General features: G+C 35.9%; 3 protein-coding genes, 1 long non-coding RNA gene and 5 pseudogenes across 8 annotated transcripts; 1 reads left to right on the top strand and 8 right to left on the bottom strand.

Moving 5' to 3' along the window:
- Positions 1-7,648: 7,648 nt before the first annotated feature.
- Positions 7,649-16,140, bottom strand: LOC132281965 (G-type lectin S-receptor-like serine/threonine-protein kinase LECRK3; annotated as a pseudogene).
- Positions 16,141-17,971: 1,831 nt separating this feature from the next.
- Positions 17,972-21,714, bottom strand: LOC132286247 (G-type lectin S-receptor-like serine/threonine-protein kinase LECRK3; annotated as a pseudogene).
- A 3,885-nt stretch (positions 21,715-25,599) lies between these two features.
- LOC132286636 (G-type lectin S-receptor-like serine/threonine-protein kinase LECRK3) lies at positions 25,600-28,465 on the bottom strand (annotated as a pseudogene).
- An 897-nt stretch (positions 28,466-29,362) lies between these two features.
- LOC132282543 (G-type lectin S-receptor-like serine/threonine-protein kinase LECRK3) lies at positions 29,363-33,944 on the bottom strand. Its single transcript, XM_059784263.1, has one exon. It carries the CDS (start codon positions 32,186-32,188, stop codon positions 29,846-29,848), a length of 2,343 nt encoding a protein of 780 aa, XP_059640246.1. The 5' UTR covers positions 32,189-33,944; the 3' UTR covers positions 29,363-29,845.
- A 347-nt stretch (positions 33,945-34,291) lies between these two features.
- LOC132282542 (G-type lectin S-receptor-like serine/threonine-protein kinase LECRK3) lies at positions 34,292-37,027 on the bottom strand. The gene has a single exon (XM_059784262.1). It carries the CDS (start codon positions 36,733-36,735, stop codon positions 34,384-34,386), a length of 2,352 nt encoding a protein of 783 aa, XP_059640245.1. The 5' UTR covers positions 36,736-37,027; the 3' UTR covers positions 34,292-34,383.
- A 237-nt stretch (positions 37,028-37,264) lies between these two features.
- Positions 37,265-41,914, bottom strand: LOC132282544 (uncharacterized). 2 transcript variants are annotated; one of them, XR_009471793.1, is made up of 3 exons: positions 41,764-41,914; positions 40,209-41,603; positions 37,265-40,024 (listed from the first exon to the last, which is right to left on the bottom strand). It is a non-coding gene; the product is annotated as an uncharacterized LOC132282544 (long non-coding RNA). The 2 variants fall into 2 exon arrangements; XR_009471794.1 differs by having other exon boundaries at positions 37,265-41,603.
- Positions 41,915-61,469: 19,555 nt separating this feature from the next.
- On the top strand, positions 61,470-75,400 carry LOC132283681 (uncharacterized). Of its 4 annotated transcripts, XR_009472095.1 has the most exons (4): positions 61,470-61,716; positions 67,680-67,750; positions 68,251-69,569; positions 75,126-75,400. XR_009472095.1 is itself a non-coding variant. In XM_059785680.1 (3 exons), exon 2 carries the CDS (start codon positions 68,735-68,737, stop codon positions 69,242-69,244), a length of 510 nt encoding a protein of 169 aa, XP_059641663.1. In that variant the 5' UTR covers positions 61,470-61,716; positions 68,251-68,734; the 3' UTR covers positions 69,245-69,569; positions 75,126-75,400. The 4 variants fall into 4 exon arrangements, 1 of the variants encoding a protein (XP_059641663.1); XM_059785680.1 differs by lacking the exon at positions 67,680-67,750; XR_009472093.1 differs by lacking the exons at positions 67,680-67,750; positions 68,251-69,569.
- LOC132283682 (G-type lectin S-receptor-like serine/threonine-protein kinase LECRK1) lies at positions 64,127-76,672 on the bottom strand (annotated as a pseudogene).
- Positions 76,673-86,285: 9,613 nt separating this feature from the next.
- Positions 86,286-89,168, bottom strand: LOC132285901 (G-type lectin S-receptor-like serine/threonine-protein kinase LECRK3; annotated as a pseudogene).
- Positions 89,169-111,245: the final 22,077 nt, after the last annotated feature.

Below are 111,245 nucleotides of genomic sequence, written 5' to 3'. Positions count from 1 at the left end.
TTCCAGTGACCCGGTTGACCGCAATGGAAGTAGTTTCCTTCGCCTTCAACCCGCACTTTCTTCTTTCCCTTATCCTTTTGGATTACTTTGTTTGGCACAACCACAGTTTTGGTACCATCCTTCTTCTTTTTCTTGCCCCTCCTCTTGGGCCTAGAAGTGGATGGTCCAGCAGACTAAGTGTAGTTGATATTAGCACCCTTACTTTTGTTTATCCCTTCAAAGGTTACCAACTCATTCAATAGTTCAGCGAGTGTGTACTCAAACTTATTCATATAATAATTAACCCTAAAAGAGTTAAATGAGTCTGGCAATGAAGCGATAATCATGTCAACCTGAAGTTCACCATCCAAGTTGCATCCAAGGATCTCCAGTTCATTTAAAAAACCAATCATTTTTAAAACATGTTCCCGAACTGAAGTACCTTGGACCATCTTAATGGTCATCAAATTTGTCATAGCATTTTGGCGTGCGCTCTTACCAATTTGCCCAAACATTTCCTTAAGGTTAAGCATGATGTCTGCAGAAGTGAGATATTGAAGATGTTGACTTTGGAGTACATTCGAGAATGAAGCAAAAATGTAGCACCTAGTTATCTCATCTGCTTTATTCCATTTCTTAAATACTTCATGCTCCTCAGGAGGATCCTCAGGCAAAGGTGGAGAAGGTCTAGGAGTAGTAAGCACATAATTTAACTCCTCATATGTGAGTACAATATCTAGTTGCCTTTTCCAATCGATATAATTAGGTCCAGTTAATCGATTTTCTTTTAGTATGTTTGCAAGTGGACTGAATGGATTAGTCATGATAAATCTGAAAATAAAAGCATTCATACAATAAATAAAGTGAATAATAATAATCATGCAAGTATAAAATAATTAATTAATTGTGGGTCCCTTAACCACATTGCATGAAAAATCGGACAATCAATATGCCAATAACTTATCCGGTTGGCGGAATTCATTATTGCTTATTGACGAAAACAACTCATTATTTCCATATCTCTTTAGACAATGCCTTATCTATATATGAAATAATTCCCGATTAGATTTAGCCTTTCTAAAATCACCTATTATAGACCACTCCGTTGGGGAGCTAATACTATTGATTTTAGATTGAGTGTATAACATAATTAATGCTCCAACGGAAAAACAAATATTAAATATATTGCCATTAATAGCTTAGACTCTTTAAATCATACGTAGGGCCTTATTTTTAAAGATCTAACTATAATGGTTATTTAATAAATATATTTTTGTAAGACAACCATTCTTGTAATCTAGACTCTTTAAATCATGCGTGGAGCCTTATTTTTAAAGATCTAATCATAATGGTTATAATTACGAAGGCCATGGGGTAATGTATAAAAAATCCCCTCTCCCACTCAATTTTTAATAATATAAAACTAGGGTTTTCAATTCATGATTTAATACATGCAAAACGCCTTGATTTTAATCCAATTAAATTTAGAAAATATATGGATTTTAAATGATTCACTAATCTTTAATTTGAGGCAAAAAATAATTTACAAAAATAATTTTTCTGTTTCCCAATAAATGCTCTCAAATTAATTAGCAATCTAATCCAATTTATCTTCATAATTTAATTAATATAAATCAAGCCATTTAATTAAAAATCATAGATCCAATGCATGAACAATTATAATAAGCATTAAATTATTCCATGCATCAAATAATAGACAGAAGTAATATAAATGGCCAATGGATTCAGCTTTTAACATTTAAAAACTATTCTTGCTGTACGGACGTCCTTCAACTGTCTGTAAACACCCACAGGAAGCTTGTACGCGTCAGGAGAAGCAAAACACCGCTTGAAACGAGCCCGGAGGACCCCATTTCGCACTGGCACGCGCCTAGGGTAGGCTGCACACGCTCTGCACGCGCCCCCATGCGCTGGCACGCGCTTGGGGCGCGTGGAACCCGCCCTCACGCGCTCCCACGCGCCTGGGGCGCGTGGGACGCGCCTCCACGCGCGTGGAGAGAACCAACTCCTTGGCTAGCGCGTGAGATCCACGCGCCAGCTTGTCATTCCTTTTGCCACTTCCTGGCGCGTGAGAAACACGCGCCAGGCTCACCTTGTGTGTGCCACACTTGATCCGGGCCATCTCCGACGCCTCTTTTCGCCGTCGGCGAAGCTCTGGCCACCGGAAAAACGCCGAAAAAATTCCAAAAAATTCGGAAAAATCCCAGAAAATTAAATTAAGTCTCAAAAAATTCCCGAAAAATTCAGAAAAATTCTAGAAAATTACTGAAGCATAATTTAACCCTTTCGGACCCTCTTGAAGCTTCATAGCATCCTTTGATGAATATTACATGGCTTTAATAAATACTTACAATTTGAAATACAATGGAAAAATTAAATTACATCATTGAATTTTCAAACGGCTAAAACAAAGCCTTAATTACATTCATCCAAAAATAAAATTACATTCTATATACCTATAAGCTTCATCCATGGCCCAAACACACATCATCATCCATTCACAATTATACATACATCATCATGTATTAATATATATCAACATAATAAATCATACATCAACATATATCAATAATTTTATATATGTATATACGATTTGGATCCATGAATATGATTTTTATAAACACATGTTCTCTAGTAATGAATCAAACCATGTGCTCTGATACCACTGTTGGGAAACGTGCAAGTTTTTAAAACTTTTGAGGGATTTGCAATCATGGATCTTGATTCATCACACAGAGACAAGTTTTATGCAAAGATAAATAAAAGATGATGCATAATTCAATAAACAGATTGAATACTTACATCAAAGGTCTGAGTAAACCTTTTGAACTTTCCTCTAAAGTGAATGTTCTCACTTATTGTAGATCCCTTTAGTAAGACCCTTTCTCCTTCCGTTCAATTATTATCTTCCCTTTAGGAATCACCAATATGCCTCAATGAATGACCTTGGAATCTAGGCTGGTGGTAGCCTCCTTTAGAAGAGAAAACAAAACCCCAAAATCTAGAGAGAGAAAGTGTATTCCTTTTTCTTGTTCTCCAAGTCACACCTAAAATATACATGAACTCATGTATATGTAGGCAAAATAAAAATAAGAATAAGGAAACAATAAATCATTCTCCATCTCTAATTCAACTTTTTCAATCCTAACATGACTCCAATATCAACTTGGGCTATTGGTGAGAATCCTTTTGGGCTTACTATTTTCTTGGCTCCTATAAATTAATAATTGGTCCGGTCCATTAAACCATGGACCCAATTCAATTAATTCATAAATTAATTTCTACTCCACTAAAAAAAATTAATTGCACTCCAATTAAATAGTAAATAACCTCTAAGTCAATGTTGCACTTTGACCCCTCTATGCTTAATTATTTATCCGATAATTAAAGCCATCAATCCGACAACATAATTAATATAATTATTTTGTTACCTTTGATTATTTCCGGCTCGATTACAATAAAATATTTATTTGACAAAAAATAATAATAATTTATTAAATAAATATATATAGAAAACATTTGTCTAAAACATACGAAGGCCTTCGAATTTAATTTGTGATCAACCATAATCAAAACAAAATAAATACAAATAGCACTGATGCAAATATTGAGAATATAGACCTCTAATTATTAATTACATAACTACCCAAAGTGTCGATCTAAGGATCCCGATGTATCCGCCGAACAAATCAAAGTAATTATTAATTAATAAAAGAGTCTATACTTCTCTCATGCTTAAGAGTCAAAAGTCATGACTGTGATAGAGAGCAATTGCATACGACAGCTCTCGCAATATATCTCAATCTATCGTGGACTCGGTTTAAGTCTTAACTATTTAAATGTCCATCCATAATTACCGACTTTAAACCATTTATGATTACTAATTTATATCATAGTATTAATTGCCATTACATACATATATAAATATATTTTGTAATCAAGCAGACACCATCAATTCCATAAAGAATCGAAAAATAATACATTCCATTCACCAATTGTATAATGCTTTAATAATAATATCTAACTAAGAAACCATGACTTTTACAATCCAAAATTAGAATTTGCTATGCTAGGGCACACATATCCTAACAGAAATTACATTATCTAACATGGTTATTTTGCAATGCTAAGAAAAGAAAGCCATGAAGAACTGAGAGACAAAACCCAATATGAAATCTGACGAGAGATTGTATGAATTTGACTATGAAACTGAGATTTCTATTAGTGGAAAAGAAGTGATAAAAGAAGTGTTACCATCTGGACTATAAACTTTCTTCTTTGCTAAATCATCACGCCATCAATGAGTTAGTTCTCTTGCCTGCAACACAGTAAAGGGCACTTTTGGTATAAGAAATTAATACAGAGTAACAGATAGTGATGGCTCTGTATAGAATGATAGGTATTGGGACTTTCGATGGTTCTCATTTCAGTTTACCAAATACGACTTGAGCTAAAAATATCGGTATTACAAGGAAATGACACAGCAGAAGTGAACACTGACTTCCTTTGAAGCTTTATCAAATTACACTCGAATGGAGCATTTAACACTTAGTACTTTAATATCCCTTAAAATTTGGTCCATATGCTCAATGAGCCCCTACCGTTAAATTGTTGTTGGAACTGTTAAAGAAAATTCACAGAATAACCAAACTACCCTTTCCTTGTTTGAAAACACATTAACAGTGGAGATACAATTACAGAACTACCCTTATCTGATGGACCAATTTACTATTAACGTTTAAATTACAAAACTCCCCCTCTTCTCTCTCTAAAACTTTTAATCATTTCTCACATTTTTTCATCACTTTCAAAAACCTACTGCAATATATATATATATGTGTGTGTGTGTGGATATATAAATATTCATTTATATACGTATATATGAAGTCAGTATCTTTGCATTTATCTCTCCAACTCACTTTGTTTTGTTTCCTGGTTTGTTGTTGTCCATGGCTACAGGCTACCCAAGCTCGGATCATACAAGTGCATGATAAAATGCACCTAAGAGACCCCCCACGTGTGCATGATAAAATGCACCTAAGAGACCCACATGGACATGGGTGGGTTCTTTCTATATGTTTAGATTATTAGAAAAATAAAAAATAAAAAATCAATATATATATATATATATATATATATACACACACACACTCAAGATTTCTAAGTATCCAACAGAACACTTCTATTAAACACCAAAAAAAAAAAAAAAAATCAAACCCATTAACATACCACAACAAACAAAACCCAGATATTTATATATATTCAAGTATGCCACAGAACACTAAACCCAAAAGTGAAGTCAGAACACCCAGAAAAATATATATATAAAAAAATAGAATAAACCCATTAAAATGCCACAATATAAATCAGAGAATTTCATTGCACCTCCCACTTTCCTAGAAAAAGACCACAATTATTACTTCCTTTTAAAAAAAATTAGTTTGAAGAGACATGAAACCCTAATTTATGAGTTATGCTATTGTTGATCAATTGATTGGAGAAAAACCGAAAAATAATAGAAACCCTATAAATCCCCGATTAGGTCGAGTTAGGAGAGAGAAGAGTTAGGAGGAGAACTCTACTGGTTCGGATCCATGAGTAGAGAAGGGAGAAATCTAACCGATGGAAACTAAAAAAATAGAAGATGGGGAAGGAGAGAGTGAGCTGGCCTGATTTGATGATAATGTGTGTGTATGAATATCTTGGGACAATAAACAGTGATGGTTGAAGAAAATAGAGGTGGTCATGGTGGTGGTAATGTTGCAAATGGTCGGATGACGTGTAGCGGTGGAGGCGGCGCACGGAATAAGGGAACGAGAATGGGAGGAGATAGAAGTGGGGAATTAGGAATTTGGGAATGTGTATTAGTGAGGGTAATAAAGTCTTTCAAATACACTATTTTTATTATTAATATACTGTAGACACTAAAATTTTAATGGGTTTTAGTTTTGACAAAATGACCCATTAAATATGGGTTTAATGTTTAATTAAGTTATTTAACTGGACCAAGCTTAGTCCACTTAAATTATTTAATTAGCCCAGCCCAGATGATTAAATGGAAAGATAATCATTACTAATAAAATATATTTGAAATAATTATTTTTAAGGATAATTATCATAATATAACCGACCCGGCTCAGTTATAGTTTTTTCCTTATCAGGAGAGGATACGTGTCATCATCTTATTAATCCAAGAAGCCTATAAATAGAGACCTGAAGGAAGGAGGAAGGGGGACACAAATTCAGAGTCCAGAAATCCAGAGACTCAAAAATTCAGAAGGTTCAGAAATTAAGAGAATCAGAAATCCAGAGGCCAGAAATCCCGAGGGCAAACCTGAAGGCGAAGAACACCAAGCACATTCAAAGACGTGCCGTTCTTCCTCAAATTCAACAAAGGACACAAATTCAGAAGTCAGAAGTCCAGAAATTTAGACACGAATTCAGAAGTCCAGAAATTTAGACACGAATTCAGAATTCAGAAATCTAGGATCCCAAAGAGAAATACAGAAACTCTCACCCCCAACATCCAAACCTAAAAGCGAAGAACACCAAGCACATCCAATCGTGCCGTTTTTCGTCAAATTCCACGGTGATCAATAACAAGCACAGCCAAAGACGTGTTGTTTTTCATCCAAATTCCACGGTGATTCAAGATCAAACTTGTACAACCCTTGGATCCAACCAACCAAAAAGGAGATCGAATCAGAGGACCATATTCTTTGGAATATTATTATAGAGGATTGTACTCCCATCTTTATAAATTAATAAAAATCTATTTGCTCCCAATTTTGTTATCTTATTTGCAGACTACAAAATTTGTGTATACATATACTCCCTCCGTCGCATAATAGTTGTCCATCTTTCCTTTTTGGATTGTCCCAAAATACTTGTCCATTTATCAAGTTTAAACAACATATTTCACATCTTTTCATAAAAAGACCTTTAAAATTTTAAAAAATTTCAAAATTAATCATATATATATTTAAACTTGAAAAGGTAACTTTGTAATTTTTGAAGGGAACAATGCAATAATTACAAGTCTCCTTACAAAGTTCTACTCCCCATAAGAGACATCTAATATGGGACTGAGGAAATACTATTACGGATATAAGGGTATAAATGACATTTTATCAATAAGGGAGGTCAATGTAATAAGTGTCAAATGCTCCACCAGAGTGTGATTTGAACAAAGGAAAATAATTCTTGCACCTTATAGTTGCAATGAATTGTTAGATCTACTCTTTTAATTGGTCAATTATGCAACAAATAAGAAAGTAGAACCCTCCACTTAGTTGTATTTAGTATAAATAACTAATTAAAAATTGTTAGGTTAAACAATTCACTGCAAGTGTTCTGTGTAAGTGACAAATAGATAGGAGAAAGAACCATGCCTTGTAAGCTAAATCAGTTTATTCGAATAATTGAAAGTTCATTTTTACGTACTGGAGGTAGGCAATTTGATATTTTCTCTCTTTTTTTTTGCCGGTTGATGAAATATGATCCCTATATACAGTAGACCTAAAGCAGGGGCAAAAAACTTAGTTTATTTAGCAATAACATGAACTATACTCTAGATTTATCTGATCAATCAGTCAAATTTTTATTCAACTTTATTACAAGTTCGGGTAATAGATAAACGCAACAAAAACTAGACCAAGGAAAAATAAAGAGCAACTAAAAAAAGCTGCATGGCACTTAGGAAAGAAGTAGAACTAGAGTTACTAGGATGTCTATTGTTCCTTCTAGCATCAGTAAAACTTTTTTCATTGAAGGGCGGAGTGATGGCTCATCTTGGATGCACTAGAGGCCTACTTTAACCATTCTCTCCAGTTTTCGCTTGTTAACTTTCTCATCACCCACAAGTTTACCCATCTCATTGGCATCAAAACAATCAAAAATCCACTCTTCAAGAATGGATTCATCATCTAGAAGACCACAATCCACACTCCGCCGGCAACATATGATCTCAAATAACACAATTCCAAAACTGTTAACATTTGCTTTAATTATCACGGGCAGTTTACGATGCCACTCAGGCGCGACATAGCCCTTTGTTCCTCTAATCCCGGTAAAGGACCTAGTTTCATCAGGTTTTAGGAGCTTTGCCAATCCAAAGTCACAAATTTTGGCACGTCTAAACTCATCCATGAGTATGTTTTGAGGTTTGATGGCACAATAGATGATCTACGTTTCACACTCTTCGTGCAGATAGAGAATGCCTCTGGCAATGTCAAGAGCAAGTCCAATTCTTTCATCCCAACTCGGCCGGTTTTCAGGCACAAAGAGTATATCTGCAAGTGACCCATTACTCATGTATTCATTTACAAGAAGCCTCTAAGACCCTTTAAAGCAGTAACCAAGCAGCCAGACTAGATTCCGGTAATGGGTTTTCCCAATCACTTTCACCTTTTGCTAACACTTTATCGAGTCTCTTCACAACATCCATTTTGTGAGTTGACAACACAGTACCTTTATAGACCTTCCCAAAAGATCCATTACCCAACTCGCTGAAACCATTAATTTGTTACTTGTTCTAGTTCTGCATAAGTGAATGCTCTTGGAGCAACATCCTCACCCAATTCAACATTCCCCTGCTCAGAGATCTTCTTACACTAAATTTAATTTTTTGAAACTATTTCTTATTATTTCATTCCATGTTAAATTTTGTTGGATCTATTTGTCTCCCACTCTCTGTGTAAATCAATTTTCCTCTTCTCACACGTGTATACTAAAAAATAATAATAGATAATATAATTATAGTGGATCTTTTCGCTTAAAACCGCATGACAGTCTTCGGGGTTTTTCCTCCAAAGTTAAATGATTTTCTCTAAGTATTAATTTATACTTTTGTTCCACAACTATTCCGCCTTGTGCAACTCACAACGTCTACATACTCGACGATATCTGAAAACTCGGATTTAATTATCTCAAACATTTCCTAAAGGGATCCAAGGGTCATAAATCAAAAAGAGATGTAAATACCCTATATCTTGGACATTTTAAGGTAAGCAAGAGAGCAAGAAAGAGACCTACCATTATGCACACATTTGACCGTTGCTAGTAGGTAACATTTACCATTGAGCTTAAGTTTTGAACGTCATTTGTTGGTAGAACTACCACCGTTGAGCTTAATCTTGCAAATCATTCATTGTGTTTATCTTGAAAAACCTAGAGTCCAGCTTTCGCTTGAATACTTTACTTATAACTTAAGGATCTTGAACTTGTTCGCATATATCTATCTTTTGAAAGGTTCATTGTTGTACTCCAAATTTCAAATCCTATTCATTAAGAGTTAGGGCTGCAACTTGGGCGGGCTAACTCAGCCCAACCCAACCCCAACCAAAAATTTTAAAATTTGGGCTTAAAATTCACAAATCGGGCTCATGTTCGGGTTGGGCTCGGGCTCAACTCGAACCCAACCCAAAACCCAAAATAAAAATAAAAATAAAAATTTATTTTTTATTTTTTTCTCTCCTTTCTCTCTCCCGCCGTCCCTCAGCTACCGCTACCCCTACCGCCGCCACTATCCCTCGGCCTCAGCCACTGATCCACTGCCGCCGCCGTCCCTCGCCCTCTGCCGCTGCCGTCACTTCCAAAAATTAAAACAAAACCAATACATACAAGTTAGCAGTTGCAGAGAGAAAGGGGGGCAAGCTTGAGAGTTGAGAGACAGCGGCTGAAGCTTGCGAACAGAAACCCGAACTGGAACAGCGGGCGATGGAAGCTGAAAGATATAGTTTTTGATTTTTTTAACAATCTAAAATGATATGCCGATATGGGTTTTGATATAGGTAATAGGTTTTGAACTTTTGATTCTTGCAGACAGATAGATAAACTGAAATATATGGGTTTTGAACTTCTAATTGTTGTAGATTTTGTAGTTCGCAGTTGCAGAGAGAGAGAGAGAGAGAGTTGAGAATGAGACCAGAGATGGAGGCGATTGGGGAGGCTGAAATGATTTGCCCTAAAAATATTTTATTTTTTAATAATAATATAATCAAAATATATATATATATTTCTGAAATTTTTTTTTTAAAAAAACCTCAACCCGTCCGAAAATATTTGGTCCGGGTTATGACCATAACCCATGTTGGGTACAATTCGGGCTGGCCTAACCCAACCCAATTTGGGTTGAGGTTGGATTAGGACTGGGCTGGGTTGGGCCAGCCCAACTTGCAGCCCTATTAAGAGTGCACAGTGGGTTGGTGTAACCCTCGGAAGAAAGTGAGCTTGTGAAGCTTTTATGTAAAAAGTTTGCTTTCCACCTATGAAGGAGAGTGGGTTTGCTTCTCACTCGTGAAGGAGAGCAGGTTTACTTTTGACCCAAAAGAAGGGTCGTAAGGTTTCCTATAGACCTTTAAAGGAGAGTGATATAATGGATTTAGAATCCTCAAGAGATGCTCTTGAACCTTGAATATAGACCGGGGTGCTAAACCACGTAGGTTATGGCTTAGTGTTCTTTGTATTTGCATTTCTCTACCTTTTATCTCTATTTTACTTGTGCTATTTAAACTTACATATTCGTCAAATCTCTATTTGAACTCCAAAGTGTTTTATTTGAATGTCATGCTTGGGTTGAGTAATTATTTGGTTGAATTGAATATATGGTTGCATGGAGTAATTGCACTTATATTTGATCCTTACATAGAGTAGAACAAAAGCAGGCAAAAATCTTATTTCATTTAGCAATAACAAGAACTACACACTTAATTTTTCTAAACAATCAAGGGTAAATTACACTCAGACCCTTTGAGGTTAGGTTATATTTCAGCTAGATGAAGATTTTGGTTTTAACTTTCATTTACACCCCAATTTACTTTTTGGCATTTCACACATGCGAATTAACCCTTTTACCCTCAATTTTTTAAAATAAAATATATATATTTATAAATGGCAAAAAAGCCCCTCTATATATGATTGTGGGGGTCTCATCTCCATCCTCTAACACAAAACAGACTCAAAGAAGTTCTACCGATCCTTCAACACCTGGATTTATGCCGCAACACCCAAACAACCCCTCTCTCTCTCCTCCTCCTCTCTTTATCTCTCTAAATTTATATGTATATCTTAGATCAACCCCGTTCTCTTTTCCAATTAAGATTAAACATTTCGGTACTTTTATTCTTGTGTATAAATTCCTGAAGATGATATTAAGTCTCCAAATCATTATTATATTTGCAATATGTATTGTTCCAATTAGAACCAAGTGCATCCAATCATGTGGCACTTCTTCAACCAAACACCTTCCTTACCCTTTCGGCTTCTCCGCCAACTACCTGAACTGCGTTTGATGTCACAATGGATTTGTTGGGGAACAGCGAAAGCAAAAGAAAGAAAGAAAACAACAAATTCAAACCACAACACAAGATATATACGTGGTTCACCCAAAATCAGGGTTACATCCACGGATGAGAAGAGATTCACTATATATGTAGAGATATTACAATTGTAGAGAATTTCAACACCGGATCATACACACAAACTCTTCCCGAGTTCTCCGTGTACTCCATGAGACTCCCTCTAGCCATCAGTGTTCACTCTACCAAACCCGTAACTCACCCCTACCAGCGTCGTACTCCCTCATGAGGCTACATCTCTCTCAACTCATAACTCTCAACAATAGCCTAAGTGTCTATTTATAGAGTCACATACCCAATTCCTTTGTGGACAAAGATTACAATTTCTTAGAGCCCAATTCACGTCTCTATAAGAAATTACCATAAAAATACACTCTAAAATAGAAACTAATAATAATGGGAATTCGAGACATAATTCCTAACAGGATGATCTGCGTTGCACACTCTTCGAGTAGATAAAGAATGCCTCTAGCAATGTCGAGAGCAATTCCAATTCTTTCATCCCAACTTGGCCGGTTTTCTGGCAAGAAGAGTATATCTGCAAGTGCCCATTGCTCATGTATTTATTCATAAACCAGAAGCCTCTCAGGCCCATCAATGCAGTGACCAAGCAGCCGGACAAGATTCCGGTGATGGGTTCTCCAAATCATTTTTCACCTCAGTTTGAAATTCCATTTCCCCTTCTGCTAAAACTTTATCGAGTCTCTTCACAGCCACCATTTTATGAGTAGACAACACAGTACCTTTATAGACCTTCCCAAAAGATCCACTACCCAACTCTTTGCTGAAACCATTTGTTACTTGCTCGAGTTCTGCATAAGTGTATGCTCTTGGAGCAACATCCTCACCCAATTCAACATTCCCTTGCTCGAAGATCTTCTTATATGCCCACACACGATTTTTGTAGTATATAAGAACTCCAGAAATTACAAACATAACAAATGCCAAAGCTACAAGCAAAATACTGATGATCAGAATGTCCAATCTTAACTCTTTCTTGCTTTTTTTAGGCTTGTCAACTGGGACTTCATTCATAATGGGTTTAGATGTTCCCACCTCGATGAAAGCAGTTGTTGATTCACTCAGCAATCTTTTTCCATATCTCAGAGGAAGCCTCTGCTTTTTGCACACACCATCCTTGTATAGTGTAGCCTCACAGTTACAATCCTCAAAACACGCTTTATCAAAATCTTTTGCGATTAGCACTGATAATAACGCCGAGTATTGACTATCTTCCCACCAGGTGTTGGGTAATGGCATCATTGCGTACTCAGCATTCGCTTCCTTGTCTTTGCAACTTGGTGCTGTGAAATTCCCCTCGCAGCCTAAAATCTACTTGCCTGGATCAACAAAATCGAATCCTGGAAGACATCTACAATCAGCTTCCTCATCCTTTAAAACACAAAACCCATTAAGGCCACATAGATGTTTAGGATCACACTTATCGTTTGAAGACTGCCATAGAACTGACCAATTACCTATTTGATCTGAGCTGTGTGAATAAACCTGGAAGAGACCATCCACATCAATTCTCATCAGATACATCATTCCTTCTTTAGGATATCCTCCTGTTGTTAGGTTTTTTAGGATGGAACTTGAATTTAGCAAGTAGAGATAACAGTTCTGCCCAGGGTGAGACAAAATATCCCCTTTGAGTGGTTAGTAGCTGAAGCACTAGAGAACAGTTCTGCCCCGGGTGAGAGGTGCTGACCGGGCAAAAGTGTGCATGTTGGGTGCTCAAAGCTCTGCCATATGATCTGTTGATCGGAGTTATAGAGCACAAAATTGCCGGAATAAAGAAGCAGATTGGTCAAAGGTAGCTATAGATATGTCTTGGCCTTGTGTCGGCTGCAAGAATAATTGTCCATCGCTAGACAAGAGCAAAGTGGTATTGCAAGGGACTACCCGCAGGGGGTCATCTTTGTTGGCGGTCCAGACCACAGTTGTAATACCCCTGATTTTAAAAGGATAGTCTCGGTATTTTTTAAAAATTATTTTAATTGCATTTAATTATTTAGTTGATTTCTTGGCTAATTGTTTACTTGTTTAATTGATTTAATTATTTTTTAAATGTGTTAATTGATTTAATTGTTTAAATGAAATTGTGTGTGATGATGTGTATTTATTTAGGAATTTAATTATTTTATTTTATTTTTATTTTCATATTTTTAGGGAATTGGATATGGATAGTAGTAATGGACCAACTAATTGGGCTCCATGGACTACTTGGATAAGGGGTTTAATGGGTACGGATAATTACCCATGTATATGTATATTTAATAAATAAATAAATATATATATATATATAAGGAAAGTCATATATATATTTATATATTACATATAAAAAGGATTACACATAGATTATACGTACCATATATTTTAGTTACCTTTTTAGTATTTAGATTTTATTTTATTTTTATTCTTAGTTTGGCTTGGATTGGGAAAAGGATTAGTGTTATTTTATTTGACTATAAATATATAATTATAGGGTTGTGAAAGAGGTTAGAAAATATATTACGTACTATATTTTAGAGAGAGAAAGAAGGAAGAGGAAGGAAGAGAAAAGGAAGAAGGAGGTTAGGGTTTTTATCTAATCCCTAAAGGCAAGTTCTTTTCTAACTCTTCTCCTTTGATTCGTACCCTATGCATGCTCGATTAGTTCTAGATTCTTTAAATAAATTGATTAGATTACTTTGGAAGCTACAGTTCGTGTGTTTTAGTAATGAATTTGTGATGAATTTAACTCTTTACGGAACTGGGTATGGTTTGTTGGTGGTGTCATTATTAGTATTTTTTTTTTTTAAACATGAATTTGTTTGCATGAATAATGGCTTAAAAGAATGAATCAGTTTGTTACCACAAATAGAATTCGTTTTGCATAAACTAAGCACGCCGAACGAGAAGGAAGGGATATGAAGTCAAAGGCTTTAAATAATGATGCAGCAGTTTACTTTTCTAATTTAAATTTCCTTCTCTTATAATGATGCATCAGTGTGCTTTCTAGTGTAAGTTTCGTTCTCCTCTAAATGACACGTGAGTTTGCTTTGTAAATTTAAATTTCGTTTTCTTTTAATACTGCATTAGCTTGTTAATTTTAATTGAAATTTAATTTTTGGTTAGGTGGGTAGGAATAAATCTTGTATTCATGAAAAATAATAATAATAATTAGTTATGCATTAAACAGTTTTTACATATATATATATATTATAATATTAAATTAATATATTTTTGATTGATGAATCTGAATTAAATATTTATTTAATTTAATTAGATTCATTAAGAGTTGGAATGCATGTTTTAAGTGTACATGCTAAGTATGGAATTTAATTAATTTTAGAAAGGATAAATTAATTAAATATTGTTGGATTAAATTAGTTCAATCAATGGTTTAGATTTAAATTAATTTAATGAGTACATGGGGATGTACAATTTAATTGAGATGCATGTTAAATTCTTGTGATGTAAATTAAATGCATGCTAATTAGAATTGATATTTTTGCTAAAATAAATGCAAATGACGTGTATAAGATTTATATCATATTTATTTGGTTTATTAGATGTAAAAATATATATATATTTACATTATCCTTGGATTGGAAACTGTTATTTGGATATGCTATGGATTAATGCACCATTATGGGATGGGGGCATATTAGGGACGGATTAACTTACGAGTTAAGTCCTACCTATTTTTAATAAGGGAACGGATTAACCATAGTGTTAAGTCCTACTTAGTCGTGTCAGGTCAACGGAATAGTTGGATGACATAGTATTGAAATAATAATTGGATAGTTTATTTTTGATGGTTGGATAGGACGGATTTTAAATATATAATTATACACCATGATATGAGCTTGAGTCTCAGGATCAGTGGTTAGGGTGCGTATATTGCCAGGGATGTGTAGCTAGATATAGCGTAGTTGTGTACCCTGGTAGGTCTAGGTACTCATGCCCACTATATGTGCGTTTTGCATGTTGCCTACTATTCAGGTTGAGACAACTCTATAGTCTAGTGAGGTTCCTTTAGTGTGTGTATATATCTATATATGGACTATTTAGTTATTGTTGAATTAATTAGGATGTGTACGTGTATCGGGTCTCTGTTTGGGATGTAGTAGATTAGAACTTGTATTTGGGACTGACCCACCATTATTTTTCAGGTGTTCGTCAGTTCCAGTCTTAGAGATTGTTCGTGCCGAGCAGAGACAGCCATTCATTCTTCCGACTCTACGTAGGACTCTTCTTCATTAGTAACTTATTATTTTTTCGATTCAGTTATGTCAGTTAGGATATTATTAGGGGTCCACAGTATGGATTCCCGAGTTGTAGTTTAATTAATTACTGGTATCAGAAGATTGGAGGATTTTATTATGGAATTTTAATCATTATTTATTTGAGGATTTTTAAATAAGAATTTATTATTTAGTTTTCCTTTCAGCTTATCTGTTTCTTTTTAATTCATCTTGTGTTCCAATGCTTGTTTAAATATTAATTGTTTGATATCCCTTGTATTCTGTGCTCGGACTTGATCACCCGTGGCTCTAGAATCGAGGGGTATCACAACAGTCTTTTCGGGAAGTCCAGCTATAAATATGCCAACAGCATAGCCATTGGCTTCCTTGTAAAAGCCGAAGGCGTATACACCGGAACCGGATAGCCAAGAGGAGTTGGTACTGGTGGGTGTTAGTGAAGAACCTAAGCTTATATTGGATTGTCTTTGTTGAGCTAATGTTGTATGCAAAGCACAGAGTTTAAGAAAGAACAAGGTAGCCATTACCATCTTCTTTTTCTGTGTTCTCTTCTGTAGGTAACTTGATGTTCTATGCTTCTATAATACAAATTTAGGGGCGTGTTTACAAATGAATCCTTAGACTGAAAAGTCTATGCGACTAAGTCATATAAATGTCCATGCAGTCAAGTCATATAGAAAGTTCTCTAGTATTTTTCTACTGAGAAAGTTTAACATTCTAAAGTTTGACATTATGGTTCCAATAAATATATGCAACATGCCCATAAAGCAAAGTCCCCAAAATTCCAGATTCAACAATTGGATGAGTACTTTCAACAGAGAGAGATGTATTTAATAAAAATAAAATACGCACAATTATAAATAAATAATAATAATAATAATTGGCATAAAGAAAATTTTGTATATAGTTGGAAAACCCTAGAAAACCAAGGAAACCACCCAAATAAAAGAGGAATCTGATTAGATGGAATGATGCTTTGTATAGAATGATAGATATTGGGAATTTCGATAGTTTTCACTTTCAGTTGCCCAAATAAACATTGTACTTGAGCTACAAACATCGGTATTACAAGGAACTGACACGGCAGAATTGACCCAAAAATGTAGTGAGTCGACAGCTTCAACCACTACTTCAAGAATTTAGTTCTTATGTTAATTTTCAGCAATCATCAAATTATTGTTAGGATCTGTAGCCAAAGGAAAACAAAATTACATAAATGATCTATATCCAAACCCCCATGAAACAAACTCATTTTACCTAAATCTCACCTTTTGCTTTGGAAGAAGAGGACTCCAGATAAAATTGAGTTCAACCTGATATCACCTAATTAACATACTAGAACAGTGGTGTAGATACCTACAATTCAATCAAAAACTCATCTACTTTTGTGATAATTTTAGCAGGACAAGTAAAAATGCAATAGGTTCATTCTACAAAGTGGTTGGGCAACTATTGTAAATTCGTAACAGCGTAACGAAAGTGATAGCAGAACATCCAAAGGACCGTGCAAGTTTAGAGTTTGAATTTTATACTTCGCCAAAAAGAGGAAAATAAACTGGGGCACAAAATCATTAGCATGGTGACTAAAATTCTAGACAGTAACATCACCAACCTTTTCACCCTTGAGGGCAAAACTCAAAAGAGGTACACTCTAATGGTTGACAGTGAGGAAGGCCAAGCATCGAACAGGTAGTCAATTAGTGGCGTTGGATACTTGATTCAGACCACCTTTACTAGAAATATAAATTATGTTTCTATTTTCATCTTGAGTACAATGTTCACTAGCTAATCTGTTTATTTTCACTAATTTTGTTATTTAGTGTCTATGACCCAGCGCTGAAATAACTTTGAATAAAGATTTACCGATTAATTAAAAAAATCAATAGAATAGTTCCTATTAAAACTAAATGGTCTAAGTTTTTGCCTGCTGTAGTTATACTGGAATGTAATTATTGTTCATCAACTGGTGAAGAAGAAGAAAAGAAAAGAAAAAGCAAAAAAAAAAAATCAAATTTCCTATCTCTAATATGTGCAACAGTGGATTTACGAGCATGATGAAAGGAATGAGTTCTTGCTTAACCAGAAATGGCACAGTAGAGTAATGAACTTGAGCAATAAGACTAAAAAAAGAGGACAACCACCGTGAAAATGCTCTGAGAATTTCATAGGAGAGAGAACCGTGCTATACAAGCAGAATCAGTTTATGCAAATAATTGAAACTACATTTTACATACTGGAGGTAGGTGATTTGATCTTTCTCTCTTCTTTTTTTCGCCAGTTGATGAAATTGATCCTTATAAACAGTAGAACTAAAGCAGGCAAAAAACTTAGTTCAATTAGAAATAGCAAGAACTATACTCTTGATTGTTCTGATCATTAAGTCAAATCTTTATTCAAATTTATGACAAGTTTGGATCATAGACAAATACAACAAAAACTAGATCAAGGAGAAACAAAGAGGAACTAAAAAAACTACATGGAACTTAGGAAAGAAGTAGGACTGGGAGGTACTGGGATGTCAACAGTTCCTTCCAGCATCAATAAAACTTTCTTCATTGAGGGGCGGAGTGATGGCTCATTTTGGATGCACCAGAGACCTATTTTAACCATTCTCTCCAGTTTTTGCTTGGCAAACTGCTCATCACCCAAAAGTTTACCCATCTCACCAGCTTCGAAACAATCGTAAACCCATTCTTCAAGAACGGCTTCATCCTCTGGAAGGCTCCAATCCACACTCCTCCGGCAACATACGATCTCAAACAACACAATTCCATAGCTGTAAACATCTGCTTTAACTGTTGCGGGCAGTTTACGATGCCACTCAGGCGCTACATAACCTTTTGTTCCTCTGATCCCGGTAAAGATCCTAGTCTCGTCAGGCTTTAGGAGCTTTGCCAATCCAAAGTCAGAAATTTTGGCACACCTGTATTCATCCATGAGTATGTTTTGAGGTTTGATGTCACAATGGATGATCTGCGTTTCACACTCTTCGTGCAGATACAGAATGCCTCTAGCAATGTCGAGAGCAATTCCAATTCTTTCATCCCAACTTGGCCGGTTTTCAGGCAAGAAGAGTATATCTGCAAGTGACCCATTGCTCATGTATTCATACACCAGAAGCCTCTCAGGCCCATCAATACAGTAACCAAGCAGCCGGACAAGATTCCGGTGATGGGTTCTCCAAATCATTTTCACCTCGGTTTGAAATTCCATTTCCCCTTCGGCTAAAACTTTATGCAGTCTCTTCACAGCCACCATTTTCTGAGTAGACAACACATTACCTTTATAGACCTTCCCAAAAGATCCACTACCCAACTCTTCGCTAAAACCATTTGTTACTTGCTCGAGTTCTGCATAAGTGTATGCTCTTGGAGCAACATCCTCACCCAATTCAACATTCCCTTGCTCGACGATCTTCTTATATGCCCACACACTATTTCTGTAGTATATATAAGAACTCCAGAAATTACAAACACAACAAATGCCAAAGCTACAAGCAAAATGCTGATGATCAGAATGTCCAATCTTAGCTCTTTCTTGGGTTCTTTAGGCTTATCAACTGGGACACCATTCATGAGGGGTTCAGATGTTCCCACCTTGATGAAAGCAACTGTTGGTTCAGTCAGCAATCTTCTTCCATATCTCAAAGGAAGACTCTGCTTTCTGCACTCTGTGCCTCTGTATAGTGCAGCCTCGCAGTTACAATCCTCCAAACAGGCTTCCTTGCAATGTTCTGCGGTTGGCACTGATAATAACTCCGAGTATTGATTGTTTTCCCACAAGGTGTTAGGTAATGGCGTCATCGCATAATTGACATTTGCTTCCTTGTCTTTACAACTTGCTGCTGTGAAATTCCTCTCGCAACCTAAACTCCACTTGCCTCGATCAACAAAATCAAATCCTGGAAGGCATCTACAATCAGCTTCCTGATCCATTAAAACACAAAATCCGTTAAGGCCACATAGACCTTTAGGGTCACACTTATCATTTGAAGATTGCCATACAACCGACCAGTTGCCTTTCTGATCCGAGCTGTGTGAATAAACCCGGAATAGACCATCCACATCAATTCTCATCAGATAGATCATTCCTTCTTTTGGATTTCCTCCTGTTGTTAAGTTGATTTGGATGGAATTTGAGTTTAACAAGTAGAGATGACCATCATCATCAAGATTGAGGGTCACGTTGTTTCCTGCTCCAACCGTGCCAGTCGACCAGTAAGACATACTGGTTGTGAGCGGATCGTAAACCGGGTACTGCACAAGGTTCCCGTCATCTTGCATCCGGAGACGAAATATACCCTTCGAGTGGTCAGTATCCGAAGCACTAGAGAACAGTGCTGCCCCGGGTGAGAGGCGCTGACCGGGCAAAAGTGTGTCTGTTGGGTTCTCAAAGCTCTGCCATATGATCTTTTGAATAGAGTTATAGAGCACAAAATTGCCTGAATCAAGCATAGATGCCGAAGAAGCAGATTGATCAAGGGTAGCTATATCTATGACTTGGCCTTGGGGTGGCTGCAAGAGTAGCCTTCCATTGCCAGACAAGAGCAAAGTTGTATTGCTGGGGACTACCCGCTGGGGGTCGTCTCTGTTGGCTGTCCACACCAATGTCTTTTCAGGAATTCCAGAAAGAAATATGCCAACAGCATAGCCATTGGCTTCCTTGTAGAAGCCGAAGGCGTATAGACCGGAACCGGATAGCCAAGAGGAGTTGGTACTGGTTGGAGTTAGTGAAGAACCTACGCTTATATTTGATTGTCTTTGTTGAGCTAATGCTATATGCAAAGCAGAGAGGAGAATAAAGAACGTGATAGCAATTACCATCTTTTTTCTGTTTTTTCTGTGTTATCCTCTGCAGTTTGTAGGTACAGTTTGTAGGTAACTAGCTGTTTTATTCTATAATATGAATTTATGGGCGGCTGAAAATGTCTATGACAACGAAGTATAATAGAAAATAATCTTGATCCACTAAACTGACTATGCAGACAAAGTCATATAGAAAGTTTTCTAGTCTATCTTCTATGAATTATAAGTCTTTAAATTGCTTGCAGAGTGCAAAATGTGAGAAAGTCTCCCTCTCTCTCTCTCTCTCTCACACACACACACACACACAATGTGTACCCTTTTCTTCTTGCTAGTTGTTAATTATGATCTCACAATTCAACTTATATGCTTTGCAGTTTCGAAATTCCTAGGTTTGAACATTCTACAGTTTTTCTTTTTGTCTTTTGTTCAACACCAACTAACCGAAAAAAAAAAAAAAACGAATCAAAAGCAACAGCAGACGCCACACGAAAAAAAAAAACTTGAAACCAGTCCGGAATCGAGACTCCGTTACAATAACAAGTCTTCCTATTTCATGGGCAACCCCACTGAACATTCTACAGTTTGCTGAAATAATCTTTGGAATATTTAAACATTATAATACATGAAAGACAAAAATAATAAAATTCGCTCCCGTATATTCAGGCTCTACTCTAACATTATATATATATATATATATATATATAGACATTGAATGATGGTTCATTATCTTTATTCGCCAAATTGAACTAACCTGTGTGTTGTGCACAAAAAAATAAAAAATAAAAATTTAACCCCCTTACTATCAAAAAAGTTGCAAAATACCCACCTACTATTTTTTTTATTGTTGCAACAAACAAACCTCATGTTACAAAAAGTTAAAATTTGACCCTCTAGCATACAGCTGTTAGATTTGAGCCGTTAAAGAGACAACATCCAATGTTTTTGGACCAAAATTCCCATTTCCGTGTCCATTTTACCTTTTATTATTAATTTGACCTCTCACATATACTACGATGAATCAAACAGGCAAAGGTAAAAGCCTTACCACGAATTCAATCGGAGAAAAGATTGATTGGTTTTGGGGAGTCCCAAATAGCGATTCTCCGAAAATTGAATCTTCAAAAAGAGATCTGTAACAAAGAAATCACATTAATTTTCAAAAAGAAAAAAAAAAAAAAAAAAAATAGTGAGAAATAAATAAATTAGGTCGTCATGCCCACCTGAAGCGTCCCTTCGCTGAAGACGATGACTCCGAAAAACCTCCTGCGTAATTTTCTCTCTTTCCTGATGCCATATATATATATATATATATATATATATATATATATATATATATATATGTATGCACTTGTATGTGTATGTATCTTTAACCCTAATCCACTGCTCCGTGTCTCTCGTCCAACTATTATTCCCCATTTCTCTCTGTATTCTATCAGATTCATGTCTATGTTGCTAATCTGTTCCTTCTTTTTTATTTTTTTCTTTCCTTCCATTCCTAGTTCTGTGTGGCTGATGAGAAAACAAATTAAAATTTTTTTAAAAAAAATCCGCTTTTCCAAATGAAAATTTTCTCAACACAAAGTTTGATTGGTAGGAAAAATAAAGAAAAATTACTTTTCATAACAATTTATCTCTTTCATAAAAAAAAATTTACCCAAAAAAAAAAATAGTAGTAATAATAAATAATTTTTTTAAAAGAATTTATCAACTTTACAAGTCTTATACTAGTGTCATAAATTTATTGTAAATTTCATAATTTTCAATTCATAAAATAGTATTTTTTTCATAATTTTCTTTAAAAAAAATTATGCTAATCAAATACACTATAAAAAAATATATTTTTTAATTAATATCATCTTTTTTTATTTTCACTTTTCACTACTAATTTCTAACCAATCAAATAGAACTTGAATGATAATATTTTAACTATGATATTTATAAAATTTTATATTATTTCTCGTTCAAGGAAAGTAAAAATTATTTTCCAAATTTTTAATAGTTAATGTGCGTGGTTAAGTGGGGTGGGACCGAGAAATTATACCAAAAAAATATTCTATATATTATCATGAAAATTTGAATCTAGTATTTTATTTGAGAAAGATAGCGTACACGTTAAGGATTGCCTTGAAACCAATTATTTAAGATGCATATGGAGGCGTGGGTTTTGATTTTTGAAACTAGACCGAAGACATTCAAAATGGTAGAGATGCACGATCTAGAATTTTTATATTCCTAATTAATGCACAAGTGATTGCAAGCTACAAATCAAGGTCAAGGTAAAAATGTTAAAAGATTTTAATATTCGTATTAAAATCAAATCAAATCAAATCACTAGAATTAATTGAACGAAACTCATTTATAAATGACTGTATTAAAATCAAACCAAATCAGGAACGAAGCTCATTTGTAAATGACCATTTCAATTTAGTTCGATTTAGTTTTACAAGTTTGAATTTTCTTATACACATGTACATGTATATTCATATTAATCAAATGAAAAATAAAAATTCAAAATTTAACTTTATTCAAAAATGATCTTTTACACATCGCTTAGCAAAAAAACCTTTCTCCAGACTAAATATAATACCTATTGAATATGATTACTATTTTTATTTTAGTAACTACATGTTTTTACACATAGATCATATTCAGTGATCACTATATTTAGTGTGGAGAACGTTTCTTCTTAAACTTAATGTTGATGAATTTAACTTGGGGTCAAATTTGGAGTGGTTCTCACTAAGCTTTTGAGGTGGTTCTACGTTAACTTGCTCTAAACCATTTCGGGTAAATAATAAACTGGATCTAAAAAAGTACTTAATGATCATAGGTAAAGTGGGTTATTTTTTATTAGCATACGCTTGGGCTTGTTGCACCCATTCGTTGAAGTGAACATTCCACCAAATAGTTGTACTCATTGGCCAAAGTGGTACAACGGGTGATTCCAAGATTGTGTAGATAAGATGGAATTGCTACGTTTCCGAATCGGTGATAAATTATAAAAAATTGAATCTATACCTCACGGAAAAGATTGTTAAAAGAGATTTATATATATATATATATATATATATATATATATATTTTGAGTAAACTGCAAAAAAACTCCTCAAAATTATTAATTTTTTGTAACTAACCCTCGGTGATAAATTATAAAAAATTAAATCTATACCTCACGGAAAAGATTGTTAAAAGAGATTTTTATATATATATATATATATATATATATATATATATATATATATATATATATATTGAGTAAACTGCAAAAAACTCTTCGGAATTATTAATTTTTTGTAACTAACCCTTACCTAAAGATTACCCCCTAAACTATTGATTTGTTTCAATTAAGGATAAACACATCACAAAAGACTATTTTACCCTTTGTTATTAAATTTGATATTTTTTATTAAATTATTTTTTATTATATTTTCTCTAATTTAAATATTAATTATACCATTTACCTTAATTTTATAATTAGTATCAATTGATTATAAAAATAGAAAAAAAAAAATTGTAACTATCATTTTTTTAAATGATTAACTTATTATAATAAAAAAACATTTTTTTTTTTTATAAGTATAACATATTATACTCACATTAAAAAAAAATTAGTATAAAAAAATGTCTTCTTTTTCAAACAATATTTATAAAAAATTAATAAATTACGTAAATAAAAAATATCTTTTTTTAATGCAATATATTCATGAAAATTAAGAAATTACTTAATTAAATTGTTTCAAAATTTTCTATTTAAGATTTTTATTTAAAATATTAATTAAAAAATTAAAGGCAAACTTGTGCAAATTTAATGGAGAAAATTTCATCAAATTAGTATAATTTTTTTTCATAATTTATTTTAACAAGAAAAATATATCAAGTGTAATTCAATAAGAAAGTGTATTATGGTCATTTAATAAATAAAAAATAGGTAAGACAATGAGACATTTTGCAACTAAATGTGATAGTTTAAGAGTTTTATGCACAAAATTTGCAACTAATGTGATAGTTTAAGAGTTTTATGCACAAAACATAGTTTATGGGGTTAATTGCAAATTTAGACATAGTTGAGGGTTCTTTTTTTTTTTTTTTTTTTTTTTGCATTTTACCTTATATATATTCAAATAATATATTAGTTAATAGTTATTTAATGAACTCTAAAAATGTAGTATTATTTAAATATATGAATTAATGTTAATATTTATTATTAGGATATTTCAATTTGGGATTATTGAGGAATCTAAAAAATTCACCAAATCCTTGGTGTGAATTGAGTTGTGAAGAATTTATGTGAACTTCGAAATTGGCACAACGTTAGGTTTGGCCCGGGCCAACCACTTCACCCGCCCAACTGCCGAACCCCCATTTGGGTTTTGTTCGGTTCAAATTAGAGCAAAACGACGTGTCAACTTTCTTTAATTTTTAAAATCGGAACCAACTATTCATCGCAAAACCGATTTGGTTCGGTGTGATCTAGTTTACCGAGTCCAACGGACAAAATGTAAACGACGGTTGTTTGGATTTTTTTTTTTTTTTGGTGACTTTAGGGCTTTGGATTTTTGCGTGGAAACTGGTGGCTCAAATTCTAGACAGTAACATCAACGACCTTGAGGGCAAAATTCAAGAGAGGGACACTATGATGGTTAACGATGTAGAAGACAAGTATCGATCGGGCGGTCAATTATAGTGGCGTTGGATACTTGATTCAGGACTGGACCGGTCACCTTTACCAGCGCACGTTTCTCTCTCCCCCGAAATTCTCAGACCATTGTTATGCAGGTTCCAGGTGATCATTTTTTTTAGCCTTGTTGCTCAAGTTGATAAATTTATTGTTCGATTTCTGGTTTTGCAATGCTCATAAATCCACTGTTGCACATATTAGAGATAGGAAATTTGATTTTTATTTTTTCATCTTCTCCACCACCAGTTGATGAAAATAATAATTACATTCCAGTATAATCACAGCAGGCAAAAAACGTGGATCATTTAGCTTTAACAATAACTATTCCCTTGATTTTTCTAATCAATTAGTAAATCTTTATCCCAAAGTTATTTCAGCTTTGAGTCATAGACACTAATTAACAAAATTAGACAAAATGAACAGATTAGGTAGCGAACATTGTAAAGATGAAATAAGAACATAAGATGCAAATAATTGAAACTACATTTTTACATATTGGAGATATGTAATTTTTCGTTTTTTTTTTTTTTTCCGACACTTGATGAAATTTGAGACTTGTACATAGTAGAACTAAAGCAGGCAAAAAACTTGGTTCATTTAGCAAAAACAGGAACTATACTATTGATTTTTCTGATCAATCACTCAAAATCCTTTTTTTTCAAATTTATTACAAGGTCTGGTCATAAACAAACTAATGCAACAAAAACTAGATCAAGGAAAAACAAGGAGGAACTAAAAAATAAAAACTACAGGGCACTTAGAAAAGAAGTAGGACTAGGGGGTGCTGGGATGTCTACAGTTCCTTCCAGCATCAATAATACCTTCTTCATTGAAGGGCGGAGGGATGGCTCCTCTTGAATGCACCAGAGGCCTACTTTAACCATTCTCTCCAGTTTTCGCTTGTCAACCTGCTCATCACCCACAAGTTTACTAATCTCACCAGCGTTGAAACAATCGTAAACCCATTCTTCAAGAACAGCTTCATCCTCTGGAAGGCTCCAATCCACACTCCTCCGGCAACATATGATCTCAAACAACACAATTCCAAAGCTGTAAACATCTGCTTTAACTGTCACTGGCAGTTTACGATGCCACTCAGGTGCGACATAACCCTTTGTACCTCTAATCCCGGTAAAGGTCCTAGTCTCATCAGGCCTTAGGAGCTTTGCCAATCCAAAATCAGAAATTTTTGCACGCATGTATTCATCCATGAGTATGTTTTGAGGTTTAATGTCACAATGGATGATTTGTGTTTCACACTCTTCGTGCAGGTAAAGAATGCCTCTGGCAATGTCGAGAGCAAGTCCAATTCTTTCATCCCAACTCAGCCGGTTTTCAGGCACGAAGAGTATACCTGCAAGTGACCCATTGCTTGTGTATTCATACACCAGAAGCCTCTTGGGCCCATCAAGGCAGTAACCAAGCAGCCGGACTAGATTCCGGTGATGGGTTTTCCCAATCACTCTCATCTCAGTCTGAAATTCCCATTCCTCTTCTGCTAACACTTTCTCGAGTCTCTTCACAGCCACCATTTTCTGACTTGACAACATAGTACCTTTATAGACCTTCCCAAAATATCCACTACCCAATTCTTCGCTGAAACCGTTTGTTACTTGCTCTAGTTCTGCATAAGTGAATGCTCTTGGAGCAACATCCTCGACCAATTCAACATTCCCCTTCTCGGAGATCTTCCTATATGCGCACACGTGATTTCTGTATAGGACTCTAGAAATCACCAACACAACAAATGCCAAAGCAAAAAGAGAAATACTGATGATCAAAATGTCCAATCTTAGCCCTTTCTTGGTTTCTTTAGGCTTTTCAACCGGGACTCCATTCATGATGTGTTTAGACGTTCCCACCTTGATGAGAGCAATTGTTGGTTCACTCAGCAATCTTCTTCCATGTTTCAGAGGAAGCTTCTGCTTTCTGCACTCTGTGCCATTGTATAGTGCAGCCTCACAGTTACAATCCTCCAAACAGGCTTCTTCACAATCTTCTTCGGTTGGCACTGAGAATGACACTGAGTATTGATTATTTGCCCACAAGGTGTTACGTAATGGCCACATCGCATACTTGACATTCGCCTCCTTGTCTTTGCAACTGGCTGCTGTGAAATTCCTCTCACAACCTGAACTCCACTTGCCTGGATCAACAAAATCGAATCCTGGAAGACATTTACAAACAGCTTCCTCATCCATTAAAACACAAAACCCATTAAGGCCACATAGACCTTTAGGCTGACACTTATCATTTGAAGAATGCCATAGAACTGACCAGTTGCCTTTCTGATCCAAGCTGTGTGAATAAACCCGGAAGATACCATCCACATCAATTCTCATCAGATAGATCATTCCTTCTTTAGGATTTCCAACTATTGTTAGGTTTGTTAGGATGGAACTTGTGTTTTGTAAGTAGAGATGACCATCATCATCAAGATTGAGGCTCACGCTGTTTCCTGCTCCAGCCGTGCCAGACGCCCAGTAAGCCTTACTGAATGTGAGCTGATCGTCATCCGGATACTGCACAAGGTTGCCATCCTGTTGCATCGCGAGAAGAAATATACCTCTCGACTGGTCAGTATCCGAAGCACTAGAGTAGAGATGTGCCCCAGGTGAGAGTTGCTGACCGGGCAAAAGTGTCTGTTGGGTGCTCAAAGCTCTGCCATATGATCTGTTGATTGGAGTTATAGAGCACAAAATTGCCTGAATCAAGCATGGAAGCCGAAGAAGTGGATTGGTCAATTGTAGCTATATATATTTCTTGGCCTTGTGTTGGCTGCAAGAATAATCGTCCATCGGTTGAGAATAGCAAAGTGGTATTGCTGGGGACTACCCGCTGATGGTAGTCTCTGTTGGCTGTCCAGACCACAGTCTTTTCAGGAATTCCAGCAAGAAATATGCCAACAGCATAGCCGTTGGCTTGCTTGTAGAAGCCGAAGGCATATAGGCCGGAACTGGATAGCCAATAGGAGTGAGTACTGGTGGGTGTTAGTAAAGAACCTAAGCTTATATTGGATTGTCTTTGTTGAGCTAATGTTGTATGCAAAGCAGAGAGAAGAAGAAAAAACAAGATAGGAATTACCATCTTCTTTTTCTATTTTCTCCTCTGCAGTTTGTTGGGTGCTAAGTTGCTGTTTTATACTACTATAATACTAATTTAGGGGTTTGTTCCAAATGATTCCTCAGACTGAAAATCCTTTGCAGTCAAGCCGTATCGAAATTAATCTAGATCCACTAAACTGTCTATGCAGTCAAGTCAAAAAAAATTTCTAGTCTACCTTCTATGAATTAGAAATCTTCAAATTGCTTGCATAGTGCAGAATGTGAGAGTCTCTCTCTCTCTCTCATATAATGGACTTTTTTTTCTTTCTAGTAGTTAATGGTGATCTTAGAATTCAACTTATATGCTTTGCAGTTTAGAAATTCCTATGATGAAGTGCTGCAAGTTTGAAGGTTCTACAGTTGACTGATTCTCTCTCTCTCTCTCTCTCTCTCTCTCTCTCTCTCTCTCATATAATGGACTTTTTTTCTTTCAACTTATATGCTTGAAGTGCTGCAAGTTTGAAGGCTCTACAGTTGACTGAGATCAACCAAAGAATTTTTAAATATTACAATACATGAAAGACAACCAAGTATAAAATTAGTGGCGTTGAATATTTGATTCAGGTGGACCACCTTTACTGTAAATATGAATGATTTCTATTTTCATCTTAGCTAATTTGTTTGTTTTCTCTAATTTTGTTAATAGTGTCTTTGACTCAAAGTTGAAATAACTTTGAATAAACTGGAGCACAAGATCAGAAACTCCTTTGTAAACTGGACCACAATGGTGCCTACAATTCTAGACACTAACATCAACGACCTTTTCTCCATTGGAGATCAGACCACACATTGAGGGCAAAACTCAAAAGAGGAACACTGTGATGGTTGACGATAAGTGGCGTTGAATAAATAGATTAGCTATAGAGCATTATACTCGAGATGAAAAATAGAATATGAGACTGTGATGGTTGACAGTGAGGAAGGCCGAGCATTGAACGACGGTCAATTAGTGGCGTTGAATACTTGATTCAGGTGGACCACCTTTACTATAAATATGAATGATGATCTATTTTCATCTTAGCTAATCTGTTTATTTTCTCTAATTTTGTTAACAGTGTCTTTGACTCAAAGTTGAAATAACTTTGAATAAAGATTTACTAATTGATTAGAAAAATCAAGAGAATAGTTCCTATAAAACTAAATGATCTGCGTTTTTGCCTGCTATGGTTATACTGGAATGTGATATTATTTTCATCAATGGGTGAAGAAGAAGAAAAGAAAAAGTAAAAAAGAAAGATCAAATTTCCTATCTCTAATATATGCAACAGTGGATTTATGAACTTGAGAAATAAGACTAAAAAATTAGGACAACCTACTGGAAAATGCTCTGAGAATTTCATAGGAGAGAACCGTGCTATACAAGCTGAATCAGTTTATGCAAATAATTGTAACTACATTTTTACATACTGGAGGTAAGTAATTTGATCTTTTCTTTCCATCTTTATTTCGCCAGTTGATGAAATTTAATCCTTATACACAGTGCAACTCAAGCAGGCAAAAAAAACCATAGCTCATTTAGCAATGACATGACCTCTAATCTTGATTTTTCTGATCAATCAGTCAAATCTTTATTCAAATTTATAACAAGTCGGGTTCATATAAAAACTAATGCAACAAAAACTAGAGGAAAAACAAAGAGCAACTAAAAAAACTAGAGGAAAAACGTAGGATTGGGAAGTATTGGGATTCCTACGGTTCCTTCCAGCATCATTAAAACTTTCTTCATGGAAGGGCGGAGCGATGGCTCATCTTGAATGCACCAGAGGCCTACTTTAACCATTCTCTCCAGTTTTCGCTTGTCAACCTGTTCATCACCCACAAGTTTAACTATCTCACCAGCATTGAAACAAACGTAAACCCATTCTTCAAGAACGGCTTCATCCTCTGGAAGGCTCCAATCCACACTCCTTCGGCAACATATAATCTCAAACAACACAATTCCAAAGCTGTAAACATCTGCTTTAACTGTCGCGGGCAGTTTACGATGCCACTCAGGTGCAACATACCCCTTTGTTCCTCTTATCCCTGTAAAGGTCCTAGTCTCGTTAGGCTTTAAGAGCTTTGCCAATCCAAAATCGGAAATTTTGGCACGCCTGTACTCATCCATGAGTATGTTTTGAGGTTTGATGTCACAATGGATGATCTGTGTTTCACACTCTTCGTGCAGATAAAGAATGCCTCTGGCAATGTCCAGAGCAAGTCTGATTCTCTCCTCCCAACTGGGCCGATTTTCAGGAGCGAAGAGTATATCTGCAAGTGATCCATTGCTCATGTATTCATATACAAGAAGCCTCTTAGGCCCATCAAGGCAGTAACCAAGCAGCTGGACAAGATTCCGGTGATGGGTTTTCCCAATGACTTTCATCTCAGTTTGAAATTCCCTTTCCCCTTCTGCTAACACTTTCTCGAGTCTTTTCACAGCCACCATTTTCAGACTTGACAACATAGACATAGTACCTTTATAGACCTTCCCAAAAGATCCACTACCCAACTCTTCCTTGAAACCATCTGTTACTTGCTCTAGTTCTGCATAAGTGAATGCTCTTGGAGCAAATTCCTCACCCAATTCAATATTTGGCTTCTCAGAGATCTTCCTGTATGCCCACACACTACTCCTGTATATAAGGACTCCAGAAATCACGAAGACAACAAATGCCAAAGCAACAAGCAAAATACTGATAATGAGAATGTCCATTCTTAGCTCTTTCTTGGTTTTTTTATGCTTATCAATTGGGACAACATTCATGACGGGTTTAGATGTTCCAACCTTGATGAAAGCAACTGTTGATTCAGTTGACAATGTTCTTCCATATCTCAGAGGAAGACTCTGCTTTCTGCATTCCCCATCGTTGTACAGTGCACCCTCACAGTTACAATCCTCCAAACAGGCTTCTTCACAATCTTCTTCCGTTGGCACTAATAATGACATTGAATATTGATTATTTTCCCACCAGGTGTTACGTAATGGCCACATCACATACTCAACATTTGCTTCCTTTTCTTTGCAACTTACTGCTGTGAAATTCCTCTCGCAGCCTGAACTCCACTTGCCTGGATCAACAAAATCAAATCCTGGGAGACATTTACAATCAGCTTCCTTATCCATTAAAACACAATACCCATTAATGCCACATAGACCTTTAGGCTGACACTCATCATTTGAAGATTGCCATAGAACTGTCCAGTTGCCTCTCGGATCCGAGCTGTGTGAATAAACCCGGAAGATACCATCTGCATCAATTCTCATCAGATAGATCATACCTTCTTTAGGATATCCTCCTGTTGTTAGGTTTCTTAGGATGGAATTTTTGTTTAGCAAGTAGAGACGACCATCATCATCAAGATTGAGGCTCACGTTGTTTCCTGCTCCAGGCGTGTTAGACGCATAGTAAGACATACTGACTGTGAGCTGATTGTCATCCGGATACTGCACAAGGTTGCCGTCCGTTTGCATTGCGAGAATAAATATTCCCCTCGAGTGGTCAATATCCGAAGCACTAGAGTAGAGATGTAGCCCAGGTGGGAGGCGCTGACCAGGCAAAAGTGTGTCTGTTGAGTGCTCAAAGCTCTGCCATATGATCTGTTGATCGGAGTTATAGAGCACAAAATTGCCCGAATCAAGCATGGAAGCCGAAGAAGCGGATTGGTCAAGGGTAACTATATATATGTCTTGGCCTTGTGTTGGCTGCAAGAGTAATCGGCCATCTGTAGACAGGAGCAAAGTGGCATTGCTGGGAACTATCCGCTGGGGGTTGTCTCTGAGGGCTGTCCAGACCACAGTCTTTTCAGGAATTCCAGCAAGAAATATGCCAGCAGCATAGCCATGGGCTTGCTTGTAGAAGCCAAAGGCGTATAAACCGGAACCGGATAGCCAAGAGGAGTTGGTGCTGGTGGGTGTTAGTGAAGAACCTAAGCTTATATTGGATTGTCTTTGTTGAGCTAACGATGTGTGCAAAGCAGGGAGAAGAAGAAAGAACATGATAGCAATTACCATCTTCTTTCTGTGTTTTCCTTTGCAAGTAGCTTGCTGTTATATACTTCTATGATATCTATTTAGGGGTGTGTTCGAAATAAATCCTTACACTGAAATATCTTTGCAGACAAAAGTAATATAGAAATTAATCTATATCCACTAAAATGTCTTTGCAGTCAAGTCATGTAAAAATTCCTAACGTGTACCCTTTTTTCTTTGTAGTTGATAATTATGATCTCAGAATTCAACCTATATGCTTTGAAGTTTAGAAATTCCTAAGTTTGAACATTCTACTGTCAACTAAGGAAAATTTAATACATGAAAGAAAAAAACTATAAACTCATTCCCCGTCCATTCAGGTTCTAACATCTAATCTTCAACTGTGGAACACTGTTCATCCATCTGAATGTCAAAGAAATAAACTTGGATCATTTAACAATAACAGGAATTATACTGTTGATTTATCAGATCAAACAGTCTAATCTATATACAAATTTAATAAATGTTTATTCTGACTCACTATTGTGACAATCGCGGACTGTGACTCACAATTGAGGACTCCATAGCTACGACTTCAGAGTTGAGACCGAACAAGAGTCTTATTATGACCGATTAATATAATGCTAAGTTAGCAAAACCAACTCAATAATTACCTTCATTTAAGTTTTTTGGGTATTTGATTATCCTTAAATATTTAGAAATAAAAAAATAGTAAAACCCAACAAAACAATTTACTTACTTACATGCTGCACGCGATATAGATTTCGACTTCAATCTCGATTTAAACTTCCGACTTCAATATTGATTTAAACCTTTACAAAAAATAAAAATAAAAAATATACATATTTTATCTATAAAAAAAAAAAAGAAAAATACATCAAAACAAATGAAGCCTTATTATTGTTATTATTATTTTATAGTTAGCTGCTATGCTCATGCTTTAAAATGCAATTGGCTGTGCCTAATTAAGTTTAATCAATGGAGAAAGTCAATAATACGTGGAGTAAGTTGACATCTAATCTTCACACAATAAAAAACGTTTTAAAAATAATTAGTCAATTATCAAGAGTCTGAATAATTCTTCCAAAATTAACTATCTACATCTCAACGTATTCAATTTGGGTCTAAACACGTGCTTTGACATGTTAAACCTGTGATTCGGTTCATCGATTGAATGATCAAGTAATTGCATATTTAAAGTTTAGGCTATTTCAATTAGTATAAAATGCATACACACAAATCAATTTTTAATAATAATAAATATATAATTTGACAAAATTAGTCAAATGACACTATCACTGCATTGTCTGATCTGCATATCTCCGTGGTTGAATAGTTACAGCAAAATAAAAAGCCAAAAGCTAAAATGAAAGTGATGGCAAAGCTAAAAAAAAAAAACCTACATAGTCAAATGAAAGTAATGGCAAAGCTAAAATGATCGCGACAGCTAAAATGAACAATTAATGTTGTAAAATTTATAGCCAAATTAAATCTACCTTAATTATCTTGTGTGTTGGCAAAAATGGGGCTCTGCAACTTTTCCCAGCAGTTTCTTGTAGTGTGAAATTTCACAATTTTTAATGGTGAATTTCACTGGAAAATTCACATATTTTTACTTGTCTATAAAAATAGAAAAATTCATCAATTAACCTTTTAAATTTTCAAAAATTGTGAAGTTCCTGCTGATGAAATCTACAAAAATGATAAATTTGATCAGTGAGTAAAAAAAAAACCTAGGATTTTAATCCAGTTATAATTTCTTAACTTCCTCAAGTAGAATGTCTGAGTACATGTTTTCATATGGACAAAGTGTGCAAAATCTATTGTAATAATGAACTCCTATGTTGATTCTCAGCAATTATCAAACTATTATTTTGATCTTTACCCAAAAGGAAACAAATTACATAAATAATCAAATATCCAATCCCCTTAAAACAAATTCATTTCAACTAAATCTCACCTTTTGCCTTATTAACATACTAGGACAGTGGTGTTACCTACAATTCAATCAGAAACTCATCTACTTCTGTGATAATTTTAGCAGGACAAGTAAAAATGCAATAGTTTCATTCTACAAAACGGTTAGAAACCTACTGTAAATTTGTAACAGAGTAATGGAAGTGATTGCAGAGCATCCAAAGGACAGTGTGACTGACTTTAGAGTTTGAATACAAATACTTTATCAAGGAAAAACAAAGAGGAACTAACCAGAAAAACTATATGGCACTTAGAAAAGAAGTAGGACTGGGAGGTACTGGGATGTCTACAGTTCCTTCCATCATCAATAACACTTTCTTCATTGAAGGGCGGAGCGATGGCTCATCTTGGATGCACCAGAGCCCTACTTTAACCATTCTCTCCAGTTTTCGCTTGTCAATCTGCTCATCGCCCATGAGTTTACCCATCTCACAAGCGTTAAAACAATTGTAAACCCATTCTTCAAGAACAGCTTCATCCTCTGGAAGGCTCCAATCTACACTCCTCCTACAACATATGATCTCTAACAACACAATTCCAAAACTGTAAACATCTGCTTTAACCGTCACGGGAAGTTTACAATGCCACTCAGGCGCAACATAACCCCTTGTTCCTCTGATCCCGGTAAAGGTCTTAGTCTCGTCAGGCTTTAGAAGCTTCGCCAATCCAAAGTCAGAAATTTTTGCACGCCTATACTCATCCATGAGTATGTTTTGGGGTTTGATGTCACAATGGATGATCTGTGTTTCGCACTCTTCATGAAGATAAAGAATGCCTCTGGCAATGTCCAGAGCAATTCTGATTCTTTCATCCCAACTAGGCCGATTTTCAGGCGCGAAGAGTATATCTGCAAGTGACCCATTGCTCATGTATTCATATACCAAAAGTCTGTTAGTCCCATCAAGGCAGTAGCCAAGCAGGCGGACTAGATTCCGGTGATGGGTTTTCCCTATTACTTTCATCTCAGTTTGAAATTCCCTTTCTCCTTCTGCTAACACTTTCTCGAGTCTCTTCACAGCCACCATTTTTAGACTTGACAACATAGACATACTACCTTTATAGACCTTCCCAAAAGATCCACTACCCAACTCTTCCTTGAAGCCATTTGTTACTTGCTCTAGTTCTGCATAAGTGAATGCTCTGGGACCAACATCCTCACCTAATTCAATATTCCCCTTCTCAGAGATCTTTTTATATGCCCACACACGATTTCTATATATAAGCATTCCAGAAATCACTAACACAACAAAGGCCAAAGCAACAAGTAAAATACTGACGATCAGAATGTCCAACCTTAGCTCTTTCTTGGTTTCTTTATGCTTGTCAACTGGGACTCCATTGATGATGCGTTTAGACGTTCCCACCTTGATGAAAGCAACTGTTGAGTCACTCAGCAATCTTCTTCCATATCTCAGTGGAAGCCTCTGCTTTCTGCACTCTCTGTCCGTGTATAGTGCAGCCTCACAGTTACAATCCTCCAAACAGGCTTCTTCACAATCTTCTTTGGTTGGCATTTGTAACACAGAGTATGGAATATTTTCCCACATGGTGTTATCTAATGGCCTCATCGTGTATTCAACACTCTCTTCCTTGTCTTTGCAACTTGGTGCTGTGAAATTCCTCTCGCAGCCTGAACTCCACTTGTCTGGATCAACAAAATCGAATCCTGGAAGACAGTTACACTCAGCTTCCTCATCCATTGTAGTACAAAACCCATTAAGGCCACATAGACCTTTAGGGTCACACTTATCATTTGAAGATTCCCATGGAACTGACCAGTTGCCTTTCTGATCCGAGCTGTGTGAATAAAGCCGGAAGATACCATCCACATCAATTCTCATCAGATACATCATTCCTTTTTTAGGATATCCTCCTGTTAGGTTTTTTAGGACGGAACTTGAGTTTAGCAAGTAGAGATGACCATCATCATCAAGATTGAGGGTCACGTTGTTTCCTACTCCATCTGACCAAGACGTCCAGTAAGAGTAAGGGGCTGTGTCCGGAGTATCAACCGGGTACTGCACAAGGTTCCCGTCACTTTGCATCTTGAGACGAAATAGCCCCTTTGAGTGGTCAGTATTCGAAGCACTAGAGAACAGTTCTTCCCCAGATGAGAGGCGTTGACCTGGCAAAAGGGTGTCGGTTGGGTGCTCAAAGCTCTGCCATATGATCTGTTGATTGGAGTTATAGAGCACAAAATTGCCCGAATCAAGCATGGAAGCCGAAGAAGCCGATTGGTCAAGCGTAACTATATATATGTCTTGGCCTTGTGTTGGCTGCAAGAGTAGTCTTCCATCGCTGGACAAGAGCAAAGTGGTATTGCTGGGGACTAGCCGCTGGGAATTGTCTCTGTTGGCTGTCCACACCACAGTCGTCTTTTCAGGAAATCCAACAAGAAATATGCCGACAGCATAGTCATTGGCTTCCTTGTAGAAGCCGAAGGCATATAGACCGGAACGGGATAGCCAATAGGAGTGGGTACCGGTGGGTGTTAGTGAAGAACCTAAGCTTATATTGGAATATTGTGTTTGTTGTGCTGATGCTGTATGCAAAGTAGAGAGAAGAAGAAAGAAAAATATAGCAATTACCATCTTCTCTCTTCTGTGTTCTCCTCTGCAGCTAATTGTAGGCAACTTGCTGTTTTATTCTACTATAATACAAATTCAGGGGTGTGTTCAACTCCAAATGAATCCTTGGACTATTTTTGTGGAATGAAAAGTCTATGTAGAAAAGTCATAGAGAAACTAATCTACTTCTATGACTATGATGTATAAATCTTTTAGCAGCTTTCACACACAGCGCAATGTGTGGAAGATTTTGTCTCATCTCTTTCTTTTGATAAGGTTTTTGGTTATGAGTCTTTTTCCTATGATGAAGTCTAGCAAGTCTGAACATTTCACAATTTGACTATGATCAACTATGGAAAGTTTAAACATTATAATACATGAAAGACATAATTAAATTATAAAATTCACTCCTGTCTATTCAGGCTCCAACATGTAATCTTTACATGATTAAAAATTAAAAAATAAATAAAAATTAGAAATTATTAGTGTCAATTATCAAGCTTCGTATCAAAATTAATCGGAATAAATTTCTTAAACTTGTTTGGTTTGAAACTTTTCTTCTTTTTTTTTTTTTCAAAAATTAAAGCAATTTTTATTAATGGAAATATTTACAATGGGCCATTGGCCCAAAGTAGTAAAAAACAAGCTAAAAACAAGCCCAAATGGGCAGGCCCATCAACGTATACATGAAAACAAAATGGTAACTGCCATTAACGACAATTGCCATAAACAAAAGAACTTCCGGCAGGTAACAAGGAAAGGCGGCTGAACCGCCAGAATCTCAATCCGGTGGCCTTGGAGGAGGACGGCAACAAGACAGCGAAATGTTCCAATCCTTGAGAATGGATCTTGATGAAGCACAGTCACAAAGGCACCCCAATTTTAGAATTGTATAGATGGTTGAGCAAATCTTGGCACATACAGCTCTCTGGGAGGCCTTCTTCCCTCTAAAAATCTTGGCATTTCTCTCCTCCCAGGTATGGTACACAAACGCTGAAAGCCCCAATTTTCTGAGTAGATTACCTGAATTCTTAGCTTTCCATTTGGCACTTGCCCACTGAACTAAAGCTTCCCAACTTCTTAAGGCTGTAAACATGCTGCACTTGTATTTGATGAAACGCCATAATGGAGAGACAAAAGAGCAATTTAAGAAAATGTGATCATGAGATGCCATGGACTCATTACAGAGGGGGCAAATATTGATGTGCTTGGACATTTACTTGCTGTCAAGAGTTAGCAGTTTAGATTGAACTGCTAACCAAAGTATGAACTTCGTTCTGGGAATTGAAGGAGAGTTCCAAACTAGGTTGTGCCATGGGACAGTGGGAAGGTCCCCCACCAAATGAGGTAGGAGAGGGAATCCATTTCTTTGAAACTTCATATGACATTCCAGATGCAATGTCTATAGCATACCCGCATATATATATATATATATAAACATTCCATTGTTTGGACATATGATTTCTAGTCATATGTCTTGGATTTTTAATTTTTTATCGTGGCAGGTCCGTAGGACATTTCGTAAAGCATTAACGTTGTAGTTATTGCACCTACCAACTTATAAACTGTTCAGGAAGACCAAATCACAGCCACTACCTCTTCCTTTCTAGCTACAAATTTAATGCAAAGAAAAGTCCGTCAAACGCCTTAGAAGTCACAAGTCATGTAGCCTTGGAATCAATTATGACGTGTACATATATTTATTAGACACATTATTATTATTTTTTTTTTGAATTAATTTGATTATGAAACCAAAATTTATGAATAGTTATAAATCAAGCAACACATTTATGATATTTATGAAACCGAAGTACACACTTCTCTTCTATCGCAGTGGTCGCGGTGGCAATGCTTGTAATTGTAATTTGTACATGACTGTATAAGCATCAAATTTTTTGAAAAGTAAATATTATTTATTTATTTATTTTTTATATTTTTTATATGGAGTTTGTTTAATACTAATTGGAAGCATTTTTGGTAATGTTATATTTATTGTAAGATATTTTTTTAAAAAAAATACATGAAAACATGTTTGGTTAAAAGTGTTATAAGTTTGAAAAATAAAAATAACTCGTTAGAAAGGTTATTTAAGAGTTTTTATTATTATTATTATTTATTTTATTTTATTTTATTATATTATTGTTGATTGCTATAATATTTTTACTACAATGCGGAAGCAACAATAAATACCAACACTAATTTGGTACTTCTGATTTTGATTTTTTTTTTATTATTTTTAACATTTCACTATTATTTAAATCGCAGGTTCCATATTTTACTTCTCTATGTGCTATGGAAGCAAATAATAATAATAACAACGACGAAATAGTTGGCAAACAGGGCTTACTTAACCCATTTTAGGAGGACATGACTTTGACGAAAGAACAAAAAGAATTTTAAAATTTAATTCATGAATGCTAAATTTTGCCATATATATATATAAAAGAGAAAACCTATCAATATAAGAATTTTAAAAAGAATTTTAGAATTAAAATAATAATAATAATAATAATAATAAAGCTGTTGATGCGGAAATCCTCACGAATCGGAACGACGGCGTTTACCTGCAAAACAAAGGGAAGTCACCTTGAATGGCACTGGTAGGGTGCCGGCCGAGGACCCTCCGACAATCAAGTTAGTACTTGTAATCGTATCACATAATAATTATGTATATTCTGTTTAGGGGTTTCTTCTCGTACCTTCTTTAACAGCTTGGTGCCCTATTTATGGCTGTCAATTGGAATTAGATTGATCCCGCGGGAGATCAGCTTGTGCGAGATCAGAGGAGATCGATTGTTGCCAGATTTGTGGGGATAAGATTTACTCTTTTGACTTCCTCAAATTGTGCCAAGGTTATCCTCACCCTGTTGAACCACGTCGTCATTTATTATCCTGGATAAGAAATGTCATCATTCTTATCTAAGGAAAATCTTTATCTCTGATAATGAAATATGTGGAAGAGGTCTGGCGGCTGATCAAAGTAGGTTATTTTTCCCTATCAGTTGCTCCCCATTCCCAAGCTTGCTTGTCTAGCTTTGGGAATATCAATTTTTTTTTTTTTTTGGGCCCGGGGAACAGTACCCGCGGGTACTATTGTCACGCCCCAACAATTCCAATAAAATCTTCGATTTATTCAATTTAAATACATCAAAATATACCCAGGATCATAAAAATTACCCCCTCTTTTATACAAAGTTAATTTCCTCAAATACACAAAAAAAATCTCCAAATAAAAAAAAATAAATTCCTGCAACGCCAACTCTTCAACCTAAGCCCGAATCTAGCAATTCCCGTCCATCTTCGATACCTGAAACTGGAGGGTGGTGAGACAAAAAGTTCCAATAGGAAAAACCATAACAAGAATTCCATGGAGGTTTAATAAAACAGTTTCACAACATAAACATATACATTTAATACATATGCATTTAATTAAAAACATTTAATAAAAACATTAAAGCAAAACTTCCCTATGCCATTCAAGGTATAGAGAACCCTACACTGAAAAAGAATTCATGCACTGGATCATCAAGCCACCAAGTTTCCAACCTCTCTTTGCAACTCTCGGCCCTCTCTGTTTTTCCTCAAACTCACTCTCTGTTTTTCCTCAAACTCACTCTGTCTCTCTTTTTGATTTTTCTTCTGTCTTTGTACCAAAATCACAAGCCTAATTTATAGGCAAAACCACCGGCTCAAAATAAACAGCTCACCCATCACACCTCCATCAGACAAACCCAGACAGACCACCCATGTGAACAATTAAAACTATGCCAGCCTAATGCATGCACACAAAAGTCAACAATTACAAACCATTACTCAATCTCTATCTCTTGTGGGCCCGCCAATTCTTTATTTCTTCTTTTCAATTCTACCACCTGCTCCTTTTCCTTCAGATTACTTATAAATATATATATATATATATATATATATATAGATATATCCTATATACACTGGCACAAAATTAATGAAGCCTTTGAAATCTTCATATATATCATATCTCCAAACCACCACAAAAGTAGCCTACGTGCACAACACTAAAACCAAAGAAATTTTAGGTATAAAATCAACCCGTGGGACCCGCCCCACTTTCGTTTCTCTTTTCTCATTTCGGCACCTTCACTTTTAGTAGACAAATCTCTCTCACACACATATAAACTATAAAAAAAATAATAATAAATAAATAAATAAATAAATAAAACTATTATTACACCTCCACTAAACTATATAAAAAAATAATTATAAATTATAAAAAAAAAAAAAAAAATCGGGTTATCACAATCTCTACCACTTAAAAATTCAGATTCAACAGTCCATGTACCCAAAAATATCACTAATCACAAAACCAAATCCATAAATCCTTAACCCAGGCGATGTGAGATACAGTGATATGTAGGACGTTGTGGTAACTGACAGTGCTAGTCACCCGCCCACACACTCCGTAACCGTTGTGGTAGCTAGTCGATGAGTCACCCGCCCACCCACTAAAAAAACAACAAATCTGGGCTACCTGCCTAACCACACCAACTAAACATCACAGTAGCTGCCGGTGAACGCCATCCGCCCACACACACCCGGCTACAAGTGGTAGTTAACCAGTACTACACACTCGCCCACTCACACCCGTCTACATCATCACTACACTCACACTTCCGACTGGGTGCAAGCTCTGATACCATTTTGTCACGCCCCGACAATTCCAATAAAATCCTCGATTTATTCAATTTAAATACATCAAAATATACCCAAGATCATAAAAATTACCCCCTCTTTTATACAAAGTTAATTTCCTCAAATACAAAAAAAAATCTCCAAATAAAAAAAATAAATTCCTGCAACGCCAACTCTTCAACCTAAGCCCGAATCTAGCAATTCCCGTCCATCTTCGGTACCTGAAACTGGAGGGTGGTAAGACAAAAAGTCCCAGTAGGAAAAACCATAACAAGAATTCCATGGAGGTTTAATAAAACAACTTCACAACATAAACATATACATTTAATACATATGCATTTAATTAAAAACATTTAATAAAAACATTAAAGCAAAACCTCCCCATACCATTCAAGGTATAGAGAACCCTACACTGAAAAAGAATTCATGCACTGGATCATCAAGCCACCAAGTTTCCGGCCTCCCTTTGCAACTCTCGGCCCTCTCTATTTTTCCTCAAACTCACTCTCTGTTTTTCCTCAAACTCACTCTGTCTCTCTTTTTGATTTTTCTTCTGTCTTTGTACCAAAATCACAAGCCTAATTTATAGGCAAAACCACCGGCTCAAAATAAATTGCTCACCCATCACACCTCCATCAGACAAACCCAGATAGACCACCCACGTGAACAATTAAACCTACGCCAGCCTAATGCATGCACACAAAAGTCAACAATTACAAACCATTACTCAATCTCTATCTCTTGTGGGCCCGCCAATTCTTTATTTCTTTTTTTCAATTCTACCACCTGCTCCTTTTCTTTCAGATTACTTATAAAAAATATATATATATATATATAGATAGATATATCCTATATACACTGGCACAAAATTAATGAAGCCTTTGAAATCTTCATATATATCATATCTCCAAACCACCACAAAAGTAGCCCACGTGCACAACACTAAAACCAAAGAAATTTTAGGTACAAAATCAACCCGTGGGACCCGCCCCACTTTCTTTTCTCTTTTCTCATTTCGGCACCTTCACTTTTAGTAGACGAATCTCTCTCACACACATATAAACTATAAAAAAACAAAAAACTATTATTACACCTCCACTAAACTGTATAAAAAAATATTATAAATTATAAAAAAAAAAAAATTCGGGTTATCACAACTATTCTCGCGGTACTGTTCACGTGAACAGTAACTCTTTTTTTTTCCCTTTTCTTGCCCTGGGAATAGTACCCGCAGGGTACTGTTCATATGAACAGTAATAAGAAATTTTTTTTTTTTTTTTCCTTCCCTAGGTACTCTTCCCTTGGTTAATGGTACCCGGGGGTACTATTTTTGATACCCTTGGGTATTCTGCCCCTGGGTACTATTTTTAGTACCCTTGGGTACTCTACCCCTGGATACTATTTTTGATACCCTTAGGTAATCTTCCCTTGGGTATTACTTTTAGTACTTTTGAGTACTCTGCCCCTGGGTACTATTTTTTGTACCCTTGGGTACTCTGCCCCTGGGTACTATTTGTGATACCCCCGAATTTTCGAATGCGGGTTGGCCAGGCCCACGCCCGAATACCTGAGGATATCAAAACAAATTGATAATAAACGAACACAGAGTACAAAAGAATAAAGAAGAATAAATAAAATGCTGATAAGAAACTAAAATGATAATCTAATAATAAACCTCAGAATATATTTCCATTAGTTAATAAACTCTTCTGATACAACTGATCCTCCAAAATACTCCAAAATACAACTCGGGAATCCATACTGTGTGGACCCCTAGAAAATCCAAACTAAACAAATGACAGCAATAACTGTCTAAATCAGAAAACTGAATCATAAAGGAACTCCTATGTAGCATCGGAAGAATGAAGTAGACTGATCCTCGCTCAACACGAATAACCTCTACTCCTGACGAACGCCTGAAAAAATAATGGTGGGTCAGGCCCACAAATAAGTTCTACTCTACTACAGTCCAAGCAGAGATCCGATACACGTATACATCCTAGTCAATCCAACAGTAACTAGTAGTCCGTATATATATATATATATATACACACACTAAAGGAACCTCACTAAACTATAGGGTTGTCTCAACCTGAATAGTAGACAACATGCAAAACGCACATATAGTGGGCATGAGTACTTAGACTTACCAGGGTACACAACTACACCATATCTAGCTATACATCCCTGGCGATATACGCGCCCTAACCACCGATCCTGAGACTCAAGCTCATATCATGATACCATACTTATATATATATATAATTTAGTAACCATCCTATCCAGTATAAATTAATCATTCATAAGTCATTCAACTTGTTCAGCTGACCTGACTTGAATATAAGTAGGACTTAACATTTTAGTTAATCTATTCCCTTATATAATAAATTAATCCTCCATAAGTCATTCAACTTGTTCAATTGACCTGACTTGAATATAAGTAGGACTTAACATTTTAGTTAATCCATTCTCTTATATAAAATAGGTAGGACTTAACTAATAAGTTAATCCGTCCCTAAAATGCCACCGTCCCATACCGGTGCATTAAATCACACAATCCAACAATTGATGTAACGATTAAGGAAATACATCAAACAATCCAGAAATAACTATGATAATATGATATCAAGTTATCACAAAATAGGAATGACTTATTATTTATTTAAACTTCCTATATCATATGTCCTACACAAACTGAATCTTATACATGATGATATTTTATTATACCATCAAAAAAGCATTCTCCATATTCAATTCATCCTACACATTTAATCTTAATTGCTAAAATATTTTAAAAGATTAAATCCATTCGTTTGTTTAAAGCATTCAAATAGCAAGCATCATTATGATTGAGTCTATTTAAATTTACTTAAACCCAAACCTAGTTCCTATTTAATGTTCAGAAATCCTAGGCATGTTTCTACGTTCCATTATTCCATATATATGTAAAATATATAATGTAAACATATAAAAATTCACAACGGAAATCAAATCAAAATCATGCATTTATCAATTCATAACACAAGAACAGATATGAACCAATTTCATAAAACCTATGTTCTAATCCAATTAAACATGCAAAATTATTTAATTTTATGTGTTTAATAAATCCTGGAATTTCCTATGTATGCATAGAAACACGAATCAAAGGGAAAAAGATAGAAGAAGAACTTGCCTTAAACTTTCGAATCGAAAGTTAAACTTCTTCTTCCTTGATCTTCTCTCTACAGGGTTTTTTTTCCTCCTTCCTTCTCTAACTCTCTCTCTCTAGAATATATCACGTGAATATTTGTACCCCCTTTTACAACCTATAGCTATATATTTATAGGTTAAATAAAATAACCCTAACCCTTTTCCCAACCAAGTCAACTTAAAAAAAATAAATATTAAAATATTAAAAAGGTAAGTAAAATATGTTATGTATATAATTTATGTATATCTTTATTAAATAAATAAATTATACACATTCCATTATTTATTAATGGATTATCCAATAATACTTAAGTTACCATAATATTATAAAGTAACTTAAAACATAACGCATATCAAATCTATGTATATTTTTATTATTTAAATATAAAACATATACATAAGATTAAATATTACTACCCAAGTCACCATAAAAGTAATTGATAAATTACTTTCCTTTTTATATATATTAAAAAGGTAAGTAAAATATGTTACGTATATAATTTATGTATATGTTTATTAAATAAATAAATTATACACATTCCATTATTTATTAATGGATTATCTAATAATACTTAAGTTACCATAATATTATAAAGTAACTTAAAACATAACACGTATCAAATCTATGTATATTTTTATTATTTAAATATAAAACATATACATCAGATTAAATATTACTACCCAAGTTACCATAAAAGTAATTAATAAATTACTTTCCTTTTTATATATGTATATAATATATATCTATATATATATACATACACAACAATCCATAGGTAATAATTCACACACATCCAACCTCCTATCCAAGTAGTCCATGGGATCCAGTTGGTTGGCCCACTACTACTAACCATAACCATAAAAGAAAAATAAAATAAAATAATAAAAGAAAAGAAAACATTTAATTTATAATTAATCAAAACACCATTTAAGCACATAATCTAATTAAACAATTAACACATAGACAAATACAAATAATACATAGACACATAATCAAATAATCAAGAAATACCTAATTCAATTAAACACATAAATAATTAGTCTTATTAATCAATTAAATAATTAACAATACAATTAAAATAAATAAATAAATACCGAGACTATCCTTTTAAAATTAGGGGTATTACACTATTTTTAGTACCCTTGGGTAATCTTCCCCTTGGGTGCTCTGCCCCTGGGTACTATTTTTAGTACCCTTGGGTAATCTTCCCATGGTAAGGGAATAAATTGTACGAGCTTTACTCAACTCGTTACTCCTTCAATAAGAGAATTAAATTTTACGAGCTTTACTCAGCCCGTCCCTGTAGTAAAGGAAGTAGGTTTTATGAGTTTCACTCAGCCCGCCCATTTAGTAAGGGAAGTAGGTTTTACGAGCTTCACTCAGCCCGTCCTTTTAGTAAGGGAATTATGTTTTACGAGCTTCACTCAGCTCGTCCATTTAGTAAGGGAATTAGGTTTTACGAGCTTCATTCAGCTCGTCCCTTCAGTAAGGGAATCATGTTTTACGAGCTTCACTCAGCTCGTCCCTTCAGTAAGGGAATTATGTTTTACGAGTGTCACTCAGCTCGTCCCTTTAGTAAGGGAATTATGTTTTACGAGTTTCACTCAGCTCGTCCCTTTAGTAAGGGAATTAGATTTTTTTGTTACTCCTTTGGTAATGAGTTTGTAATATGTTCAAGCTTCACTCAGCATGCCCTATTGATAAGGGAAATAATAATACAAGACACTTGTTATCATCCCTTGTAATACGGGGATATTGATTACGGGATTATTTCGGCTCGGGTCCTTATAATACAGGTGTAATACCCCTAATTTTAAAAAGGATATTCCTGATATTTAATGGTATTTAATTTATTATTTAAGTGCATTTTATTTGATTATGTGTCATTATTTTTTTTATTAGGTGCTTAATTGTTTTCTTTTGTGGTGATTTAATTTATTTAAATGATATTTATTTTTAGTTATTTGATTGGAATTACTTGTTAGTATTTTAATTATTTAATTGGCATTAATGGTTTAAGTGTAATTGGTTTAATTATTCTATGTGTGTCTTATTTTATGTGTGTCTTATTTGATTTAATTGGGTTTACTAATTATTATTTTGTTCAATTAGATTATTTGTTAAGTATTTAATGGTGAATAGGGTAAATAGGTAAATACATCTAACTAGGGTTTTAATTACAGTATAAATTAGGGTTTTATATTATAGCCGTCGTAGGTTTCTACGTTAATTGGATGGGCCGGTTAGGATTGTGAGTTAGACTTAAATGAACCTAGGGTTTAGGAAAACTCAATAAGTATAAGGTAGACGTCTGTGTAGGGTTTTTTTTAAACAAAGCACACGTTTTGTGGAAGTGGAGAAGGAAAAACGCAGTTTTTCACATTCTGCCAAGGTTTGATCAAACATCCGATCCCGCTTCATCCGTGGTCCGATCGAGCTGAATTTTGGAGGAGAGGTTCACGACTCAGTGACGCACAATCTGAATGGTGGAGATCAGAGTTTAACCTCGGGAACAGTGATTCGTACTCGTGAACAGTAACCGGGTCGCACAGGTTTTTTTCCATTCTGCCCAGATTTCATCAAACATCCGATCCCGCTTCGTCCGTGGTCCGATCGAGCTGAATTTTGGAGGATAGGTTCATGACTCAGTGTTGCACAATCTGAACGGTGGAGATCAGATTTTGAGTTTGAGAATAGTGTTTCGTACTCGTGAACAGTAATCGGGTTTTGGAACTCGCTGGGATATTTTTAAGAAGACGACGTTGAAACTTTGAACAAAAGTTTCTGAGGCAAGATTCTATCCTTACTCTTTCCCTTAGGCTTCATACTCTTTGCACTCTTAAATGATTTCAGGATTAATGAAGATTAAACTAAACTAAAATGATATCTATTTTGCTATGAAACTGGTAGTTACAGTAGTGTTGTATGCTTGTTCAACCTAGACTAAGCATGTTTGTGGATGCATTGTAGTTCTGTGGTTCACGTTTTTCCTTACCATTGCTAGTATAAATTATTGGAAGGATGGGTCTAGATGATAGCTATCTTAACTTCTGTAGTAGCAACTGTTGGAACTTAAATACTAGGAGGATTTGAGTTTAACACTAGATCGGTTTTGTGGAACACTATAATTTGAGCATGTCTACATACATACTGTGAATATTATTTTGATGCTTACATTATCACAGTTAGTATCAACTGTGGAGGTTAGGATTTTGTGATACATACCCTACATATCTGTATGTCATTTGTAAGGTGTTAAATGGAAGTTTTAATTAATTCTGTCTTTATATCAGACTAAAGGGAGCAACTTAAATTGGGCATGTATATGTTGTTGTTGTGACCCTGTTTATCAATGCTTATTTTATCACTGCTAACATTGAATGTTGGATGTTGGAATTTAGTTGATATATACTTGGTTTATTGGTATTATTGACTATTAGAGGATTGGAAAGTAGGCACCGGTATGGGACGGTGGCATACTAAGGATGGGTTTGGTTTTTTAAAACAATACCAAAAGTTAAGTCCCGTGGATTTGTATTGTCATGGCAACTACTTGTTGAGCGGCAATACCAGGGATTTTGGATGGATTTTATATATGTACTGTTATGGTGCCTCGGTATGAGCTTGAGCGAGCGTATATGCATCGGGATGTGTAGCTGGCTACGATGGTTGGAGGTGTACCCTATTTAGGTATAGGTACATATGCCCACTTCGTGTGCGTTTTAGCATGTTACCTCTATTCAGGTTGAGACCGGCCTGTAGTCCAGTGAGAGTCCTTTAGTGTGACTATATATATATTTACGGACTATTAGCTATTGTTGAATTGTTTAGGATGTACATGCGTATCGGGCCTCTGTTTGGATTGTAGTAGTATAGAACTTGCGCGTGGGCCTGACCCACTTCTATTTTTCAGGTACACGACAGTTCCAGGCTTAGACGTGTTCGTGCTGAGCAGAGGTCTTTATTCACTCTTCCGACGATGTAGGGCTCTCTCTATAGTTTTATTTCTGGACGTTTATTACAGTTGTTCTATCTTCCATTTGGATGTTTAATAGGGGTCCACTAGAGATGGATTCCCAAGTTGTAAACTGATGGAGTTTTGGAGTTTGGGTTTGATGGATTTTAATAATTATAATATTTTGCGGATTCTATTTTTAGTTCCTTCCAGATTTAATTTCATTTCTTAATTTATTTTGTATTCCGTGTTAATTATAAAATATTAATTGTTTGATATTCCCTCGGGTTTGGGCCTGGGCCTGATCAACCCGTGTCTCGGATCCGAGGGGTATCACAGTTGGTATCAGAGTACTCCAGGTTCAAGTGTCTCTAAGATGTTTTCGTATTAAGTCTTCCGCGTAGCGTTTTCTCTTGAATAGAACTTAAGTTAGGATTCATTGTATTCCTTATGGTTCGTATAGAAAGGGTACTGATGTTTGTCTTTTCGTGTTAACAGATGGTTAACGCTAGAAATGGACAGAACATGCAAGGAACTAGGAAGGAAAGGAGAACGGCACGTAGGCACAATATCTCCTACGGTGTCAGCAAATGGAGGAAGAGCAGCAAAGGCTTGGGTTTCAAAATGACATGGATCAGTTTCAGGAGGAACAGGAGAATGTTCAACAGACTCTGGACCAGGTTAGAGATCCAGAGATTCCTCCTCACCTCAATGACCTCGTTGCTCGAGCTATAGAAGCTGGGGTAATAGCTGCACTTCGGAATCAGCCTCAGGTACAGCCGGCACCTGTACCAGCACCAGTGGTTCAGACGGATTCTTGGGGAAAGGCTAAGAGCTCTTTCACAAAGGGGAGTCCACCTGTGTTCTCAGGCTCAACCGATGCGAGAGCAGCTTACCAGTGGAAACAGGACATTGAGCGTCATCTTCGTTTGGTTCAGTGCACGGAGGTTCAGAAGCAGATGCTTGCTACTTTCAAGCTAGTTAGGGATGCACTACAGTGGTGGGAGTCAGTTACCACCTCAGAGGAGAGGATGACATTGTCTTATGATGAGTTCAGTGCTCGCTTTGATGAGAAATATTTTCCCTATGCAGTCAGGGCAGCTATGAAGACCGAGTTTCTAAGTCTGCAGCAGGGAAACATGACAGTGGCGGAGTATGAGCAGCAGTTCACACGCTTGTCTTTCTTTGCACCGGAGGAGGTGGATACAGAGGAGAAGAAGCGCAACAGTTTGTCAAGGGACTGATGTGGTCTATCAAGAGAGCTATTACAGGTAGTCCAGCCTATACTACCTATGCTCAGGTGGTAGACGCCGCTCTACAACAGTATCAGTTGACTGTGGACATCAGACAGGCTCGTGGTGAGAAGCGGGGAGATAAAGACTCTACTAGTCAGTTAGCTGAAAAGGGGAATGGCAATGGTCACCGGCAGAATGACAAAGGCAAGTTCCAAGGATAACAGCCTTGGAAGAAGCACAAAGGTGGTTCAGATGCTCACCGAAATGGGGCATCTATTCAGAGGCAACAGAATGGGGGACCACAGGCAGGATAGGGTCAGCCACAGGCTAACCGACAGAAGAGGCCATTTGGTACTTTCCAGGGTAGTTGTTACACTTGTGGAGAGTATGGTCATACCACCAGGCAGTGTCCTAAAGCAGGACAAGGACAGGGACAGAAACAGTATGTGTAGCAGGGACAGAGGGCGCCAGTGCCTCTACCAGCTCCACAGGTTCCACGGATTCAGGGACAGACACCACAGCAGTTGCACTATGGCAGGGTGTATAACCCCATGCCACAGGATGTTCAGGCACCTCAGACTATTGAGGGTAAGTTTCTTATTCATGGTTTGCATGGACGTGTTTTATTTGATACGGGTGCTACACACTCATTTGTAGCTAAGACTTTTGTTGCTTTGTCTGGGATGAGGACGAAGGTATGCACTAGACCTCAGGGTATTTTTACACCATTGGGTGATACAGCTATTATACATTAGAGTGATGGGCCTGTGACACTAGATATTGGCAGACTCAGATTTCTAGCCAATCTATTGGTCCTGGACATGCACACTTATGATGTGATACTTGGGATGGATTGGTTGTCTCACTACCATGCCCAAGTTGTTTGTTTTGATAGATCTATTATTTTTACCATACCTGGTCAGGATATGTATGTAATAATTATGCCACGTTCTAAAGGGGGCGGTAGCACCTATTTGTTCCATGTGGAGGAGGAAAATGAGGAGGGGATTACTGTGTCATTGGATAACATACCGATTGTACAGGATTTCCCGGATGTATTTTAGGAGATTTCAGGGTTGCCACCTAGTCGCGAGATCGATTTTGTGATAGACTTAGCTCCAGGCACTGCGCCTATTGCTAGGGCACCCTATAGGATTGATGACTTGTTTGATCAGTTAAGGGGAGCCACATATTTCTCCAAGATTGATCTGTGTTCTGGGTATCATCAGCTGAGGGTCAGGGAGCAGGATGTTCCTAAGACAGCATTTCTCACGCGATATGGTTCTTATGAGTTTCGAGTTATGCCGTTTGGGATGACTAATGCACCTACGGTATTCATGGACTTAATGAATAGAGTCTTCCGGGCTTATTTGGATCAGTTTGTTATTGTCTTTATTGATGACATCTTGATCTATTCTCGGTCAGAGGACGATCATGCTAGACATCTTCGCATAATCTTGCAGACGCTTCGTGAGCACCAGTTATATGCCAAGTTCGAGAAGTGTGAATTTTGGCAACGGGAGGTGAAATTTTTGGGTCACGTGGTGTCAGAAAAGGGGATAGCAGTGGATCCGGCCAAGGTTTCAGCGGTGGTTGAGTGGGGACAGCCTACATCACCTACTGAGATTCAGAGTTTTCTCGGTCTGGCAGGATATTACAGGAGATTCATCCAGGGGTGCTCCAAGATAGCAGGACCACTCACTTATCTGATCAAGAAGGGTGTACAGTTCGTGTGGGATGAACACTGTCAGCGAGCTTTTGATGAGCTGAAAAGGAAGCTGACTTCTGCACCGGTTCTGGCTACTCCGCAGAGCGGGATAGAGTATCTTATTTACACGGATGCTTCGTTGCAGGGTCTTGGATGTGTATTGATGCAGGAGGAGCGACCGATTTCTTATAGATCTCAGAAACTTAAGCCTCATGAGCTTAATTATCCAACACATGATTTGGAGTTGGCAGCAGTGGTCTTTGCCTTGCGTATTTGGAGGCATTATCTATTGGGTGAGTCCTTCAGATTATTCAGTGATCACAAGAGTCTGCAGTACTTGTTCACTCAGCGGGAGCTAAATATGAGACAGCGCAGGTGGTTGGAGTTTGTAAAAGACTATCATTTTTCTATACAGTACCATCCAGGGAAAGCGAATGTAGTGGCGGATGCACTCAGTCGCCGACCTGTTGGTAGTCTTTCTGCTCTATTCACTACTGAGTGGAATGCTTTAAAGAGTGTGGATGAGTTATCGGATGCTTTTATGGCTTGCATGGTGGTTACACCTTCCATCATTCGCAAGGTTTTACAAGCACAACTCACCGATCAGCAGTGTGTCGACAAGGTCGCAGAGATAGCTTCCCGAGAGGTTCCATTCTACTATGTTGAGGTTGATGGAGGTTTAAGGTACAAGGGACGGTTAGTGGTACCTTCTGCTGATAATTTGAGGAAGGATGTGATGACTGAGACTCATCACTCTGAGTTCTCTATTCATCCAGGAGGCGATAAGATGTATCAAGATATGAATCGGCAGTTTTGGTGGGCAGGTATGAAGAGGGACATTGCTCTTTTTGTTTCTCAATGTAGTACTTGTCAGATGGTTAAGATTGATCATCAGAGGCCGTCAGGAGCTCTACAGCCACTACCAATTTCGGAGTGGAAATGGGAGAGCATATCTATGGATTTTGTGGAAGGGTTGCCAAATTCTTTCACGGGGCATAATTCCATATGGGTCATTGTGGATAGGTTGACCAAGTCAGCTCATTTCTTGCCTATTTGCACTGACTACACTTCGGAGCAGTTGGCGAGGCTTTACATTTCAGAGATTGTGAAGCTACATGGCATTCCATTGTCTATTATATCGGACAGGAATTCGAGCTTTGTATCTGGATTTTGGAAGAGTTTTCAGCAGGCTTTAGGTGCGGAGTTACACCTTCGTACTGCTTATCATCCTCAGACTGACGGACAGACTGAGAGGGTGAATCAGATTATGGAAGATATGATTCGGTCGTGTGTTATAGATTTCAAGGGCCACTGGGAGGAATATTTGCCACTTGTGGAGTTTGCTTATAACAATAGTTTCCAGAAGACTATTAGTATGGCACCATTTGAGGCATTGTACGATTGACCGTGTCGGTCACCTGTTTGTTGGATGGAGGTTGGAGAGAATCGATTCTTAGGTCCTGAGTTCATCAAGGATACCTCTGAAAAGATTGCTCTTATTCGAGATCGCATGCGTATTGCCCAAAGTAGGCAGAAGAGCTATGCTGATCGTCGTACTCGGGCTTTGGAGTTTCAGGTTGGGGATCAGGTTCTACTCAAAGTGTCTCCTATGAAGGGTGTTATGCGCTTTGGGAAGAAAGGGAAGTTGTCACCGCGATTTGTTGGTCCATTCATGATTACGGATCGCATTGGAGCTGTTGCTTATCGGTTGGCACTTCCGGATACTTTGGATCGCATCCACAACGTGTTTCATGTTTCCATGTTGCGGAAATTTCTTCGAGATGAGGATCGGTATCAGCATATCGATTTTGGGGAGATTGCGTTGCAGCCGGATGCAACTTATTTAGAGCCACCGTGTCGTATTGTCGACCGACGAGATCAGATTCTTCGTAATAAGGTTATTCCTTTGGTTCGTGTTCAGTGGAGTCATCACAATGAGTTTGAGTCCACTTGGGAACGAGAGGATGTCATTCGCTCACGGTTTCCTGAAATATTGGAAGAAGGTAAGAGTGAATTCCGAGGACGGAATTCCTTTTGTTAAGGGGGAAGAATGTAATACCCCTAATTTTAAAAAGGATATTCCTGGTATTTAATGGTATTTAATTTATTATTTAAGTGCATTTTATTTGATTATGTGTCATTATTTTTTTTATTAGGTGCTTAATTGTTTTCTTTTGTGGTGATTTAATTTATTTAAATGATATTTATTTTTAGTTATTTGATTGAAATTACTTGTTAGTGTTTTAATTATTTAATTGGCATTAATGGTTTAAGTGTAATTGGTTTAATTATTCTATGTGTCTTATTTTATGTGTGTCTTATTTGATTTAATTGGGTTTACTAATTATTATTTTGTTCAATTAGATTATTTGTTAAGTATTTAATGGTGAATAGGGTAAATAGGTAAATACATCTAACTAGGGTTTTAATTATAGTATAAATTAGGGTTTTATATTATAGCCGTCGTAGGTTTCTACGTTAATTGGATGGGCCGGTTAGGATTGTGAGTTGGACTTAAATGAACCTAGGGTTTAGGAAAACTCAATAAGTATAAGGTAGATGTCTGTGTAGGGTTTTTTTTAAACAAAGCACACGTTTTGTGGAAGTGGAGAAGGAAAAACGCAGTTTTTCACATTCTGCCAAGGTTTGATCAAACATCCGATCCCGCTTCGTCCGTAGTCCGATCGAGTTGAATTTTGGAGGAGAGGTTCATGACTCTTAAATGATTTCAGGATTAATGAAGATTAAACCAAACTAAAATGATATCTGTTTTGCTATGAAACTGGTAGTTACAGTAGTGTTGTATGCTTGTTCAACCTAGACTAAGCATGTTTGTGGATGCATTGTGGTTCTGTGGCTCACGTTTTTCCTTACCACTGCTAGTATAAATTATTGGAAGGATGGGTCTAGATGATAGCTATCTTAACTTCTGTAATAGCAACTGTTGGAACTTAAATACTAGAAGGATTTGAGTTTAACACTAGATCGGTTTTGTGGAACACTATAATTTAAGCATGTCTACATACATACTGTGAATATTGTTTTGATGCTTACATTATCACAGTTAGTATCAACTGTGGAGGTTAGGATTTTGTGATACATACCCTACATATCTGTATGTCATTTGTAAGGTGTTAAATGGAAGTTTTAATTAATTCTGTCTTTATATCAGATTAAAGGGAGCAACTTAAATTGGGCATGTATATGTTGCTGTTGTGACCCTGTTTATCAATGCTTATTTTATCACTGCTAACATTGAATATTGGATGTTGGAATTTAGTTGATATATACTTGGTTTATTGGTATTCTTGACTACTGGAGGGTTGGAAAGTAGGCACCGGTATGGGACGGTGGCATACTAAGGATGTGTTTGGTTTTTTAAAACAATACCATTACCCACCTACTTGGAATAAGGATGGGATTAACTAAAAGTTAAGTCCCGTGGATTTGTATTGTCATGGCAACTACTTGTTGAGCGGCAATACCAGGGATTTTGGATGGATTTTATATATGTACTGTTATGGTGCCTCGGTATGAGCTTGAGCCTCAAGATCGATGGCTAGGGAGCGTATATACATCGGGATGTGTAGCTGACTACAATGGTTGGAGATGTACCCTGTTTAGGTATAGGTACATATGCCCACTTCGTGTGCGTTTTAGCATGTTACCTCTATTCAGGTTGAGACCGGTCTATAGTCCAGTGAGAGTCCTTTAGTGTGACTATATATATATTTATGGACTATTAGCTATTATTGAATTGTTTAGGATGTACATGCGTATCGGGTCTCTATTTGGATTGTAGTAGTATAGAACTTGCGCGTGGGCCTGACCCACTTCTATTTTTCAGGTACACGACAGTTCCAGGCTTAGACGTGTTCGTGCTGAGCAGAGGTCTCTATTCACTCTTCCGATGATGTAGGGCTCTCTCTATAGTTTTATTTCTGGACGTTTATTACAGTTGTTCTATCTTCCGTTTGGATGTTTAATAGGGGTCCACTAGAGATGGATTCCCAAGTTGTAAACTGATGGAGTTTTGGAGTTTGGGTTTGATGGATTTTAATAATTATAATATTTTGCGGATTCTATTTTTAGTTCCTTCCAGCTTTAATTTCATTTCTTAATTTATTTTGTATTCCGTGTTCATTATAAAATATTAATTGTTTGATATTCCCTCGGGTTTGGGCCTGGGCCTGATCAACCCGTGTCTCGGATCCGAGGGGTATCACAACAGGACACTCATTAATTAGGGGATATTGCAACTTTAATAAAGGGTTATTTTTTACGAGCCTTACCCAGCTCGCCCTTTTAATAAAGGGATATTTTGCCCAAGCTTTATATGCTTGCCCTTTAATAAAGGAGTCAAAGTTTTTCACTTTCGTGGACTTATCATTTATGTTTGCCTTGCTTTGTGACTATGGTGGTAGTGACCTGTCAAATTTGAAGTTCGTGTGACTAAGCTTGGTTCCAGGTTGAAAAGACCATCATTAGTGCTTGATGGTTAAAAACCTCATGGGACCACCTTAGATATAGTAGACTCATTGATTGTAGAAACTTTACTGGACTTAGAGTCATTCCCGGTGTGTAGAGACTTTTTCAGAGGATCGGGCACTGGTCTTGGACGACTAGTTTCCCCGAGGGGTCGCTGAAGGAGAGAAGCTAGAAACCCGATTAGCTCGATGTACCAAGGTTGGTACGTTGATCTTCTAAACCTTGTCATCATATGTAGATCGACGATTGATATCGTGTGATCCATTATTCTGCCCCCGATGGTGGGATCTTGGGTGATGACCCATTCTATAGATGTTATACAGCGGACGGGGTGCCTGGTGTTGCAACAATTTACAATTGTCTAAAAATATTAGATTGTATTAGAAATGATTACTGAAAATTAATCTGTCATGGATTATCATTCCAAAATTCTGCATAATCTGAAGTCGATAGACAATTCCTGCAAAGAAAGAGAGGTGACGACTGTCGTCTAGTAGGTGTATGCCTTACTAGTAGGTAGAAACCCCCTTGTTGGTAGTGATCTTTTGATGGGCGGAGACCAACTCACTTATGTAGGCGCAGAAGGACCAGGCCTTAGTCTTCAACGATCAAGCCTTGGTAGTTGGCTGCTGCCAGATATGAGATAGAGTTTGGTCTTAGACGACCAAACCTTAATAGTGAGAGGACTAAGCATCTCTAGATGGAAAACACCACATTGGACTGTGTAATACCCCTAGTTTTCAAAAGGATAAAATGGGTATTTAATTTTGATTTTTATTGCATTTTTATTTAATTTAATTATGTAACTTATGTGTTTTGTTGCTTAATTGATTAAGTGTTTAATTGAAATTGGTTATATGGTTTGCTTTAATTGTTTATTTATTTTGTTGTACTTATTTAATTATGATTTAACTTTATTTAAATTAATTGTTTATTTGTTTTAATTTAGTTGGTTGATTAATTGGTTTGTTTAATTAAATTAGTATTATTTGTTTCAATTGTTTAATTAGGGTTTTGTTTTTGTGTAGTCACGTTTTTTATATAGCCGACTTAGTATAGAATTAATTATTTCGTCGGTTGTATTCTTGTATATACATGTAAAACTAGGGTTGAGTTTTATAAGCCTATATATACACATGTATAATCTGTTAAGGGTCTCAGAACCCAATACACGTACTAGAGGCAGAGCAAAATAGAGAGAGGTTTAAGAAGGAAACAGAGAGGAAACCTAGGGTTTTGGCAAAGGAGTGTTGGTTCATGTGTTGAACCAAGGAGGAAACAGAAGAGTTGAGGACAGTAGGAGTCACCAGAGAATCTAGGAAGATGACCGGAAAATTTAGGAAGACGACGCAGAGGTTTTGAACCCAAACCTCAAAGGCAAGTTCTAATCTTATCTCTCTCCCTTTGACTTATATTCTTTGCATCTCTAGTACAATTCCAAGTGTAAATAAAGATCTAAAATCAATCTGGTTCGCATGCTTGCACTGTTTAATTAACATGTGTTCATGAACTGTAAATTGTTTGTTTTGCATTCTTTTTACATAATTTGTGAGTTAAATAATGTAAATTGATGGATAAAGAATCTCATTAGTTCTAAAACATTAAAATTAATCTGGTTCGCATGGTTGTCTACTTGAAATAGTATGTGTTTATGAATGGTTAAGTGATCCGGTTTAATTGTTGATTGACGTTGGTCATTGATTAATGAATTTAATTAACTTTGGAACACACTAGGGCTTAATTTTAATCAGTAGAAATCATTGGAGTTAAGGACGGATCAAACTAGACGTCACCGGAGAAGACGTAGTTGAAGAGAAGAAGCAGAGAGGAGAGGAGGAAGTTGGAGGCGGCTCCAAAATATTTTGGAGCTGGCTCAAAGAGACTTGGAGGAGGCTCCAAGTGGTTTGGAGGCGGCTCCAACTTATGTTAGTTGATATGCTTAATCCCATACCATTGTTTCATGATTTAAACATAAACTTCTTAATTCAATTACTAAGTTTAAGAACAAGCAACTTGAATTGTCTATAACAAAGTCGTCACACAAACTTCCTTAAGTGTTCTCAACCGTTCCTACCTATGCATAACGGAGAGTTATCATAACTGACATACTTATTTTTTTATAACATTGTGACATGATTTAAACCTCAAATCCCATAAATCAATTGCAAATTAAATATAAGTAACTTGCATATCCCAACCAAAATAGCAACTTTTTGAAGAGTCTCCTACTCCGGTCTACCTTTGCTTCCTAGGTTTTATTCTGTGCTACCGTAACTTCTGAGATGTTAAAATGAGTTTAATCACTACTGAACAACCCCAGAACAACCCCTAAATAAATCTGGAATCATTTGCAATGTCGTTCTTTTGTGGGTAAAGTGTTTACCTTATTATCTTTGTCTTTATTATCATTTTTATCTTTATTTATTTTTTATTTTTTATACCAAGGTCATTTTATAAATTGCCTATGGTTAGTTTTGACATAAGGTTTTTTATTATGATAGTTCTTGTAGGTCTTACTTTTGCGTAGATTGTATTTTTTAGGTTTATTACGCTTATAATAATTTTTTCGAGGCATACAATCATACTGGGGTGGAAAATCTATTTGTCTACACGTATAATAAAATTGTTTTTTGATTTGTTTGGATTTTTTACGTTGTCTACATTCTGCTTTTAATATGTTATACACATGATTAACTCTATCTTTTATGGTTAACGTATCGCGTCTAGGATTTTCTAACCATTTTTCCCATATTTTAGTTCCTACACTTCCGGGTAACTTCTGAAGATACCTATCGAGTAAGGTTTTATCTCATGTTTTACCAGTGGCTGCAAAATACTCGAAAAACTTATTGGTGTAGTCTTTTATGTATCTAAAATCACAAATCTGCAATAATTCTAAATTACGTAAAGCTTCGTTTTGCTTTATTAAGGTGTCATCTAATAATCTATCTTCGCCAACTAATACCTTTTTTATTAGGCTGGTAAAGCCTTGAATTGTAAAATTATCTTGTAAGAAGGCATAATCATTGGGATAGGTTACTTTATAAGACTACCACCAGTCATGAATGGTTCCTCTTAATAAGGTTTCACAATAGGTTAGGGCTTGAGTTCTATTGTCAAAATTGGTCAAAATAGATTACCTAATACAATCTTGTTCCCAATTTTCGATTACTTTTGCCCAATCTTAGGGATCGTGTCTTGCTATGTCTAATATTGTTCCTACTTGTTGTGCTGGTATATTTTGATATTGTCTACGATATTGTGTTAATGTGTACATATCTGGTATATTTCTATTTTCTACATAAGTTTCACGTGAGGGATTTAATCTTAGTCCAGTAGTATAGTCGTCATTTATGGTATTACTACCTGAGGCGTTAGTCTTTCTTTGGTCAGTCATTTCTTGGTTAATTGACTTAGATTCTGATCATTCTGGTGCTTTTCCTTCTCTATGTTCTATTACATTTAACTCTTCTTTTACTGTGTTTAACTCTGATGTTGTATAGAAAGATTCAAATCATACGCTTAGAATATTTTTCTTAATATCATCATTATTTCCTTGTCCTAAGTAAATACTTTCTATAAGTTTGTATTTAGGTTCTGGATACTTGTCTTGCAACGTTTCTAACTCTAAATTATCAAAATCGTACATTATTTTATCTAGAATTTCATCTTCCAATCTATCATAAAGGACATTTATCTCTTCAGGAGACTTTATTTCTATCAGTGTAGTTAAAAAATCTTCTTGGGGTATCATCTATTAAATTGTCTTGTCTTTTATAATTACTAAACCTTATGCTAGCTTCTGCGCTACTTGTAACATATATCATATTATTTTCGGGAATCTTTTTAGGTGTAGTAGTAAGTTTAGGTAATTTCTATTCTATTCCTTCATGGGTAATACTACTTACTTTTCTGGCTTCTATCATCTGGACATATTTTCTACTATAAGGTTTAACTATTTCACTAAATTGGGCTTTAAATTTTAAGTTATACTGATTAACTGATTTTTCCATAAATAAAGTATTAACTAATAGATTTTCAAATTGTCCTGTCATATTGTATCATTTTGTAGATATAGCTATTTTAATATGTTTACTGAATTCTCTAGTAGTCATTATGTAATTGAGAATACATCATACTATTGTTGCATTGTTGGCTAAATCTATTTCGGCGCTGGCTATTTGTGCTTGTTGATGGTTATTCCATCGGTTATCATAAATATAAGCAAATGCTCTAGTTCCTATCTCTGCTCTGTTTAATCCTACTAATCATATCATTATGACGCCTAAATGCATGAGTTCTAAATTATTATCATTTAATTCTTGGCATGCTTCGAGTGTTATAAGGTCTAAAATAATTTGATTGTTAACTGCACTTATTTTCCTTTGATTAAAATGATTGTATATCTTGCTCTTGAAGTCTAATAAATTATTGGAATAAAGATTAACTTTATTTTTAACCTTTTTCATTCCTTATTTTATATATTTTTTAGCATCATGTTCATTATCATATAAATCTTTTACTCTCATTATTTCTTTAGCTTTTCTGAGGATAATGGCTATTGTGGTATTTGCTTATGAGGTTGAGGTTGTAGTAAATTTACACGCTTGGTTGTTGCAGAAGATGACTGATTATTAGTTAACAATTTTTATTCCTTTATTTTTTCTGATAATTCAGATAATTTTTTAGAAGATTATTTGGGAATACTTTCTTGTATCACTTCTAATTTTTCTTCAAGTTTATTAACTTTATCAGATAACTGGAGTAATAACTGAATTAAAAAGTTATTTTGTCTAATATGTTTATCAGTTGATTGTATGTCTGTTTTAAAACTTGTAAATCCTATGGGTTCTTTATCAATTTTGTAAAGGTCAACTAATGCAGTTAGATAATTAGGATTACTAGTGCTCATAAAACTATTGTAATAACTTTTGGATATCAGTTTTAAGGGATTTTAAGTAATCTATAATTATTTTTTGATTTCAGCAATATTTTTAATATCACAATTGATATCTTTAATTGCGACTAATATTATCTTGTTATCTAAATTATTTAGACTAGAATTCTGTACTACTTATTCTTTAATATAATCAAGATTTTCTCCTAATCGTTTTATAGAGTTATCTAAATTATTAAATTCTATTATATTCATAAACTAAAATCGTTGCCGTCTAGTTTCTAAAATATTTTGTATTAATATAATTATAGATCTAAGTTCTTCGATTCTTCTTTGTAAACTATGCGTTGTGTCTCCTAATTCTAGTGCTATGTAGCAATTCCTAAGTGCTGTTTGATAAAATTCTAAGACTTAAACAAGTTGTTCTTTGGGTAAATTGTGCATAAAGTAAACTTGTAGGGGTGAAAATATAATTTTAATACTAAAGGATTCAAATAAAATACTTTGATTTTTAGTTCATGCGATGGTAAATAAGCAAACTATGTTCATGTTCATGTATGGGTAATATAACTTTGCTGGTACCACTTATATGTAAATTTCCCTTTAAACAAACCACAAGTACAAAACCGCATAAAAACAGAAAAGAGACCCTAAGAACCCTAGATCTGATCCATCTTCTTCACAGCCAAAAATGGCGAAAGACAATGCTCAGCTAAAGGCCGCGAAGCGCCTGTACCGGAACGCCGTGGAGGTGGGCAACCAGCAGGAAGAGGCAAGGTGGGCGAACGTGATGGAAAAGATCTTCCAAAGATAGTTGATCGTCATTGTTCAAAAAAGAAATGCTAGAGGCTTTAATGGAATCGAGTGAGTTAGCCATCTAGTTAAAGATTTCCTCTGCATTTTAAATACCAAATGGATTCCACTCATCTCAATACATTTGTGAATCATTTTAGTTTTGGTATTTTGTATGCTTTTTAAAGATTCTTTTGCATTTGATCTGATATTCGAGTGAATAATTTGTGCAGATCTGATTCTATCATGGTTTTAAACATTGGCTTAAATTTTACCTTTTAATTTTCCTTTCTTCTTCATACCAATCTCAAACCCTTGACCTAGGGCTTGGGAGACTAGTGTGGCGTTGGATACTTGATAGTTGATTCAGGGCCACTTTTACTAAAAAAAATTGAATTATAAATCTAACGGCTCCAATTCTGGTTAAGCAAGTACTCATCCCTTTTCGGCATGCTCATAAATCACTATTCCACATATTACAGAAAGGAAATTTGACCCCTTTTTAATTTTTTTTTTTTTTTTTTTTTTTGATGAAAATAATCATTACATTACATTATTTTAAAAGCAGGCAAAAAATTAGATCATTTAACTTTAAGAGGAAATATTCTCTTGATTTTTCTAAGCAACCAGTAAACCTTTGTTCAAAGTTATTTCAGCCTTGATTCATAGACAAAAATTAAAAACATTAGAGAAAAGAAAAAAATTAGTTAGAGAACATTGTACTTAAGATGGAAATAGAACATAAGGTGTGAATAATTGGAACTACATGTGAACTACTGGAAAAAAGTAATTTGATCTTTTCTTTCTCTTTCAATTTTTGACCAGTTGATGAAATTTGAACCCCTATATACAGTAGAACTAAAAATCAGGCAAAAAAACTTAATTCATTTAGCAATAACTAGAACTATTCTCTTGAGTTTTTGGATGAATCGCTCAAATCTTTCTTCAAATTTATGACAAGTTCAGGTCATAGATAAAGTAATGCCAGAAAAACTAGATCAAGGAAAAACAAAGAGGAACTAAAAAGAAAAACTATATGACGCTTACAAAAGAAGTAGAACTGGGAGGTACTGGGATGTCTTTAGTTCCTTCCAGCACAGATAAAACTTCCTTCATTGATGGGTGGAGTTATGGCTCATCTTGAATGCACCAGAGACCTACTTTAACCATTCTCCCGAGTTTTCTCTCGTCAACTTGCTCATCACCCACAAGTTTACACACCTCATCAGCGTAGAAACAATCATAAACCCATTCTTCAAGAACAGCTTCATCCTTTGAAAGGCTCCAATCGACACTCCTCCGGCAACATATGATCTCAAACAACACAATTCCAAAACTGAAAACATCTACTGTAACTGTCACGGGCAGTTTGCAGTGCCACTCAGGCGCAACATAACCCCTTGTTAAAAAAATACTCTCAATATTCTTCTCTATTCTCTCTCTTCCCTTTCCACCTCCTCCACCGCCCCTTTTCTCTTCCATCTCACTCCAGCCCGTCTCTAAGAGCCAGTTTGGTACAATGCAAATTCATGGTGCTGAAATCATAAAAAAGATAGAATTTGACCATTTAAATGGTTGAAATTCAGAATAGTGAAGTTTATGTTGGTGAAATTCAAAATGGTTGAATTTTCATTTTAACCATTTCAATTAAGGGCAAAATAATTAAATAAATAAAAATAATAAGTCCACCCAAACTATTGGTTTTCAGATTTCTCTGAAGTTATGGTCATTGGCTGTTTATTGTTAGGCGCCTTCAAGAAAATCGAGTTTGGTCATCACTCCATCATTAATAGTAGAATTGAAATATACTATTGTTTGGAATTTTGATACATTTGTTTACTGTATTGGGATGTTAAATTATCTAATGTAACATGGTTACTTTAAAATGCTATGAAAGGAAAGCCACAAAGGACTGAGACGACAAAACCCAAGATGAAACCTGATGAGAGATTGTATGAAGTTAAATATATGAAACTGAGACTTCTATACGTGTAAGATTGTAGGTACTCATTCAGTGAGTAAAAAAAAACCAAAAACTAGGATTTTAATCCAGTTATAATTTCTTAACTTCCTCAAATAGAATGTTAGAGTACATGTTTTCATATGGACAAAGTGTGGAAAATCTATTGGAATGTTTAACTCCTATGTTGATTCTCAGCAATCATCAAACTATTATTATGATCTTTACCCAAAAGGAAACAAAATTACATAATCAAATATCCGACCCCCTTAAAACAAACTCATTTTAACTAAATCTCACCTTTTGCCTTGCAAGAAGAGGACTCAAGATTAAACTGAGTTCAACCTGATACCACCTAATTAACATACTAGGACAGTGGTGTAAGAACCTACAATTCAATCAAAAACTCATCTACTTTTGTGATAATTTTAGCAGGACAAGTAAAAATGCAATAGGTTCTTTCTACAAAATGGTTCGAAACCGATTGTAAATTTGTAACAGAGTAATGGAAGTGATAGCAGAGCATCCAAAGGACAGTGTGACTGACTTTAGAGTTTGAATACAAATACTTTATCAAGGAAAAACAAAGAGGAACTAACCAAAAAAACTATATGGCACTTAGAAAAGAAGTAGGACTGGGAGGTACTGGGATGTCTACAGTTCCTTCCATCATCAATAACACTTTCTTTATTGAAGGACGAAGGGATGGCTCATATTGGATGCACCAGAGCCCTACTTTAACCATTCTCTCCAGTTTTCGCTTGTCAATCTGCTCATTACCCACGAGTTTACCCATCTCACTAGCGTTGAAACAATCGTAAACCCATTCTTCAAGAACAGCTTCATCCTCTGGAAGGCTCGAATCTACACTCCTCCTACAACATATGATCTCTAACAACACAATTCCAAAGCTATAAACATCTGTTTTAACCGTCACGGGAAGTTTACAATGCCACTCAGGCGCAACATAACCACTTGTTCCTCTGATCCTGGTAAAGGTCCTAGTCTCATCAGGCTTTAGAAGCTTCGCCAATCCAAAGTCAAAAATTTTGGCACACCTGTACTCATCCATGAGTATGTTTTGAGGTTTGATGTCACAATGGATGATCTGCGTTTCGCACTCTTCATGCAGATAAAGAATGCCTCTAGCAATGCCCAGAGCAATTCTAATTCTTTCATCCCAACTTAGCCGATTTTCAGGTGCGAAGAGTATATCTGCAAATGACCCATTGGTCATGTATTCATACACCAGAAGCCTGTTAGGCCTACCAAGGCAGTGACCAAGCAGCCGGACTAGAAATTCCCTTTCCCCTTCTGCTAACATTGTCTCGAGTCTCTTCACAGCCACCATTTTCTTATTTGACGACAGAGCACCTTTATATACCTTCCCAAAAGATCCACTACCCAACTCTTCCTTGAAACCATTTGTTACTTGCTCTAGTTCTGCATACGTGAATGCTCCTGGAACAACATCCGCACCTAATTCCACATTCCCGTTCTCAGAGATCTTCTTATATGCCCACACACGATTTCTATATATAAGGACTCCAGAAATCACCAACACAACAATGCCAAAGCAACAAGCAAAATACTGATGATCAGAATGTCCAATCTTATCCTTTTCTTGGTTGGGACACCATTCATGATGGGTTTAGATGTTCCCTCCTTGATGAAAGCAACTGTTGATTCAGTCATCAATCTTCTTCCATATCTCAAAGGAAGCCTCAGCTTTCTGCACTCTGTGCCCGTGTATAGTGCAGCCTCACAGTTACAATCCTCCAAACAGGCTTCTTTGCAATCTTCTGCAGTTGGCACTGATGATAACACCGAGTATTGATAGTCTTCCTGTAATACCCCTAATTTAAAAAGGATAGTCTCGGTATTATTTTAATAGTTTTAATTACATTTAATTATTTAGTTGTTTTCTTGGCTAATTGTTTACTTGTTTAATTGATTTAATTATTTGTTTAAATTGAATTGTATGTGATGATGTGTATTTATTTATGAATTTAATTGTTTTATTTTTATTTTTATTTTATTTTTATATTTTTAAGAAATTGGATATGGATAGTAGTAATTGACCAATCAATTGGGTTCCATGGACTACTTGAATAAGGGGTTTAATGGGTACGGATAATTACCCATGTATATGTATATTTAATATATATATATATATATATATATAAGGAAAGTCCTTTAATAATAATCTGATATATATTTATATATTATATATAAAAAGGAGTACACATAGATTATACGTAACATATATTTAAATTACCTTTTTAGTATTTAAATTTTATTTTATTTTAGTTTGTCTTGGAATGGAAAAAGGATTAGGGTTATTTTAGTTGCTTATAAATATATAACTATAAAGTTGTGAAAGAGGTTAGAAAATATATCACGTACTATATTTTAGAGAGAGGAAGAAGGAAGAGGAAGGAAGAGAAAAAAAGGAAGAAGGAGGTTAGGGTTTTTATCAAATCTCTAAATGCAAGTTTTAATTCTTCTTTTCTCCTTTGATTCGTACTCTATGCATGCTAGATTACTTATAGGTTCATTGAATAAATTAATTAAATCAAATTACATGAATTAATTTAGGAATTTTAGTTTGTATTTTAATAAGGTGGCCTTAATTTTTTTATTTATTGTATTTTATCTTTACATAAATTGTTGGTTTAATGAACAGTTTTGTCTTTAATAGATGAAATCATAATTGGTTCATAAGGTGCGCGCCAAACGAGGAAGTTACTTTTATATACATTTTCATAAGTCAATTTGAGCTTCTGTACGAGATCAAAATCTGCTATTCTTTACACCTTAGGCACGCCGAACGAGAAAGGAGTAAACAAAAGTCAAAGATGCATCAGTTTTATTAATGGAAATTTCAATTTTTTTTTTTTCTTTCCCTTCTTAAGACATACACGCTGAATGAGGGGAATCAGTATTTGCATGAATCAGTTTTGCATGTAATACATGACATAAAAATCTATTTTTTTTTATCAAGCATGCACATCGAACGAAACGCAAATACTGTTGGAGTATATGCCTGAAATCAGTCAGAAGTTATTCATTTATTCTTTTACATGAATTATTTTTTTTAAAATATTATTTTGATGAAGGCTGGGATATTAAACTGATATTTATTATTTTTTGATTGATGGATCTGAATTTAAATATTTATTTAATTTAAATAGATTCATTAAGAGTTGGAATGCATGATTTAAGTTTACATGCTTAGTAAGAAATTTAATTAATTTTTTAAAAGGATAAATTAATTAAATATGGTTGAATTAAATTATTTTAATCAATTGTTTAGATTTAAATTAATTTAATCAGATTATGGAGATGTACAATTTAGTTAAAATGCATGTTAATTTCTTGTGATGTAAATTAAATGCATGCTATTTGGAATTTATGTTTTTGCTCAAGTAAATGCAAAGGATGTGTATATGATTTATATCATATTTATTTGGATTGTTATATGTAAACATTATTGACATTATCCTTGAATTTGAAACTTTTATTTGATTATGATATAGATTAATGCACCATTATGGGATGGGGGCATATTAGAGACGGATTAACTTAAGAGTTAAACCCTACCTATTTTAAATAAGGGAACGAATTAACCACAGTGTTAAGTCCTACTTATTCGTGTCAGGTTAACGGAATAGTTGGATGACATATTATTGAAATAATAATTGGATATGTTATTTTGATGGTTGGATAGGACGGATTTTACATATAGAATTATACGCCACGATATGAGCTTGATTCTCAGGATCAGTGGTTAGGGTGCATATATTGCCAGGGATGTGTAGTTAGATATAGTGTAGTTGTGTACCCTGGTAGGTCTAGGTACTCATACCCACTATATGTGTGTTTTGCATGTTGCCTACTATTCAGGTTGAGACAACTCTATAGTCTAGTGAGGTTCCTTTAATGTGTGTATATCTATATATGGACTATTTAGTTATTGTTGAATTAATTAGGATGTGTACGTGTATTGGGTATCTGTTTGGGATGTAGTAGATTTAGAACTTGTATGTGGGCCTGACCCACCATTATTTTTCAGGTGTTCGTCAGTTCCTGTCTTAGAGATTGTTCGTGCCAAACAGAGACAGTCATTCACTCTTCCGACTCTACGTAGGACTCTTCTTCATGATTTAATTATTAGTTTTATTTCAGTTCAATTATTTCAGTTAGGATATTATTAGGGGTCCACAAGATGGATTCACGAGTTGTGGTTTTAATTAATTTCTGGTATTAGAGGATTAGAAGATTTTATTATTAGATTTTTAATTATTATTTAGTTGAGGATTTTAAAATAGGGATTTATTATTTAGTTTCCTTCAGCTTATTATTTATTTATTTCATTATTATTCTTTTTGTATTCAAATGCTTGTGTAAATATTAATTGTTTGATATCCCTTGTATTCTATGCTCGGAGTTGATCACCCGTGGCTCTAGAATCGAGGGGTATCACAGTTGGTATCAGAGCACTCCAGGTTCAAGTGTCTCTAGGTATCTATCGTTTTAAGACTTCCGCGTAGCGTATTCTTTTATTTAGAGCCTAAGTTTAGGATTCATTGTATTCTTTATGGTTCGGTTAAATCGTACTGATGTCTGTCTTTCTATATTAACAGAATGGTTAATGCTAGAAGAAGACGGGACAATCAGAGAAACAAGCAACAAAGGGAAGCGGTCCGTAGGCAGCGTCAGGAGGATGAGGGTCAGTTCTATGAGGAGCATGAGGAAGTTCAACAGACTCGGGATCAGGGAGGAGATCCAGAGTTTCCTCCTCACCTCAATGACCTTATTGCTCGGGTTATAGAAGTAGGGGTAATCGCTGCACTTCGGAATCAGCCTCAAGTACAGCCGGCACTGTTACCAGCATCGGTTGTTCAGACTGATACTTGGGAGAAGGCCAGGAGTTCTTTCACAAAGGGGAGTCCACCTGAGTTCACAGGCTCCACCGATGCGAGAGCAGCTCATCAGTGGAAATTGGATATCGAGCGACATCTTCGTTTGGTTCATTGCACGGAGGTTCAGAAGCAGATGTTTGCCACCTTCAAGCTAGTTGGGGATGCATTACAGTAGTGGGAGTCGGTTACCACCGCAGAGGAGAGGATGGCATTGACTTACAATGAGTTCAGTGCACGCTTTAAAGAGAAGTATTTCCCTTATGCAGTTAGGGCAGCCATGAAGACTGAGTTTCTTAATCTGCAGCAGGGGAACATGACAGTAGCGGAGTATGAGCAGCAGTTCACACGCTTGTCTCTCTTTGCACCGGAGGAGGTGGATACAGAGGAGAAGAAGCGCAACAGTTTCGTCAAGGGACTGATGTGGTCTATCAAGAGAGCTATTACGGGTAGTCCAGCCTATACTACCTATGCTCAGGTGGTAGACGCCGCTTTACAGCAGTATCAATTGACCGTGGATATCAGACAGGCCAAGGGTGAGAAGCGAGGTGACAAAGACTCTGCTAATCAGTCAGCTAAGAAAGGGAATAGGAACGGACACCGACAGAATGACAAGGGCAAGTTCCAGGGACAGCAGCCTTGGAAGAAACACAAGGGTGGTTCAGATGTTCCCAGGGATGTGGCATCTATTCAGCGACAGCAGAATAGGGGACCATAGGCAGGACAGGGTCAGCCACTGGCTAACCGACAGAGGAGGCCATTTGGTACTTTCCAGGGTAGTTGCTACACTTGTGGAGAGTATGGTCACACTTCTAGGCAGTGTCCTACAGTAAGATAGGGACAGAGATAGGGACAGCATGTGCAGCAGGGGCAGAGGGCGCCAGTGCCTTTACCAGCTCCACAGGTTCCATGGATTCAGGGACAAACATATCCGGCTTTACCAGCGCCGCCGCAACCTCAGGGACAGGCACCGCAGCAGTTACATTATTGCAGGGTGTACAACCCCATGCCACAGGATATGCAGGCACCTCAGGCTGTTGAGGGTAAGTTTCCTATACATGGTTTTCATGGACGTGTTTTATTTGATACGGGTGCTACACACTCATTTATAGCTAGGTCATTTGTTGCTTTGTCTGGGATGATGACTTGGCTATGTAGTAAACCACATGGAATTTCTACACCGTTAGGCAATACAACCATTCTTCATGAGAGTGATGGGCCTGTGACACTAGATATTGGTAGACTCAGATTTCTAGCTAATCTTTTGATCCTGGACATACACACTTATGATGTGATACTTGGGATGGATTGGTTATTGCATTACCATGCCCAAGTTGATTGTTATGATAGGTCAGTTGTTTTCACTATACCTGGTCATGACATGTACGTCATCGTTATGCCGCGTTCTAGGGGGGTCACTAGTACCTATTTGTTTAATATGGAGGAGGAAACGGAGGAGGGGACTACTGTATTATTGGATAACATACCAATTGTACAGGATTACCCGGATATATTTCAGGAGATTTCAGGGTTGCCACCTAGTCGCGAGATCGACTTTGTGATAGACTTAGCTCCAGGCACTACGCCTATTGCTAGGGCACCGTATAGGATGGCACCAGTGGAGATGCGGGAGCTGAGGGATCAGATTCAGCAGCTACTCAGCCTGGGTTTCATTCGCATGAGGACTTCACCCTGGGGAGCACCGGTTTTATTTGTGAAAAAGAAGGATGGTTTACTCCGCTTGTGTATAGATTACAGGGAGTTGAACAAGGTTACTATTCGTAACAAGTATCCTTTGCCCAGGATTGATGACTTGTTTGATCAGTTGAAGGGAGCTACTTATTTCTCTAAGATTGATCTGCAGTTTGGATATCATCAACTTCGGGTTCGGGAGCAGGATGTTCCGAGGATAGCGTTTCTCACTAGATATGGATCTTATGAGTTTCGGGTGATGCCGTTTGGGTTGACTAATACACCAGCGGTTTTCATGGATTTAATGAACAGAGTCTTCAGGGCTTACTTGGATCAATTTGTCATTGTCTTCATAGATGACATTTTGATTTACTCGAGGTCAGAGGACGATCATGCTAGTCATCTTCGGATAGTCTTACAAACGCTTCGTGAGCACCAGTTGTATGCCAAGTTTGAGAAATGTGAATTTTGGCAGCGGGAAGTGAAATTTCTGGGTCACGTGGTATTAGAAAGGGGAATAACAGTGGATCCAGCCAAGGTTTCAGCGATGGTTGAGTGGGGACAACCTACATCACCTACCGAGATTCGGAGTTTTCTTGGTTTGGCAGGATATTACAGGAGGTTCATCTAGGGGTTTTCAAAGATAGCGGGACCACTCACTCATTTGACTAAGAAGGGTGTACGGTTCATGTGGGATGAACATTGTCAGAAAACTTTTGATGAGCTGAAGACTAAGTTGACTTCTGCACCAGTTTTATCTACCCCACAGAGCGGGATAGAGTATCTTGTGTACACAGATGCTTCGTTGCAGGGTCTTGGATGTGTTTTGATACAGGAGGAGCGACCGATTTTATATGGATCTCGGAAGCGTAAGCCTCATGAGCTTAATTATCCAACGCATGATTTGGAGTTGGCAGCTGTGGTTTTTGCCTTACGTATTTGGAGGCATTATCTGTTAGGTGAGTCCTTCAGATTATTCAGCGATCACAAGAGTCTGCAGTATTTGTTCACTAAGCGGGAGCTGAATATGAGATAGCGCAGGTGGTTGGAGTTTGTGAAAAACTATCATTTTTCTATACAGTATCATCCAGGGAAAGCGAATGTGGTGGCGGATGCACTCAGTCGTCGACCTGTTGGTAATCTTTCCGCTCAATTCACTACTGAGTGGAATGCGTTGAAGAGAGTGGATGAATTGTCGGATGCTTTCCTAGCTTGCATGGTAGTTACACCTTCTATTATTCACAAAGTTTTGAAGATACAACTCACGGATCAGCAGTGCATTGATAAAGTTGCAAAGATAGCTTTCGGAGAGGTTCCATTCTACCATGTTGGGGCTGATGAAGGTTTGAGGTACAAGGGGAGGTTAGTGGTACCTTCTGCTGATGAGTTGAGGAAGGATGTGATGACTGAGACTCACCACTCTGAGTTTTCGGTTCATCCAGGAGGTGACAAAATGTATCAGGATATAAAGCAGCAGTTTTAGTGGGCAGGTATGAAGAGGGACATTGCTCTATTTGTCTCACGATGTAGTACTTGTCAGATGGTCAAGATTGATCATTTTTAGGCCGCTAGGAGCTCTACAGCCCCTGCGGATACCAGAGTGGAAATGAGAGAGCATTTCTATGGATTTTGTGGAGGGATTGCCTAATTCGTTAAAGAATCACAATTCCATTTGGGTCATCGTTGATAGGTTGACCAAATCAGCTCATTTCTTGCCTATTCGCACTGATTACACTTCGGAACAGTTGGCGAGACTTTACATTACAGAGATTGTGAAGTTACATGGCATTCCGTTATCTATTATATCGGATAGGGATTTGAGCTTTGTATCAGGGTTTTGGAAGAGTTTTCAGCAGACTTTGGGTACAGAGTTGCATCTTAGTACTACTTATCATCCTCAGACTGATGGACAGACTGAGAGGGTTAATCAGATAATGAAAGATATGCTTCGTTCTTGTGTCCTTGACTTTAAGGGCCATTGGGAGGAGTATTTGCCACTTATGGAGTTCGCATATAACAATAGCTTTCAGAAGACTATTGGTATGGCACCGTTTGAGGCATTATATGGCCGACCATGTAGATCTCTTGTTTGTTGGATGGAGGTTGGCGAGAGCAGATTTTTGGGTCCTGAGTTCATTAAGGATACTTCTGAGAAGATTGTCCTTATTAGGGATCGCATGCGCACTGCCCAGAGTAGGCAGAAGAGTTATGCGGATCGTCGTACACATGCATTGAAGTTTCAGGTTAAGGATCAGGTTCTACTCAAAGTGTCTCTTATGAAAGGTGTCATGCACTTTGGGAAGAAAGGGAAGTTGTCACCCCGGTTTGTCGGTCCATTCATGATCACGGATCGCGTTCGAGCTGTCGCTTATCGGTTGGCACTTCCGAATCATTTGGATCGCGTCCACAACGTGTTTCATGTTTCCATGTTGCGGAAATTTTTGCGCGATGAGGATAGGTATCAGCACATAGATGTCGGTGAGATTGAGTTGCAATCGGATGCAACATATGTGGAGCCACCGTGTCGCATTATAGACCGTAAGGATCATGTTTTTCGTAATAAAGTCATATCATTAGTACGTGTCTAATGGAGTCACTATAATGAGGCTGAGTCTACTTGGGAACAAGATGATGTCATTCGCTCACAGTTTCCAAATATAATGGAAGATTGTAAGGGCGAATTCCGAGGACGGAATTCCTTTTATTAGGGGGGAAGAATGTAATACCCCTAATTTAAAAAGGATAGTCTCGGTATTATTTTAATAGTTTTAATTGCATTTAATTATTTAGTTATTTTCTTGGCTAATTGTTTATTTGTATAATTGATTTAATTATTTGTTTAAATTGAATTGTATGTGATGATATGTATTTATTTAGGAATTTAATTGTTTTATTTTTATTTTTATTTTATTTTTATATTTTTAAGGAATTGGATATGGATAGTAGTAATTGACCAATCAATTGGGCTCCATGGACTACTTGGATAAGGGGTTTAATAGGTACGGATAATTACCCATGTATATGTATATTTAATATATATAATATATAAATATATATAAGAAAAGTCCTTTAATATATTTATATATTATATATAAAAAGGAGTACACATAGATTATACGTAACATATATTTAAGTTACTTTTTTAGTATTTAAATTTTATTTTATTTTAGTTTGTCTTGGAATGGAAAAAGGATTAGGGTTATTTTAGTTGTCTATAAATATATAACTATAGAGTTGTGAAAGAGGTTAGAAAATATATCACGTACTATATTTTAGAGAGAGGAAGAAGGAAGAGGAAGGAAGAGAAAAAAAAGGAAGAAGGAGGTTATGATTTTTATCAAATTCCTAAAGGCAAGTTTTAATTCTTCTTTTCTCCTTTGATTCGTACTCTATGCATGCTAGATTACTTATAGGTTCATTGAATAAATTAATTAAATCAAATTACATGGATTAATTTAGAAATTTTAGTTTGTATTTTAATAAGGTGGCCTTAATTTTTTTATTTATTGTATTTTATCTTTACATAAATTGTTGGTTTCATGAACAGTTTTGTCTTTAATAGATGAAATCATATTTGGTTCATAAGGTGTGCGCCAAACGAGGAAGTTACTTTTATATACATTTTCATAAATCAATTTGAGCTTCTGTACGAGATCAAAATCTGCTATTCTTTACACCTTAGGCACGCCGAATGAGGAAGGAGTAAACAAAAGTCAAAGATGCATCAGTTTTATTAATGGAAATTTCAAATTTTTTTTTTTTCTTTCCCTTCTTAAGACATACACGCTGAATGAGGGGAATCAGTATTTGCATGAATCAGTTTTGCATGGAATACATGACATAAAAATCTATTTTTTTTTTTATCAAGCATGCACATCGAACAAAACGCGAATACTGTTGGAGTATATGCCTGAAATCAGTCAGAAGTTATTCATTTATTCTTTTACATGAATTATTATTTTTTTAAATATTATTTTGATGAAGGCTGGGATATTAAACTGATATTTATTATTTTTTGATTGATGGATCTGAATTTAAATATTTATTTAATTTAAATAGATTCATTAAGAGTTGAAATTTAATTAATTTTTAAAAATGATAAATTAATTAAATATGGTTGGATTAAATTATCTTAATCAATTGTTTAGATTTAAATTAATTTAATCAGATTATGGAGATACACAATTTAGTTAAGATGCATGTTAATTTCTTGTGATGTAAATTAAATGCATGCTATTTGGAATTTATGTTTTTGCTCAAGTAAATGTAAAGGATGTGTATATGATTTATATCATATTTATTTGGATTGTTATATGTAAACATTATTGACATTATTCTTGGATTTGAAACTTTTATTTGATTATGATATAGATTAATGCAACATTATGGGATGGGGGCATATTAGGGACGGATTAACTTAAGAGTTAAGTCCTACCTATTTTAAATAATGGAACGGATTAACCACAGTGTTAAGTCCTACTTATTCGTGTCAGGTCAACGGAATAGTTGGATGACATATTATTGAAATAATAATTGGATATGTTATTTTGATGGTTGGATAGGACGGATTTTACATATGGAATTATACGCCACGATATGAGCTTGAATCTCAGGATCAGTGGTTAGGGTGCATATATTGCCAGGGATGTGTAGCTAGATATAGTGTAGTTGTGTACCCTGGTAGCTCTAGGTATTCATGCCCACTATATGTGCGTTTTGCATGTTGCCTACTATTCAGGTTGAGACAACTCTATAGTCTAGTAAGGTTCTTTTAGTATGTGTATATCTATATATGGACTATTTAGTTATTGTTGAATTAATTAGGATGTGTACGTGTATTGGGTCTCTGTTTGGGATGTAGTAGATTTAGAACTTGTATGTGGGCCTAACCCACCATTATTTTTCAGGTGTTCGTCAGTTCCAGTCTTAGAGATTGTTCGTGCCGAACAGAGACAGTCGTTCACTCTTCCGACTTTGCGTAGGACTCTTCTTCATGATTTAATTATTAGTTTTATTTCAGTTCAGTTATTTCAGTTAAGATATTATTAGGGGTCCACAATATGGATTCTCAAGTTGTGGTTTTAATTAATTACTGGTATCAGAGGATTGGAGGATTTTATTATTGGATTTTTAATTATTATTTAGTTGAGGATTTTAAAATAGGGATTTATTATTTAGTTTCCTTCAGCTTATTATTTATTTATTTCATTATTATTCTTTTTGTATTTAAATGCTTGTTTAAATATTAATTGTTTGATATCCCTTGTATTCTGTGCTCGGACTTGATCACCCGTGACTCTAGAATCGAGGGGTATCACACTTCCCACGAGGTGCTAGGTAATGGCGTCATGGCGTACTCGACATGTGCTCCCTTGTCTTTGCAACTTGGTGCTGTGAAATTCCTCTCGCAGCCTGAACTCCACTTGTTTGGATCAACAAAATCGAATCCTGGAAGACATTTACACTCAGGTTCCTGATCCATTGTAGTACAAAACCCATTAAGGCCACATAGACCTTTAGGGTCACACTTATCATTTGAAGATTGCCATAGAATTGACCAGTTGCCTTTTTGATCCAACCTGTGTGAATAAAGCCGGAAGATACCATCCACATCAATTCTCATCAGATACATCATTCCTGTTTTAGGATATCCTCCTGTTGTTAGGTTTTGTAGGACGGAATTTGAGTTTAGCAAGTAAAGATAACCATCATCATCAAGATTGAGGGTCACGTTGTTTCCTGCTCCATCCGTGTTAGACGCCCAGTAAGCCATACTAGTTGTGCGCGGATTGTCATCCGCATACTGCACAAGGTTCCCATCCCCTTGCATCACGAGAAGAAATATTCCCTTGGAGTGGTCAGTTTCCGAAGCACTAGAGAACAAATCTGCCCCGTTTGAGAGGCGCTGACCGGGCAAAGGTGTGTTGGTTGGTTGCTCAAAGCTCTGCCATATGATCTGTTGATCGGAGTTATAGAGGACAAAATTGCCAGAATCAGGCATGGAAGCCGAAGAAGCGGATTGGACAAGGGTAGCTATATTAATGTTTTGATCTTGTGTTGGCTGCAAGAGTAATCGTCCATCGATAGACAAGAGCAAAGTGGCATTGCTGGGGACTACCTGCTGAGAGTCGTCTCTGTTGGCTGTCCAAACTAGAGTCTTTTCAGGAAATCCAGCAAGAAATATGCCAACCGCATAGCTATTGGCTTCCTTGTAGAAGCCGAAGGCGTATAAACCGGAACGGGATAACCAAGAGGAGGATTTGGTACTGGTGGGTGTTAGTGAAGAACCTAAGCTTATATTGGAATGTGTTTGTTGTGCTGACGGTGTATGCAAAGTAGGGAGAAGAAGAAAGAAAAAGATAGCAATTACCATCTTCTCTTTTCTGTTTCTTCTGTGTTCTCCTCTGCAGCTAATTGTTGTAGGAAACTTGCTGTTTTATACTACTATAATACAAATTCAGGGGAGTGTTCAACTCCAAAGGAGTCCTTAGTCTATTTTAGTGGAATGTAAAGTCTATAAAGAAAAGTCATGGAGAAACTTATCCAGTTCTTTGATGTATAAATCTTCCAACGGCTTGGCTTGCATATATGGTCTAATTTTTTTTTTTTTTTTTTTTTTTTGGATAGCGTAACTTGTATGTAATCTTCACGATAATAAAAAATAAAAAAAGTAGAAATTATTAGTGTCAATTATCAAGCTTTATATAAAAACTATAGGGAATAAATTTCTTAACTTCTTTGGTTTGAAACTTCATATGGCTATGGCGTATGATAGAGCAGAATGAAAATTTTTGGAGGTTAGGTGTTCATGTGAAATTGTTCCCTATTCAGTTATCAATTCACATTATTTCAGATTTTGAGTATAAATATGTGTACATTTGCTTAAAAAAAACCGAAGGAAAGTGTGGTGCCACTTGCAAACTACTCTCCATTTGTCTCAACTTTGTAAAAAATCTTTGCATTGTAAAAAAATAATCTTTGAATATAATTTACAACCTATGAAATACACAACTTTTACATTTGTATAAGTATGTATAGCTTGTACATTTGTACATTTGTATAAGTATGTGTTTCCAGGTGTGTATAAATAAATATGTGTCCATATACAAAATTTATATGCAATGTCTATAGCATACCTGTATATTTATATATATATATATATATAAACATTCCATTGTTTGGACTTATGATCTCTAATAGTATATTTTGGAATTTTTATTTTTTATCCTAACAGTAGGGGTGGCGATCCGAAGTGTACGAATCAAATTGGATTGCTACATCTACAGATTGGTAACGGACTCAAAAAAATTGAATCCATAACTCATGGATCGAATCATGAATTGAGTTGTTAAAATCTAATCTGATTCGTGATATATATATATATATATTCAAATAATGTATTAGTTAGTTTAATTAGTTAATGACAATTTAATAGATTAATGTTGATAAATTAAAATTTTATTTATTGGGCTATGGTTAAAAAATCAAATAATATTGAACTAATTAAGAAAAACTCCAATTTGCGAATACAATCCGATCCGTCATTCTACGGATCTGATCCAATTCATTATCCCATGAATCCATGATGGATTCAAAATTTTCTGCTAGTATTCTGTTCGTAAGGAATCGAATTAGGATTGATAGATTCGTAGTCATCCCGGCAGTTCGTAGTATTCATTAATGTTGTTATTGCACTGTATTTTTTATTTAATGCAGTGTTCTCTGGGAAAGAAAAATCCGTAAGTCAACAAAGAAATTTGTACACTGAATCGAAAGTACGTCACGCGCTTTAGAGAAGTACCTTGGAATCAATAATGACGTGTAGATATATTTATTACTCCGTAATTTATTATACACATCATCATTTTATTTATTTGGATTAATTTGATTTTGAAACTAAAACATACTATAATGAATAGTTATAAAAATGATCACCTAACATATTTATGGTATGAAACCAAAATTCACCCTTCCTTGACAATGCTGACGGTCATCTACAATTGCCACAAGCTTGAACAAGCAGAATGAATGACTGTGATAACTCAGTGGGCGGGTGTGTCGTGGGTGGGTGCGAGAGACACTGTCAAGTTATCACACTGATGAGTTACGAGTGCACAGTCCCACATCGCCTGGGTAGAGGAAAGGTAAAATACTTATATGTAAGTGTGTCACCTCCAATTAGTATGAGGCCTTTTAGGGTGAAGCGCAAGAGCAAAATCGTGCGGGCTCAGGCTCAAAGCGGACAATATCATACCATATGGTGGAGTAGGTCATTACAATTGGTATCAGCATTGACATTCTTTACTGGAAATAAGAGGTCAGGGAGGTACCATGACAATGTTCAGTTAGAGGATGCACATGGTGTTGACCATGACAATGTTCAGTTAGAGGATGCACCTCATGTGCCGAATCCTATGATTAGATTTATCAGACAATGTTCAGTTAGAGGATGCACATGGTGTTGACCATGACAATGTTCAGTTAGAGGATGCACCTCATGTGCCGAATCCTATGATTAGATTTATCAGAGAGTGCTGAGAAGTGGATTGAAGATATGGAAAAGTATTTTGAGATGATGGATGCACTAAGGTGCAGAAAAGGAAGATTGGTGCATTTCTTTTATCTGGTGAGGCCTTTTGGGATGAAGCCAAAGAGCAAAACGTACGAGCTCAGGCCCAAAGCGGACAATATCATATCATGTGGTGGAGTGGGTCGTTACAAATGGGCGAGAGACACTGTCAGGCTATCACACTGGCGAGCTACGAGTGCACAATCCCACATCGCCTGGGTAAAGGAAAGGTGAAGTGCTTATATGTAAGTGTGTCACCTCCAATTGGTATGAGGCCTTTTGGGGTGAAGCCCAAGAGCAAAATCGTGTGCGGGCTCAGGCTCGAAGCGGACAATATCATACCATGTGGTAGAGTGAATTGTTACAATAACGGTCATCTAGAATCCGTGGGGGTTCAGAAAGACTTATTACTTGACCTGCTCCTACTTTCTAGATAGAAATTTAATGGCGGTGAAAAGTAAAGTCCTCGTCAAGGAAGATTTTTGGGTATTGAACTGAAGATAAATCAATCGGACTGTTTCCTTTGTTTCAACTCTGAAAATATGCTGTATGGCAAGTATTTCGTTGTCATTTGCTGAAAATCTTGTGCTGTATGGCAAGGATTTCATTGTCATTTGGCATAGTTTCGACTTTTTAGGATCTGTTTGGTAATAGTTTGTGCTTGATGTTTTTGATTTGATCCAAAATAATAATGTTTTTTTTTGTTCTGAAGTGTGTTTAATAATATTTGAAAGTATTTTTTGTAATGTTATATTTATTATAAGATTTTTTAAAATATAAAAATATGAAAACATGTTTGCAAGTCAAAAAAATAAAATTGCTAGTTAAAAAGGTCATTTAAGAGTTTTTATTTTTATTATTATTATAATTTTATTGTTGATTGTTACAGTGTTTTTGCTACGGAAACAACCAGAAACACCAATTTGACACTTTTAATTTTGGCTTTTCATTTCAGTATTATTGAAATCACAGCAAATATTACCAAATATGTTTTCGTGTTTTGCTTCGTTATTGTCCAATGCAAAAAAATAAAACACAAAACAGTTGACAAAGAGGGCCCTGCTTATCCCATTTTAGGGGGGCCTGACTTCCACGAATGAACAAAAAGAATTTTGAAATTTAATTAATGAATGTTAAATTTTGCCTTGCAATATATATATATATATATATATATATATATATATATATCTACCAATATAAGAAAATTTAAAAACAATCATAAAATTAGTGTCTGTTTGAAAAAATATATATATATATAGCTATCACCAAAATCACTAAATGCAAAAAATCAAAATAATCCTAGTTCATTTAGTTTAGACCTCGGGACAAATTTCAAAATATTCGACAATCTTATGTAGAATTGAAAAATATAATTTCAAATTCGAATAAAATTTGACCAAAAAATAGCATATGGGGTGTATTGATGGTTAGTAAAACAGATGGGCACTTGTCTATTTATTTAAAAGCTTAAATTATTGGGTAATGATGCATACCCACCCATTTATACCCATACATTTTTTTATCTGGATCCGATTTGGAACAAGCTCTCCAGGTGCGGCTCGGGCCACCCTGCCTATTCGGGGTGAAGATCCAAACGCCATCTAAATTGGGCGCTTGGCGTGATATCGAATCAAAGATTGGTCTGGTTATGATACCAACAGCAACGGGTAGATGCTTACTTATTTACTCAAAAGTATAAACTATTAGGTAGTATTGCATACTCACCCATTTATGCCCATATATTTTTTCATCCGAATCTAATGTGGGACAAGCTCCCCCTATAATAGTTAAGCCAGTTTCCAATTAAAAATGGGTATTTCCAAGTTAAAAGAGGCTCATCAAATTCTTTTGGTCCATTTAGCGTTTTGACGTTCCAAAAATGAGACATATCAATATGTCAATTTTTTTAAGTCGGTCGTATTGCACACCTCAGTTTGAAATGGCCAATGTTACATGCTTATTACACTTTGGAGAGCCACTTTGTCCACCAGTTTCATCTTTGTCTGGATAGTAACACAGTGATTTTTTACTCTTTTCTTTTTCTTTTTTTTATTGGGAGGAGAAATGACAGCAAATTGTTACCCATCAAGAAGACTGGAATCAAATCTTTGAGTAATTCATCTCTTAGGCCATCCACAGCAGTCTCTCCAAAATATAATTTGCTTTCTAAATTAATCACATCAGTTTTTTCAAGAGTCACGTAGGCAATTTATACTCTCCAAATTTTGACGCTACAACAGCCTTTTCGAATTTTCGCTCTCTAAAAATACTTTTTAAAAAAATATATTTATTTTATTTTTTACTAACGACTATATTCCTAACGACTATATTTTTTAACTGATATAATAACTCATTTTGCTCATCATCTAAGAATTATCACTACATTCATCTAAAGCAATATATTACATTGTGGAATAAAATAACAAAAAAGAAAAAAAAAATAATGCAATATCCATTATCATTGATTAAAAACAATTACAAATAAGTGAAACAATACAATATCCATTCTTGGATTAAGTAGGCTATGACAACCTTTGTCGCATACGAACCCACTATTGCCCTTCTGGTGTTGGCATCGATTTTGGATCTATTAGCATTATCTCCTTCTCTTTTTTCAATAGTCTCTCCTAAATCTCCAGTTGCATGTTCCTTTTTTTCTCCCGAATCTCCAACTGTTTAGTATTTTCTTTCTTCATTTTTCTTGCCTTCCGCATCATTTTTGCATTCGTAAGATTATCCGAGTCCGTCTCAATACGGAATTTGATATCATTAAAATTATTTAGGAATGAGCTCTGCACCGAATTCAAATTCGAACCTTTATCTCGGCGCTACTATGCCACTTTTCTTCCGGGTAATAGTTCAAGCAGTTGACATTCCTCAACATCAGGTGAATCATTTTCGCTAATGTTTTGTAAAGATTCAACCGTAGTTGAAGTTGGTGGTGTAGCTGCAGGACTACATGTAGTAGATGGCGTACCTACATCATTGTTGAATGCACTCCTTCTCTAATAACTGTTGTTTTGAGTTGTTTTTTCCTTCTTGTTTGGCACAATATACATGTCATTTACTGATATTCTTCACAATATTCCAACAGCTATCGAGAGTAAATTCTTTGCGATAGTGTCCTTAAAAATATGTTTAGCTACTAGCATTTACAAAAAAAAAAAAAAAAAAGGGAGTAAAAGTAATTAGAAGCTGAATATTTAAAATATATACGACTTAAATATTACACAGTAAAAAACTAACCGTATCTTCATTGTTCTAGCCACTGGGGTGATTCCTATTGATTGTAGCCATGCATGCAAAAAATTTGGTCATCATTTTCTACATGATGGAACAACAATTTATCAAACCATTTGGAACCATGGAAGATGGATGACCAAGTTGAAACACATAATTTTCCGTCACTCGAAACCATAGTTTTACCCTAGTTTGGTCTGCACCTGTAACTGCATCATCGGAGATGGCCAACCAAGCCTTGCATAGAGCCTCACTTTTGTCCCTCTTCCAATTAGACTCCCTATTAACCGGTTGCCTTGAGGAAGGTTCGACGCTATTTGATTGTAGCATCTCAAGAACATAATTTTGGGAAGGGATTTGGGATTTTGGTACATTACTCTCATAATATGGAGTATTGTTGGGTTGTGATTGTGAAAACAAATTGATATTATTTTCATCAAATGGAAACAATTCATCGGTCAGTTGAGAGTTGTAGTAGAATAGTGATCTCGGATCCAAGAAATTAAAAGAATATATAAATAAAAGCTAAAATAGACAAAAATAAATAAATAAATTAAGCTTAGAAGAGTGGAGAATATATATGGGTTGGATGTGGTTTGGATGATGGTAGGAAGGGTTTATAAAAAATATATATATAGCTCAATTGGCAGGTTTAAATAGGGAGGGGAAGTGAAAAAAAAAAACAAAAAAACAAAAAAATCTGATTTTTAGGTGGAAAAAAAAAATTAAAATAGTTTATTTATTTATTTATTTTGTAGGCCAAAAATATGAAAATTAAAAATTAAAAAAATATATATATGAGTTTTGGGAATTTAGGGACCAGCCCATACAGGCCCTTAAGGTAGTGACCCTTGCCCCCCTTTATTTTTGAAAAATGTAATTACTGTGGGGATGTTTATTTTTTGAGGCTTCATTTTAAAAAAACAAAAGAGCGATCGTGGGCAGCTCGCCAAGGCAAGCGAACAGGCATGTGAGCACTAGTGGGCCGACTTCCTTTAATCGAGCATGTTGCAGCGGGTTTTTGGGTTTTCCTCGATAGATTGGGCGTCTAGCGAGGCTATTGAAAATGGGCTAAACAACCATCATAGTTTGAATATTAATAATACTAAATAGTATTATATTCTACATAATAAAAAAGTAAAAAAAAACTTTAAAAAAAGTTCTTTCCGAACCATTCCAAGTAAAGTATAATAAAAAGATATATTTTTTCTATTATAGGAACACTTCATAAATTTTATTTATTACAAAAAAATCACAATTTAGAAAAATCTAAACAACCTAATTTATACTAATAATGATAATGTTTTAATTTTAAAATTTTATGGTACTTGAAAATATTAAAAAAGTATTTTCATCATTGTAATTCTTAGTGTTTTGATTATAAAACTAAAAGATATTAAATCATTTCTTTTGAAAATAAAAAAAGAACAAGGCATCACATTAAATTCATTGATCAGTTTAGGTGTCTCAAGTTCTATCCAATGGGCTAGACCAAACATCTAGAAGTCCAAAGGGAAGCCCATGAAAGCGTTTGGCGAGTATTTCATTACGTGTTTTAAACAAATCACAAATACAAAACCGCCAGAAAAATAGAAAAGAGACCCTCCCAATTCCCAAACCAAAACCCAGGATCTGATCCATCTTCTTCACAGCCAAAAATGGCAAAAGACAGTGCTCAGCTAAAGGTCGCGAAGGGCGCGTACCGGAAGGCCGTGGAGGGGGCAAACAGCGGGAAGAGGCAAGGTGGGTGAACGTGATTGGTGACATTATGAAGAACAGAGGGAGAGTACGTCAAGGCCATGAAATGGCTCCGAATTTATTACAATGTGTCTGTCAGACACCTTCCGAAGAAGCACCTCCTTCAGACTCGTCAATCTCTCGGGGAAATCCATCTCCATCTCGAGCATTTTAAAGATGTCCTAATTTATATCTCGAGCATTTTAAAGATGTCCTAATTTATCTGATAATGTGTCTCGGAGTGGCAAATGGGCGGGTCAAGACGGGTTTGGATTGAGTTGAAAATGGGCAGATTAAACATGGGTTAAGACACAGGGTCAACCAGTTATAATCCGTGCACCCATTAATTATTTTTTTTTGGAAAGATTTTAAAATTTTATTTAATAACAAATAAAAAAAATATTCTCAAACTCAGTAATATTTATCGACTCGTTTTAGAAAGATAAATGAAAAAAAGAGAAGAAATATTGATGTTTTAAAACTAAAATTTTCTTAAAAATTTTGATGTTTACAAACATGAAAAAAAAAAAAAAAATGTATTTTGCATATTTGAAAAAAAAATTTAAAATTTTGATACGTGAAACCCGCCCAAAATATTGATGTTTAAAAAATAAAATTTTCTTACTAATTTTGATGTTTACAAACATGGAAAAAAAAAAATGTAATTTGTATATTTGAAAAAAAAAAAAAAAAAAAAAATTGACACCTGAAACCCGACCGACCCACCCAAAATTTTGATGTTTAAAAAATAAAATTTTCTTAAAAATTTTGATGTTTACAAACATGGAAAAGGAAAATTTAATTTGTATATTTGTAAAAAAAAAAATTTACCCATGAAAACCGACCGACCCATCCAAAATACTGATTTTTAAAAATTAAAAATTTCTTAAAAATTTTGATGTTTACAAATATGGAAAAGGAAAATGTAATTTGTATATTTGTAAAAAAAAAAAAAAAATTGACCCGTGAAAACCGCCCGACCCACCCAAAAATTTTATGTTTAAAAAATAAAATTTTCTTAAAAATTTTGATGTTTAAAAACATGGAAAAGAAAATTGTAATTTCTATATTTGTAAAAAAAAAAAAAAAAAAACAAAACAAAACAAAAATGACCCGTGAAACATGTCCAAACCGCCCAAAATATTAATGTTTTAAAAATAAAACTTTCTTAAAAATTTTGATGTTTACAAACATGGAAAATGAAAATATAATTTGTATACTTGAAAAATAATAATAATAATTTGTGAAACCCGACCGACACACCCAAAATATTGATGTTTTAAAAGGAAAATGAACTGTGAAACCCGACTGACCTATGAAACCCGTCTGACCCGCCCAAAATATTGATGTTTAAAAAATAAAAATTTCTTTAAAATTTTGATATTTACAAACTTGGAAAAAGAAAATGTAATTTGTATATTTGTAAAAAAAAACTAACCCATGAAACCCGTCGACCTGCCCAAAACATGGAAAAGGAAAATATAATTTGCATATTTAGGGAAAAAATATATACATATATTTGACCAGTGAAACCAGTGTGACCAGTCCAAAATATTCCGATTGGGTTATGGACATAACCTATTTTGTGTATAATTCGGATTGGTCAGCCCAACTTACAGCCCTAATCGTGAGTGAGAGAATTTTAGAAAGAGAAATAAGTTTAGTACAATATAGAATAGATGTGTGTTGTGTAAATATTATATGATGGATGAAATATGAGTAACTGTATTCAACCCATCTTGGCCCTCAAATTAAGTGGTTAAAAATTACCCAAACTATTTTTGACCCATCTTAAATATGATTTACCCAAAATTATTAAAAAGCGGGTGAATATGGACGAGTTGATAGGTTGTGATCCATTTTGCCATCCCTAAAAGTGTATAATTATCAAGTGTAGGAAGAAAAAAAATGTAAAATTCAATTCTAGTAGAACTCAAAGCTGTGATTTATTTTATTTTACTGCACATTTTAGCAACCCAATAAAAAATTAGTTGTGATTTCATGTACCCATTTCAAGTTTACTTGGAAATTTTATTTTATTTAGACTACGTGTACAATATTATTTTTGTATAAGATTTTTCTTTTTCGAGTAAAATATTTTTTTATTTTTAATTTTTGACAAAGGTTTAAATTGAGTTTGAGATAAGTAATATATATATATTTTTTATAAATAATTTACAATAACCAAATACCAAAAAAAAAAATTATTTACATCCAAACAGATGATGTCCTTCTTTTGATTAGCGCTAATTTGGTATGAAATTTGATAGATAGGCTTTTCAACTTTTTCTCCAACCCCGAAATGGGTGGGTAATAACTGGTACAGCGTATACATTTGACTGGTTCAAAAACATGACTTTTGATAAAGTGTGTGGAAATTAGAAAAAAAGGTTGATTTGAATATTCTTTGAACTTCCACTATTGTACCCTTTTTTTTTTTTTTTCGCCTTGAAATAGATGGTAAAATTACCTTTTATATGTTTGTGAATAATCCGAACTTAAAAAAACTGAGCTAGCGTGGTGACACAATTTTTTAATTAGAGAAACTAATGCAACAAAAACTTGATCAACGGAAAACAAAGAGGAACTAACCAAAAATAAACACTACATGGCACTTAAAAAAGAAGTAGGATTGGGAGGTATTGGGATGTCTACAGTTCCTTCCAACATCAATAACACTTTCTTCATTGAAGGGCGGAGCGATGGCTCATCTTGGATGCACCATAGACCTACTTTAACCATTCTCTCCAATTTTCGCTTGTCAACCTGCTCATCACACAAAAGTTTACCCATCTCACCAGCTTCGAAACAATCGTAAACCCATTCTTCAAGAACGGCTTCATCATCTGAAAGGCTCCAATTCACACTCCTCCTGCAACATATGATCTCTAACAATACAATTCCAAAGCTGTAAACATCTGCTTTAACTGTCACAGGCAGTTTACGATGCCACTCAGGAGCGACATAACCCCTTGTCCCTCTGATTCCGGTAAAGGTCCTAGTCTCGTCGGGCTTTAAGAGCTTTGCCAATCCAAAGTCGGAAATTTTGGCACGCCTGTGCTCATCCATGAGTATGTTTTGAGGTTTGATGTCACAATGGATGATCTGGGTTTCACACTCTTCGTGCAGATAAAGAATGCCTCTGGCAATGTCCAGAGCAAGTCTGATTCTTTCATCCCAACTCGGCCGATTTTCAGGCGTGAAGAGTATATCTGCAAGTGACCCATTGCTCATGTATTCATATACCAAAAGCCTGTTAGGCCCATCAATGCAGTAACCATGCAGGCGGACTAGATTCCGGTGATGGGTTTTCCCTATTACTTTCATCTCAGTTTGAAATTCCCTTTCCCCTTCTGCTAACACTTTCTCGAGTCTCTTCACAGCCACCATTTTCAGACTTGACAACATTGACATAGTACCTTTATAGACCTTCCCAAAAGATCCACTACCCAACTCTTCCTTGAAGCCATTTGTTACTTGCTCTAGCTCTGCATAAGTGAATGCTCTGGGAGCAACATCCTCACCTAATTCAACATTCCCCTTCTCTGAGATCTTCTTATATGCCCACACACGCTTTCTATATATAAGCATTCCAGAAATCACCAACACAACAAAGGCCAAAGCAACAAGTAAAATACTGACGATCAGAATGTCCAACCGTAGCTCTTTCTTGGTTGGGACTCCATTGATGATGCGTTTAGATGTTCCCACCTTGATGAAAGCAACTGTTGAGTCACTCAGCGATCTTCTTCCATATCTCATAGGAAGCCTCTGCTTTTTGCACTCTGTACCCGTGTATAGTGCAGCCTCGCAGTTACAATCCTCCAAGCAGGCTGCTTTACAATCTTCTGCGGTTGGGACTGATGATAACACCAAGTATGGATTATCTTCCCACGAGGTGCTAGGTAATGGCGTCATCGCGTACTCGACATTCGCTTCATTGTCTTTGCAACTTGGTGCTGTGAAATTCCTCTCGCAGCCTGAACTCCACTTGCCTGGATCAACAAAATCGAATCCGGTAAGACATTTACACTCAGGTTCCTGATCAACCATTGTAGTACAAAACCCATCAAGGCTACATAGACCTTTAGGTCACACTTATCATTTGAAGATTCCCATGGAACTGACCAGTTGCCTTTCTGATCCAAGCTGTGTGAATAAAGCCGGAAGATACCATCCACATCAATTCTCATCAGATACATCATTCCTTTTTTAGGAGGATATGTTGTTACGTTTTTTATGACAGAGCTTGAATTTCGCAAGTAGAGATAACCATCATCATCAAGATTGAGGGTCACGTTGTTTCCTTCTCCATCCGTTCCAGACGCCCAGTAAGCCATAATAGTTGTGCGCGGATTGTCATCCGCGTACTGCACAAGGTTCCCATCCCCTTGCATCACGAGAAGAAATATTCCCTTGGAGTGGTCAATTCCGAAGCACTAGAGAACAAATCTGCCCCGTTTGAGAGGCGCTGACCGGGCAAAAGCGTGTTGGTTGGGTGCTCAAAGCTCTGCCATACGATCTGTTGATCAGAGTTATAGAGGACAAAATTGCCAGAATCAAGCATGGAAGCCGAAGAAGCAGATTGGTTAAGGGGGGTTGCTATATACATGTCTTGGCCTTGTGTTGGCCGCAAGAGTATTCCATTGGTAGAGAAGAACAAAGTGGTATTGCCGGGGACTACCCTTTGAGGGTTGTCTCTGAGGGCTGTCCAGACTATAGTCTTTTCAGGAAATCCAGCAAGAAATATGCCAACAGCATAGCCATCGGCTTCTTTGTAGAAGCCGAAGGCGTATAGACCGGAACGGGATAGCCAAGAGGAGTTGGTAGTGGTGGGTGTTAGTGAAGAACCTAAGCTTATATTGAAATGTGTTTGTTGTGCTGATGGTGTATGCAAAGTAGAGAGAAGAAGAAAGAAAAAGATAGCAATTACCATCTTCTCTTTTCTGTTTCTTCTGTGTTCTTCTTTTGCAGCTAATTGTTGTAGGTAACTTCTTGTTTTAAACTATAATATTAATACAAATTCAGGGGTGTGTTCTAACTTCAAATGAATCCTTAGTCTATTTTAGTGGAATGAAAAGTCTATGAAGAAAAGTCGCGCAATGTGAGGAAGACTCTCTCTCTAATAATGTGAACCCAAGTGGTCGCCTCTTTTTTTTTTTTTTTTTTTTTTTTTTTTTTTTTTTTTTTTTTTAATGAGTCTCTTTTTAGTTATAAATTATGATCACAGAATTAACTCATACGATTTGCAGTTCAGGAAATACTTATGATGAATTGTAGCAAGTTTGAACATTCCACAATTGACTAGGATCAACCATGGGAAATTTGAGCAACTAAACTTATACAAGTATGCATTTGAAGCACTCAGAAGGAGCGTAGACAAGATCGAAGGCTTCCGTGTATAGATGTGTTTACAGGTGTGTAAATAAGTATGCGCACATAACTATACGATATACATATTTATATGTAATGTTTATAACAGACCTGCATATATATATATATATATCTGTGTGTGTAGAGTACTGATCTCTTGCTCTCCATGGGATGAAATAGCCATCAAAGGCTATCCAGATTTTCTCGAACACGTAAAGCGTGCCGATAGCCTCGGGTTTCGTGTCAATTATATTTACAGGCTTATAAACGAAAAGTGTTTAGAGGCCAAGGCCCGAAAAAAGGTTAAGAATCAGATCAGCAACACTCCGCTGGACAACGTTGTTGCGATAAGATTCTACAGGAATCTGGAAGAAATAAACAATTTTGACATGATTTACAATGGGAAACACATCCCAAAAATGACTCTTTTCATTATTCCCGATTTTGACTGGTCAATGGAACCTGTCGATTGGGGAGTAATTAACAAAACTACTGTGACGGCCCTGGTTTTTAGGCCAGTGCGTCAGTGATGAACCGAAAGGATGATCCGATATCGGATCCGAATGTGGAAGCGAAAACAGAAAACAAGACTCTAAGAAGTCAAAGTGACCTTCCATGAGGTCGTGGAACTCAACGAGAACTGATGCGGAAGTAAAAGATCGAAAATATGACAAATAAGCCCCCAGGGGCAAAATAGTTATTTTTGAAAACTGTAGATTCGGGTGCCACCGAGCACACCGCTGGAAGGACAATGAAAAGCTTATCAAGATAGACTCAAGAATCGCATGATTCGGAGTCCGGACGAAGGAGAAACGGCATGACGAAGAAAAACGAGCACTTAAGGCAAAAAGGGTAAACTGGTAATTATTCAGGAAGATCCGGGTGCAACCCAGCATACCGTTGGAAAGACAGCGAAAAATTAGTCAAGTTCAAAAAAAAGTTCACTCGATTTGGAGTCTGGACGAGGGAGAAACGAGGGTCTGAAGTTGAGACGTCGCGGCGGCCCAACGAAGGCCGGGCGCCCATGCGCGAGCCCACCCACGCCCATGCCGGCGCCCAATGGCATGCACATGCTGACAGCAAGAAAAAAAAAAAATTGGGAGTTTCTAGAACTGAGGCTTGAAACGGAGGCCTAAACGAATTTTTCTGAAAAAATACGAAGAAGAAACCCCCCCCCCCCCCCAAAATCGAGTATTCTACCCGACCACGTGGAAGGAAACGAAAAAAATTCACTCAAAAATCCCCAAAATGTCCCTAGATCAGAACTGGTCAAGAGGAGCACAAAGCTGCTAAAATGCAAACTGGAAGCTGAAACTTCACGAGGGATTTCCGGTACCAAGACGACATTTTCTGGAAAAACACGAAGAAGAAACCCCCCCTAGAATCACGTTTTCTAAGTGACCAAGTGAAGACCAGAATTTATTTTTTGAAGGAAAACCCCAGAATGCCCTAAAATCAGATTATGCAAGAAAATTTTAAAATAAGTCCATAGGAGGCTCAAATCACAAAGGAAAGGGTTTTTCTTGAAAATGATTATGCACGCAAACGTAAATGATGATTTTGAGCGCGCGGGAATGGTTTGTGGCTCCCAGAAATGGCCGATTCAAAATTCGACCCTCTGACGGCCAAAAAGACGAAAATGAACATGAAATAGAAAATATGAAAACCAAAATTAGGAAATGATTTCAAATGACCGTTTGGCCCTTGCCCACACTTCATACAAGATAAATGAGACCTAGTGGAAGTGCCAGGACATACTTTACACCACCTGATTTGAAAATGAACCCTTAAAGGCTCGATTTATACTATTTTAGCTAAAAAATGCAATATGTGAACTAAAATGCAACAATGAAAACTAAATGGTGTTTGGTCATTGGCCACACCTCACATATGGCAAATGAATGCTAAAGGATGAATTTCACACAAAATGCACACACCGGTGCGAGAATGACATATCAAAACCCTAATTTTTATACTTTTCTCATTAAAGGCAAAATTCAACATTCATAAATATTCATGGATTTCGAATAAAGTTTGGCCCTTGGCCACAAATTATATACATGGAATGAATGTCAAAAAGTGTGCTTAAGCACATAATACAAATTTGGAATCAAATATACACATTTGACAAATAAGGCTACAAATGGCTTTTCAAGCCAACCTTTACAAGAATGGAACCTTTAAGTCACCAAATCATCCGAGCATAACGAGAATCTCAACCTTGATTCTTATACCTGAAATATGCCCCAGTAACTTTGAGGTGAGTAACATAAAGCTACTCGTAGGAAATGAGCATGCATCAACCTAGCATTTTATAATTTTATCACTTTAAGGTGAAACATGTCAAAGGGCTCATGCCACCTAACGTCTATATCAAGGGTGAGACTCAGGGAGCATCCTAAGCTACCCTAGATCATTTCTAGCATAAATCACATCATTCATGCAATTCAAACAATATAGAAGCATGTTATACAAAGCAACAAGATGTAGATTCTGAAAGTTATCAACTTGAAATCTAAAGTGCAAAAACAACGAGAGTGGGTCATGTCACTTAACGTCTATGTTCCAAATGAATCTATAGGATCATTCCTAAGCTACATTTGAACATTTATAACATAGATGTACTTAACAACATCAAAACCTGCAATGATTCATTAGAAATCGTAAAACATGAATGTACTTAACAGCATTAAAGGTATGCTATGATTCATTCAAAATCATAATGCATAAATGTACTTAACAACATTAAAGGCATGCTATGATTCATTCAAAATCATAATGCATAAATGTACTTAACAACATTAAATTGCCAATAACCAAAACCACAAGTCACAATTAAACATTGGTTGTCAACTTGGAATTGAATACGAAAACAAATAGTGGAAGACTTGGACATCACGTCTCGGACTAAACCAAGAACAAATTGGTTATTTCGGGCATTAACCCACTAGAAAGACCACCCTAGTGCGCACTATCTCAATGGGAAGAACTCATACCTCCTGCAATAGAGCCAAACTCTAGCCATATCACAGTAACAATGTCCCAAGACTCCAAAATAAATAAGTTAACAACTTATTTACGAAATATATATATCAGCACGAAACTACATTCCATGTACAAGTAGGTTGAAACCACACAATACATGCACTAAATCCATAACTACTATAGGATGACAATGTCGAATCTTTAGAGCGCGATTCGTTACACGCTATAATAACATCACATGTCGAATCTTCAGTGTGCAATTCGTTACACGTTATAACAATATAATTCAATATTGAAATATAACGCATAAGTCCACTACAAGTCTAAAATCATGCTTCAAACATAATATCAATGTTAAACACATGAATTAATCAATAATGCAATAGAAACGGAAATTAATTATATAACCTTATTAATTTCTCTAAATTTCATATCTCAATCAAATGAACCCTAATAACACATGTTAAACAGTAAAACTTATTCATTACATGAATCAAGTCAAAAGCTTACTTAGGTCATTTGATCAATAGGATGGAATTTAATTAAATCATGATAATTAAATCCCTAAATTCTAAAACAACATCAAATGGTCCCAAATTAACATATTCTAGTATACAAGCCCTAGTCATCACAATTATCAAGTTAAAAACTTAATTAGGCCAATGGAACCATTAAATGAATTTTAATTAATCATTTTAATTAAAATCTATAGATTTTTATACTTATCCAAATGCTCTCAAATTAAAGTATGTTAAGGAACATGCCAAGACTTAATTTAAAAGTATATTACAAGTTCATTTCATTCAAGGTACATCCATGATAATTAAACTTTCACAAAAGATAATTATTAAATAAAAAGTGCAATTCTTATTCAATTAATCCCAATTTAATATATGTTAACAAACATATCAAAGCATAATTTATCATCATGTCACAATTCAATTATAAGCTATATACATCCTTGTAAATTAAATTTCATACAAAGAAATAAATATTACTAATTTTCTAAATTTGATACAAGGCATGCAAACAAGTTGTATAATCATGGGAAATACTCAATACAATACATATATAATCCTAAAACATCCCCTACCTCAATTTGAGATGAAAATCTCAAAAGCCACCAAAATGAAATGGTTTCGAATCCGACAATACTTCGGGGTTTTGTCGGGGACAACGCCGTGAACATTAAACTCCAAAGAGGACCTACCAAAATCCTAACTTGACCTTAAACCCGAACTCAAAATTTGCCCAAAAACGGGTTCTAATAAGGGGGAAAGAAGCGCGTAGTCAAGACAAACACAAAATGCAAAGGCACTATGACTTTCTAACAAAGGGAAGGAGGTATAAATGAAAGGAGAAGGGTGGCAGCCCCCCTTGGGCTGCCATGGAAGATTCAGGTCGTGCATGAAGGGAGGAGAAAGTGACTTTTCAATTTTATAACCCCCTATTTATAGGAAATCTCAAAAAGTGCCCCGAAAGGGTCCCGCCGGGTTCGAAAAAGTGGAATTTGAGCAGCTGCTCTCAAACAGCAAAACTCCGTGAACGAAAAAGATTCAAAATGAGAAAATATGAATAACGGAAGAAGCAGTGTCAAAAACTGAGCTCCGAGCAGAGAGATATGTCCTGAACAAGTTCGGCGGCAACTGGGGCCAGAAACTGGAGAAAAATGACCAGAAGGCAATTCTAAGAGTATACGATTCGACGAAAAGTGAAAATGAGTCCCGTACAAGGACCCAGGCTCAAAATGAGGTATTTTTGCAATAACTTTATTAATTGCACAATGGCCTTTCTAAAAAGTGAAAATTGCACTAATTACCCAGAGTGAAAATATCTTCCAAAAATATTTTCTTAAAAACCCCTGAAATAAAATATCTTCAAAAGATATTTATGAAAAACACCCCAAGAAAAGAAAAAGATTCTGAAAAACTGTGCATCCATGCCCCTACGGACACCGGGAGCAACCAGAGTACTTTCTTACAAAAGTAAAGATACGTATTTCGTGGAAACCACTTAGGATGAAGGTACGTGAAGTCGAAAACCAATTCCGAGCACGAAAAGTGAGGTTGTGCCAAAAAGTGACAAACGGGAAAAGACAAAATAAGGAAAAAGATGAAATAGAGAAAATGACAAAAAGTGAATAGTGTCGAAAAACAAAAAATGTGGGAATGACTCGATCCTCAAAGGAAGTTGTCAATTCAAGGAAAAGAGTCTCGGAAATCATTCCAGAGCACTCGAGACAACACTAAGTGATGAAAAACTGAACTCAGAAATGAAAAGAACAATGGAAAAAAAAAATATCTGTGAAAATCTGAGAAAAAGGAAAGGAAGGAAAATGACCAGGTCATTACAACTACTTTCTCATCACATGACTGCATATCATGGACCACTATTGTAAGATTCCTATTATTACTATAGTGTTTTATTGTTCTTTGTTTACTGTTATAAATCCCATTCGTTTGATTACTGTTTAAAGTCCATATTATTCTGTTATAGCTGTTTATGTCTGTATGACTGTCAAAAGCTTTCCCAGGCCAAACACATGCCGAAGCCTCTTCCAAAGCCGAAGCTAAACAACCTTCTGCCTCATATAATTATGAGTACATGACCTATCCTGCGTTCACACGAAAGGATGACCTCAACAAGTACTGATTTTCCTTTAACCGAATAAACGCTCCTAGCTGAGGAAACCAATATCCCCGGCTAAACACATGCCGAACCCTCTTCCAAAGCTGAAGCTAAAGTTCATTTGATGATTTGCAACCAGGAGTAATCTCCTTGAACGATAAGCTTGATACTCTAACACAGATTATCCAGCTATCTAACAATCAAGATCTACAAGATCAGATTGTCGAAAATATTTTGTTAAATAATTTGACGTACTCAGGAAAACGACAAATATCGCATAATTCAATTTTAGAAAGAGCAAAATTTGCGTCGTCGGAAAAGAGTTGTTCTCAAGTATGGCCCACGACCAAAAGAAATCCGTCTAGGAGCAGAAGAAATCAATATTGATTGGGATATAACCCATGCCCAAAGTCCTGACAATTCTCCTCCACTTGATGAATATGAACTCCATAATCTCATCAATCTCCAATATAACAATAATCTTTGTCCCAGTCAATTGTGCGGCAGATTTGAATGCAAAGCTTTTTAAGCTCGTCAGTCATGACTGTTTGTTCAGCTATAAGTGACGTAAGAGTACTCAGGTGTTGCCTGAATTTCTTATTACATCCCAATTTGTGCATTTTCCGTATATTGTTTATTTCATCGTAAAAAGTGTATGGAAGACCAGGATTATAGAAGTCGGTTACTTCTATTGTTTCCTGTAGTTTTGAAAAAACTTTTTATAAAGCTTTACCCACTGCATAGAAAACTTTTTGAGCTTCCTCGTGTGTGTCATAAGCCTTTAAGTATGATCCAGAATAGCTTCTAAACTATTTATGACAGTCGTGCCATTCTGAATAGATTCCTGGTTGGTGACCAGCAAAAACCACAAACTATTTGTTTGGTTGTGATGGAGTTGGTTTGTCAGTCGCCTTTTTAGCGATTGTAATCCAACCTTCTTCATTTTGAGGTGGTTTACCTCGATCACTCATCTGTAGACAAAGAACTATCTTGGTTAGATACATCGTTGTAGTTTTTACTTAGAAAATCTGCAAGAAAATTGTTAGTGCCTTTAATATGTTCGATAGCAAAAGAATACTGGGCAATAATTTATACCATTTTAATCATCTTCCTTCTAAATAGTTTTTCTTACTTATAAGGAAGTCCTTTACTGCCTGATTATCAGTACGGATAATAAAATCTTCTGGAGCAAGATAAATATGAAATCGTTTAATTGTCAATTTAATAGCCAGAAGTTCTTTTTCATAAATAATATAATTCTATTCATTTGGTTTAAATTTTCCAGAATTATAACCACAAATCAATTCTTCTTTTTGAAGTTTTTTGGAGATGAGAGTTTTTCGGGCTCGTATCTGGTGATTTGTGAAAACATTTTCATTCCACTTTTCTTGCGGAATAGCTTTTAAAACACAACCCCAACAGAAATCTGAGGCATCAGTTTCAAGAATAAGTTTATCACCATTTTGGGGAAAATAAACTTCAAGGATATGGACAAGATTGCGTTTGATCTATTGGACAACTTTTTTGTCCTCTTCAGTCCATTCAAAGACTTTATCTTTTGTCAATTTCTTTATTAAAGGGAGTTCCTTTTGAGATAAACCTTTAATAAAGTTGCGGCTATAATTTAAGATACCGAGAAAACTTTGAAGTTGTTTTTTATCTTGAATTTCATCATGAAAATCACGAATTTTGATAATAATGTGATCCTGTAGTTTTATCCCTTTTTAGGTTAAAACTTGACCGAGGAAATCTATAGATTCTTGTTTAACATCTATCTTTGTTGGAGATAGAATAATACCATGCTTTTTCAGTTTTTCTGAAAGGCATTGTAGATGCTTTTTGTGATCGTCTCGTGTTTTAGAGAAAACCAGAATATCATCGATATAAATAACAATAAAATCTTTAAGGTCATTAAAGATCTTATCCATCCATCGTTGATATATTTGAGGTGCAGTATTGAGACCGAATGGCATTATAGTCCACTGATAATGACCTCTTGGTGTGCTGAAAGCAGTTAAAGGCTTAGATTTTTTTCATAATTTTATCTACCAAAAACCTGCTTTGCAATCAAACTTGCTAAAGATTTTTGCGCCACTAGTTTGATTGATGAGAACATCTTTTCGAGGAATAAAACAACCATTAAAAATTAAATGTTCATTAAGCCACTTATAGTTGATTACCATACGAGTTTTTCCTCTTTTAACCTCACTATGGTTTCTTACCATAAAAGCAGGGCTACTGTGAGGGCTTTTGGTCCTTTCAATGAGCTTTTTCTCAAAAAGGTCTTGAAGCTGGTCATCAAACTCATCTATATCTTTTCGGAGATATATCATAGGTTTTACATGAATGATGACATTAGTATCCTTAAGCTGTAACCTGCAAAAACGAGGGCTTCATTTCTAGAGATTTAAAGGATTTTCAAAAAAAAATTGTCTTAATATAGCATATAACCAATGGCTTTCATTTAAGACAAAAATATCAGTATTTTTCCTTTTTGGTGGAGAAAAATTACCGTCACATACAGAAGCTAGGTTTGCTTGAATAAGAATTTCAACAATTGTATTATCTTTTAAAGTAAAAGAAATGGTTTTTTCTTTTAACTGTAAAGGTAGATAAGAATAGATGAAATTGCATCCTAAAATGAAGTCACCATGCATAAATGGAAAGCACAGTAATTTTGGAATGATAAATTTTTTGTCATTAAGCCATATAGCTATATCTTTGGCTTTATACTGAATAACAGTAAGTGGTGCTTCAGCATCGACACCTTGTACACCAATGGGGTGTTTCATTTGTCGCCATTTATCTGCTGGTATGGCGTTGTATCGACAGCAGCTTGTGGTTGCTTCTGTGTCGATGAGAACACAAAGGCTATATGGTTTATAACCTTTGAAATTAAGTATACCATTGACATATGTATATTTCTCTTTTTCCCTTGTGAGGTAGCAAGAAGGATTTCGTCTTTTCCGTATTAGAAATGGAAGAACTTTGCCGATTGCATCGTGTGAGTAGATCCTGGAAGGATAGGAGCACCCTTGTTAATGAGGGGATCCTTTCCTTTTTCTGCCCAAGTGAACTTTCGTCTGGGAAGTTCTGAAGGTTAAGCATTGGATCACCATGGAGGAAAGAGTTTATCCCAACCAGTTTGTTCATGAGGTAGTCGTGCTGAGGCTGATCTTAGAAGCTGAGGTTTCTCTGTATTGGTTATATAGAGATTTGAGCCAGAAGCTTGAATAGTGGTAACTGTTGGTTCCTCTATTCTCAGTTTTTTCTCTTCGTTGATTCCTTCGAATAACCAGTTTCGTGGTATTTTGAGGTCAGTCCATTTTAATAACTTTAGTTCAATTATTGAGTTGAAGGGTCTGGGTTCGAATAGGGTGACCATTTTGGGGTCAACTGGAACTGTAGAGGTCTCAGGTTCACGGGTCAGTTCATAGAGAACTTTCCATTGAATGCCTAAACCGGGAGAATCATGATCCATTTGAAGATTGGAAAGTTTGAGTTTGACTTTCAAAAACTTTTCGATATTTGGATCGGTGATAGAGACAAAGTAATTTGGTGTAAGTTTAAACCAAATAACATTGTTGACATGGTTGGATTGAACACCACCGATTAAGGCGTCAACAGGATTATGGAATCTGTTATCCATAACAAGAGCGAGAATGGGTTGATCAGTTCTTTTGCGGAACAGGGAAGTGATCTTGATCTGAACCATTCCTATATGAAGATAACGAGCGAGAGGATGTTGGGTCCTCTAACGGTCAACTTTATCCTTGTTTAGGATGTTGAACGAAGACATACCATTAGTAAGATAATCAATAGTGGTATTGCCGCTGAATTGTTCAAGAATTCTTTTTGAAAAAATCTTAAACTTAGAAGTCTTGTACAGATTTTCGGTTTTTATTTTCTGGAGTTTAGCCAATTGAATAAGTTGTTTGTTCGTAAACTGGACTTCTTCTCCAATAACACTGCTGAGTTTAATATTGGAGGATTCTTCTTCCGGATAAGAGGTGAAATGAAGCATGTGAACTTCTTCAATGTCATCACTAGAGTCGGATTCAGACTCACTGGAAATTTCGTATAGAATATCATCAGAATCAGAGATGTCACTACCGTAAACTATACAGAGATCTTCTGCGTCAATTCTTTTGACCATTTTTTGTGATACCCCCAGATTTTCGAATGCGGGTTGGCTAGGCCCACGCCCAACTACCCGAGGATATCAAAACAATTAGTAATAAACGAACACAGAATACAATTAAAGAAACAGGAATAAATAAAAATTTGCTGAAAAGAAACTAGAATGATAATCCAAATATTGAAACCTCATAATAAAATTAAATTAATAAAGAATTATTTTGATACATCAAAATTCTCCATTTCTAATACAACGCAGGAATCCATCTGGTGGACCCCTAAAAACTCCAACACTGAAATCATCAACTGAAGAACTCCACTGCTAAATCATGAAGAAGCTCCTACGTCGTTGGAAGAATAAGAAGCCGTCTCTGCTCAGCACGAACAACAAGATCTAAGACCTGAAACCGTCCGTTACCTGAAAAATAATAGTGGGTCAGGCCCACGAACAAGTTTTATCCTAACTACAATCCAAACAGAGACCCGATACGCAGATACATCCTAGATGTCTCAACCATATCAATATAGTCCGTAATAGATAAATTTTTATCTACACTACAGGACTCTCACTAAACTATGCTGAGGGTCTCAACCTGAATAGAAGGCAACATGCAATACACACCTGAGTGGGCATGATTACCTAAGCCTAATAGGGTATACCTCAACCAACATAGCTAACTACGCATCCTACTGCATATACGCACCCTAACCAACGATCCTGAGACTCAAGCTCATATCGTGGTACCATAAAACTATATTTAAAATCCATTCATATCCATCCATAGGAAATCCAATAAATCGTTCAGCTTATTCAACTGCACAGACTTATATAAGAGATCCAATAAGTCGTTCAGCTTATTCAACCGCACAGACTTAAATACAAGGAGAATTATGTTTTTATAATTCGTACTCTTATTCCAAAATAGGTAGGACTGAGTATTTTGAATCAGTCTGTCCCTAGTATGCCACCGTCCCATACCGGTGCATACAATCCACAAAATCCATATAATTGATATAACAGGTAAAGCTGTTCATCAATTAAAATCCATAAGGTAGGAATTAGCGTTTTGAGCTAAACCATACCTAGTATGTCACCGTCCCATACTGGTGCATACAATCCTCCATATCCATGTAAATTACAACATATAAATAATAAGCAAGTAATTTACAGTCCATAACCAAATATCCATATCATTGCAGAAAAGTGATTAAAGTTTCAGCAATTTAAATCCAAGATCTAAACCATGTAATTGCAAGAAATGGTTTAATAGTTCAACAACCAGCATCCAGAGCATGCATAGATCAGTTTTAATAAATCAACAACTCTATCATGCATTTAAATAAGTTTTATAATCATGTTATAGTCCAAACAATTGCTAAATTAATTTAAGCAATTTAGTTATTTCCGTCCGTAACAGCGTACTAAGTTCTATACTCGTATTCTGTTTTATCCTTTAACACAGACCCATACACTATGCCCCAAGTCCAATTTGTTAATTAAAAGACTTCACCATGTATTTAAAACTTAATTTGGAATCATGATATAGCACCTTAAATTATCAAATTAAAACTAGACAATAAATCTCCTTCCAGCCGTTAACCATACGCACAGTTGTTAAAATAGTGCACTGTTAATTCCATTCACTTAGAGGTCAACCTTACTCAATATAAAGATTTAACAACATCCAAAACCAATCTTCTAATCCTTCTGTGATACCCCATAATCAACAGAAGTAATCCCATGCTCCAAAGTACCAACAGTTTGTAGAAAAATTTCAAAACAAGTGTACTATTGAAAAGAGCCTTCTCTAAAAAAAAACTAGAGAAAGCTATAAGCTACCTAGAGACGTCTCTAACTAAGGGAGAGCCTTCTCTAAGTTTTTTTAAACTTCTGTAACACACGCTGTAACACCCAAAACCACAGAGCCTGCTCCATTGTTTATTTTCCTACCATTGCATCCATTACGTCTGCAAATATAATTTATACCATATAAGGATTTAAAGCTTCATAAAAACCATATTTAGAAACCCTTATAAACTTCCAACCCCTTCTGAAAAATGAAACTTCTCCAAACAGTGTACATAGAATTTCAGAACGCACACACACAAATGAGCCTGCTCTAAAAAAACCAAGAGCAGGCTCTTGTTAACCATTGTGCCATCTCCAGCTAAGGGAGAGCTGGCTCTCCCACAAAGGGAGCCGGCTCTCCTTGCTCTAGAGCCGGCTCTCCTCCTTTGAGAGCCTTCTGCAACCTACGACTTTCACAGCCTTCTGCTTCGTTTTCGGCTGCTTCCACCTCCTCTGTTCCTTGAGTATACTAACCCTAAGACTCTAATATACATCCAGTGATATCCCAGTTATTAAATCCCTCCAGTTTGCATCAAAGAAAACCATAAAAACCCTTGCCGATTAAACTACATTTCAGTAACGGACTATAATTTTCAACTTGCAGAAACAATACCCATGAATGTAAAAGCTTACAGACAATTAGTAAAGCACTTAATAAGCATGTAATATTCAGTTAAAATCCGATTAAGATCCTAGAGACCATCTAAGGATGCACAGAACACAGGACAAAGAGATAGAGATAGAATAGAACTTGTCTCTACAGTTTTGGATCAAAACCATGTCGTCGTATTTTTAAGTTTTTCCGGCGATCTCGACTGTCGTCAAGGACTCTCCTGCTCTGGTTCTAACCCTCGAACAACCCTCAACCATCATCCTTGGTCCAACCCAAATCCCTTGTGCCAAAACCTTCATCCCCTTCTCTCAGTGCCTCCCTTAAACTCTCTGTCTTTTATCTCTATTTACTATACGTGTATAGGGTTCTAAACCCTTTTGAGAGTATAACGGTATATATATATATATACACCAAGAAACCCTAAACCAAATCCTATTCCACGATAAAACCTAATTCTAGTCGGCGTGAGATATAAGACTAGAATCCTAGTTTAATATGACAATTAAAACACTAATAATTTAAACCTAATTAACTTATTTAACTAAACTAACAAAGCACTTAAACAATTAAAAACTAATTTAATTCAATTAACGAAATTTAATTCAATTAACGGAAATAAAAATAAAATTAAACAATTACTTAATTCACATAACCATAATTAAATAAAACAATTCATTTAATTAAAACAAATAATTACAATAAACCACTACTCAAATTAAACAATTTGACACATAAGCACATAGCCATAAAATCAAATTAAAATTGCACATAGAACAAATTTTAAATTCCAATCTTATCCTTTTGAAAACTAGGGGTATTACATTTTTGAAGCGCCTTTGCCTTTATTTGGGCAATTAGGGGCTATGTGGCCGGGCTCATTACAGATATAGCATTTGCAGTCTTTCTTTGTGGAAGAAGATGCTTTGCCTTTTTTGGTGGATTTGGATTTAGAAGTATTTGGTTTGATATACTTCTTTTTCCGTTGAATAGGTTTTTTGCCTTGCCTCCACTTGCGCCATTTGAAGCTGCGTTTTTTACGCTGAGGAGTGGATCGGCCACTGGGTATACATCCGATCTTCCAGGTTTCCTGTAGAATCTTATCGCAACATCGTTGTCCGGCTGGAATGCTGCTGATCTGATTCTTGACTTGTTTTCGGGCCTTGGCCTTTAAACACTTTTCGTTTATAAGCCTGTAAATATAATTGACACGAAACCCAAGGTTATCAGTACGCTTTATGCGTTCGAGGAAATTTGGGTAGCCTTTGATGGCTATTTCATCCCAAGGATTTTGAAGTTTAACAAAGAACTGGGGTAACCAATGTTCAATGCTAGTGATAGGAAGTCGTCGAAAATATTTGCTAAATAATTTGACACTTAGAAAAATGATAAATATCGCATAATTCGATTTTGGAAAGAGCAAAATTGGCGTCGTCAAAAAGCAGTTGTTCTCCAGTATGGCCCACGAGTTCTTCCTTTAGGATTTTGACAAATCCGCATAGGATACCATCGAGTTCATTAAAGTTATTAAAAAGCTCACACCTTTTTGGCGTGTGCCTTGGGTTGTTTGATCCCATTGACGAAGCCAGTCAAGAGCATCTCCTTGCAGGGTTGCTGCGATGTAATCGAGGAAACGTTCTTTACTCCAGGAAGCCTTCTGGTTATTTACTAGAATAACTAACGATTATGCCCATTCATCAATGGTTTTAAGATGATCTTTGTATAGGACATGAGTAAGGTTAAGATAAGTACCATTTTGTGAAATTGGGCACTTGTTGAGGTCATCCTTTCGTGTGAACGTAGGATAGGTCATGTACTCATAATTATATGAAGCAGAAGGTTGTTTAGCTTCGGCTTTGGAAGAGGGTTCGGCATGTGTTTGCCCGGGGATATTAGTTTCCTCAGCTGGGAGCATTTCTTCGGTTGAAGGAAAATCACCATAAAATGATTCATCTAAAACAATGTCTGATACACGTTTTCTTCTGTTGTAAGAAGATGACTCTGACTGTGGTTCAGCTTGAATTTCTTCATCAACAGACTCTGAGTCGTTAGAATTGTTATCGTTAAAAACTTCGACATCAGATTGATCAGATAAAACATTAATTTGTTCATCTGATTTAGTGTCACTGTCGGAGATACTTAATTGATATCCGAAGTGTGTAAGGAGATCTTCATTTTGTAGAGAAGTTTCTCGTGTCTGATTGATGATGTGGGTACTTTCATCAATAGATAGTTGAGGATTGACATTGGTGTTGGTCGTCGTCAAACCCAAAAAGTTTATGCAATGTGGCCAAGTTTTACATTTAGAAATTGCCACTACTACCTTTCACTAAAAATATAGCTAAGGTGAGTAGGGATCGTCCTAAGGGATTGAGGGTCGCACTAGGTTGAGGAATCAAAATTAGGGTTAGTAGGTCGAGTGATCAAAGTAGTGGTTGGTTGGTTGAATTAAACTAAATGCAATTTAAATTAGAGTAAATAATAATGTAATAGAGAGAATAAAAGAGAGAGAGAGATCTTGAGGTTTAGAGATCACCACTAAGCATAGTTTTTCTACACCTTTAATGAATGATTAATGAGGGGAAGAACATGTATTGCAACAAAGTGTGTGTGTGTGGTTGTTCCAACAAGCATGGGTGACAAATTAAGCATATATCGTCTAAATAACATGGTGAATAGCACAACATATCAAATTAAGCCATTAATCCTTTCTTTAAGCTCACAATCAAACACATCACAAGGTTAAAGATATATGTTACTTGCTTTCATAAATATGGAATATCAACAACAAGCATGGATTGTCCTCCCATTTAACAATTACATTACAACTAAACTAATGACATGAAATTAAACTAATTAAACTAAGGGAGAGGTACAATCCATCAAGAAATAAGTATAAACCGTCAAATAAACCACAAGAACATGACATTAAGCACTATGTCTTGACAATCTCTAGATCTATAGCATTGACGATTAAAGTCACTTGATATACGCCCAAATAATGTAGTGAATGTGTGGTTCAAGAAAAGCCTTTTAGGTCAACTTTAAATTTATGAAACCACTACTACTAACGTAGCAAGAGTGAGTAGGGATCGTCCCAAGGGATTGGAGTTGTACTAGCTTGTGGAATCACAATTAGGGTTAGTAGGTCGAGTGATCAAACAAATAGTTGGTTGGTTGATTAAACTAAAGAGCAAATTAAACTAAATAATTGAATGCAATAAGGAGTAAGTAAGAGAGAGAGATCTTGGGGTTTAGAGGTCACCACCAAATAATACTTTTCTACACCCTGAACTAGTGACTAATGAGGGAAATGTGTGTTACAATATTGATGTGTGTGTGTGTTTGGTTGATTCAATTAGTAAGGGTGACCAATTAAGCAAACATTGTCTAATCAACATGTGAAAAGCACAATATATCTAGCAATTAAGTATATATTGTCTAAATAGCATGTGAAAAGCACAATATATTTAGCAAGTCATTAATCCTTTCATTAAACTCACAAGCCAAATACACCACAAGGTTAGAGACATATGCTACTTGCATTCAAAAGTATGGAATATCAAACAACAAGCATGGATTGTCCTCCCATTTAATAACTATGCTACCACTACACTACAATTAAGTTAATGATATGAAATTAAACTAATTAAGTTAAGGGAAAGGCACAATCCATAAAGAAATGAGCATGAACCATCTATAAAATTACAAGAGTATTCCTTTAAGCACTGTGTTTTGACAATCTCTAGATCTATAGCATTAATACACATAGACATGCATCAATAACACAAGAAATAGAGACAAACACATGAACATCTATTCTAGCATACATAGACATATGGATAGAATGAAATGATCAATTGGAAGCATTAAACCATATAAATCATTGAATAAACAAGATCTATATATAAAAGTGCTAATATATGTATTACAACACTAATTCCTCAATAATACACAAAATCAAGATGTAGAAAGCATGCTTGGCCCCAAGAGGATGTCTAGCCACTCATGGTAGTGCTTCTCCCCCCCTCAAGGGCTAACTCCATGGTAAAGATTTGCTCCTTGATTGATGAAGAGTCTCCAATGATATTTTTAGCCTCCTCCTCCTCTAAGCTTGCTCTCCAAGAGTTCTTACAAGGTAGGAGATGATATGATGTGATATGAGGTGATATGATGTAAAAATTAATCCTTATCCTTATATAGGTAGGTCAAATGACACACAAAATGAGCTGGGGTCATGCACAAAATATTCCCCAATGATTGGATAAAGGACAACTGTTTGTGAACTGGAGATTTAACTTTTTCGCACTGGAGGAAGTTCGATCGATCGAACCTTGGACTTGGATCGATCGAACATGGCTGAGATCTATCGAACTGAAGTTGGATCGATCCTCAATGGCGGCGCTTTTTGGATGAAGACAAATCTGAGATATTTTGAAGATATTTTTGAGAAAATGACAAAAGTGGTTGGTAGGGTGGTACAACGAGATAAGATCAATCATTTGGATAAGGACAAGGTAGTTCGATCGATCAAAGAATGATATTGGATCGATCGAACTTTTGAGATCTCTGAAAATGTCATTATGGCTCTGATCCATCTTGAAATGCTGAGATCGATCATGTTGGATCGATCGAACTTTGATTTGAGATCGATCGAAGATGTTGATTTCCACCTTTTTCTTTCTTTTGCTTCCACTTGGTTCCTTTCTTTAATTCATCCCAGAATTGCTTCATTTCTACTCTTATTTGGCTGAGTTAGCTTATTTTTAGGATAAGTGCCTGAAAATGGAAATAATACGAAATCAATCTAAAACGGTAAAGTAAGATAGATAAAGGTACTAGAATGCCTAAGCTTAAGGGGTTTAAATACACACTTTTCAGCGCTCATCACTCCCCCAAACTTAAATATTGCTAGTCCCTAGCAATGAACTAAAAAGTAAATGAATGAAATGAACAACTATACAAGTATGAACTAGAAAACAATAAATGGATAACGCCACTTTCGTAGGAAACACGATTGCACTTAGCATATGCAACAAGCCTTTTAAACCCCTAGGTTACCCCTAGTGGACGAGTGAAGTCTCGTGGGGGTTTCCAGAAATGATACCCACAAACATTAATCTCATTCTCACAAAAGAGACACCAATAATGCAAACAAGCATTGTGAGAAAACTACCTCAAGTATGCAATGTTTCAAACATTTCCGAGCAATCTCCCAAAATCCCAACATCAAGCAAGCAAGTATAATCCTCCACACATCAAGAAAATGATCATGCAAATCAAAACAACTCTAGAATCCTTTTTGAGTGGACCGGCATCAAATATGTTGATATCTTAGCCAATTAAAGAATTAATCACATCCTTACCCTCAAACTAGCACACAAATCTATTACCGATCATCAAGACAAAAAGTGGACCTTTTATTAAAGTTTTATTATTTTAGGTGCGCTTATTTTTTTCACTCGCTTTTATATATATATATATATATGATCAAAGATGGAAGCATAGTGGAATGTGTTGATCTCTTAAGCTTTCTAGCGATTCATGAGGTCGAGAGTTAGGTCAATGACTCTCAAACCAGACTGCTTTAGGGCATTAGGCGTTCAAACACCCCTACGAATTTACAAGCTCAAATCAACTAGGTTACAAATCAAGACAACCTCCATCTAATCATTTCCCACTTCTCACCATTTGGGAGAAGTCCTCACTTTTTTTTTTTTTTTTTTAAGCTCATTTATTAACCTAGAGTTTGGGCCTTCCACCTTTTAGCGTGAGAAGTTCAGTACTTCATGAGGCTAGAATCCTGGCTACTTAGTGAAAAGGGGTTGTTATCCACCTTTATCAAGAATGAAAGCTTTCAATGCACTACTAGTCCAATTGGGATATAATCAATTCAATAATCAACAAAGCATGTACCCCACAAATGAATACTAGTGTGCGCATGTGCTAGTATAGAATTCTAAAGTGAATCTCAAAACAATCACAAAATCAAGATGATGTGGACCACAAGAGCAAGCAAGATATCAATCTTTCGAAAAATTTACTCCTAAATGGCATCCATAAGGCATACAAGGAGTATTGGACTCTCAAGTCAATTAATTTTTAAATTTTAAGTAATATAGTCCTCAAAAGATTAAAATCATAGCTAGATATGGACCAATCATAGAAAATCTCTCAAATACACAAGTCATGCTCAAAATTTTAAAATTTAAAGCTAACACTATAAAGTACACCATTACCCCCAAACTTAAACGGCACAATGTCCTCAATATGCAAAGAGAACAAAAGGAAAGAGTATACCGGTGCAATTAAGGCATAGAATGATCGGGACTGAAGTATCCAAATTGGGTGGCATGGCCCCCCCAAACTTGGGATTAACTGTGGTCCTGAAATTTGGCACTCGGATAAACTGATCAGATAACAAAAAGGGATAATCAGTGCACAGTGGACATGCAAGTGTAAATGAAATAAAACAGTGAGAAAGGTATAAGGGTGGTCCTGAAAATTGTGTAGTATTCTCTCTCACTGTAGTCACTGTGATGCACCTGATGGAGTCAAACAGACAGATAGAAGAATATAACACATGACATCCATAACAAAAGCATATATAAAGAAAATAAAGTACTAGATACATCAAAAGATCAAAGCTGACAGACCGACTGCAAATATAATAATCTAGCAGACTAATAACATAGATATAGAGCATAAAAAGATAGAGAGACAATGAGTCTCAGGCAGAGGATGAAGGATTAGCAGGGCGATCTCTGCGGATTTCCCTGGATAAGTCAGCAAGTGCAGCCATAATCTCTGCACGGAAGGAAGCAATGTCAGCTCTAATGGCGAGCAGGGTATCCTACAAAACTTGCATTTGTGCTTCAAGGCTAGCTATTTGATCAAGAGCCTTAGACGCAGGTGGAGCAGAAGAATGGGCAGTCTGAGCTTGGGAGGACTCTGCAGGCTTCTGTGTCCGAACATACTTTTGTTTAGTCATGTCCTACAAAAAGGAAAATGAAACTTGCAATGGGAGTTAGTGCTAAAATAAAGAGTTGAAAGCACAACATAAAGACATGCATGTCAAATTAGATAGACAAAACAGATAAATGACATGAATCTATGCAAGTGACAGGATATGAAGCATGTTAAACAATGTAAGTATGAAATGCATCCAATGTGGAATATCACAGGTATTGGGCATATATGAGATAGCATGAACATAATACATGATGAATAAGTGTGTGTATGAGATCTGTGAATTTTGATTGATCACAAAAAAATGTGAAATCGATCTCAAAACTTCGATCGATCTAAGAAACTTGAAAAACTAAGTTCGATCTATCTCTCAAGATCGATCTAAGATAGAAGTTCGATCGATCGAACTGTGCGAAAATGAAAATCGAAAGGTCACAGATCTGTGATGCGGATGACACGGGGCCTTTACGACATGGTCGTGGGCCCATCAACACATCATTCAATTAATCCTACTCACTTTACAAAGCCCATACTCCCACAAATCGAATCAAAACACACAACATATATACACAACATATATACACACACATATATATATATAAACACAATGTTTCAAGCTTCATCAATGGTGGATTTCATCATCAATATATCATGGATTCAACATTTAAAACATGTATTTAACAACTTGAAGCTTGAAATCAAAGATGGTGTTCAGATCTTACCCAAAATCGAGGAAAGAAGATGAGATGCGAAGGGGGTGATGCAAACTCAGATCCGAGAGGAGAGAAAAGAAAGAGAGAGTCGAAGCTCACTGGAGATGATGATGAAGATGGGACACAGTGGTGACGGGAATGAAGGATTAAGGGTTTGGAAAAGGGTTGGATTGATCTAATGAATCGATCGTTAGACCCTCAGGTTCTATTTTGTAAAGACTTTTCCCGATCAGTTCGATCGATCGAACTGAGATTTCAGATTGATCGAACTTTGATGGTCTCTCTTCAAAGTGTTTTTGGAATTTTTGAAAAATTAAAGACTAAAATTAAAAATAAAAATAGAAAATATTTTTGAATTTTTGAAAAATAAAAATATTTTTGGATTTTTGAAATAAATAAAATAAAATCCCTCTTTTTTTATTTTGAAAAATTAAGTAAATAAAAGAAAATCTTTTTTTTTAAAAAAAAAAAATTAAAAAAAATCAAATAAAGTCAAACAAAAGTCAAAATAGAGAATTGAAGAATTGAGATCGATCTGAACAAAATGTTCGATCGATCAGACAGAGAGCAAAAATATGCAAATTTTTTGTTCAAAAATTTGGCTAAGTGTTAGAACTTGCAGATCGATCGAACTTTGAAGTTGGATTGATCTAAGAACTTCAGATCGATCTTGAAATGTTTTCGATCGATGAGACAGAGAGCTGAAATATGCAGGTTGATGCAGGCTCAAAATTTTTCTAGGTGTTGGATCTCAAGATCGATCGAATTTTGAAGTTGGATCAATCTAAGGTCTTCTGATCGATCTAAGAATTAATTCGAACGATGGGACAGAGAGGTGATTTGGATGCAGGTCAAAAAATTTTCTAAGTGTTGGATGCAGGTGGAAGTTCGATTGATCGAACTCTCATTTGAGATCGATCGAACTTATGCAAAATGCTCAATCACAACACAAAATTTCATTCAATCCTAATCACAGTTCCTAGCAATGCGTGTGAACCCAAAGCCAATATCTAGATTTCGCAAGACATGAAATTTAAGATAGAAATGAGGGAGGAATAGGGTTTTGACACCCTACGAAATGTTTTGCTAGTCTTTAACGTCTCTAGCAAGACATTGGGCTGTTTTTACCCGGATCAAAGATCTTGTAATGCATCCCCTCCTTGTTGGGGTGATAGATGCTTTGAACTCCACCCAACAAATGTTTCTTTGAAGAACTTGTTGGATTAAGCTCGAAAGAAACTTTTGATCCCTTGTCAATGCAATTTTCTATGTTTTCATACACCAGGTCAACTAGATGTGCAGCTTCTAAATATCTTTGAAAGATTTGATCCTCTATGTAAGGTTTCAACCTCTGTTCATTAACCTTAAAAATGTTTCCCTTCTTCAAATTTCTGATTTCAACCGCCCCATGAGGTGCAACAGAGATGATTTCATAAGGACCCTCCCATTTGGTTCTCAATTTTCCAGGAAAGAGTTTCAGTCTAGAGTTGAAAAACCAAGCTTTTTGACCAGATTCCAATGACTTTTTCACAATATGCTTATCATGAAAGGCTTTGGTTCTTTCTTTGTAAAGTTTGGCATTATCATAAACATTGTGTCTCAATTCTTCTAACTCACTCAATTGAAGTAGCCTATTCTCTCCGGCTTTATCAAGGTCAAAATTGAGCTTTTTAACTGCCCACAAGGCTTTATGTTCTAACTCAACCGGAAGATGGCAAGGCTTTCCATATACAAGCCTATAAGGAGACATGCTAATGGGAGTCTTATATGCTGTCCGATAAGCCCACAAAGCATTATTTAACTTCCTTGACCAATCCTTCCGGGTGGTGTTAACCGTTTTCTCAAGAATATGCTTAATTTCTCGGTTAGACACTTCAACTTGCCCACTTGTTTGAGGATGGTAGGGAGTTGCTACCTTATGAGTGATGGAGTATTTAAGAAATAAATGTCTTAGGAATTGGTTGCAAAAATGTTTTCCTCCATCACTTATTATAAACCATTGGCATACCAAAATGAGCAAAGATATTGGATTTAATGAATTGAATGACCATGAAGTGGTCATTTGTTTTGGTAGTACATGCTTCCACCCACTTGGAAACATCATCAACGGCAAGAAGAATGTATTGAAAACCATAGGACATAGGAAATGGACCCATAAAATCAATGCCCCATATATCAAAGATCTCAACAACAAGTATATTGGTCAAGGGCATCATA

This window comes from Cornus florida, unplaced genomic scaffold (genome assembly GCF_030987335.1).
Source record: "Cornus florida cultivar Cherokee Brave unplaced genomic scaffold, ASM3098733v1 CherokeeBrave_3.0.0_Hap2_Chr11, whole genome shotgun sequence".
NCBI lineage: Eukaryota > Viridiplantae > Streptophyta > Magnoliopsida > Cornales > Cornaceae > Cornus > Cornus florida.
Note: the sequence above shows the minus strand (reverse complement) of the source record. Positions and strands in the feature narration are given on the sequence as shown.

What these genes read in the sequence shown, in the direction of transcription:
- LOC132282543 (XM_059784263.1), bottom strand. Translation starts at nt 32,188, where the DNA reads ATGGTAATTGCTATCATGTTCTTTCTTCTTCTCCCTGCTTTGCACACA.
- LOC132282542 (XM_059784262.1), bottom strand. Translation starts at nt 36,735, where the DNA reads ATGGTAATTGCTATATTTTTCTTTCTTCTTCTCTCTACTTTGCATACA.
- LOC132283681 (XM_059785680.1), top strand. Translation starts at nt 68,735, where the DNA reads ATGGCATTGACTTACAATGAGTTCAGTGCACGCTTTAAAGAGAAGTAT.